This window comes from Anomaloglossus baeobatrachus, chromosome 4 (genome assembly GCF_048569485.1).
Source record: "Anomaloglossus baeobatrachus isolate aAnoBae1 chromosome 4, aAnoBae1.hap1, whole genome shotgun sequence".
Classification (NCBI taxonomy): Eukaryota; Metazoa; Chordata; class Amphibia; order Anura; family Aromobatidae; genus Anomaloglossus; species Anomaloglossus baeobatrachus.
Genome location: NC_134356.1, coordinates 662,351,131 through 662,495,309, shown reverse-complemented (window position 1 = coordinate 662,495,309; position 144,179 = coordinate 662,351,131). Strand labels below are relative to the sequence as shown.

At 45.3% G+C, this 144,179-nt stretch overlaps 2 protein-coding genes across 4 annotated transcripts; both read right to left on the bottom strand.

Annotated features, from left to right (window-relative positions):
• Positions 1 to 44,419: 44,419 nt before the first annotated feature.
• ZNF653 (zinc finger protein 653) lies at positions 44,420 to 72,702 on the bottom strand. Its single transcript, XM_075346560.1, has 9 exons — positions 72,391 to 72,702; positions 61,872 to 61,915; positions 61,478 to 61,675; positions 60,532 to 60,948; positions 60,289 to 60,445; positions 49,999 to 50,107; positions 46,670 to 46,784; positions 46,487 to 46,586; positions 44,420 to 46,340 (listed from the first exon to the last, which is right to left on the bottom strand). Exons 1-9 carry the CDS (start codon positions 72,666 to 72,668, stop codon positions 46,163 to 46,165), a joined length of 1,596 nt encoding a protein of 531 aa, XP_075202675.1. The 5' UTR covers positions 72,669 to 72,702; the 3' UTR covers positions 44,420 to 46,162.
• Positions 72,703 to 99,605: 26,903 nt separating this feature from the next.
• ECSIT (ECSIT signaling integrator) lies at positions 99,606 to 119,015 on the bottom strand. 3 transcript variants are annotated; one of them, XM_075346576.1, is made up of 8 exons: positions 118,993 to 119,015; positions 105,607 to 105,709; positions 105,028 to 105,400; positions 104,170 to 104,393; positions 103,833 to 103,890; positions 101,255 to 101,400; positions 101,047 to 101,146; positions 99,606 to 100,683 (listed from the first exon to the last, which is right to left on the bottom strand). In XM_075346576.1, exons 2-8 carry the CDS (start codon positions 105,697 to 105,699, stop codon positions 100,424 to 100,426), a joined length of 1,254 nt encoding a protein of 417 aa, XP_075202691.1. In that variant the 5' UTR covers positions 105,700 to 105,709; positions 118,993 to 119,015; the 3' UTR covers positions 99,606 to 100,423. The 3 variants fall into 3 exon arrangements, with proteins under 3 accessions (XP_075202691.1, XP_075202689.1, XP_075202690.1); XM_075346574.1 differs by lacking the exon at positions 118,993 to 119,015 and adding an exon at positions 106,544 to 106,629; XM_075346575.1 differs by lacking the exon at positions 118,993 to 119,015 and adding an exon at positions 106,500 to 106,522.
• Positions 119,016 to 144,179: the final 25,164 nt, after the last annotated feature.

The following is a 144,179-nucleotide window of genomic DNA, read 5'->3' as shown; positions in this document are numbered from 1 at the left end:
TGGATTTGAGCAAGTGAAATGCATGCTCAATTGGGTTAAGATCTGGTGATTGACTTGGCCATTGCAGAATGTTCCACTTTTTTGCACTCATGAACTCCTGGGTAGCTTTGGCTGTATGCTTGGGGTCATTGTCCATCTGTACTATGAAGCGCCGTCCGATCAACTTTGCGGCATTTGGCTGAATCTGGGCTGAAAGTATATCCCGGTACACTTCAGAATTCATCCGGCTACTCTTGTCTGCTGTTATGTCATCAATAAACACAAGTGACCCAGTGCCATTGAAAGCCATGCATGCCCATGCCATCACGTTGCCTCCACCATGTTTTACAGAGGATGTGGTGTGCCTTGGATCATGTGCCGTTCCCTTTCTTCTCCAAACTTTTTTCTTCCCATCATTCTGGTACAGGTTGATCTTGGTCTCATCTGTCCATAGAATACTTTTCCAGAACTGAGCTGGCTTCATGAGGTGTTTTTCAGCAAATTTAACTCTGGCCTGTCTATTTTTGGAATTGATGAATGGTTTGCATCTAGATGTGAACCCTTTGTATTTACTTTCATGGAGTCTTCTCTTTACTGTTGACTTAGAGACAGATACACCTACTTCACTGAGAGTGTTCTGGACTTCAGTTGATGTTGTGAACGGGTTCTTCTTCACCAAAGAAAGTATGCGGCGATCATCCACCACTGTTGTCATCCGTGGACGCCCAGGCCTTTTTGAGTTCCCAAGCTCACCAGTCAATTCCTTTTTCCTCAGAATGTACCCGACTGTTGATTTTGCTACTCCAAGCATGTCTGCTATCTCTCTGATGGATTTTTTCTTTTTTTTCAGCCTCAGGATGTTCTGCTTCACCTCAATTGAGAGTTCCTTAGACCGCATGTTGTCTGGTCACAGCAACAGCTTCCAAATGCAAAACCACACACCTGTAATCAACCCCAGACCTTTTAACTACTTCATTGATTACAGGTTAATGAGGGAGACGCCTTCAGAGTTAATTGCAGCCCTTAGAGTCCCTTGTCCAATTACTTTTGGTCCCTTGAAAAAGAGGAGGCTATGCATTACAGAGCTATGATTCCTAAACCCTTTCTCCGATTTGGATGTGAAAACTCTCATATTGCAGCTGGGAGTGTGCACTTTCAGCCCATATTATATATAGAATTGTATTTCTGAACATGTTGTTGTAAACAGCTAAAATAACAAAACTTGTGTCACTGTCCAAATATTTCTGGACCTAACTGTATATAATGATATGTAGCATGCTGGTATAACCTGGGCATTTTCTGTATATAATGATATGTAGCATGCTGATATAACCTGCGCATTTTCTGTATATAATGATATGTAGCATGCTGATATAACCTGGGCATTTTCTGTATATAATGATATGTAGCATGCTGATATAACCTGGGCATTTTCTGTATATAATGATATGTAGCATGCTGATATAACCTGGGCATTTTCTGTATATAATGATATGTAGCATGCTGATATAACCTGGGCATTTTCTGCATATAATGATATGTAGCATGCTGATATAACCTGGGCATTTTCTGTATATAATGATATGTAGCATGCTGATATAACCTGCGCATTTTCTGTATATAATGATATGTAGCATGCTGCTATAACCTGGGCATTTTCTGTATATAATGATATGTAGCATGCTGGTATAACCTGGGCATTTTTTATATATAATGATATGTAGCATGCTGATATAACCTGGGCATTTTCTGTATATAATGATATGTAGCATGCTGATATAACCTGCGCATTTTCTGTATATAATGATATGTAGCATGCTGATATAACCTGGGCATTTTCTGTATATAATGATATGTAGCATGCTGATATAACCTGGGCATTTTCTGTATATAATGATATGTAGCATGCTGCTATAACCTGGGCATTTTCTGTATATAATGATATGTAGCATGCTGATATAACCTGGGCATTTTCTGTATATAATGATATGTAGCATGCTGGTATAACCTGGGCATTTTCTGTATATAATGATATGTAGGATGCTGATATAACCTGGGCATTTTCTGTATATAATGATATGTAGCATGCTGGTATAACCTGGGCATTTTCTGTATATAATGATATGTAGCATGCTGATATAACCTGGGCATTTTCTCTATATAATATGTAGGATGCTGATATAACCTGGGCATTTTCTGTATATAATGATATGTAGCATGCTGATATAACCTGGACATTTTCTGTATATAATGATATGTAGCATGCTGCTATAACCTGGGTATTTTCTGTATATAATGATATGTTGCATGCTGATATAACCTGGGCATTTTCTGTATATAATGATATGTAGCATGCTGATATAACCTGGGGATTTTCTGTATATAATGATATGTAGCATGCTGGTATAACCTGGGTATTTTCTGTATATAATGATATGTAGCATGCTGATATAACCTGGGTATTTTCTGTATATAATGATATGTAGCATGCTGATATAACCTGGGCATTTTCTGTATATAATGATATGTAGCATGCTGATATAACCTGGGCATTTTCTGTATATAATGATATGTAGCATGCTGGTATAACCTGGGCATTTTCTGTATATAATGATATGTAGCATGCTGATATAACCTGGGCATTTTCTGTATATAATGATATGTAGCATGCTGATATAACCTGGGCATTTTCTGTATATAATGATATGTAGCATGCTGGTATAACCTGGGCATTTTCTGTATATAATGATATGTAGCATGCTGATATAACCTGGGGATTTTCTGTATATAATGATATGTAGCATGCTGGTATAACCTGGGCATTTTCTGTATATAATGATATGTAGCATGCTGATATAACCTGCGCATTTTCTGTATATAATGATATGTAGCATGCTGCTATAACCTGGGCATTTTCTGTATATAATGATATGTAGCATGCTGATATAACCTGGGCATTTTCTGTATATAATGATATGTAGCATGCTGATATAACCTGGGCATTTTCTGTATATAATGATATGTAGCATGCTGATATAACCTGGGCATTTTCTGTATATAATGATATGTAGCATGCTGATATAACCTGCGCATTTTCTGTATATAATGATATGTAGCATGCTGCTATAACCTGGGCATTTTCTGTATATAATGATATGTAGCATGCTGGTATAACCTGGGCATTTTTTGTATATAATGATATGTAGCATGCTGATATAACCTGGGCATTTTCTGTATATAATGATATGTAGCATGCTGATATAACCTGGGTATTTTCTGTATATAATGATATGTAGCATGCTGATATAACCTGGGCATTTTCTGTATATAATGATATGTAGCATGCTGATATAACCTGGGCATTTTCTGTATATAATGATATGTAGCATGCTGCTATAACCTGGGCATTTTCTGTATATAATGATATGTAGCATGCTGCTATAACCTGGGCATTTTCTGTATATAATGATATGTAGCATGCTGGTATAACCTGGGCATTTTTTGTATATAATGATATGTAGCATGATGATATAACCTGGGCATTTTCTGTATATAATGATATGTAGCATGCTGATATAACCTGGGTATTTTCTGTATATAATGATATGTAGCATGCTGATATAACCTGGGCATTTTCTGTATATAATGATATGTAGCATGCTGATATAACCTGGGCATTTTCTGTATATAATGATATGTAGCATGCTGCTATAACCTGGGCATTTTCTGTATATAATGATATGTAGCATGCTGATATAACCTGGGCATTTTCTGTATATAATGATATGTAGCATACTGGTATAACCTGGGCATTTTCTGTATATAATGATATGTAGCATGCTGATATAACCTGGGCATTTTCTGTATATAATGATATGTAGCATGCTGGTATAACCTGGGCATTTTCTGTATATAATGATATGTAGCATGCTGATATAACCTGGGCATTTTCTGTATATAATATGTAGGATGCTGATATAACCTGGGCATTTTCTGTATATAATGATATGTAGCATGCTGCTATAACCTGGGTATTTTCTGTATATAATGATATGTTGCATGCTGATATAACCTGGGCATTTTCTGTATATAATGATATGTAGCATGCTGATATAACCTGGGGATTTTCTGTATATAATGATATGTAGCATGCTGGTATAACCTGGGTATTTTCTGTATATAATGATATGTAGCATGCTGATATAACCTGGGTATTTTCTGTATATAATGATATGTAGCATGCTGGTATAACCTGGGGATTTTCTGTATATAATGATATGTTGCATGCTGATATAACCTGGGCATTTTCTGTATATAATGATATGTAGCATTCTGATATAACCTGGGGATTTTCTGTACATAATGATATGTAGCATGCTGATATAACCTGGGTATTTTCTGTATATAATGATATGTAGCATGCTGATATAACCTGGGTATTGTCTGTATATAATGATATGTAGCATGCTGATATAACCTGGGCATTTTCTGTATATAATATGTAGGATGCTGATATAACCTGGGCATTTTCTGTATATAATGATATGTAGCATGCTGATATAACCTGGACATTTTCTGTATATAATGATATGTAGCATGCTGGTATAACCTGGGCATTTTTTGTATATAATGATATGTAGCTTGCTGATATAACCTGGGCATTTTCTGTATATAATGATATGTAGCATGCTGATATAACCTGGGTATTTTCTGTATATAATGATATGTAGCATGCTGATATAACCTGGGCATTTTCTGTATATAATGATATGTAGCATGCTGATATAACCTGGGCATTTTCTGTATATAATGATATGTAGCATGCTGCTATAACCTGGGCATTTTCTGTATATAATGATATGTAGCATGCTGCTATAACCTGGGCATTTTCTGTATATAATGATATGTAGCATGCTGGTATAACCTGGGCATTTTTTGTATATAATGATATGTAGCATGCTGATATAACCTGGGCATTTTCTGTATATAATGATATGTAGCATGCTGATATAACCTGGGTATTTTCTGTATATAATGATATGTAGCATGCTGATATAACCTGAGCATTTTCTGTATATAATGATATGTAGCATGCTGATATAACCTGGGCATTTTCTGTATATAATGATATGTAGCATGCTGCTATAACCTGGGCATTTTCTGTATATAATGATATGTAGCATGCTGATATAACCTGGGCATTTTCTGTATATAATGATATGTAGCATGCTGGTATAACCTGGGCATTTTCTGTATATAATGATATGTAGCATGCTGATATAACCTGGGCATTTTCTGTATATAATGATATGTAGCATGCTGGTATAACCTGGGCATTTTCTGTATATAATGATATGTAGCATGCTGATATAACCTGGGCATTTTCTGTATATAATATGTAGGATGCTGATATAACCTGGGCATTTTCTGTATATAATGATATGTAGCATGCTGCTATAACCTGGGTATTTTCTGTATATAATGATATGTTGCATGCTGATATAACCTGGGCATTTTCTGTATATAATGATATGTAGCATGCTGATATAACCTGGGGATTTTCTGTATATAATGATATGTAGCATGCTGGTATAACCTGGGTATTTTCTGTATATAATGATATGTAGCATGCTGATATAACCTGGGTATTTTCTGTATATAATGATATGTAGCATGCTGATATAACCTGGACATTTTCTGTATATAATGATATGTAGCATGCTGATATAACCTGGGCATTTTCTGTATATAATGATATGTAGCATGCTGATATAACCTGGGCATTTTCTGTATATAATGATATGTAGCATTCTGATATAACCTGGGGATTTTCTGTATATAATGATATGTAGCATGCTGATATAACCTGGGTATTTTCTGTATATAATGATATGTAGCATGCTGATATAACCTGGGTATTTTCTGTATATAATGATATGTAGCATGCTGATATAACCTGGGCATTTTCTGTATATAATATGTAGGATGCTGATATAACCTGGGCATTTTCTGTATATAAGGATATGTAGCATGCTGATATAACCTGGACATTTTCTGTATATAATGATATGTAGCATGCTGCTATAACCTGGGTATTTTCTGTATATAATGATATGTAGCATGCTGATATAACCTGGGGATTTTCTGTATATAATGATATGTAGCATGCTGATATAACCTGGGTATTTTCTGTATATAATGATATGTAGCATGCTGATATAACCTGGGTATTTTCTATATATAATATGTAGGATGCTGATATAACCTGGGCATTTTCTGTATATAATGATATGTAGCATGCTGATATAACCTGGGTATTTTCTGTATATAATGATATGTAGCATGCTGATATAACCTGGGCATCTTCGGTATATAATGATATGTAGCATGCTGATATAACCTGGGTATTTTCTGTATATAATGATAGGTAGCATGCTGATATAACCTAGGTATTTTCTGTATATAATATGTAGGATGCTGATATAACCTGGGCATTTTCTGTATATAATGATATGTAGCATGCTGATATAACCTGGGTATTTTCTGTATATAATGATATGTAGCATGCTGATATAACCTGGGTATTTTCTGTATATAATGATATGTAGCATGCTGATATAACCTGGGCATTTTCTGTATATAATATGTAGGATGCTGATATAACCTGGGCATTTTCTGTATATAATGATATGTAGCATGCTGATATAACCTGGACATTTTCTGTATATAATGATATGTAGCATGCTGGTATAACCTGGGCATTTTTTGTATATAATGATATGTAGCTTGCTGATATAACCTGGGCATTTTCTGTATATAATGATATGTAGCATGCTGATATAACCTGGGTATTTTCTGTATATAATGATATGTAGCATGCTGATATAACCTGGGCATTTTCTGTATATAATGATATGTAGCATGCTGATATAACCTGGGCATTTTCTGTATATAATGATATGTAGCATGCTGCTATAACCTGGGCATTTTCTGTATATAATGATATGTAGCATGCTGCTATAACCTGGGCATTTTCTGTATATAATGATATGTAGCATGCTGGTATAACCTGGGCATTTTTTGTATATAATGATATGTAGCATGCTGATATAACCTGGGCATTTTCTGTATATAATGATATGTAGCATGCTGATATAACCTGGGTATTTTCTGTATATAATGATATGTAGCATGCTGATATAACCTGGGCATTTTCTGTATATAATGATATGTAGCATGCTGATATAACCTGGGCATTTTCTGTATATAATGATATGTAGCATGCTGCTATAACCTGGGCATTTTCTGTATATAATGATATGTAGCATGCTGATATAACCTGGGCATTTTCTGTATATAATGATATGTAGCATGCTGGTATAACCTGGGCATTTTCTGTATATAATGATATGTAGCATGCTGATATAACCTGGGCATTTTCTGTATATAATGATATGTAGCATGCTGGTATAACCTGGGCATTTTCTGTATATAATGATATGTAGCATGCTGATATAACCTGGGCATTTTCTGTATATAATATGTAGGATGCTGATATAACCTGGGCATTTTCTGTATATAATGATATGTAGCATGCTGCTATAACCTGGGTATTTTCTGTATATAATGATATGTTGCATGCTGATATAACCTGGGCATTTTCTGTATATAATGATATGTAGCATGCTGATATAACCTGGGGATTTTCTGTATATAATGATATGTAGCATGCTGGTATAACCTGGGTATTTTCTGTATATAATGATATGTAGCATGCTGATATAACCTGGGTATTTTCTGTATATAATGATATGTAGCATGCTGGTATAACCTGGGGATTTTCTGTATATAATGATATGTTGCATGCTGATATAACCTGGGCATTTTCTGTATATAATGATATGTAGCATTCTGATATAACCTGGGGATTTTCTGTATATAATGATATGTAGCATGCTGATATAACCTGGGTATTTTCTGTATATAATGATATGTAGCATGCTGATATAACCTGGGTATTTTCTGTATATAATGATATGTAGCATGCTGATATAACCTGGGCATTTTCTGTATATAATATGTAGGATGCTGATATAACCTGGGCATTTTCTGTATATAAGGATATGTAGCATGCTGATATAACCTGGACATTTTCTGTATATAATGATATGTAGCATGCTGCTATAACCTGGGTATTTTCTGTATATAATGATATGTAGCATGCTGATATAACCTGGGGATTTTCTGTATATAATGATATGTAGCATGCTGATATAACCTGGGTATTTTCTGTATATAATGATATGTAGCATGCTGATATAACCTGGGTATTTTCTATATATAATATGTAGGATGCTGATATAACCTGGGCATTTTCTGTATATAATGATATGTAGCATGCTGATATAACCTGGGTATTTTCTGTATATAATGATATGTAGCATGCTGATATAACCTGGGCATCTTCGGTATATAATGATATGTAGCATGCTGATATAACCTGGGTATTTTCTGTATATAATGATATGTAGCATGCTGATATAACCTAGGTATTTTCTGTATATAATATGTAGGATGCTGATATAACCTGGGCATTTTCTGTATATAATGATATGTAGCATGCTGATATAACCTGGGTATTTTCTGTATATAATGATATGTAGCATGCTGATATAACCTGGGGATTTTCTGTATATAATGATATGTAGCATGCTGATATAACCTGGACATTTTCTGTATATAATGATATGTAGCATGCTGATATAACCTGGGCATTTTCTGCATATAATGATATGTAGCATGCTGATATAACCTGGGCATTTTCTGTATATAATGATATGTAGCATGCTGCTATAACCTGGGCATTTTCTGTATATAATGATATGTAGCATGCTGATATAAGCTGGGCATTTTCTGTATATAATGATATGCAGCATGCTGGTATAACCTGGACATTTTCTGTATATAATGATATGTAGCATGCTGCTATAACCTGGGCATTTTCTGTATATAATGATATGTAGCATGCTGGTATAACCTGGGTATTTTCTGTATATAATGATATGTAGCATGCTGATATAACCTGGGCATTTTCTGTATATAATGATATGTAGCATGCTGATATAACCTGGGCATTTTCTGTATATAATGATATGTAGCATGCTGATATAACCTGGGCATTTTCTGTATATAATGATATGTAGCATGCTGATATAACCTGGGGATTTTCTGTATATGATGATATGTAGCATGCTGCTATAACCTGGGCATTTTCTGTATATAATGATATGTAGCATGTTGGTATAACCTGGGCATTTTCTGTATATAATGATATGTAGCATGCTGATATAACCTGGGCATTTTCTGTATATGTAGCATGCTGGTATAACCTGGACATTTTCTGTATATAATGATATGTAGCATGCTGCTATAACCTGGGCATTTTCTGTATATAATGATATGTAGCATGCTGATATAACCTGGGCATTTTCTGTATATAATGATATGTAGCATGCTGCTATAACCTGGACATTTTCTGTATATAATGATATGTAGCATGCTGCTATAACCTGGGCATTTTTTGTATATAATATGTAGGATGCTGGTATAACCTGGGCATTTTCTGTATATAATGATATGTAGCATGCTGCTATAACCTGGGCATTTTCTGTATATAATATGTAGGATGCTGGTATAACCTGGGCATTTTCTGTATATAATGATATGTAGCATGCTGATATAACCTGGGCATTTTCTGTATATAATATGTAGGATGCTGGTATAACCTGGGCATTTTCTGTATATAATGATATGTAGCATGCTGGTATAACCTGGGCATTTTCTGTATATAATATGTAGGATGCTGCTTTAACCTGGGCATTTTCTGTATATAATGATATGTAGCATGCTGATATAACCTGGGCATTTTCTGTATATAATATGTAGGATTCTGGTATAACCTGGGCATTTTCTGTATATAATGATATGTAGCATGCTGGTATAACCTGGGCATTTTCTGTATATAATATGTAGGATGCTGCTATAACCTGGGCATTTTCTGTATATAATGATATGTAGCATGCTGATATAACCTGGGCATCTTCGGTATATAATGATATGTAGCATGCTGCAATAACCTGGGCATCTTCGGTATATAATGATATGTAGCATGCTGATATAACCTGGGCATTTTCTGTATATAATGATATGTAGCATGCTGATATAACCTAGGGATTTTCTGTATATAATGATATGTAGCATGCTGCTATAACCTGGGCATTTTCTGCATATAATGATATGTAGCATGCTGGTATAACCTGGGCATCTTCGGTATATAATGATATGTAGCATGCTGATATAACCTGGGCATTTTCTGTATATAATGATATGTAGCATGCTGATATAACCTGGGCATTTTCTGTATATAATGATATGTAGCATGCTGATATAACCTGGGCATTTTCTGTATATAATGATATGTAGCATGCTGATATAACCTGGGCATTTTCTGTATATAATGATATGTAGCATGCTGATATAACCTGGGTATTTTCTGTATATAATGATATGTAGCATGCTGATATAACCTGGACATTTTCTGTATATAATGATATGTAGCATGCTGATATAACCTGGGCATTTTCTGTATATAATGATATGTAGCATGCTGATATAACCTGGGCATTTTCTGTATATAATGATATGTAGCATGCTGATATAACCTGGGCATTTTCTGTATATAATGATATGTAGCATGCTGGTATAACCTGGGTATTTTCTGTATATAATGATATGTAGCATGCTGATATAACCTGGGGATTTTCTGTATATAATGATATGTAGCATGCTGATATAACCTGGGCATTTTCTGTATATAATGATATGTAGCATGCTGATATAACCTGGGTATTTTCTGTATATAATGATATGTAGCATGCTGATATAACCTGGGCATCTTCGGTATATAATGATATGTAGCATGCTGATATAACCTGGGTATTTTCTGTATATAATGATATGTAGCATGCTGATATAACCTAGGTATTTTCTGTATATAATATGTAGGATGCTGATATAACCTGGGCATTTTCTGTATATAATGATATGTAGCATGCTGATATAACCTGGGTATTTTCTGTATATAATGATATGTAGCATGCTGATATAACCTGGGCATCTTCGGTATATAATGATATGTAGCATGCTGATATAACCTGGGTATTTTCTGTATATAATGATATATAGCATGCTGATATAACCTGGGCATTTTCTGTATGTAATGATATGTAGCATGCTGATATAACCTGGGGATTTTCTGTATATAATGATATGTAGCATGCTGATATAACCTGGGCATTTTCTGTATGTAATGATATGTAGCATGCTGATATAACCTGGGGATTTTCTGTATATAATGATATGTAGCATGCTGATATAACCTCGGCATTTTCTGTATATAATATGTAGCATGCTGCTATAACCTGGGCATTTTCTGTATATAATGATATGTAGCATGCTGCTATAACCTGGGCATTTTCTGTATATAATGATATGTAGCATGTTGGTATAACCTGGGCATTTTCTGTATATAATGATATGTAGCATGCTGATATAACCTGGGCATTTTCTGTATATGTAGCATGCTGGTATAACCTGGACATTTTCTGTATATAATGATATGTAGCATGCTGCTATAACCTGGGCATTTTCTGTATATAATGATATGTAGCATGCTGATATAACCTGGGCATTTTCTGTATATAATGATATGTAGCATGCTGCTATAACCTGGGCATTTTCTGTATATAATGATATGTAGCATGCTGATATAACCTGGACATTTTCTGTATATAATGATATGTAGCATGCTGCTATAACCTGGGCATTTTTTGTATATAATATGTAGGATGCTGGTATAACCTGTGCATTTTCTGTATATAATGATATGTAGCATGCTGGTATAACCTGGGCATTTTCTGTATATAATATGTAGGATGCTGGTATAACCTGGGCATTTTCTGTATATAATGATATGTAGCATGCTGATATAACCTGGGCATTTTCTGTATATAATATGTAGGATGCTGGTATAACCTGGGCATTTTCTGTATATAATTATATGTAGCATGCTGGTATAACCTGGGCATTTTCTGTATATAATATGTAGGATGCTGCTATAACCTGGGCATTTTCTGTATATAATGATATGTAGCATGCTGATATAACCTGGGCATTTTCTGTATATAATGATATGTAGCATGCTGATATAACCTGGGTATTTTCTGTATATAATATGTAGGATGCTGGTATAACCTGGGCATTTTCTGTATATAATAATATGTAGCATGCTGATATAACCTGGGCATTTTCTGTATATAATATGTAGGATGCTGGTATAACCTGGGCATTTTCTGTATATAATGATATGTAGCATGCTGGTATAACCTGGGCATTTTCTGTATATAATATGTAGGATGCTGCTTTAACCTGGGCATTTTCTGTATATAATGATATGTAGCATGCTGATATAACCTGGGCATTTTCTGTATATAATATGTAGGATGCTGGTATAACCTGGGCATTTTCTGTATATAATGATATGTAGCATGCTGATATAACCTGGGCATTTTCTGTATATAATGATATGTAGCATGCTGATATAACCTGGGTATTTTCTGTATATAATATGTAGGATGCTGGTATAACCTGGGCATTTTCTGTATATAATGATATGTAGCATGCTGATATAACCTGGGCATTTTCTGTATATAATATGTAGGATGCTGGTATAACCTGGGCATTTTCTGTATATAATGATATGTAGCATGCTGGTATAACCTGGGCATTTTCTGTATATAATATGTAGGATGCTGCTTTAACCTGGGCATTTTCTGTATATAATGATATGTAGCATGCTGATATAACCTGGGCATTTTCTGTATATAATGATATGTAGCATGCTGGTATAACCTGGGCATTTTCTGTATATAATGATATGTAGCATGCTGATATAACCTGGGCATCTTCGGTATATAATGATATGTAGCATGCTGCTATAACCTGGGCATCTTCGGTATATAATGATATGTAGCATGCTGATATAACCTGGGCATTTTCTGTATATAATGATATGTAGCATGCTGATATAACCTGCGCATTTTCTGTATATAATGATATGTAGCATGCTGCTATAACCTGGGCATTTTCTGTATATAATGATATGTAGCATGCTGGTATAACCTGGGCATCTTCGGTATATAATGATATGTAGCATGCTGATATAACCTGGGCATTTTCTGTATATAATGATATGTAGCATGCTGATATAACCTGGGTATTTTCTGTATATAATATGTAGGATGCTGGTATAACCTGGGCATTTTCTGTATATAATAATATGTAGCATGCTGATATAACCTGGGCATTTTCTGTATATAATATGTAGGATGCTGGTATAACCTGGGCATTTTCTGTATATAATGATATGTAGCATGCTGGTATAACCTGGGCATTTTCTGTATATAATATGTAGGATGCTGCTTTAACCTGGGCATTTTCTGTATATAATGATATGTAGCATGCTGATATAACCTGGGCATTTTCTGTATATAATATGTAGGATGCTGGTATAACCTGGGCATTTTCTGTATATAATGATATGTAGCATGCTGATATAACCTGGGCATTTTCTGTATATAATGATATGTAGCATGCTGATATAACCTGGGTATTTTCTGTATATAATATGTAGGATGCTGGTATAACCTGGGCATTTTCTGTATATAATGATATGTAGCATGCTGATATAACCTGGGCATTTTCTGTATATAATATGTAGGATGCTGGTATAACCTGGGCATTTTCTGTATATAATGATATGTAGCATGCTGGTATAACCTGGGCATTTTCTGTATATAATATGTAGGATGCTGCTTTAACCTGGGCATTTTCTGTATATAATGATATGTAGCATGCTGATATAACCTGGGCATTTTCTGTATATAATGATATGTAGCATGCTGGTATAACCTGGGCATTTTCTGTATATAATGATATGTAGCATGCTGATATAACCTGGGCATCTTCGGTATATAATGATATGTAGCATGCTGCTATAACCTGGGCATCTTCGGTATATAATGATATGTAGCATGCTGATATAACCTGGGCATTTTCTGTATATAATGATATGTAGCATGCTGATATAACCTGCGCATTTTCTGTATATAATGATATGTAGCATGCTGCTATAACCTGGGCATTTTCTGTATATAATGATATGTAGCATGCTGGTATAACCTGGGCATCTTCGGTATATAATGATATGTAGCATGCTGATATAACCTGGGCATTTTCTGTATATAATGATATGTAGCATGCTGATATAACCTGGGCATTTTCTGTATATAATGATATGTAGCATGCTGATATAACCTGGGCGTTTTCTGTATATAATGATATGTAGCATGCTGATATAACCTGGGCATTTTCTGTATATAATGATATGTAGCATGCTGATATAACCTGGGCATTTTCTGTATATAATGATATGTAGCATTCTGATATAACCTGGGTATTTTCTGTATATAATGATATGTAGCATGCTGATATAACCTGGGCATTTTCTGTATATAATGATATGTAGCATGCTGATATAACCTGGGCATTTTCTGTATATAATGATATGTAGCATGCTGATATAACCTGGGCATTTTCTGTATATAATGATATGTAGCATGCTGGTATAACCTGGGTATTTTCTGTATATAATGATATGTAGCATGCTGATATAACCTGGGGATTTTCTGTATATAATGATATGTAGCATGCTGATATAACCTGGGCATTTTCTGTATATAATGATATGTAGCATGCTGATATAACCTGGGCATTTTCTGTATATAATGATATGTAGCATGCTGATATAACCTGGGCATTTTCTGTATATAATGATATGTAGCATGCTGGTATAACCTGGGCAGTTTCTGTATATAATGATATGTAGCATGCAGGTATAACCTGGGCATTTTCTGTATATAATGATATGTAGCATGCTGATATAACCTGGGTATTTTCTGTATATAATATGTAGGATGCTGGTATAACCTGGGCATTTTCTGTATATAATGATATGTAGCATGCTGATATAACCTGGGCATTTTCTGTATATAATATGTAGGATGCTGGTATAACCTGGGCATTTTCTGTATATAATGATATGTAGCATGCTGGTATAACCTGGGCATTTTCTGTATATAATATGTAGGATGCTGCTTTAACCTGGGCATTTTCTGTATATAATGATATGTAGCATGCTGATATAACCTGGGCATTTTCTGTATATAATGATATGTAGCATGCTGGTATAACCTGGGCATTTTCTGTATATAATGATATGTAGCATGCTGATATAACCTGGGCATCTTCGGTATATAATGATATGTAGCATGCTGCTATAACCTGGGCATCTTCGGTATATAATGATATGTAGCATGCTGATATAACCTGGGCATTTTCTGTATATAATGATATGTAGCATGCTGATATAACCTGCGCATTTTCTGTATATAATGATATGTAGCATGCTGCTATAACCTGGGCATTTTCTGTATATAATGATATGTAGCATGCTGGTATAACCTGGGCATCTTCGGTATATAATGATATGTAGCATGCTGATATAACCTGGGCATTTTCTGTATATAATGATATGTAGCATGCTGATATAACCTGGGTATTTTCTGTATATAATATGTAGGATGCTGGTATAACCTGGGCATTTTCTGTATATAATAATATGTAGCATGCTGATATAACCTGGGCATTTTCTGTATATAATATGTAGGATGCTGGTATAACCTGGGCATTTTCTGTATATAATGATATGTAGCATGCTGGTATAACCTGGGCATTTTCTGTATATAATATGTAGGATGCTGCTTTAACCTGGGCATTTTCTGTATATAATGATATGTAGCATGCTGATATAACCTGGGCATTTTCTGTATATAATATGTAGGATGCTGGTATAACCTGGGCATTTTCTGTATATAATGATATGTAGCATGCTGATATAACCTGGGCATTTTCTGTATATAATGATATGTAGCATGCTGATATAACCTGGGTATTTTCTGTATATAATATGTAGGATGCTGGTATAACCTGGGCATTTTCTGTATATAATGATATGTAGCATGCTGATATAACCTGGGCATTTTCTGTATATAATATGTAGGATGCTGGTATAACCTGGGCATTTTCTGTATATAATGATATGTAGCATGCTGGTATAACCTGGGCATTTTCTGTATATAATATGTAGGATGCTGCTTTAACCTGGGCATTTTCTGTATATAATGATATGTAGCATGCTGATATAACCTGGGCATTTTCTGTATATAATGATATGTAGCATGCTGGTATAACCTGGGCATTTTCTGTATATAATGATATGTAGCATGCTGATATAACCTGGGCATCTTCGGTATATAATGATATGTAGCATGCTGCTATAACCTGGGCATCTTCGGTATATAATGATATGTAGCATGCTGATATAACCTGGGCATTTTCTGTATATAATGATATGTAGCATGCTGATATAACCTGCGCATTTTCTGTATATAATGATATGTAGCATGCTGCTATAACCTGGGCATTTTCTGTATATAATGATATGTAGCATGCTGGTATAACCTGGGCATCTTCGGTATATAATGATATGTAGCATGCTGATATAACCTGGGCATTTTCTGTATATAATGATATGTAGCATGCTGATATAACCTGGGCATTTTCTGTATATAATGATATGTAGCATGCTGATATAACCTGGGCGTTTTCTGTATATAATGATATGTAGCATGCTGATATAACCTGGGCATTTTCTGTATATAATGATATGTAGCATGCTGATATAACCTGGGCATTTTCTGTATATAATGATATGTAGCATTCTGATATAACCTGGGTATTTTCTGTATATAATGATATGTAGCATGCTGATATAACCTGGGCATTTTCTGTATATAATGATATGTAGCATGCTGATATAACCTGGGCATTTTCTGTATATAATGATATGTAGCATGCTGATATAACCTGGGCATTTTCTGTATATAATGATATGTAGCATGCTGGTATAACCTGGGTATTTTCTGTATATAATGATATGTAGCATGCTGATATAACCTGGGGATTTTCTGTATATAATGATATGTAGCATGCTGATATAACCTGGGCATTTTCTGTATATAATGATATGTAGCATGCTGATATAACCTGGGCATTTTCTGTATATAATGATATGTAGCATGCTGATATAACCTGGGCATTTTCTGTATATAATGATATGTAGCATGCTGGTATAACCTGGGCAGTTTCTGTATATAATGATATGTAGCATGCAGGTATAACCTGGGCATTTTCTGTATATAATGATATGTAGCATGCTGATATAACATGGGTATTTTCTGTATATAATGATATGTAGCATGCTGATATAACCTGGGCATTTTCTGTATATAATGATATGTAGCATGCTGATATAACCTGGGCATTTTCTGTATATAATGATATGTAGCATGCTGATATAACCTGGGCATTTTCTGTATATAATGATATGTAGCATGCTGATATAACCTGGGCATTTTCTGTATATAATGATATGTAGCATGCTGATATAACCTGGGCATTTTCTGTATATAATGATATGTAGCATGCTGATATAACCTGGGGATTTTCTGTATATAATGATATGTTGCATGCTGATATAACCTGGGCATTTTCTGTATATAATGATATGTAGCATGCTGGTATAACCTGGGGATTTTCTGTATATAATGATATGTTGCATGCTGATATAACCTGGGCATTTTCTGTATATAATGATATGTAGCATGCTGATATATCCTGGGCATTTTCTGTATATAATGATATGTAGCATGCTGATATAACATGGGTATTTTCTGTATATAATGATATGTAGCATGCTGATATAACCTGGGCATTTTCTGTATATAATGATATGTAGCATGCTGATATAACCTGGGCATTTTCTGTATATAATGATATGTAGCATGCTGATATAACCTGGGCATTTTCTGTATATAATGATATGTAGCATGCTGACATAACCTGGGCATTTTCTGTATATAATGATATGTAGCATGCTGATATAACCTGGGCATTTTCTGTATATAATGATATGTAGCATGCTGATATAACCTGGGGATTTTCTGTATATAATGATATGTTGCATGCTGATATAACCTGGGCATTTTCTGTATATAATGATATGTAGCATGCTGGTATAACCTGGGGATTTTCTGCATATAATGATATGTAGCATGCTGATATAACCTGGGCATTTTCTGTATATAATGATATGTAGCATGCTGGTATAACCTGGGGATTTTCTGTATATAATGATATGTTGCATGCTGATATAACCTGGGCATTTTCTGTATATAATGATATGTAGCATGCTGGTATAACCTGGGGATTTTCTGTATATAATGATATGTTGCATGCTGATATAACCTGGGCATTTTCTGTATATAATGATATGTAGCATGCTGGTATAACCTGGGCATTTTCTGTATATAATGATATGTAGCATGCTGATATAACCTGGGCATTTTCTGTATATAATGATATGTAGCATGCTGATATAACCTGGGCATTTTCTGTATATAATGATATGTAGCATGCTGGTATAACCTGGGGATTTTCTGTATATAATGATATGTTGCATGCTGATATAACCTGGGCATTTTCTGTATATAATGATATGTAGCATGCTGATATAACCTGGACATTTTCTGTATATAATGATATGTAGCATGCTGATATAACCTGGACATTTTCTGTATATAATGATATGTAGCATGCTGATATAACCTGGGCATTTTCTGTATATAATTATATGTAGCATGCTGATATAACCTGGGCATTTTCTGTATATAATGATATGTAGCATGCTGGTATAACCTGGGCATTTTCTGTATATAATGATATGTAGCATGCTGATATAACCTGGGCATTTTCTGTATATAATGATATGTAGCATGCTGATATAACCTGGACATTTTCTGTATATAATGATATGTAGCATGCTGATATAACCTGGACATTTTCTGTATATAATGATATGTAGCATGCTGATATAACCTGGACATTTTCTGTATATAATGATATGTAGCATGCTGATATAACCTGGACATTTTCTGTATATAATGATATGTAGCATGCTGATATAACCTGGGCATTTTCTGTATATAATGATATGTAGCATGCTGATATAACCTGGACATTTTCTGTATATAATGATATGTAGCATGCTGATATAACCTGGACATTTTCTGTATATAATGATATGTAGCATGCTGGTATAACCTGGGCATTTTCTGTATATAATGATATGTAGCATGCTGATATAACCTGGACATTTTCTGTATATAATGATATGTAGCATGCTGATATAACCTGGGCATTTTCTGTATATAATGATATGTAGCATGCTGATATAACCTGGGGATTTTCTGTATATAATGATATGTTGCATGCTGATATAACCTGGGCATTTTCTGTATATAATGATATGTAGCATGCTGGTATAACCTGGGGATTTTCTGTATATAATGATATGTTGCATGCTGATATAACCTGGGCATTTTCTGTATATAATGATATGTAGCATGCTGGTATAACCTGGGGATTTTCTGTATATAATGATATGTTGCATGCTGATATAACCTGGGCATTTTCTGTATATAATGATATGTAGCATGCTGGTATAACCTGGGCATTTTCTGTATATAATGATATGTAGCATGCTGATATAACCTGGGCATTTTCTGTATATAATGATATGTAGCATGCTGATATAACCTGGGCATTTTCTGTATATAATGATATGTAGCATGCTGGTATAACCTGGGGATTTTCTGTATATAATGATATGTTGCATGCTGATATAACCTGGACATTTTCTGTATATAATGATATGTAGCATGCTGATATAACCTGGACATTTTCTGTATATAATGATATGTAGCATGCTGATATAACCTGGACATTTTCTGTATATAATGATATGTAGCATGCTGATATAACCTGGGTATTTTCTGTATATAATGATATGTAGCATGCTGATATAACCTGGACATTTTCTGTATATAATGATATGTAGCATGCTGATATAACCTGGACATTTTCTGTATATAATGATATGTAGCATGCTGATATAACCTGGGTATTTTCTGTATATAATGATATGTAGCATGCTGATATAACCTGGACATTTTCTGCATATAATGATATGTAGCATGCTGATATAACCTGGACATTTTCTGTATATAATGATATGTAGCATGCTGATATAACCTGGGCATTTTCTGTATATAATGATATGTAGCATGCTGATATAACCTGGGCATTTTCTGTATATAATGATATGTAGCATGCTGATATAACCTGGGCATTTTCTGTATATAATGATATGTAGCATGCTGATATAACCTGGGCATTTTCTGTATATAATGATATGTAGCATGCTGATATAACCTGGACATTTTCTGTATATAATGATATGTAGCATGCTGATATAACCTGGACATTTTCTGTATATAATGATATGTAGCATGCTGATATAACCTGGGCATTTTCTGTATATAATGATATGTAGCATGCTGATATAACCTGGACATTTTCTGTATATAATGATATGTAGCATGCTGATATAACCTGGGCATTTTCTGTATATAATGATATGTAGCATGCTGGTATAACCTGGGCATTTTCTGTATATAATGATATGTAGCATGCTGATATAACCTGGGCATTTTCTGTATATAATGATATGTAGCATGCTGATATAACCTGGACATTTTCTGTATATAATGATATGTAGCATGCTGATATAACCTGGGGATTTTCTGTATATAATGATATGTAGCATGCTGATATAACCTGGGCATTTTCTGTATATAATGATATGTAGCATGCTGATATAACCTGGACATTTTCTGTATATAATGATATGTAGCATGCTGATATAACCTGGGTATTTTCTGTATATAATGATATGTAGCATGCTGATATAACCTGGGCATTTTCTGTATATAATATGTAGCATGCTGATATAACCTGGACATTTTCTGTATATAATGATATGTAGCATGCTGATATAACCTGGACATTTTCTGTATATAATGATATGTAGCATGCTAATATAACCTGGGCATTTTCTGTATATAATGATATGTAGCATGCTGATATAACCTGGGTATTTTCTGTATATAATGATATGTAGCATGCTGATATAACCTGGACATTTTCTGTATATAATGATATGTAGCATGCTGATATAACCTGGGTATTTTCTGTATATAATGATATGTAGCATGCTGGTATAACCTGGGGATTTTCTGTATATAATGATATGTAGCATGCTGGTATAACCTGGGCATTTTCTGTATATAATGATATGTAGCATGCTGATATAACCTGGACATTTTCTGTATATAATGATATGTAGCATGCTGATATAACCTGGGCATTTTCTGTATATAATGATATGTAGCATGCTGATATAACCTGGGTATTTTCTGTATATAATGATATGTAGCATGCTGATATAACCTGGACATTTTCTGTATATAATGATATGTAGCATGCTGATATAACCTGGGTATTTTCTGTATATAATGATATGTAGCATGCTGGTATAACCTGGGGATTTTCTGTATATAATGATATGTAGCATGCTGGTATAACCTGGGCATTTTCTGTATATAATGATATGTAGCATGCTGATATAACCTGGGCATTTTCTGTATATAATGATATGTAGCATGCTGGTATAACCTGGGCATTTTCTGTATATAATGATATGTAGCATGCTGGTATAACCTGGGGATTTTCTGTATATAATGATATGTAGCATGCTGATATAACCTGGGCATTTTCTGTATATAATGATATGTAGCATGCTGATATAACATGGGTATTTTCTGTATATAATGATATGTAGCATGCTGGTATAACCTGGGCATTTTCTGTATATAATGATATGTAGCATGCTGATATAACCTGGGCATTTTCTGTATATAATGATATGTAGCATGCTGATATAACCTGGGCATTTTCTGTATATAATGATATGTAGCATGCTGATATAACCTGGGCATTTTCTGTATATAATGATATGTAGCATGCTGGTATAACCTGGGCATTTTCTGTATATAATGATATGTAGCATGCTGATATAACCTGGGGATTTTCTGTATATAATGATATGTAGCATGCTGGTATAACCTGGGGATTTTCTGTATATAATGATATGTAGCATGCTGGTATAACCTGGGCATTTTCTGTATATAATGATATGTAGCATGCTAATATAACCTGGGCATTTTCTGTATATAATGATATGTAGCATGCTGATATAACCTGGGTATTTTCTGTATATAATGATATGTAGCATGCTGATATAACCTGGACATTTTTTGTATATAATGATATGTAGCATGCTGATATAACCTGGGTATTTTCTGTATATAATGATATGTAGCATGCTGGTATAACCTGGGGATTTTCTGTATATAATGATATGTAGCATGCTGGTATAACCTGGGCATTTTCTGTATATAATGATATGTAGCATGCTGATATAACCTGGACATTTTCTGTATATAATGATATGTAGCATGCTGATATAACCTGGGCATTTTCTGTATATAATGATATGTAGCATGCTGATATAACCTGGGTATTTTCTGTATATAATGATATGTAGCATGCTGATATAACCTGGACATTTTCTGTATATAATGATATGTAGCATGCTGATATAACCTGGGTATTTTCTGTATATAATGATATGTAGCATGCTGGTATAACCTGGGGATTTTCTGTATATAATGATATGTAGCATGCTGGTATAACCTGGGCATTTTCTGTATATAATGATATGTAGCATGCTGATATAACCTGGGCATTTTCTGTATATAATGATATGTAGCATGCTGGTATAACCTGGGCATTTTCTGTATATAATGATATGTAGCATGCTGGTATAACCTGGGGATTTTCTGTATATAATGATATGTAGCATGCTGGTATAACCTGGGGATTTTCTGTATATAATGATATGTAGCATGCTGGTATAACCTGGGGATTTTCTGTATATAATGATATGTAGCATGCTGATATAACCTGGGCATTTTCTGTATATAATGATATGTAGCATGCTGATATAACTTGGGGATTTTCTGTATATAATGATATGTAGCATGCTGGTATAACCTGGGGATTTTCTGTATATAATGATATGTAGCATGCTGATATAACCTGGACATTTTCTGTATATAATGATATGTAGCATGCTGATATAACCTGCGCATTTTCTGCATATAATGATATGTAGCATGCTGGTATAACCTGGACATTTTCTGTATATAATGATATGTAGGATGCTGATATAACCTGGACATTTTCTGTATATAATGATATGTAGCATGCTGATATAACCTGGGGATTTTCTGTATATAATGATATGTAGCATGCTGGTATAACCTGGGGATTTTCTGTATATAATGATATGTAGCATGCTGATATAACCTGGGCATTTTCTGTATATAATGATATGTAGCATGCTGATATAACCTGGACATTTTCTGTATATAATGATATGTAGCATGCTGATATAACCTGCGCATTTTCTGCATATAATGATATGTAGCATGCTGGTATAACCTGGACATTTTCTGTATATAATGATATGTAGCATGCTGATATAACCTGCGCATTTTCTGTATATAATGATATGTAGCATGCTGGTATAACCTGGGCATTTTCTGTATATAATGATATGTAGGATGCTGATATAACCTGGGCATTTTCTGTATATAATGATATGTAGCATGCTGATATAACCTGGACATTTTCTGTATATAATGATATGTAGGATGCTGATATAACCTGGACATTTTCTGTATATAATGATATGTAGCATGCTGATATAACCTGGACATTTTCTGTATATAATGATATGTAGGATGCTGATATAACCTGGACATTTTCTGTATATAATGATATGTAGCATGCTGGTATAACCTGGGCATCCTCTGAGATGTCTTGGAGTGACAGCTTATTTACAATGATCTGCCATTAACCCTTAGATGTCACATCTCATTTTGTTATTCAGTCTTTAGGAAACCAAGTATCTGAGATACAGATCGGTAAGAGGACTGGAGCGAGAGGATGCGGCGGGCGATGGAGGCTGAGGAGGGGCCGGCCGCAGTCATGGAGAGGAGGCAGCGGGCGGGCGATGGAGGCTGAGGAGGCAGCGGGCGGGCGATGGAGGCTGAGGAGGCAGCGGGCGGGCGATGGAGGCTGAGGAGGGGCCGGCCGCAGTCATGGAGAGGAGGCATCGGGCGGGCGATGGAGGCTGAGGAGGGGCCGGCCGCAGTCATGGAGAGGAGGCATCGGGCGGGCGATGGAGGCTGAGGAGGGGCCGGCCGCAGTCATGGAGAGGAGGCAGTGTGGGAAGGAGAGAGAAGTCTTTAAGAATGCCCTTGGCTGCGGAGGATTCTGGGAGCGCTCAGTCGCGCCTCTTCCCCCCTCCATTTCCGTCTTCCTTGCATTATTAATAACGCTAAATTATTTATGCTGATTATTCAATCTCTGCTATTTAAAGAGGCGGCAGAGATGGGGAGTGGCAGCAGGTGGCGGGTAATGAAGTGGTTAAGGACCTGTATAGAGAAGCGGGCACCTATATTATGTGCTTAATTATTGACGTCAAGCACGGTGCGGCATTTATGCTGCCAAGAAGGATTTGGGACGCTGTGCCTTTAAGAACACCTAAAACTGATATTTATTGATTGGAAAGCACTAATGTGCATTTACCATCAAGGGTTAATGTACAATTACCGCCATCCGTGTCTACCACTATCTCATCATGGCATGGGTTTGACTGTGCTGGCTCAGTGGTTAAGTGATCCCACCAAAGGCGGATATTTCTGATTTGTCCTGAAGGAGGCATGGCTTTCGAAACGCGTTGAATAAAATCGCCTTCAGTCATTTCTGTCTGGTCCATTAACTTGGCAGCACGGTGTTAACCCCTTCACTTCTCCATCCATGCTATAAACCAAAGGTGGAATATAAGGAGGGCAATCTGGGGCCCGTAGCTCCGGGGGGCCCATGGCCAGATTGCCCTGATTATAATATTTTGTGCTCCCGTTCTCTGGCGCAGGTTTCCGGGCAGGGAGCTTTCCTGGAACTACGCTGCCGGCAATCCAGACCGATCGCTCAGCTCCTGGAGAGTGATGACATCATCAACCAGCGCAGGCGCCATCACCAGCATGTACGCACCGCCATCAAGACGCGGAGCCCGGGAGGACCAGAGCTGAGCGCCAAGGGAACGGGAGCGAGGTGTGAATGTGGTGTTAATTATTTTATATGTATGGAATGTGTGCCAGTACATGGGGAGCTATGTGGGGGCTCATGCTGTATACAGGGGGCTATATGAGGGCTCATACTGTAGGTACGGAGGGCTGTGTGTGGGCTCATACTGCATATAGGGGGACAGTGCGGGGCTATGTGCAGGTCATGCTGTATATATGGGCGATGTAAGGGTTCATGCTGTATATAGGGGGCTATGTGCGGGTCATGCTGTATATATGAGCTATGTGGGGGTTCATCCTATATACAGGGGATTATGTGTGGGTCATGCTGTACATAGAGGGCTATGTGAGGGCTCATACTGTATATAGGGAGACTATGTGAGTGCTTATACTCTATGTGGAAGGGCTGTGTGTGGACTCATACTGTATATATGGGCTATGTGGGGGCTCATATTTAGTATAGGGGCTGTGTGGGGGCTCATACTGTGTATACGGGCTGTGTGAGGGCTCATACAGTATATAGGGGGACTATGTAGGGGCCTATACTGTATATACGGGCTATGTGGGAGCTCATATTTTCTATAGGGCCTGTGTGGGGGCTCATACTTTATATAGGGGGGCTTTATGTGGTCTCATATGGTATATAGGGGCTATGTGGGGGCTCATACTGTACTCAGGGGCTGTGGGTCTCATACTATATATAGGGGCTGTGTGGAGCTCATACTTTAAATAGGGGGTTGTGTATGGTCTCATACGGTATATAGGGGACTATGTGAGGGCTCATACTGTATCTAGGGGCTGTGTGTGAGCTCATACTGTATATAGGGGGCGTCGGGGGGCTCATATTATATATAGGGGCTGCATGGGGCTCATACTTTATATAGTGGGACTATGTGTGGTTTCTTACGGTATATAGGGGGCTATATGAGGGCTCACACGGTATATAGCTGGATCTGCTCAACTGAGACAATTAATAAACATAATTATAATATGTTAATATTATGAGCAAATTAATGTCAGTCTTTCAGTTCAGCCGTTCCACAGTCACGCCTTCCCTCGAGAAAATTAATTTCCCACCTCTGCTCTATTATCGATCGCGCTGTACATAAGGGAATAAGATTTGTGTGACGCGCACAGTTGTCTTTCTTATTTTGCATCTGCAGATGTGTACCTATATGTTAATCAGGTGACCTATTTCACGATACATCAGAACTGGCGGCCCTCACCTTCTAAACTGCCCAGGGCCCTGGCTACTCCTTATTCACCCCTGGATCGCTCCGTGACATATTGACCTCAGCAGGTTTTGTTGCCCGAGTTCTGCCATCTGCTTGGGATCCAGCCAGTGAATTGTAAGCTAAGAGGGACAGAGTTACATCTGCTTGAACATCCCTTTGTCTTGAGGAGGACACAACAACAAGATTTTTGGGTAACTTGGTTGGCTTAGAAGGTAAATAAAGAGAAGAGACACAAACACTACAATTCATGGCACCTCTCGAGGAGGACACTTGATGAGAATGGGGCTGACGATCAAGAGGAGCAGCTGCGGCTCCAATGTTGAGTGGCTCTGGAGTCACTCGAAGATGTGTGGGTACAAGGCTAAGAGGACAAAACCTAAATAGCTACGAGAACCAGGCCTAAATGATCTCACTGTAAATCCCCCAGGGCACAGTGTCTAAGGGATGTTGTGCCAAAAGGCAGGATGACCAAAAAACTAAACGCTTAGGTCATCTAATCAATCTAGTCCATATTTTGGGGGTATCTTGACCCTTGAAGCCAACATTACTGAAATAAGAAGACCTATTTTTTCTGCTCAGTCAAGCCACCACAGCTACTGTGGGCACAATTTTATCTCTGTGGGTTTTATGAGGTGACACTATGTTTTTGACTTTTCTTATTCTCCAATGTCAAGGTCAACCAGATTTGAAGACCTCATGTTTTCTGCTTTTCCTGGCCAATTGAACTACATTTGTTTTGATGAATAGATGAGATAAACTGTTGGACTGGTGGTATGTCCCAACAGGTTTTCGTTCCTTGAAGTTAATATTCCTGGAAACGGTAGACCTATTATGTTCTTCGGTCTACCAGGCCAACATGGCTGGTGAAGGATTGATCAGATAACTTATCATATTTTCCGGCCATCTTGCCTACAAGCACATTAGTTCTGTTAGATTAATAGTTATCTAGTCCCTCAAGGTCAACATTGCTGGAAATAGAAGACATATGTCGCGGGCGGAGGAGGGGACGCCGCGCTCTCCCTACTGCTCGGGTCCGGCTGCCTTGGCTGCCGCGGCCTGCTGCTGCTCGGTGGCTCGAGCGATGAGCCGGATCCCGGGGACTCTAGCAGCGCTCCTCGCCCGTGAGTGAAAGGGGGTTTTTGGGTGTGGGGATTGTTTATTGTCCGTGACGCCACCCACGGTTGTGGTGATTTGTTGACACCACCGCTGCTCTGTATGGGGATCCCGGGAATGATGGTATGGAGCAGCAAGTTGTGTTGCCCCTCCGTGGGTAGGGGTTGGTGATCCCGGGGCCCAGTGATGAGGTGGGAGATGCAGGGCTTGGTGGGCGCAGGGACGCGGGGGCAGCTCTGTGCCTTGCGGCACTGTGGTACTCACTCAGCCTGAGACGATGACACAGTTCTCGGTAAAACACACGGCTGGAAAGACGGTTCCCACGGACGGCTGCACTTGCTTTTCCCCAGTAGTTGACGGTGACGGTCCCTTTTCCTGCACCTAAGATGATGATGGTTGCGATGGGTTCCCACCGGTAACCCGCTCCCCGGCTTGGATGTGGGATGAGGAGCCCTACTTTGCCCGCAGGCGCTGGCCCTGAGAAACTGGTGCCCTGGCGATGGCGGTGTCTCTCTGTTACGGTTGGACTGTTGCCTTCTATCGGGACTTGGTTGTTGGGAGACAGTCGTCCCCTTCACTGACGGATTTGGCAAATTATGGCGACTCCTAGCCTTGCCGGGATCCGAAAGGCCCCTGCCCTGGTGCTGACTGTTCCTTGTACACTGCTCCAGACCGCCGGGTCACCACCCGTCCGCGGTCCTTCCAGCAACCTCCGAGCAGTCACCCCTGCGGACAATCACCGCCGTCTGCTGACCTTGCTGTCTCTCAGTCCGGGGCACACACCCGGACCAACTTCAGGCTTTACAAACTGTCACTTCATCTTTTCTGCTTAGCTCCACTACTACTTCACTTCCTTCTACTTTCACTTCCTTAACTGTACTCAAGCTCTTCCCTGAGCTGACTGCCTGGTTTTCCCGCCTCCAGAGCTGTGAACTCCTCGGTGGGCGGAGCCAACCGCCTGGCCCACCCCCTGGTGTGAACACCAACTCCTGGAGGAAGGCAACAAGGATTTTGGGTTAGCTTAGATGTTCCTAACTGGGGTGTAGGGTGTGGTGGTGTAATGACCTGTGACCCCTGGCTTGCCCAGGGCGTCACACATACTATGTCCTGGGGTTATCCAAGAGGTGACACAGTTTCTTCTGAATTAATGAAATGTGCTACCATGTTTTTTGGTCATCTTGTCTGTGGGCACATCATTGCTTCTGTTGGATTTTATAGTTTATTGGACCCCTTAAAGTCATTGTTGCTGGGATGAGAAAACCTGCTATGTTCTCAGGGTACTTCACAGTATAGCAAAATCAAATGAAGTATTGGTGCAGCTACGGACACATTACTTCTGTTCACCGGATAGGTACATTTTTGGTTATGTAGTCCTATTAAGTTGTTAGGATGGCCTATCCTACAAAGCTGTCAGGTTATAGGGAAGACTGGACCTATGCTGGATAGATAAAAATAAGCCACTGTAGTTTTAGGGGTACTTTGCATGTTGCGACATCGCTACTGCGATGTCGTCGGGTTCAAACCGAAAGTGACGCACATCCGGCGCCGGTAACGACGTCGCAACGTGTAAAGCCTAGATGCGCCGATAAATGATCGCAAAAGCGTCATAAATCAGTGATCTGTGTAGTGTCGGTCATTTTCATAATTTCGCTGCAGTGACAGGTACGATGTTGTTCCTCGTTCCTGCGGCAGCACACATCGCTGTGTATGAAGCCGCAGGAGTGAGGAACATCGCCTTACCTGCCTCCATCGGCTATGCGGAAGGAAGGAAGGGGGGCGGGATGTTTACATCCTGCTCATCTCCGCCCCTCCGCTTCTTTTGGCCGCCTGCCGTGTGACGTCGCTGTGACGCCGCACGACCCGCCCCCTTAGGAAGGAGGCGGGTCACCGGCCAGAGCGACGTCACAGGGCAGGTAAGTGCATGTGAAGCTGCCGTAGCGATAATGTTCGCTACGGCAGCTATCACAAGAGATCGCATCTGCGACGGGGGCGGGGACTACAATCGGCTAGCGATGTCGTAGCGTGCAAAGTACCCCTTAGACTATCTTAGCTATGGCCCATCATTGTTGGATTAATGGTATGACCCTTCTTGTCTTTCTTTTTTGGCTCCTTGAAGTCAACAAATGGTGGAATGACCATAATAATAAGACCTACTATGTGGTCACGTCATTCAGGCAACGGTGCTGCTGGAAAAAGCTTCAATATTTTGGAATAATTTTGTCTATGGACACGTGACTTCTGTTGGATTGGTGTGAAGGTCCAACATGTTTTTAAAGGTCATCTCTGATAAGAACCTACGTTCTCAGGACACATGTTCTCCTTGATGGATGAGCTACATTACCATATTTAGAACCATCATATCTACTTCTGTTACGTAGAAAATATGACCTAAATGTCCTGGTAAAATACTATGTCAAAAACATCCATGTAGCAAAGTGCAACTGGTGAAATCTCACCTGTATTGTAATGTTCTTGGTGTAGAAAAACTCCAGGTGGTCTTTTTAAGAGCTTCAAGGAGTTATCTGGGACTATTTAAATCACTTTATATCCTAAATGTTATTTCTTTTTGTAATGTTGTCCAGGCTTGGGGCTCAAAGCTGCAGACAATCTCAGTGACTTTTGAATCCTCATCGTGAGCACAGTCGCGCTGTCATGATTCTCCGATGCCTGGAGTGAGCGTTCATTAGACTATAAGTATGTGATTTGTATACTTACGATCACAGTCAGACTAGACGTGTCTAGCCTCCATTTGCATGTCTAGTCGGTATGTGACAACATCTTTGCAAATCACATATTTGTCGTCACCTGCAAATCGCAAATCACATATTTGTGGTTGCCTGATCCTAGAGAATACTGACATCACACACTGTGAGGATTTACAAGTCTGTAATCACATATATTGACTGTAGATATTGTCAGGCCTGGACAACCCCTTTAAGGATCTGCAATGATCATGCTCAGACCTCTACTCTTCCGACTATGCCTGCACATTAGGCTCATCATGCTCGCCAGCTAAAGGCTGTGCCAAATGTATCTATGGTCACAAGAGTCATCACACACACATCGGGAAGCTAAAGCGCCTTTTCTCACAGCGTGTTCACACAGTTTGAATCGCGCATGAGCTGTGAGAGAAGATTTTCAGATGTTACATGTGTGTGTGAACTGACTTTCGGTGATATACACTGAGGAGACCATAGCAGGAGAGCATACATGTATAACATACGTCAAGTGATTGGGCATATCGCCACATGAGGTGACCAAGCGCCATGTGACCCATAGTGAGGTCAGCAAATCCATTAAGATATGATTCATAAGGTATTTTAAAAGATACACAACACTAGTATAAAAAGTGGTTAAAACCCCCTCAGGCCTAGTAATAGCCAGTAACGTCATGACGGTAGACAAGACTTTCGGGCCTCACTGCTGATGCTTGCTCCTTTTATATTTTTAGGAAAGGCAACACTCTGGCGTAAATCATATATTTACACACAATCAAAAGATTCTCCAAGTAACATTTTCTCTAAGATTTACAGAATCCTAAAGAAATCTGGAATTTTAATGCCAAGACATGACAGATAGAAAACCATACGAGAGGCAGGAGCAGGAGAAAAGGCACAGCTCCTTCTTTCCTTTGTCTTTTGTTAGCTATCCCTTTTTTATGTCATCGATGTGACTGCGACACCTGACATAACGGTGCATATTGAGTCCCAGCGCCCTCTACTGGTAGACACGTAATACTGCTCATCCTCCCCACCAGGAATAACTCTTCCATTTCTGGCTGGATGAAAAACTACACATTAACCCATTGAAAATGCAACCATTTTTCGGTTATGTTGTTATCTGTTCTACTTTCAAGAGCCACGATCTTTTTTCACATTTTTCCAGCAACACAGCCGTCCAAGGGATTAGTCTTTTGAGGAACGAATTGTACATTTTTAGTAACACCGTTCATTTTACCATATAATGGAGAAAAAACAGGAAAAAACTCCAAGTAACATAAAATGTTGAAAAGATTCTGTCATTGATTTTATGGCGCCCAGTGTGGGGTAAAATTTGACTGGGAATGCGATTCTTCAGGTCAGTACGAACACAGCAATATCAAACTTGTACATATTAACTGTAGATAGTCAAACGTCCGATCTTCTATAAAATTCAGCTTGAGTTTCGTAGGACAACTATGGTCGGAAAAAGACTAACGGCACTCCCAAAATGCAGTCTGAACAGGTGCAAAACTGAACATGACATATAATAAACAAAAAAAGTCAGTTTCAGTCTGAAATACTTAGGCTAGTTTCACACTACGTCTTTTTAACATCCGCTGAAAACGTTTTTTTAGCGGAAGTACGGATCCTGCTTTTACAGCAAATAACGTATGCAAACGCATATGTTATTTTGCAGGATCCTGCACTGGATGTTAGGGGCGGGCAAAGGAGTCATGTGATCGGGATTGAGGGGAGCTAGACTGGGAGGAGGCTTCTGACAGCTGCAGACGCTGGTAACCAAGGTAAACATCGGCCTTGGATACCCGATATTTACCTTGGTTACGAGTGTCTACAGCTGCTAGGAGCGAGAGAGAGAGAGAGAGAGAGAGAGAGAGAGAGAGAGAGAGAGAGAGAGAGAGAGAGAGATAGAGAGAGAGAGAGAGAGAGAGAGAGAGAGGATCCAGCACTCATTGACATGCATTGCAGCTCGCGGCGCAATGTCAAGGATCCTGTGACATACGTTAATTTGACAAAGCCAAAAAACGCTACATGTTGCGTTTTTGAAACATGTTAAATTATCGCAAAATGACGGATCCTGCGTCTAACGGACGCAAACGGATGCAAACGGAAGTGGACGTGAGTCCATTGAAAATGCATTAAACACAAAACGGATTTGCACAGGATCCGTACTTCCGTTAAAAAAACGTTTTCAACGGATGTTAAAAAGACGTAGTGTGAAACCAGCCTAAAGCATGCAAAGATTGAATGCAAGAAATATATATATATATATATATATATATATATATATATACACACACAGTGTATATATACAGCATATATATATATATATATATATATACAGTACTGATATATATATATATATATATATATATATGTGTGTGTGTATATATATATATATATATATATATATGCTGTATATATACACTGTGTGTGTATTTGTGTATATATATATATATATATATATATATATATATAAAAATATATATATATATTTCTTGCATTCAATCTTTGCATGCTTTGGCATTTATATATATATATATATATATATATATGCATTACTGCTTAAGGAAATCTAGGAAAAGTTGAGATATTTAGCATACATAAATGGTCATTTGAATATCTGCCCAGTAGCCACGTCAAGACGTATCTTGGTACTGGGAACCTGCACTAAACTGAAGCTTCTCTATGCGTTACAAACCTCCATGTGTATGGGCATGTAAGAACCTGCTACTGAAGATAAAATCCCCTGTTGCTACTGGGGGAAGGGTGAAGGTTCCAAGTAACTAGATATGCCTTGCTGTGGCTACTGGGCAAATATTGAAATGGCCATTTTGTATGCTAAATATCTCAATTTTTCCTAGATTTCCTTAAGGAGTAATGCATATCTATATTCTTGCATACAATATTTGCATGCTGTACATTTCAGAGTGCAACTGTCTTTTTTTCTTATTATAAACAATGGTGGCAGTGACTTAAGCATTGAAAAGGCCCACCAGGTGCCATAATAACACATCTGGTACCCACAACTGGGTGCAGCCTCTCACAAAGGCCAGAATCACACTTGCTAGTGCCTCGCGTGTAACTCACGCGAGTCTCTCATGGTAGAATCCGGCAGGGCCGCACACTATGCATACAGGAGCGTCTGAGCTGCATAGAGATACATGCAACCGACCCGCTCCTGTCAGGGGAGTGTGTGGCCAAGCCGGGTTTTACCATGAGAGACTCGCGCGAGTTACACGCGAGGCACTAGCAAGTGTGATTCTGGCCTAACTAATAAAATGCTGCTGTGACTGACCCTGGTATCTAAACAGTAGCAATCAGAGTGAACTCTGGGTGCTGCTGTTAGAGACAGGTGCTGGCTGTAGAACACAGCCAGCAACCGCCCTGAAAGATCAGGCTCAGCTCCTGAGCCCACAACATACTCCTGCCCCACTGTACATTTATAAAAATACCCCAAGGTGCAGGTAGGGTTTAAAGGGATTGCCTCGATTGTAAAGCTCATTCAATAGTGCCAATTTTAAGGTCAGTTATCTGTTATACAGAGAATCTTCAATTCATACAAAGAGCTGCATTCTTGGAATATATTGATTTTTATGGGCACTTTGTAAGGTGTTATTTCACCATGGGAGGCGATATACAGAATATTATTTAACCTTAGGGTACCATTTATTCCATGAAGATAAAATAAAAATGGTACAGACGGAAGAGGGGCCTGCCATTGCTGACATACACTCTACAGAATAATAGGGAACGAGACAGTAAGTTGAGGGGGTTGCGGCAACTCCAGTGGTGATGAAGTGGCAGCGGGGTCATTGCAGGCTGTTTTCTTGTAGAGATGGGTTTTCAAGCTCAGTCTTCAAGTTTTGCAGGTTGTGGAGAATCAGACGTGTTTGGGCAAAGACAAAGACTTCCAGGGATAGTTGGGAGAAGTCGTGGAGGTGAGTGGGTGAGGGACGTACAAGTGTGGAGGAGAAAAGGAGGTCTGGAAAGGACCAGAGATTGCGGGTGGGAAAACATCGGAAGGTTAGTTTGGAAATATACGGAGAAGGCAGATTATGGACGGATTAGTAGATCAGCATTAGTAGTTTGAACTGTATACGTTGGGGTATTGGGAGCTAATTGAGGGATTTGCAGAGGGAAGTGGAAGAGTAGCGAGGAGAGAGTTGGACTAGTTGGGCAGCAGAATGAAGGACGGACTAGAGAGGTGTAAGAGTGTCAGCAATGAGGCCACAGAGGAGGATGTTGCAGTAGTTGAGGCAGTAGATGATGAGGGTGTGTGCTAGCATTTTAGTAGATTCAGGGTTGAGAAATGAACGAATTCTGAAAATATTTTTGAGCTGGAGGCGGTAAGAGATTGCGAGAGCTTGGATGTGGAGTTTGAAGGACAGGGCAGAGTCTAGGGTTATTCCGAGGCAGCGGACTTCAGCTACAGGGAAAAGCGTGATGTGATTTATTGTGACATAGATCAAGTAGGGGAATTAAGTGGGATGGAGGAAAGATGATGATTTCAGTTTTGTCCACACTGAGCTTTAAGAAGTGAGAGAAGAAGGATATGTCTGATAGACATGCCAGGATTCTGGACAGCAGAGAGGTGACCAGGAAATAAGAAAAAGAACCCGGCCCTTGAATATAATCAATCCAATCAGCTGCGTTATTCACCTCTCGAACGTTTCAGCTCCATCCCAAGCTTTCAACTGCTGGGCCAGACAGGTAGATCTAAGTGCCATCAGCGTATCGGTAATACTAGAAGCCATGGGTGGGATAAGGAGGTAGTGTGGGACAGAAAGATACTAAATTTGAAGTTAAAAAGGTATGAGGAGATTTAGGAGAGGAAGAGGTCAACTGTGTTGAAGGCAGAGGACAAGTATAGAAGGAGTATAGAAAATTGTCTGTTAGCTTTGGTGGTAAATAGTAATTTTGTTCAGGGTAGTTTCAGTGGAATAGTGGAGACGAAAGCTGGATTGTAGGTTATCAAAGAGCATTGGATGAGCGGTGGGAGGAAAGTTCAGCATGGACATGATGTTCGAGGAGTTTAAAAGGGAAACGGTTGCAGCAATATGGGGCGATAGCTGGACGTAGAGGTTGAGATGAGGGGTGGTTTTTTCAGGATAGATGGGAATATGGCAAACAAGGGACAAAAGTCCAGCATCCGGAAGAGGTAATTGTAAAAAATTGAACATGTTAAAATAAAAAGCATGTGTAGACCTTAGTCTACTGTTTCACGCAAGATTTTACAGGAATGTGTAGTACTTGTCCTGAATAAGAGCACAAGTCTTGCTTGACATGCATAGATTAAGGTCTACACATGCTTAACAGGTTTGTTCATTTTTTTACCATGGAAGTTAAAGTCAAGTTTAAATTGCCTTTTGCAGATGCTAGACTTTCCTCCCTCATATTCTACGTACCTGAAGGCCAGGTTCAGAGTTACACCGCCTCCAAATTGTGAAGCTTTTGGAATCTGGTGAGCTGAAACGTTTTTCACGTCCCTTTTTTCCCTCCTTTTGGTTGTGATCGTGGCATGTTTGAAAGAAAAACAGAAGTTACCAGAACTTAACGATAGGTTGAAGAGATGGATTGGTGCTGGTATAAACATGGTGGGGAAGTAGGAAGAGATGGGGTCAAGTGCACAAGTGGTAGAGAGATGATTAAGAGGAAGGTTATGGAAGACGCAGTGGTCTGTTATACATAAGGGTTCTGGTGGTTGAACAATAAAGACTTGCTTTTTTTGGTCGATCTTGTTTTTTGAAATGTGCGGCAAAGTCTTCTGCAGAGATGAGAGAAGCTGGAGGGGTAGTGGTGGACAGAGGGAGGAATCAGAAGTGTCGAGTAACTGATTGGGGTTGTGGGCTAAAAAAGTGAGTATGAAAATATGAGTTTTATGAAGGGGTGAAGTTATCTTGTGAGTTTTCTTCCAGTGCTGCCCTACATCCCTGGATGCGTCCCCAAGCTTTTTAGTGAGGTTATTGTGGAAGGGTGGTCTATTGATTCGTCGCACTCTGCCACGCACGAGAGGGGAGCTTGAGTCAATAGCTGATGCAAGTGTGGTTTGTCGAAAACGGTGGAGCTGTGTTAAGTGAGGATATGGAGGACATCTGTAGAGTAAGAGATAGTGCAAGAGTGTCTACGTGTGTGAGGTTTCTGCGGGGGTTGCTAGTTATTGGACATGGGGGGCAGACAAGGAGGACAGGGATGAGAAAGGGACAAAATGGTGATCGGATAAGGGTATAGGTGAGTTAATAAGATCAGATAGGGATCAGAGGTGAGTGGCTGTGGAGGACCACTGAGTAAGACCAAAGGATAAAGCAAGTGACAGGAACATGGAGGCTGCTGACTGGCGGGTGTCAGTGGGGATGTTGAAGTCACTCAAGATAATAGAAATAGTGTAGAAGCCATCGATAAAGGCAGTGGCCAGGCTGGGGGTCGGTAGATGACGACCCCTTGGTGGAGGACTGGATACTGAGAGTTCACTTCAAAAGAGAGGATAAAGGAGTACAGTAGAGGTAGGATTGGGTTGAAGGTGTAGTTTGTAGAAAGGAGAAGACCCACTCCTCCATCATGACTAGTGTCAGGGCGAAGAGATTTGGTGAATGAACAGCTCAGCAGGGGAAGCTATGTCGGGGAGTGTCAACCATCTTTCGGTGAAGCCCAGGAAGGATAAGAAAATTAACACTTGCACCTGTGTCACCCACAGATTACAGCGGAGCACTTGGGGTCTGGGCTGTAGGGTAACTTATACATTTCCCCCCTTAAGAAGCCAAAAAATAGAAGTAGCGAATTGCATGGATTTTTTTTTTCATTCACTTGAGTGGGAGCTGATGTGCTCTACCCAGCAGAGACCAATACACACATTTAATAGAGTCGATTGGCGGGAGTGCCGGGTGTCAGCCCCTACAGATCTGATATTGATGACCTATCCAAAGGAGCTTATCTTGCGACTTGAAAATCCCTTCATTAATTGTCCAGTCATTTAACCCCTTCTTGTAAGTTCCAATACAAGCACCACAACAATGATATATATACAAGGGGATGATTTTTATGCCAGCATGAGAAAATTGATAAATCATGAGAAATCATCGCTCTCCTCCATCAATCGCTGGGCGTGTTTACATCAAACATCGATAGTTAACGATTATTCCGTAGTTTAGTGTCCTGCATCAATGGCGGGGGGTATAAATTTACCAACACAAGACTATGGCATTAAGTGATAGATGTAATCCCCAATGGTAGCCCCTGCGATGGGTCTGACAACCCCCTTAACACTTTCACTCTTTCTTTTATGATTTTTTTTTTCCCTTCTAAACCTTTTTTTTTCCTAAATGTTTACATTGACAGCCATACGAGGGCTTTTTTTTTTTTATTACAGTGGCGAATTGTAGTTTCAAATGACGCCGATCCCCTTACTAAATAGCAGATTGAAAGAAAAAAAAAAAAAAAAACAGGAAAACAAAGTCCAAGGTATGGCAAAATCATTAAACGCTTCCTCAACCATTTTTAACAATTTAGTTTTTTTTTGTAACTTCCAATTGCTTTTTTGGGGGATTAAAAAAAAAATAGAATTTTTTATATTTCCATTCATGGAGCTGTGTGAGGGCTTTTTTTATGTGTGTGGCGCAATGTCCTTTTTGTATTTTTGGTAGGTAAATTTAATGTCATGTCTAGCAGAAACAAAAATAGGCTTTTTTTTGCATTATACGTTCACCTTGCTGTTTAATTAATTTACTATTTTGAATAGATCAGAGTTTCATGGAAGAGTTGATAGCAAATGTCTTTTTGCTATAGAAGTTATAGAATGGTATCTGATACTACTTTTGTTTTTAATCATAGAATGGTAGAGTTGGAAGGGACCTCAAAGGCCATGGAGTCCAACCCCCTGCGAGTGCAAGTTATCCTAAATCATCCCAGCTATATGGTTATCCAGTTCCGCTTGAATATTTCCATTGATGGAGAGCTCAGTACCTCCCGCGGTAGCCTGTTCCACTCTCTGACTGCCCTCACTGCCTCCCGTGGTAGTCTGTTCCACTCCCTGACTGCCCTCACTGCCTCCCGTGGTAGTCTGTTCCACTCCGACTGCCCTCACTGCCTCCCGTGGTAGTCCGTTCCACTCCGACTGCCCTCACTGCCTCCCGTGGTAGTCTGTTCCACTCCCTGATTGCCCTCACTGCCTCCTGTGGTAGTCAGTTCCACTCCCTGACTGCCCTCACTGCCTCCCGTGGTAGTCCATTCCACTCCGACTGCCCTCACTGCCTCCCGTGGTAGTCTGTTCCACTCCCTGACTTCCCTCACTGCCTCCCGTGGTAGTCTGTTCCACTCCCTGACTGCCCTCACTACTTCCCGTGGTAGTCTGTTACACTCCCTGACTGCCCTCACTGTCAGAAAGTTTTTCCTAATGTCTAATCTTAAATCTCCTTCCTTTTAGTTTCATCCCATTGCTTCTTGTACTTTCTTGTGCTAATGAGAATAAAGTAGTTCCCTCTGCACTGACTAATTTTGAGATATTTGTACACTGTTATTAGGTCTCCTCTCAGCCTTCTCTTTAGTTCTTTTAGCCTGTAATCATATGACATGGTTTGCAGACCGTCTGCCATCTTGGTGGCTCTTCTCTAGACTTGCTCCAATGTATCAATGTCTTTCTTGAATTCGGGCACCCAGAACTGTACACAGTATTGCAGGTGGGGTATGACCAGGGCAGAGTATAGGGGAATGATTACCTCTCTTGAGCTAGAATCAATGCTTGTCTTAATACATCCCAGAATTTTGTTGGCCTTTGTACCTGCAATTTCGCATTGTTGGCTCATGTTGAATCTGGGATCCACTATTATTTCCCCGGTGCTATCACCTAGTTCTATTCTTACCATACTATATATGCTTTTTACATTTCTGTTACCCAGATGTAGGACTTTGCATTTGTCCCTGTTAAAAACCATTCTGTTCTCCTCGGCCCATTGTACGAGCGTCTAGATCCTTTTGTATACGCGCTCTTTCCTCTCTAGTGTTGGCTCCTCCTATCTTAGTATCATCTGCAAATTTTATACGTTCCCCAATAATTCCATTATCCAGATCATTTATACAGAAATTAGACAGCATTGACCCCAGGACAGAGCCTTGCGGCCCCCGCTTTTACCTTTCTTCCAGGTTGATGTGTACCCATTTAGTATTACTCGTTGTGCCTGATCATTAAGCCAGTTGAGAATCCATTTGATTTTTTGCCGATTCCGTCCTTGATCATTTTTACAATGAGGATGTTATGCGATACTTTATCGAATGACTTACTGACGTCAAGGTATATACTATATCCATAGCATTCACCTGGTCTAACCATTCAGTGACTTTATTATAGAAGGAAAAACGTATTGGTCATAAAGCCGTGCTGGATCTGGGTAATTAATGTCTTCCATCCAGGTGCCTAAGTAAATGTTCCTTGACAATTCGTGCAACGTTTTCCTGCTATGGAGGTCAGGCTTACTGGCCTGTAGTTGTAGCTAGGGACCATATTTGTCCTTTTCCAATCTAGAGGAACCACTCCTGTTTTCCATGACTTATTGAAGATTGTGGCAGCGGTACTATTAGTTCCTCAGCTATCTCTTTCAGGAGTCTAGAGTATAAATCACCTGGACCTGGGGACTTGGTTTCCTGTAACTTGGCTGTGTTCTCCTACCAATCCTTTGCTTGTCACCGTGGACTCCTCCTGATGTCATCATGTCTATCATGATTATTGTTGATGCTTGCATTAGTTTTTTGGGAGAATACAGATACTAAATATGTATTTAGTATCTCCATCGGCTGTTCCACCTTGTTGACTGTTTCACCTTTTTCATTCTGCAGGACTCCAATGGTCTTCTCCATTTTTCTTTTGCCTTTAACATATCACCAAAATCCTTTTACAAGCCTCAATTCGTGTTTGGCCTTAGCTCCTTTGGCACTTGTCTTGCAGAGTCTACAAACTGCCATGTATTATTCCCTAGGTATAATCTCCTTCTTCCACTTGTGTTTCCTTTTTTTTTTTTTTAGCAGCTGATGTAATTTTTGGTTCATCCATCCTGGTTTCTTTAGGTCTTTCCCATTTTCTTTCTTTTAGGTGTTGTTAGTTCTTGTGCAATAAGGATTTCCTTACGGAAGATTTCCCATCCTTCATGTGCAGTTTTGTACTTAAAGGGAACCTGTCACCGGATGTTTATAATTCTTACCTAACGGTCGGTGCGGAGCACACTGGTCGGATGGGCGCCTCAGTTCTCCGGGTCCCGCGCCTCCTCTTTCATTCATCTTTGTCCTCCTTCTGAAGCTAGTGTGGATGACGCGTTCTACGTCATCTACACTAGCCGACAGTGAGGTCCTGCGCAGGCGCACTTTGATCTGCCCTGAGCAGCAGTGTAGATGTCGAAGAACGCGTCATCCACACTAGCTTAAGAAGGAAAAAGCTGGCCGAAAGAGGAGGCGCGGGATTCGGAGAACAGAGATGCCCTTCCGACCAATCTGCTCCGAATTATATACATGGAATTCTGCCAATCTTTGCCTTTAGGCCCTTGAAGTTCGCTCTGCCAAATTTCAAGCCTTGAAGTCTGTGTCTTCTCAGGTGCAACCCCAAATTCAAAGATGGCATAATCGCCGTGTCCCAGTGTCTCTGCTACCCTTAATCATATCCTCGTTGTTAGCTAGCTCAAAGATGGCTGTTCCCCTCGTATTTTCTTCCACCAGCTGGGAGAGGACGTTGTCTACAAAGGAGGATAGAAATTGATTGGAGCCTTTACTCTTACCTGTGAGGGTTTCCCAATGAATGTATGGGTAGTTGAAATCTCCCATGATCATCATTTCATGTTTTTTTGAGAATGTGACCATTTGGTGTGAAAAATATCTCATCCATAGCCTCTGTTTGACCCAGCGGTCTAGAATAGACACCTATTATGTTGTCCTTGTTATTGCCATGGATTCTCACCCAAATATCTTCTAACAGATTCTCATTCTCTGAAACTTTAATTTCTGTGGAGATGTGCTCTTTTCTGACATATAATGCCGTCCTGCCTCCTTGTTAGTTCTATTCTTTGTGAATAAGTTGTATCCTTCCATCTGTATGTTCCGTCACTGCACCAGGTGTCAGTGATGCCAATGACGTCAGTTTTCCTTCTGTATTAAGAGCTCGAGTTCTCCTTGTTTCCCATTGTGATGATGGAATATGGGGGGTTGTGTATCATTTTGTGTAGGTTCATATTTTAGGAGCCTTGCTCCATTCATTCTGTATATTTATTATACCAATTTTTGTTACCATTTTCTTTTTGTTAAACCCCATTTCTCTACTGTCCATTGTTTACTTGCCAGCTCTCCAAATACTGGGACTCACCCCCTACAGTGTTTCTTGTGCCTAGATTTGGGCAGGAATCCAACCAAACTCTGTTTACCTGGGGATTATTCAGTCTGTCTGAGAAAGAGAAGGAGTAAAGGCTCTGTCACACACAGAGATAAATCTGCGGCAGATCTGTGGTTGCAATGAAATTGTGGACAATCAGTGCCAGGTTTGTGGCTGTGTACAAATGGAACAATATGTCCATGATTTCACTGCAACCACAGATCTGCCAAAGATTTATCTCTGTGTGTGACGGGGCCTTAAGATTGATCCTCTGGAGGATAAGCTGCAGCTACAGGCAACACCCCAGAGAGCCATTGCGAAACCCCGATTTCCCTGGAAAAGGATGGCTGGAGGATTATGACTCATCCCTGGGACATTTATACCATTACTGGATTATACCCTCTGTGTGGTGTATTATTATTTGAACCTACTGGATTGCATGGAATAAAGGATCTTTGGATTGCTCACTCATCTCTCGCTCCGTTGATTGTGTGATATTGGAGAACCCCGTGACACCCATACTTTGCACGATTCTGAAAATCATTTTAGATGGTGCTCACCTGCTTCCCTTTTCTTAGATTCCTTCTCCGAATCCTGTCCTGGGTCCTCTTTACTACATCTGGCATCCTTGTTTAGTATATCCTTTAGCTAAATGTTTTTGTCCGGCAATTTTCTTCCCATCCCTTCTTTTATATCTTCAAGTTTTCTTTATTCTCCTTTACAGAACTTGAACCTGTGCTCGATTGTTCTATATCCTGTATAATGACTTCTGTATTGCAGAATCAAGTCACAACGACGTTCTCCTATAAAGCCCAGCCACAGGACAGAGATGGCAATCATCATCATGCCCATGGCTACCATAATAACCACGTCCTCTGAGAAGGCTCGATGTGCACGTTACAGGAAGGTGCAGCTCCTGAGCCAACTCTACACACCGCAAACAACCATTGTAGTAATAAGTTATGGCCTCCTGTCCGCCCATAAATTGTAGTTTTTTTTTTTATTTAACCCAAACAGAGGCATTAGTTTGATAGGAACCCAACAAAAAGGAGGTCGCCTTGCTTTTGGCTGTTGGGCTCACATAAAATCTGGCCATTTTTGTGTGCTAGGTATCTCAATTTATACATGTTTTCCATAGCAGTAATGCATGTCTATATTCCCATATGTAGTGTTCCACATAACTTCGCATTACAGAGTGCAGCTGTCTCCTTTCTGTTACATTGTAGGAATAGGTTACTGCCTCTCCTCCATACTGGTCTCACCACTTACTCTTAAGACATACTCCATGCTATTTACGGATCGCCTAACTTACCTTCATCACTTGAAACCAGCCACGAGCGCTTCTAATCGAAGACATCCTGCGTCAATCCATTAGGTCGACGTCGTGTATCAATAGCAATGAAGAGGAGTACATTTTTGGGCTGATAACCTGGGACATGGACTAAAATTTGCCATGAACCTACCACCTAGTTCATTTTTCTCCATTGGTAGGTACCATGTGTGGTCAGAAAGTGGACAGAAACCCCAGTATTACACACACCCGCTCCTAAAATCCAGTAAATGTTAGTCAAAGGGCCAATTCATGTTATTGTTGGCTAATGACAGACCTAAGGCAGTAGGGTCTAATAACTACGTAGTCCATGATGCTTTCCATAGGCATAGGATAAAAAGGTATGGGTGGTTCAACCAATAATAAAACAAAAAAGTAGCGGGACGCAAATCAATCATTGAATTCAGGTTTCTCATTCAGTCTACCCTCACGCCCCGGTATTTAACCTCAGGCCTCTCGCCTCTAGTGTATAACAGGCAGCCGCATTGTCCCCAGTGTATAGTCTTCAGCCCCCGCCATACTATTCATTATTTTTTTTTTTTACCAATAATGTAACAGAATAGCCGGTGGTGCAGAGCTCACCGATACCAGCGCATCCTGTTATAGGAACCTTAGGGGTAACAAGTCTGTCCATGACATTTTTACCTGCTGAATCTTCCCCCTTCACCTGTGAGGGATATTATTGAGAAGTGGAAGGAACTGCAGCAACTCAACCACAAAGTGGAGACCCCGTAATGTTATAGAGCGGGGGGCCGAGTGCCGAGGAGCAGAGGGAAGAAAAGTCACCACCGCTCTGCTGACCCCATAACTGCAGAGTCCAGACCGTCTCTGGTAACATCAATACAAACAAGGTGGCTGCCGGGAGCTTCATGGCTGAGCAGCTGCAGTTGTACATCGCCAAGCACAATGGCGAGACGTACGTCGCCAAGCACAATGGCGAGACGTACGTCGCCAAGCACAATGGCGAGACGTACGTCGCCAAGCACAATGGCGAGGTTGGATTGAGTGGTGTAAAGCCGCCACTAATGGACTCTGGAGGAGACGTGTTCTGCGTAGTGATGGATTACACTGCTCTATCTGCGTATGATGGAGTAGTCTGGGTTTGGTGAAAGAGAATGTTACCCTCTGACTGCATTGTGCCCACTGTACAGTTTGGTGGAGGAGGATAATGCAATAAGTACGTGCAGCAGGTCACCACGACTTGTATGAACGCCCACCCACCGTAGGGAGGAGCAGAAATGATTGATATATACACGGTTCAGGATGAATCCTGGCAGAAAACACAGATGGCGTACAATAAATAAAGTATCTTTTAATAGAAACAAGGCAGCGAGCGACAGACAAGAGAGAGGCAGCGACTAAACGAAATATAGGGGGGGGGGGGGACGTGCCACCCTCCGGCAAAGCTTCCTACAGGGATCAGATGCCAGTGATACAGACATAGGAGGGGGAAATCACTTCCACATCCTACGATGAAAACAAGGAAGGAGCAGGAAGAAGGGAAAGAATCGCCGATTGTTTCTTTAATGCAAGATTTGAAAAAACTGTTAGAAAATGTTTATTTTACAGGGAATGGATTCAGGAAGAGACTAATATGAAAGGGTTAAATCAGCATAAAGGGGCTACTTGATTGGTACAGACCCCCCTGCGCCGGGTGAACCGTGCCGACCCCTTCAGTCTTTACCGAACACATAAAGTATCATGACTTAGCAGAGACGAATATTTTTACCACACTTTTTCCAATAACCCCCCCTCCAAGGAAATTTTTATTTAGGAAGGGGGGGAATTAGCATGATTGCAAATCGACTATTTAAAAGGGACCATTGCACTTTATTCATAGAGCGGAGTCGGAGCTTCCCCTTTAAATGTACCTCCATTTCCATAGATTATTTCTATTAGTGAAATGACATTAAGAAAACCCAAAAAAAAATAAAAGAAAAAAAAAAAGTAGAACATTAACCGCAAATATATTCAAGTCAAAGGCCCTCGTTAGCAGAAATCAGATCAAATGTCTACGCGGATGTCTTATAGGATGAGATCCGCAGCTTATTAGGCGAGCCTTACCAGCCGGAAGCAAAGTTATATTGAGTAATGAAGAAACCCACCCCCCAAAAAAAACAACCAGATGTCTATCACCCCCTTTCCCATGGAGGAAAAGGGGGAAAAAAAAGTTCCCGCTATTACTAATTTACAATATACAAGTGCATCGCAATAAATTAGAATATCATCAAATAAGAACCCTCACTCCAGGACCTTCATGTGCTTCTAATGAAGCCACTCCTTCGTTGCCCTGGCGGTGTGCTTGGGGTCATTATCATGCTAAAAGACCCAGCCACGTTTCAACTTCAATGTCCTTGCTGATGGAAGGAGGTTGGCACTCAAAATCTCACGATACATGGCCCCATTCATTCTTTCATGTACACGGATCAGTCGTCCTGGTCCCTTTGCAAAGAAACAGTCCCAAAGCGTGGTTTTGCCACCACCATGCTTCACAGTAGGTATGATGTTCTTTGGATACAACTCAGTATTCTGTCTCCTCCAAACACGACGAGTTGTGTTTCTACCAAACAGTTCTACTTTGATTTCATCAGACCATATGACATTCTCCCAATACTCTTCTTTTTTATGATATTCTAATTTTTTGAGATATACCTGTAGATGCACGTTGCCGTCGTGTTTTAAACCATATTTCCCCTGTAGTGGCCGCTAGAGGAGATCTTTGCAAGTGTTCAGATCAGACAATCGTTGCGGCTCCTGGGAAGATTGAATATTTGAGACTTTTTTTTGGTCATTAGAGGTTAGAGAAACAAGAAAAATTGAAACAGGGCACTTGGACAAGAGTTTATATACAAAGAGTGAAGTGCTGCCTGTTCTACTGTGGAAACAGATCTGGGAGTCCTGGCTCTTCAAGGAGGGGAGCGGAGTGGGGGCCCATGCTTGACTTGTATAACCTAAAACCCTGGACATCCAACTAAATCTACTAAACCATTATATAAAAATTGCGGTGTGACCTGGACGCTCCACCCCACCGCTCCTCACGTAGACCTCCCTTCCGGGTGACTCTTCAGCTTATGGAATTTCACGCTTTCGCGTTTCTCGAAGAGTTTCCCGCAGTGTTCGCAGGAGAAGCTGTACTGGTTCACCGAGTTATGCTTCTTCATGTGCCAATTCAGAGATGCCCGCTGACGGCACTGGAAACCACAGACCTCGCACCTGTTGGAACAGAGAAACGTCAAAAGCTCCGTAAGACTCGGAACAATCGGCTTCAACATGTATGCCTTCAGTAAAGGTGGAAGACCTAGCCGTCCCTAAACCTGCCAACAGTGTCCAACCTGTACCCAGGGAGAAGGGTTTCTTACTGTAGTGGGGTCTCGCCGGTGTGAGTTCTCCTGTGGACTTCCAAGTGACTTTTCCTTTTGAAGGATTTGCCGCAAGTCTCGCAGATGAATTCCCGGACGCCTGCGGAGAGAGGACAAGATGGACGTGAGATAGAGGACGTCACCTGCATCAGCGGCAGCGCTGTCTCCACCGCCGGCACGTACCTGTGTGTATGATCATATGACGGTGCAGGTGATTAGTCAGGTAGAACTTCTTCCCGCAGCCTTCTTCAGGACACACTTTGGTTCTTCCTTTTCTGTGAATCAGATTCACATGGTTCTATGGAGTAAAGCGAAAAATCAGCATATGTATCAGGGAAGCTTATATATTTATCTATTAAGATGCACCAGACCATAAGACGCACCTAGGTTGTAGAGGAGGAAAATACGGGGTTAAACAAAAATTGAAGCAAAAAATGTGGTCATGATGCATTGTTATGGGTGTAAGGTCCCCCAATTCTGTACTAACAGCCCCATCCTTTGCTCCTTCCAGGTGTGCATGCCCTCAATCCCGGTGGTAGCACAGTCCCAGTGGATGCATGGCCCCCAATCCCAGTGGATGCATGTGAGTCGACCATCACGGTTTTCAGTAGGGGTACTCTAGCGCCGGGACAACGGCTACTTTACTCTCGATGGGGTTATCACAGGTGGTCGGTCCCGGCTTCGTGCCCTGGGCGCTCACTCTGTGGCTGGGGAATGGTGTACAAGGATGATTTTGGGGATATATGTGATGCCACCTGTGGTGTCTGGTAAGCGGATATACCAGGGCTGCCCGCGGCCGGCCTCCGAGGCGATGGTGACGGCAGCTTTAGATCTCTCAGCTCCCCACAGGTGAAGCTATTTTACCTCAGGGCGGCGGGTCACTGACCAGGAGGGAAGCGACCGAGCGGTGATGGCTGCCTTCTTCTCTGACGTCGCAGGGTCCTGTCGAACGGCGGAGAGATGACACACCGAGTCCACATCAGCTTAAACAAGTCCTTTTTACTAACATCTGGTTTGTTTTGCACAGTACACAGAAACAGTTCGGTTACCAGAAGGCCAATGGTCACAAGTTTCGTCGGAGATTTAATGACAGTTTTTTCTCTGAGGTAACCTTTCTTGGTCTTTCTCGGTCTCTGCTCTGAGGGCTCTGTGACTCCCTCTTTAACCCACTCGTTAGTCTCGTCACTGGTTTTCCCAGGGGTCTGATGCTGCACGGTTTCTTTATCCCGCAACAGCGTTGTGAACTCGGCTTGGGGTTAGTAGTCAGACTCTTGATGGGTACCGGGACTCCTCTTATTTAAGATCCCAGGTTAATGGTCAATGGTTTGGGGATAAACCTGACAAACCTCCTCGGTTCCGTTATACCGGTGTCGACCTGAACTCTTCAGCCGGCTCTCGCCAGACCTAAAGCGTCCCCTTTCCGTCTGGGTTACCCCTTTTCCTGTGTCTTTCTTTTCTTTCGGGGTAACCTCGCTCAGGACGTCGGGCCTATGTTATTTCTAGCCCTTCTTTCAGTCATCAATTTACTCTCATCTGTTCCTGTCACTCCTTACTGACTGACTCCCATCACACCGCACACAAAAAAAGAACACACACAACAAGCGATATTACTCCCCTTCCCTTTGCTCCCCTGTTGCGATGTCCTCTTCTAATGCCGGCAACTGACCTCAGCGTGTAAGCGGCGCAGCGCAATATGGCACTGTCCTGTGCCCCCAGTTACATGAGGAATTGAGCTCCTGGAATATTCACTGCTCCCCACGCTCGGGATTATGGATATGGGGGAGCAGTAAATATTAATTTCCTTTATTAGTGGGTTGTCTCCAGTGCCGACTCCTGCCCCTTGTGACTTTCTCCTCCTCTGCCTCACACACCCCAGGTATGTACATCCGGACTATAAAAGACGCACCCTCACTTTCCAATTTCCTCCAAAATTTGGAAGGAAAAAAAAAGTGAATCCGTCTACTCCATAAAAAAAAAAAAAAAAAAAAAAGTTAAATTATATATTAAAATTTCTCTTGGATTTGTGACCTGATGAACATCAACCCCTTCACACAACCATTTTCAGTTTTTATCTCCCTTTTTCTGAGCGCCTTAACATTTTTAATTTTTCCGTCAATATATCCATATCAGGCCTTGTTTTTTTTTTGCAGGACGAGTTGTATTTTTGAATGACTAATGGTAGCCTTTGTTACCGTGATCCTACCTCTATGCAGGCCATTCAATAGGTCCCCCCGTGTGGTTCTGGGATTTTTTCTCACCGTTCTTGTGATCATTTTGACCCCACGGGGTGAGATCTTACGTGGAGCCCCAGATCGAGGGAGATTATTAGTGGTCTTGTATGTCTTCCATTTTCTTATTATTGCTCCCACAGTTGATTTAATCACACCAAGCTGCTTGCCTATTACAGATTCAGTCTTCCCAGCCTGGTACAGGGCTACAATTTTGTTTCTGGTATCCTTGGACAGTTCTTTGGTCTTCACCATAGTGGAGTTTGGAGTGTGACTGACTGAGGTTGTGGACAGGTGTCTTTCATACTGATAAGTTCAAACAGGGGCCATTACTACAGGTAATGAGTGGAGGACAGAGGAGAAACTTCTCTTAAAGAAGTTACAGGTCTGTGAGAGCCAGAAATCTTACATATTTTCAGATGACTAAATACTTATTTTCCACTATAATTTGCCAAAAAAATATTGCCAAAATCAGACGCGGTGATTTTCTGGATTTATTTTTTCATTTTGTCTCACATAGTTGTGGTTTACAATGTCAATTACAGGCCTTTCTCATCTTTTAAAGTAGGAGAACTTGCACAATTGGTGGCTGCCTAAATGCTTTTTCCCCATTGTATGCCACCAGCCCCTCCTGTGATGTATATGCTCCTAGTCCCTACTATGATGTATATATGCCCACAGCCCCTCCTGTGATGTCTATACGCCCCCAGCCCCTCCTGTGATGTCTATACGCCCCCAGCCCCCTCCTGTGATGTCTATACACCCCCAGCCCCCTCCTGTGATGTCTATACGCCCCCCAGCCCCCTCCTGTGATGTCTATACGCCCCCAGCCCCTCCTGTGATGTCTATACGCCCCCAGCCTCCTCCTGTGATGTCTATACACTTCCAGCTCCTCCTGTGATTTATATACGCCTCCAGCCCCTCCTGTGATTTATATACGCCTCCAGGCCCTCCTGTGATGTATGTACCTCCAGCATCTCCTATGTGACGTATATAATTTACCAATCTGTTGACTGCGCTCCAGAGAGACAAACCTGGAAAAGCAGTTGAGAGAAGCAACATGATCACTATCACCAAACATCACAGCCACACCAAAGAAAAGCAACTCCAAGCACCACAGTAGGGTTGAGTTAATTAATTGTTTGACCTAATATATTACGGTAATTTTCAAGCTGATAATTTTTTTGCAGCCCCAGGTTGGTTCCCCACCCCTGCTATAGCGGAAGGAGTCCGACTACAAGGCAACAGAGGACCACACTCCACCCCAGTATGAGAGGACGATACCTGGAAGCTGTTGAGGGCGGTGTAGACCTGAGCGCACCCCTCATACGGACAGTGGAACATCTCCGGGACCCCATCAGCATCTAGCACCGGAGCGCGACGGTTCCTCTTCCTGTGAGAACACAAGACAAATGTTACCAACGATCTGTTACTTTTAGAAAAAAATAATTAATAAAGCTGGCCGAGCAGAACGGACAGCGGGGCGGGGCAGGCCAGCTGTGACCTGGACAGATCGTTTCTGGTCTCCTACACATGCACATGACTAAAGTCCTGGCCAAACATTTATCCATAGATATTGGGGCAAATCTATAACCTCTTAATGCTCCAGGAATGATATTCAGAAATATTTGGGCAATGAACGAATCTTCATGATTTTAGCTCTTGAAGTGGTGACTTTCAGGTTTAATTAAAGGGGTCAAATAAAAATATCCTGTGAAACATTAAGGCTATGTGCCCACGGGGACATTGTCCTGCGGATATATCCGCAAGACATTCCGCAGGTGCTCCCAGAAATCCGCAACAGAACTTTCTCTGTTTCAATGCTGAGGATATACAGCGGAATGTCGTGCGGATATGCTGCGGGCATTCTGCATTGAGGATACCGTACCATGGCTTCGGCACTGCATCCTCAATGCAGAACAAGTGCTGCAGTGATCGGGGTGCTCATACTTACCTCCATCATGCAGCACCTCGCTTTCCAGTGGCCGGGTCACTGTCAGGCAGCGTCTGGTTCACTGTGCTGGAGGTGGGCGGGCCTGAACTAGCTCCGGCTGTCACATGACCGGAGCTCGAGCAGGCCCCGCCCACCTCTTCCTTCCTGTACCTGGCTGGATCCACCGCGCTGCTGCCGCTGCCGCTACACCGGACGGAGAAAGTGACTCGGGTCTCTATCAAGGCAGGTAAGTATATGGGACCCTGCGGAGAAATCCACAACAGACATGCTGCAGATTTTTCCGCACGAAAATCCGCACGATTTCCGCTGCGGAAAAATCCGCAGCGTGGGCACAGCATTTCCCAAATGCCATAGAAATGGCTGGGGAGTAGCGGTGCTGCAGATTTCTGGAAAATCCGCGTCTTTTCCGCGAGAAATCCGCGGCAAAATCCGCGCATTTTCCGCAGCGTGGGCACATAGCCTTAGAAATTGCAGCCATTTTTCCAAAAAGCCTCCTCATTTCAGGGGCTCAAAAGTTTACCATAAACAAAATGTTCATTTTGTAAAGAATCCCTTGCAGGCAATCACTGTGTGAAGTCTTTTGGCCATGAACGTCACCAAACGCTGGTCTCCTCCTGTGTGAGGTTTTACCGGCCTTTACTGAGGTGACTTCAGTTGTTTCTTGTTCGTGCGTCTTCTGCCTTGTTTTGTCTTGATGTGAAATGCAGCTCGATGGTGCTGAGATCCGGTGAGGACTCGTTCACTGCAGAATATTTCCAGGGTTGCTTTAGCATGATGTTTTGGGTCATTGTCCATCATTGGCTTTACCTTTGTGTCTTTTTCCATCTCCATCAGCCCCTCTATGCAGCCAGTTTCACATAGGAGATTGGGTAGTACTATTCCTACACTACATCTATTTCCCAGCAGCACCCTGCTTCTTTTCAGTGCTGCACACCCCTTCCTCTATTCTGTGAGCTCCTGATCAGTCCCATTATCATCAGGCTACACAAAGTAGAACTCTGCCTGTCCGATTTTATCTTCGGCCATCTCCATAGCATGCAATGTTCAAGGGCTTAGAGTGTATTGTAAAGGTAAAGTACTGGTGGAGCCAGAGCGGAGCTGTGGTGGCTGCACTGAGCATTGAGACTACAGCTGGATGGATCCAATGCCCACTAGAGGGTTAATAGAGCCTGGAGCGGTGGCATATTTAAAGACGTTGTCCAGTACCAACACGGATTTTTTTTTTTTTTCCTCATAAATCTTCCTAATATGGACCTCTCCACACATCTATTATGATATTTTAGCAATATTACCTTTTATCATGCTGTAGCAGCACATTCTCATTGCTGGCTCCACCTCTGATGGGGTTAATCTCTCTCCTGACTTCCTGTGTTCAATTACTACAACTTCCATGAGCCTTTGTGGTGGCCAGCTGTCTGTATCTATCACACAGGGAGAAGGAGTTGGACAACTTCCTTCTTCCCCCTGATAAAGCAGCAGGTGACCCCCGTAGACCATGAAACGTGCGTTGGGGTACACCACTCTAGACCCTGGGCCTCACTCCTACTTGGTAAATACTTTGATCTATTTATTGCTATTTTGCACTTTTGGTTCTACTGGGCTGCATGCAGTAATTACTTGCTCACATATCTGTATACCTCTTCCTGCATGCAGCTCAGCTTATCCAATTTTGTGTTTTGCCCAGAGGCTTTTCGTGTGGTGTTTCTCATGGTCCTGCATATATCATTATTTCACTCTCCTTTTGTACTTATACATTTGTACATGCACTCTGCAGGATGATTTGGGGCCTTTTCTTTAATTGGCAAATCCCTCTTGTTCTTACTTTTCATGCAGGATTGCACTTTATTGCAATTTTCACTAAACACTTCAGTATTAACTCTTTGTCCTCTAGTTTTTTCATCAGGGGTCCAAGGTGTTGTCTTCAGATGAAAGTAAATTTTGCATTTAATTTGGAAATGGCAGTCCCAGAGTCTGGAGGAAGAGTGGAGGCCACAATCCAAGCTGCTGAGGTCTAGTGTGAGGTCTCCACAATCAGTGATGGTTTGGGGGGCCATGTCATCTGCTGGTGTAGCTCCACTGTGTGTTATCAAGACCAAAGTCAGCGCAGCCGTCTACCAGGAAATTTTACAGCACTTCATGCTTCCCTCTGCTGACAAGCTTTATGGAGATGGAAATGTCATTTTCCAGCAGGACTTGGCCCCTGTCCACACTGCCAAAAGTACCAATACCTGGTTTACTAACCACAGTATCACTGTGCTTGATTGGCAGCAAACTCACCTGACCTAAACCCCATAGAGAATCTATAAGAGACACCAGAGCCAACAATGCAGACGAGCTGAAGGCGGCTATCAAAGCAACCTGGGCTTCCATAACACCTCAGCAGTGCCACAGGCTGATCACCTCCATGCTACATTGCCGCATTGTGCAGGAATTCATGCAAAAGGAGCCGCGACCAAGTATTGAGGCATTTACTGCACAGACTTTTCAGGAGGCGCCAACATTTCTGAGTGTAAAATCATTTCTCCGCTTGGTCTTATATAATATTCTAATTTTCTGAGATAATGACTTTTGGCTTTTCATTGGCTGTAAGCCATAATAATCAACATTAACAGAAATGAACACGTGAAATAGATCCCTCTGTGTGTAATGACTCTATATAATATATAGGAATAGATCCCTCTGTGTGTAATGACTATATAATATATAGGAATAGATCCCTCTGTGTGTAATGACTATATAATATATAGGAAGAGATCCCTCTGTGTGTAATGACTATATAATATATAGGAAGAGATCCCTCTGTGTGTAATGACTATATAATATATAGGAAGAGATCCCTCTGTGTGTAATGACTATATAATATATAGGAATAGATCCCTCTGTGTGTAATGACTCTATATAATATATAGGAATAGATCCCTCTGTGTGTAATGACTCTATATAATATATAGGAATAGATCCCTCTGTGTGTAATGACTATATAATATATAGGAAGAGATCCCTCTGTGTGTAATGACTCTATATAATATATAGGAATAGATGATCCCTCTCTGTGTAATGACTATATAATATATAGGAAGAGATCCCTCTGTGTGTAATGACTCTATATAATATATAGGAATAGATCCCTCTGTGTGTAATGACTATATAATATATAGGAATACATTCCTCTGTGTGTAATGACTCTATATAATATATGCGTTTCCCTTTTTGTATTGAATTATTGAAATAAATTAATTTTTTGATGATATTCTAATTCATTGAGATGCGCCTATAGCTCCATTGTTGCTCCTGAAGTGCCTAGTCTCCTTGCGTCGTCCGTATCATCGTGTGGCGTGCATTTTTAACATGGAGTTTTTAAAACAGTCAAAAGCTAGATAGATGACTGGATATAGTGTGCAACACGTGACCCCACCCTCCTGCACATTGTACACTTGCACCCATTGCCTTTCATGTGGCACAAAAGGGTGTTTAGCCTTGCTTTTAGTCCCAAATTAAATATTTTTCCAAAAAAATGAACATGGAGATCCACCCCCTATTTTTGGTAGCCAGCCAAGGTGAAGCAGACCACAGCTGGCAGCTTTACCTTGGCTGGTAATCCAAAACAGAGGGCACCCCATGCTGTTATGGAAAAATAAATAAAATTAAAAACAAAAAAAAAATGGGGTCCCCCACCAAATTGGATCACCAGCCAAGGTAAAGCAGACTGCTGCAGTCTGGTATTCTCATGCTGGGGAATTCCATGGTTATTGAACCCTCCCCAGCCTAAAAATAGCAGGCCACAGACGGCCCAGAAGAGATGCATCCATTAGATGCACAAATCCAGGCACTTCGTATCGGCTCCTCCCATTGCCCTGGTGCGGAGGCAAACGGGGAATAAACGGGGTTCATGTCAGCTGTGAATTGCCAGCTAACATCAAGTCCCAGTATTAGTAATGGTAGGCATCTATCAGATACCCCCATTGCTAATCCAATAGTTGAACAAAGAAAAATAAATTTCATTTGGACAAATACCCCCCTGACTACAGCCCTCGTTCACCAATTTATTGCAATTTTTTTTTTTTTTTTAATGTCCGATGCAATCCATAGCGAGGTCCCACAATGATTCACAAAAGTGATCCTGAAAAACATCAAAAGGGAAAATTCACACAGAAATAATGACAGGGTGACCCTCATTCACCAATTTATTCCCCTGCAAAATCCCTAAATCGGGTCCAGCGTAATCCAATAAAGGGGTCCCACAACGATCTAAACGCACAGCGCGTTCTCAATTGGCTACGAGAGCAGTCACAGCTCTGTTCCCTGCGTTGCTCCACGTCCTCCTGTGCTGCGATGCTCTGCACCAACCCCCCTCCTCCCTGCTACATTCACTACTCTGCTCACCCCCGCACAGTTCTGCTTTCCCGCACTGCGGTGTTCAGCCCCACACAGTTCTGCTGCTCACCCCCCACTCGACTCTACTGTCCTGCACTGCTGTACTCACCCCCGCACTGCTGTGCTCAGAACCCCCCACACGGCTCTGCTATCCTGCAATGTTATGCTCACCCCCACACAGCTCCGCTGCACTGCTGTGCTCCCCTGCTGCTCACCTCCCCCCTGCACAGCTCTGCTCCCCTGCTGCTCACCTCCCCCCTGCACAGCTCTGCTCCCCTGCTGCTCACCTCCCCCCTGCACAGCTCTGCTCCCCTGCTGCTCACCCCCCCTCCTCCCCTGCACAGCTCTGCTCCCCTGCTGCTCACCCCCCCCGCACAGCTCTGCTCCCCTGCTGCTCACCCCCCCCGCACAGCTCTGCTCCCCTGCTGCTCACCCCCCCCGCACAGCTCTGCTCCCCTGCTGCTCACCCCCCCCGCACAGCTCTGCTCCCCTGCTGCTCACCCCCCCCGCACAGCTCTGCTCCCCTGCTGCTCACCCCCCCCCCGCACAGCTCTGCTCCCCTGCTGCTCACCCCCCCCCCCGCACAGCTCTGCTCCCCTGCTGCTCACCCCCCCCCCCGCACAGCTCTGCTTCCCTGCTGCTCACCCCCCCTGCACAGCTCTGCTCCCCTGCTGCTCACCCCCGCACAGCTCTGGGCTCTCCCCAGCACTGCTGGATTCTCTCCTGTCAAGGGAGGTGACGGTCTCTCCAGGCAGTGCGATTGTCCGATTGTTGCGGACGGGTGCCGCCTCCACTGCGGCAACCGAGGCTGCTCGAGTGACGCTCGGGTCCGGGATAGTGTCTGGAGGCTCGAGTGGCGACCGGACCCAGGGCTCATGCAACCGCCCGTCCACGCACATAGTGAAAGAGAGGGGTATTTACAGGGGAGATTGTCTGTGACACCACCCGTGGGTTGCGGTGATGGGATGGTGGCACCGCCGCTGCCTCTCGGGGCCGGCGTCCAGGACCGATGACGTTGGGGCAGCAAGGTGGTATCCCCTCCACGGGTAGGGGGAGGTGTAGTCCCAGGGCCCAGGTGCAGGTAAGAAGCAGGCCTGGGGCGCTGTCGGCAGGTTGGACCGGATGACACCGGTGTACTCACAACTAGGAAGAAATCACAGCAAGTCCGTATTGTAAACCAAGGCCGGATACCGGTTGCCTCTGGAGGGGTGTGTTGGTCCCGCACACGGGTTGGCAGCGTAGGGGCCCTTCTTCCTCCTGCACTCGTGTTTTGTGGTGTATGGATTAACCCTGCATGGAAGAAATCCGCTCCCCTGCAGCTTTGGACGCAGAGGGAGCCGTTACCCTCAGATGCTGACCCGTGGGACTTCAATGGGTTCTTGGCGGACACCCTGTCCCCCACGTTGGGGTGCCGGTCTGCTCTATCTGGGCTTCTCTCTTCGGGAACAAGGCCTGGTACCTTGTCCCGCTGGTCAATTAACAAGGGGCTTGAAGCTTGCCTCATCCAAGGGTCCAAATACCCCGCCTGTGCACGGCCTCTGGACCAGATTCCCGTTGTCGGTACCGGCAGGCTACAACCCTGCCCCGTTCCACTTCAGATTTCCCACGACCAGATCTCCGTCGCCTGTGGCCCTACAAAGCTGTCTGCCACCTAGTCGGTCCTCCCATGGTCCCAGGGCTCCAACCCTGACCACACTGCACTTCAGCTCCTGTCACCGACTGCTCCTAGATCTCCACTCCACAGAAACTCCAACTCTGCTCCAGACTAGACTGGTTCCCTTCCCGTGTCAACTCAAGACCCCTGGGTGGGCGTTCCCATCCGCCTGGTCCCGCCCACTGGAGTGTCCTGTGTGGCATGTGGGGGCGACTAAGATTTGTGGCTGGTGGTCCCAGGCGTGGGGTGTGTGGTGTTAATTCCCAAGAAGGAGGCGATTGTTGTACCCTTGGCCGGGGGGGGGGGGGTTTAGGGGGGGTTCAGTCATCTGTGACTAGCTGGTTTTGCCAGGGCGTCACATTCCCCCTTGGTAAAAACACAGCCCGTCGGCGGGCTGTCCGGCACTGGTATTTATTTTTCTGCTTCTGCAAAGGGGTAAAAAAACAGTCAACATGTAAACATTTCTTCCCGTTATGGGAGGCACAGATCTTAACGTTACGATAACTGTTACAATCTACCCTTTTTCCCGCCACCCAAAACACCTATACCCTCCCTTGGTGCCACCGCTAGTCAGGTGTCACACCATCCTGGGTTCTGGTGGGTGTCTTTGTTGGTATCCGGGTCAAAGTTCCACACCCTGTATCACCCCAAAGGGTCCCTTGGACCGGAACCCTTTGGCCTAAAGGGTAATTACCGGTTTCCGTGGCGACTGGGCCTCGGCCAACTCCTCCGCAGGCCCTTCCACCACCCGGCCTCTCCAGAGGGTGCCGGCTCCTGGCGGTGAGAAACAAGAAGGTAGATGGGGGGGGCGGGGATTATTTACATGACCCAAGAAAGTTTTTGGGGTGGTATCACCAGTCCTAACACCATGGTCCATCTTTAACAGTTAACAGGGGTAAACACCTGCTGCAGCTCCTCTCCACAACAACACGGGTCCCCAGTACCAACCTCACTCAGGGTGCTGCACTGTCCTGTAGCCTCTCTCCGGTTGTCTGCGGTACGGGGTAGCTGCTTTTTCTCTTAACTTGGTCCGGCTCCATCCTCCACAAAGGCCTCCGACCCCTGATAACCTCTTCATCTTTAGCAGGCAGGGATGAAGACGTTCAACAAGAATGGAGCATCTAACTGTTTAACTGGTAACTGTTCTGCCACCCTCCACCTGGGGATCCAGATGGCCTCCTCCCGGAACATGAGGACGTTCAACAAGGGTGCAGTCTTTTAACTTGAAACTTTTAACTTATTTGCGGGTTTCAGTCTCTTTTCAGCTACCACTGCTGCATGGGGCCCCGAGGCTCATCAGCCCTCCAGGACCAACCGCAGCACGCTCTAGGAACCGGGTCCACCAGCGGGAACAGAGGCGGTGTGGTCGTCTGTGCGGCAGCCCCAGGGAGCCGGGTTGGCTGGTGCTCCACAACCAGACTAACAACTTGTTCCGGCTCCGGACGGGTCGGTGGGCTTAAGGGGGTCTGCATTCCCATCTCCCATTGCTGCCCTGTGTGCACGGCCTGATTCTCATAGGCTCATACTGCCGTCACCATTCTCCGTACCTCCGCTTTCCAGTCCACCATCTGCTGCAGGGACTGTACACGCACCCGAACACAAAACCGGGCTAATTCTCGCTCCAGCCAGGCAGCGGTCACGGGCACAGGACGGCTAGGCCCCGGGTCTTCCGGCGCAGACATTTCTCCGGATTACATGCCTCTCCATCCTCTCTATCCCCTTGGTTTTCAACAGCAGTCTCGCAAGACCCACTGTCCTTTGCGACTTCCTACTTTGGGAGTCATCGGATTCCGCCCGCGTTCTTAGGGGGCGGGGCTTCGGCGTCGCACCTTTTTCGGGGAAGATGACGCTGTTGTTGTTTTGGCGCCAAAGATGGAGGGCAAGATGGCGGCAGTTCAAGATTTTGGAGCGTTACACGGATTTCAAAGCAAGGTGCACGGCATCTACTGATGGGGTAAGAATCCTGTTCGTGACGCCAGTTTTTGTGTTGTTGCGGACAGGTGCCGCCGCCGGTGGACCAACCGGAGCTGCTCGAGTGGTGACCGGACTCAGGGCTCGCGCAACCGCCCGTCCACGCACACAGTGAAAGAGGAAGGGGGGGGGTATTTACAGGGGAGATTGTCTGACGCCACCCGTGGGTTGCGGTGATGGGATGGTGGCACCGCCGCTGCTTCTCGGGGCCGGCATCCGGGATCGATGACGTTGGGGCAGCAAGGTAGTATCGCCTCCACGGGTAGGGGGAGGTTTAGTCCCGGGGCCCAGGTGCAGGTAAGGAGCAGGGCTGGGGCGCTGTCGACAGGTTGGATCGGATGACACCAGTGTACTCACAATTAGGAAGAAATCACACCAAGTCCGTATTGTAAACCATGGCCGGATGCCGGTTGCCTCTGGGGGGGGGGGGGTACTGGTCCCACACACGGGTTGGCAGTGTAAAGGCCCTTCCTCCTGCACTCATGTTTTTTGGTGTATGGATTAACCCCACGTGGAACGGGAGAAATCCGCTCCCCAGCAGCTTTGGACGCAGAGGGAGCAGTTGCCCGCAGACGCTCACCCGTGGGACTTCACTGGGTTCTTGGCGGACACCCTGTCCCCCGCGGTGGGCTGCCGGTCTTCTCTCTTTGGGAACAAGGCCTGGTACCTTGTCCCGCTGGTCAATTAACAAGGGGCTTCAAGCTTGCCTCGTCCTATGGTCCAGGTACCCCGCCTGTGCACGGCCTCCGGATCGGATTCCCGTTGTTGGTACCGGCGGGCTACAATCCTGCCCCGGTCCAATTCAGGTTTCCCGTGACCGGATCTCCGTCACCTGTGGCCCTACAAAGCTGTCTGCCACCTCGTCGGTCCTCCCATGGTCCCAGGGCTCCAACCCTGACCACACTGCGCTCCTGTCACCGACTGCTCCTCCAGCTCTCCACTCCACAGAACCTCCAACTCTACTCCAGACTAGACTGGTTCCCTCCCTGTGTCACCTCAGGATCCCTGAGTAGGCATTCCCATCTGCCTGGTCCCACCCACTGGTGTGTCCTGTGTGTCATGGGGGGGCCATTAGGATTTGTGGCTGGTGTTCCCATGTCTGGGGTGTGTGGTGTTAATTCCCAAGGAAGAGGCGATTCCTGTACCCTTGGTGGGGGGTGGGGTACAGGCATCTGTGATCTCTGATCTCTGTGATCGCTCTCTCTCTCTCGCCCGCACCGCACCGCACACAGCTACAGGATGGGTAAATAAACTCTCCTCATGATGCTGGGCTGTGACGTGCGGTGGCTGCTGAAGCTGCTGATGTAACGTCAACTTTCAGAGTCCGGAAGTTGATGTGACATCAGCGGATGCCAGAGGCCACAGCACCGGGGATCATGTGATCGGCACTGAGCGAGGGGGATAGCGCCGCTCAGTGCCAGAACTGAAAACACAAGGTAATTTAGAAGACAATTGAAATAGTAAGTTAAATGGATAGGGAAAATTAAAAAAGGGAAAATTAAAAAAAAACAAAACAAAAACAAACGAGTGCACCACTCATATCGGAATGAGTGAGACAAACACAAAAGTATACACCTATAAGGAAACTTACTCCACAGCAGAAGCTCACACGGTCACTCACCTCGGGGGTCGTTTGACGACGACTTGCTCCACTTCGTATTCGCCCGTCTCTAGGATGACACTTTCAATTGGTTCTTCAATAGAGGCCGACTCTGGTAACGGGGAGCCTATTATTACCCCCTCGGTTTCTGCTTCCAGGGTGTAGAGCGCATTCTCATCTAGAGGGAAGCACAGGGGGGAACCATCAGGAACCCACCCTCCTCTGCAGAGGCTTATTGCACGTCCGGCTCTCATACCCACTTACCCATCATCGCCCCTTCACTGCAGTCTTCCTCTTGCTCCTCGCTCTGGGTGAATGCGGACACCGCTTCCAGTGTGGTACATGCGGTGTCGTCTTCTCCGCTGCCTCCTTCACTAACATCTAGCTGGATCCCTTCTGCTGTCAACGCCTCGTGGTATCCGGCTCCGGTGATGATAATGACCTGGGAGGCGCCGGCTACCACCTGCCCCAGCGCTTCCTGGGTCACTTCTTCATAGACGTCATCTGTTTCGGCCCCCATGGGGACACACATCACGGTCTCGGTTTCCTCGACGCACTGCTCTTCTCCGTCGGTCATGCTCTCGGAGTACAAGGTGTGGACCGGCTGATCTGGCTCTGAAACTTGGATGACGGGGGCCGGTCTGGAGGAGGAATCATCGGAGCTGAGGTCATCGTCGCTCCCTGTGAAAAGGGGACTAAAAATTGAGAACTCCTTTCTTTGCACTGCAGCTCTGCTCCACCTGGAAGTATAACCGGTCCGAGGATCACAACGCTCGGGCTGGCCAGCGGCTCTCCTGACCCGAGAGTGTATTTCTACGCAGGTGCCATGCTCGAGTCAGGAGAGCGGCCAGCCAGCCCGAGAATTGCAATGTGATCCTCAGACGAGTTATAAGGCCGGGTGACTGCACCCTAAAAGTAAGGGACACAGGAAAAGGCTTATCGCTGGTGGCCTGAACTCTTGGACCCCAGCGAGTGTGGGGAGGATGGCGGTGCACATGCTCAACCTGAATGGGAAGAATACAGCGCCCCCTGTGGATCCGGAGCCCCGTTCTCAGGATTGCGGGGGGTCCAAGTGGTCAGTAACTTATCCTCTAATCCTATGAATGCGAGAAACTTAAAGTCTGGAAATATCCCTTTAAAATGTCCCCCCTCTTGTTCCCACCACTGTTGGGCACTTTGTATACCGCAATAAACAATTCCGATGTCTTACCTTTATGATTAAGTGTCTTCAAGGGGCACCGAAGGTCTTGAGAGAAGTGGTGCCCGGCCTGGCACTGCCACACTGCTGTGGTATAGAGCAGCTCACTGGTATCGAGCTCGGACAGGGTAGGCTCATGGGGGCAGTGGCTCTCGTGGTCATGATACCAGGTCACTAAGCTGAGCAGGTTGTTCACACAGCGCTTCTGCCCTGCAAAGACACGAGAGAAGGTGAGGAGTCTGTCCCCGGAGATCCGCAGTCAGGGGGGAAGCGGGGGGCCAAAGTCCCGGACTCTACCCCCATATAATCCTATATTAGGAGGACAGGTGACTACACATCTCATGTCCTCTACACAATGCTGGGAGTTGTAGTTCTCCAGGAGCAGGAGACTGTGATAGGTACGTACTTATCCGATGCGGCTGGTTCAGCTGCAGATCAGCATCTGTCTGTCTGTAACAAAGAAAGCGACGTCAGACATACGTGACTACCATAATATATATATATATATATACACATACACACACACACACACACACACACATACACATATACACACACACACACTAAGGTCCAGAAATATTTGGACATTGACACAAGTTTTGTTATTTTAGCTGTTTACAAAAACATGTTCAGAAATACAATTATATATATAATATGGGCTGAAAGTGCACACTCCCAGCTGCAATATGAGAGTTTTCACATCCAAATCGGAGAAAGGGTTTAGGAATCATAGCTCTGTAATGCATAGCCTCCTCTTTTTCAAGGGACCAAAAGTAATTGGACAAGGGACTCTAAGGGCTGCAATTAACTCTGAAGGCGTCTCCCTCATTAACCTGTAATCAATGAAGTAGTTAAAAGGTCTGGGGTTGATTACAGGTGTGTGGTTTTGCATTTGGAAGCTGTTGCTGTGACCAGACAACATGCGGTCTGAGGAGCTCTCAATTGAGGTGAAGCAGAACATCCTGAGGCTGAAAAAAAAAGAAAAAATCCATCAGAGAGATAGCAGACATGCTTGGAGTAGCAAAATCAACAGTCGGGTACATTCTGAGAAAAAAGGAATTGACTGGTGAGCTTGGGAACTCAAAAAGGCCTGGGCGTCCACGGATGACAACAGTGGTGGATGATCGCCGCATACTTTCTTTGGTGAAGAAGAACCCGTTCACAACATCAACTGAAGTCCAGAACACTCTCAGTGAAGTAGGTGTATCTGTCTCTAAGTCAACAGTAAAGAGAAGACTCCATGAAAGTATATACAAAGGGTTCACATCTAGATGCAAACCATTCATCAATTCCAAAAATAGACAGGCCAGAGTTAAATTTGCTGAAAAACACCTCATGAAGCCAGCTCAGTTCTGGAAAAGTATTCTATGGACAGATGAGACCAAGATCAACCTGTACCAGAATGATGGGAAGAAAAAAGTTTGGAGAAGAAAGGGAACGGCACATGATCCAAGGCACACCACATCCTCTGTAAAACATGGTGGAGGCAACGTGATGGCATGGGCATGCATGGCTTTCAATGGCACTGGGTCACTTGTGTTTATTGATGACATAACAGCAGACAAGAGTAGCCGGATGAATTCTGAAGTGTACCGGGATATACTTGCAGCCCAGATTCAGCCAAATGCCGCAAAGTTGATCGGACGGCGCTTCATAGTACAGATGGACAATGACCCCAAGCATACAGCCAAAGCTACCCAGGAGTTCATGAGTGCAAAAAAGTGGAACATTCTGCAATGGCCAAGTCAATCACCAGATCTTAACCCAATTGAGCATGCATTTCACTTGCTCAAATCCAGACTTAAGACGGAAAGACCCACAAACAAGCAAGACCTGAAGGCTGCGGCTGTAAAGGCCTGGCAAAGCATTAAGAAGGAGGAAACCCAGCGTTTGGTGATGTCCATGGGTTCCAGACTTAAGGCAGTGATTGCCTCCAAAGGATTCGCAACAAAATATTGAAAATAAAAATATTTTGTTTGGGTTTGGTTTATTTGTCCAATTACTTTTGACCTCCTAAAATGTGGAGTGTTTGTAAAGAAATGTGACAATTCCTACAATTTCTATCAGATATTTTTGTTCAAACCTTCAAATTAAACGTTACAATCTGCACTTGAATTCTGTTGTAGAGATTTCATTTCAAATCCAATGTGGTGGCATGCAGAGCCCAACTCGCCAAAATTGTGTCACTGTCCAAAGATTTCTGGACCTAACTGTATATATATATATTTATTTTGAGAGAGACAGACTGACAATCTCTCCAACAAGCAGGAGCTCAGCGCCCACACTGGGGGAAGGGGGGGGGGGGGGATAAAAATGATAGGGGGTAAATCGCACTCCTCTATGGCCACCTTAAAAGAAGGGAATTTTGTTTACTTACCGTAAATTCCTTTTCTTCTAGCTCTAATTGGGAGACCCAGACAATTGGGTGTATAGCTACTGCCTCCGGAGGCCACACAAAGTATTACACTTAAGTGTAAGGCCCCTCCCCTTCTGGCTATACACCCCCCGTGGGATCACGGGCTCCTCAGTTTTAGTGCAAAAGCAAGAAGGAGGAAAGCCAATAAACTGGTTTAAGCAAATTCAATCCGAAGGAATATCGGAGAACTGAAACCATTCAACATGAACAACATGTGTATACAAAAAAACAGGGGCGGGTGCTGGGTCTCCCAATTGGAGCTAGAAGAAAAGGAATTTACGGTAAGTAAACAAAATTCCCTTCTTCTCTGTCGCTCTATTGGGAGACCCAGACAATTGGGACGTCCAAAAGCAGTCCCTGGGTGGGTAAAATAATACCTCGTAATAGAGCCGTAAAACGGCCCCTTTCTACAGGTGGGCAACCGCCGCCTGAAGGACTCGTCTGCCTATGCTGGCATCCGCCGAAGCATAGGTATGCACCTGACAGTGTTTCGTGAAAGTGTGCAGGCTCGACCAGGTATCCGCCTGACACACAAGCTGAGCCGTAGCCTGGTGCCTCAAGCCCAGGACGCATCCACCGCTCTGGTAGAATGGACCTTCAGCCCTGAGGGAACCGTAAGCCCAGCAGAACGATAAGCTAGAGAATTGGTTCCTTGAACCACCGAGCCAGTCTTGATTTGGAAGCCTGTAACCCTTTACGCTGGCTAGCGACAAGGACAAGAGTGCTTCCGAGCGGCGCAGGGACGCCGTACGATCGATGAAGAGTCTGAGTGCTCTCACCAGATCTAATCAAGTGCAAATCCTTTTCACATTGGTGAACTGGATGAAGACAAACAGAGGGTACGGATACCCTGATTGAGATGAAAGGGGGGATTCCACCTTAGGGAGAAATTCCGGAACCGGACGCAGAACCCCTTGACCTGGTGAGACACCGGGAAGGGGACTTTGCACGACAATGCTGCCCCGACAGACACTCTCCGAAGTGAAGTGACTGCTCCTAGGAAAACCACTTTCTGCGAAAGGCGTGAGAGAGAAAAATCCCTCATAGGCTCGAATGGTGGTTTCTGCAGAACCATCAGCACCCTGTTCAAATCACAGGGTTCTAACAGTCGTTTGTAAGGAAGGACTAAGCGGCAAACCCCCTGCAGGAACGTGCGTACCTGAGGTAGTCTTGCTAGGCGCTTCTGAAAAAAATACAGAGAGCGCTGAGATTTGTCCGTTAAGGGAACCGAGCGACAACCTTTTTCCAACCGAATTGCAGGAAGGAAAGAAAGTAGGCAAGGCAATTGGCCAGGGAGAACTCCCTGAGCAGAGGACCAAGATAAGAATATCTTCCACGTTCTGTGGTAGATCTTGGCAGATGTGTGTTTTCTGGCCTGTCTCATAGTGGTAATGACCCCTTGAGATAACCCTGCAGATGCTAGGATCCAGGACTCAATGGCCACTCCATCAGGTTGAGGGTCGCAGAATTCTGAAGGAAAAAACGACCCTTGAGACAGCAAGTCTGGTCGGTCTGATAGTTCCCCCGGTTGGCCTACCGTGAGATGCCACAGATCCGGGTACCACGACCTCGTTGGCCATTTTGGAGCGACGAGGATGGCGCGGCGGCAGTCGGACCTGATCTTGCGTAACACTCTGGGCAACAGTGCCAGAGGTGGGAACGCATAAGGGAGTTGAAACTGCGACCAATCCTGAACGAAGGCGTCTGCCGCCAAAGCTCTGTGATCGTGAGACCGCGCCATGAATGCCGGGACCTTGTTGTTGTGCTGAGACGCCATTAGGTCGACGTCCGGCATCCCCCAGCGGCAACAGATCTCCTGAAACACGTCCGGGTGAAGGGACCATTCCCCTGCATCCATGCCCTGGCGACTGAGAAAGTCTGCTTCCCAGTTTTCTACGCTCGGGATGTGAACTGCGGATATGGTGGGTGCTGTGGCTTCCACCCACAGCAGAATCCGCCGGACTTCCTGGAAGGCTTGCCGACTGCGTGTCCCACCTTGGTGGTTGATATAAGCCACCGCTGTGGAGTTGTCCGACTGAATTCGGATCTGCCTGCCTTCCAGCCACTGTTGGAACGCTTTTAGGGCAAGATACACTGCCCTGATCTCCAGAACATTGATCTGAAGTGAGGACTCTTACTGAGTCCACGTACCCTGAGCCCTGTGGTGGAGAAAGATCGCTCCCCACCCTGACAGACTCGCGTCCGTCGTGACCACCGCCCAGGATGGGGTTAGGCAAGATTTCCCTTTCGATAATGAGGTGGGAAGAAGCCTCCACCGAAGGGAAGCTTTGGTTGCTTGAGAGAGGGAGACGTTCCTGTCTATGGACGTCGGCATCCTGTCCCACTTGCGTAGGATGTCCCATTGAAGAGGACGCAGGTGAAACTGCGCGAAAGGGACTGCTTCTATTGCTGCCACCATCTTCCCCAGGAAGTGCATGAGGCGCCTCAAGGGGTGTGACCGACCTTGAAGGAGTGATTGTACCCCTGTCTGTAGTGACCGCTGTTTGTCCAGCGGAAGCTTCACTATCGCTGGAAGAGTAAGAAACTCCATGCCAAGATATGTCAGCGATTGGACCGGTGTCAGATTTGACTTTGGAAAATTGATGATCCACCCGAAACTCTGGAGAATCTCCAGAGTAACGTTGAGGCTGTGTTGGCATGCCTCTTGAGAGGGTGCCTTGACCAGCAGATCGTCTAAGTAAGGTATCACTGAGTGACCCTGAGAGTGGAGGACCGCAACTACTGTAGCCATGACCTTGGTGAAAACCCTTGGGTCTGTCGCCAGGCCGAACGGCAGTGCCGCGAACTGAAGGTGTTCGTCTCCTATGGCGAAGCGCAGGAAGCGCTGATGCTCTGGAGCAATTGGTACGTGGAGATAAGCATCCTGATATCGATCGATGCTAGGAAATCTCCTTGGAACATTGAGGCGATGACGGAGCGGAGGGATTCCATCCGGAACCGCCTGGTCCTTACGTGTTTGTTGAACAGTTTTAGGTCCAAAACAGGACAGAAGGACCCGTCCTTCTTTGGAACCACAAACAGGTTGGAGTAGAAACCGTGACCCTGTTGCTGAAGAGGAACCGGGACCACCACTCCTTCTGCCTTCAGAATGCCCACCGCCTGCAGCAGACCCTTGGCTCGCTCGGGAGGCGGAGATGTTCTGAAGAATCGAGTCAGAGGACGAGAGCTGAACTCTATCCTGTAACCGTGAGACAAAATGTCTCTCACCCAACGGTCTTTTACTTGTGGCAGCCAGGTGTCGCAAAAGCGGGAGAGCCTGCCACCGACCGAGGATGCGGTGTGAGGAGGCCGCAAGTCATGAGGAAGCCGCCTTGGTAGCGGCGCCTCCGGCGGTCTTTTTAGGGCGTGATTTAGACCGCCACGCGTCGGAGTTCCTCTGATCCTTCTGAGGCCTTTTGGACGAGGAGAATTGGACCTGCCTGCGCCCCGCAAGGACCGAAACCTCGACTGTCCCCTCCTCTGTTGGGGTATGATCGGTTTAGCCTGAGGAAAGGATGTATCCTTTCCCTTGGATTGTTTGATGATTTCATCCAGTCGCTCACCAAACAAGCGGTCGCCAGAGAATGGCAAACTGGTTAGGCACTTTTTGGAAGCAGAATCTGCCTTCCATTCCCGCAACCACAAGGCTCTGCGTATTACCACTGAATTGTCGGACGCAACCGCCTTCCGGCTCGCCGAGTCCAGGACAGCATTAATGGAGTATGACGCAAACGCTGACGTTTGAGATGTTAAAGACGCAGCCTGCGACGCAGACATACGTGTGACTGCCTCAATTTGCGCTTGAGCCGCTGAGACCGCTTGGAGCGCCCAGACGGCTGCGAAAGCTGGAGCAAAGACACGGCAATAGCTTCATAGATGGATTCCAACCAGAGCTCCATCTGTCTGTCAGTGGCATCTTTGAGTGAAGCCATATCTTCCACTGCAACTAAGGATTTAGCCGCTGGAGATAGGAGGTCCACATTGGAACACTGAACCCAGCCCTTGACAACGTCAAAAGGGAAGAGATAACGTGTATCCTTAAGGCAAAAACGATATCTGGAGAAGCCTGGTGGTTCTGGACTGCCTCCCTGAAGTCAGAGTGATCCAGAAAGCGTACTCAATGTACGCTTGGGGAACCTGAAACGGAATTTCTCCTGCTGAGAAGCTGACTCCTCAGGCGTAGGAGCTGAGGGAGAAATAACCAACATGTGATTGATGGATGCCGTAAGATCGTTCACTACGGTGTCACAGTCAGGTGTATCCAGGTAGAGAACGTTCTCAGGATCAGAATCCTGATCAGATACCTCCGCCTTATCATAGAGAGAGTCCCCATGCTGAGACCCTGAATGATGCTGTGACGTCGAGGGATGCTCCCAGCGAGGTTGCTTAGGGGGTCTGGGACTGCGGTCCGAGTCAGACCCCTCACCCTGGGATCCCTGAGACACTCCAGGAGCACCTTGTTGTACCAACTGGGGGGGGGGGACCAGGGGCAATGAATCAACAGAGCCCATGGTCTGAGGGACCGGTCTGGACTGCAAGGCTTCTAGTATCTTAGCCATAGTCTCAGAAAGTCTGAAGTAGATACTGCAAACTCCGTCCCCATCACCTGGACCATTAGCAGAGACTCCGGCTGAGTAAGTTCCACAAGGGCCGTGCATTGCATACAATTGGGGTCCGTGGAACCTGCCGGCAGTATAGCCGTACATGCTGTACAGGCTGCATAGAAAACCTGTGCTTCTGCACTCTTGTTTTTCACAGACGATATGCTGTTATCTCCCCCGAACAATCAAGGAGGGTATATAGCCAAAATACAAAAGTGCGACCGAACAGTGCAATGTATAGCGTACAAGCATATATCTATATGTGCATTTCGGCACTATTGGGGTCAGCACCACAGGTGCTGCTTACCGCCCGCTCACAGCGGTTGTGTGACCACCCGAATCCCTGCCAGGGTCTTCCCAAACTTGTCTCTTTTCTCAGTCACAGAAAAAACTGACATGAATGGCTGCCGGCGTCCTGTGTAGAGGAGGAGGCCGTGGGCGTGCCCCAGAAAGTGCGGGAATCCGGTTTCACACTGTGTACAGTGAGAGGGGTGGAGTATGCAAAGCATGCTCCATCTCTCAGCGCTGCCGTGCTGTGCAGCGTCACGCCCTTACCCTGACTGGCAGGCCAGTGGGCGGTAACGAAGTGAGAGAAGGCCGCAAAAGCCGGGGACTAGAGTGATAAGCGCGGCCCGGCATATAAGCCCTGGTCGGCGCGGAAGTCCCCGGCGCACCACAAGTCCCAGCCGCGCCTGAGATAAAAATGGCAGCAGCGGTTAGCGCGGCAGTCCCCCAATACTCTAACACACCCAGCACGCTGTAGTGTGCGATGGCACCAGTGCGGGCAGCGCCGCCATCCCTGGCGCACTAACACACCCAGCAGTGCTGCCGTGTGTCTGTGCGCGGTCCCCACGGGGACACAGAGTACCTCAACGTAGCAGGGCCATGTCCCTGAGGATACTCAGCTCCATGTCCAGCAGATTCCCAAGGGCTGTGGATGGAGCACGGCCTCAGTGCCTGGAGACCGATAAGATCCCACTTCACCCAGAGCCCTAAGGGGATGGGGAAGGAAAGCAGCATGTGGGCTCCAGCCTCCGTACCCGCAATGGGTACCTCAACCTTAACAAACACCGCCGACAAAAGTGGGGTGAGAAGGGAGCATGCTGGGGGCCCTAGTATGGGCCCTCTTTTCTTCCATCCGATATAGTCAGCAGCTGCTGCTGACTAAACAGTGGAGCTATGCGTGCATGTCTGACCTCCTTCGCACAAAGCATGAAAACTGAGGAGCCCGTGATCCCACGGGGGGTGTATAGGCAGAAGGGGAGGGGCCTTACACTTTTAAGTGTAATACTTTGTGTGGCCTCCGGAGGCAGTAGCTATACACCCAATTGTCTGGGTCTCCCAATAGAGCGACAAAGAAAAAGAACATAGCCATTTTCAAGCGATGGCCCTGTCCCATCCACAGGTAGACCACCACAAAATGCTGAACACTTCACATCGGGTCTGATGCCTCCAAAGAACCAATCCTACAGGTTTATTGCTCCCAAAAATATAGCAACTCCCGTAGACCCCTATCCTAAAGAGCCATCCGTCCCTTGTACCCATCCCCTAAAGAGCCATCGTCGCACCCACTCTCCTAAAGAGCCGTCCTCCCCATGTCTCCCCCATCCCCTAATGGGCAGTCCTCCCCTCTTTGTCCCCCTCCCCTAAAGAGCATCCTCCACTTGTTGCCCCCCCCCCAAAGAGCCGTCTGTCTCGTCGCCCCCTAAAGAGCGTCCGCCCATTGCCCCCTCCACTAAAGAGCATTCACCCCTCCCATAAAGAGCGTTCACCCCTCCCATAAAGAGCGTCCACCCCTCCCATAAAGAGCGTCCACCCCTCCCATAAAGAGTCGTCCGCCCCACTCCACTAAAATAGCCGTTCTTCCTCTAAAATAGTCGCCCTCCTCTAAGGAGCTCTACGTTTCCTCCCCTAAAATAGTCGTCCCTTTCTTCCCCCCAAAATAGCCGCACGTCCCTTCCCCTAAAACAGCCGTTCTTCCCTCCCCTAAAGAGCAGTCTGTCTCTTCCCCTAAAATAGCCATTTCTCCCTTCCCTAAATAGAGCCGTCCATTCCCTCCCCCTAAAAATAGCCATCCACTCCCATCTCCCCTAAAGAGCCATGTCATCCCCCTCCCCCAAAACAGCCGTCTGTCGCCTTCCCTCCTCCCCTAAAGAGCCGTCCACCCGATCCCCCCTAAAGAGAAGTCAGTCCCTACCCCTAAAGATAGCAGTCCTGCCTTCCCACCCCTAAAGAGCCGTCCTCCCCCTCCCCTAAAATAGCTGTTCCTCACCTAAAGAGCTGTCCTTGCCCTTTCCTTAAAATGGTCGTCCCTCCCTCCAACAAAGAGCCGTCCGTCCCACTTTTCTAAAATATCCATCCCTCCCCTAAACATAGCCAATCCTCCTGCCCACCCTAAAGAGCCATCCCCACCTCCAAATAGCTGTCCATTTCTCCCCTCAAAGAGCCACCCATGGATTCAACAACGCTTGACTACCTGCACCCTCTTGGACCGACACCATAAACCCCCCCCCTCCCCTCGATCTGATAAAGAAATCATGCCCTCGAATATAATAAAAAAAAAAAAAAAAAAAAAGGGGGGGGGGGGACATTCGTCCAAAGCGGGGCCGGGACCCCCATCCACAGCGCGACCCCCAGCCGCCTACATCCACAGCAGGGGCCGGACCCCCATCCACAGCGCGACCCCCAGCCGCCTCCATCCACAGCAGGGGCGGGACCCCCATCCACCTCCATCCACAGCAGGGGCGGGACCCCCATCCACAGCGTGACCCCCAGCCGCCCACATCCACAGCAGGGGCCGGACCCCCATCCACAGCGCGACCCCCAGCCGCCTCCATCCACAGCAGGGGCGGGACCCCCATCCACCTCCATCCACAGCAGGGGCGGGACCCCCATCCACAGCGCGACCCCCAGCCGCCTCCATCCACAGCAGGGGCGGGACCCCCATCCACAGTGCGACCCCCAGCCGCCTCCATCCACAGCAGGGGCGGGACCCCCATCCACAGCGCGACCCCCAGCCGCCTCCATCCACAGCAGGGGCGGGACCCCCATCCACAGCGGGAGGCCCAGCCTCCCCCATCCACAGCGGGGGCCGGACCCCCCATCCACAGCGGGACCCCCAGCCTCCCCCATCCACAGCGGGGGCCGGACCCCCCATCCACAGCGGGACCCCCAGCCTCCCCCATCCACAGCGGGGGCCGGACCCCCCATCCACAGCGGGACCCCCAGCCTCCCCCATCCACAGCGGGGGCCGGACCCCCCATCCACAGCGGGACCCCCAGCCACCCCCATCCACAGCGGGGGCCGGACCCCCCATCCACAGCGGGACCCCCAGCCACCTCCATCCACAGCGGGGGCCGGACCCCCCATCCACAGCGGGACCCCCAGCCACCTCCATCCACAGCAGGGTCGGGACCCCCATCCACAGCGCGACCCCCAGCCGCCTCCATCCACAGCAGGGGCGGGACCCCCATCCACAGTGCAACCCCCAGCCGCCTCCATCCACAGCAGGGGCGGGACCCCCATCCACAGCGGGACCCCCAGCCGCCTCCATCCACAGCAGGGGCGGGACCCCCATCCACAGCGGGACCCCCAGCCGCCTCCATCCACAGCAGGGGCGGGACCCCCATCCACAGCGGGACCCTCATCCACAGCGGGGGGCCCAGCCTCCCCCATCCACAGCGGGGGCCGGACCCCCCATCCACAGCGGGACCCCCAGCCACCCCCATCCACAGCGGGGGCCGGACCCCCCATCCACAGCGGGGGCCGGACCCCCCATCCACAGCGGGGGCGGGACCTCTCAATAAAACACAGTCCAAGCGGGGGGGGGGGTGAAGCCCCACAATACTCAGTCCAGACAGCCGTGTCCCGCCCCTCCGGTGACAGCACAGTGACGCTCCGGTTCTCACCCCTGGGATCCGGTCTCCAGTGACAGCAGATGTGCGGCCAGGCGGGCATCGCTCCAGGCCTCCCCGGCGCTGTCCCCGCCGCCCCGGTCCCTCCTCCGCATCCAGGCCCCGTGCGCCTCTCCCAGGTACACCCGCCGGCAGTCATACTTCTTCCGGGACTCCAGCCGCCGCCTCACCCGGTCCTTATCGTTGAGCCGCGGCCTCCCCCGCATCTTCCTCCCGAGCTCATCATCCTCTTCTTCCTCCGACCCGGGAGTCTCTATCACAGGGGCTGCCATCTTATCTGCTGACGTCACCGCGGGGCTGCAACAAACTTTATGGACACTGACAGCGCCGCACAGTCAGACGGTGGTGATGGGGGAGGGGCGGGCACAATGGCCGCCAGTGCTGAGAAAGAGTAAATAGTGGGGCATAAGGAGAATAACGTCTCCAGACACATGCATCACACCATTTTTGTGCTTCTGGGTTGTTGTTTTTTGTGAGACTAGTTGTAGTTTTGAATAGCTCCATTCCCTGCACCATATAAGATTACGAATTTAAGAATGTGGTGAAAAACCGCCATTCCGCCATTGGTTTTTGGGTTTTGTTTAATGAGGTTCTCCCACGGGAGAAGGCGACGTCCGACCATCCTTGTCCTTCTACACCAGAAGGCCCCAGCGTCCGTCCAGTGTGCCGGATACCGGTCTACCGGGACGGACTGGTCCAAAGCCGCCGTCTCCAACGATACTACACATGATCTTAGCCAAAAACCCGAAAAGCACCTGCCCTGATTATTCTGAGAGACCAAGATCGTGCTCAGTGCTCTGAAAAATCCACATAAATAAATAATGGTGCCCAAGGATACGGCCTACCACAGCCCAATCATAAAGAAGGCCCCCCCCCCCCCAAGTCAGAAGGCCACAGCAAGGGACAGGGATCAGTGGCTCCTCTTCGTTGAGGGTTGCGTAAAGCCAAATCGTGGTCCTGGCATCCACCCACGTGAAACCAGGAGCTCAATCTAGACGGGATCCTCTTCTCAAGGATGGGAACCTGATGGCCACACACCTGTGACGCCCTGGACTAGTCAGGTCGTCCCAGGTAGTCCCATGCACACACACCCCTCCCCTTAGTAAGGTGACAGCAGCCAAACTACAAACCTTTGTCACCACTCTCCGGGTTTGATGTTCACACCAGGGGGCAGAGCCAGGCGGTGGGCTCCACCCACCGAGGAGTTCACAGGCCTGGAGACGGGAGTTGAGCTTTGACAGTGGAGTGAAGGAGAGTCAGGTTCAAGGGCAGACCTGTGCTCAGGCCTGCCAAAGTCTACACCAGGTGTCTAGGTGGGAGCCCAGTCACCTTTGGCAAAGAGGCAGACGGTGGTGGCTGCCTGGAGGAGCTGGGATTACAGCCGGTGGAACCGTAGGGTCCGGGGCCGGGCGGTGGCCCGCCGGTACCGAACCAGGGAACCGATTGGAAACCGGAGCACCAGGAGGGGTACTCAGACCCAGTACGAGGCCCAGAACAACTAGGCTAAGTCAAATCAACTGATTGAGGACTGGACTTCAGGACCTTCCCACAGAAGACCCGACTGAAGACAACAGCCCAACCATTAGGATAAAGCCACTGCCCAGGCATAGAGACCCGAGGGGCCAGTGTCTGCGGGCAAACAGGGCTCTCCCGACACATAGCAAGCCGGGGAGCGGACTACCGTTTCTTAGGCATAAAAGTCACAACTTTTACAACAGAGAGGTGCAGGAGAAAGGCAGAGACCACCAACCTGTTAAGGGGAAGCTGCAGCCGGCTGCGGGCCCCGTTCACCATCTTGTTTGGTTTACCAGAGACTCCAGCATGTTTTATCATAGTGAGTACAACAGTGCCTTTGGGCCGCGCACCGCACCAGCACCCCAGCACGCATCCATCCCCGCGCCTCAGCACCTCCCTCGGGCCCCCGGGACCATCATCCCCCTACCCACGGACGGGGTCAACACCAAGCTGCGCAACACCGTCCCCGGGAGCCTAGTCAACGGCAGCGGTGGTGTCCATCCATTCACTACAACCCGTGGGTGGCGTCACAAACTTAAATCCCCTGCAAACCACCGCGACTCTGGCTGTGGACCTCCCCACCAAAGTCCCTGCGTGTAGCGCCAACCCCCTTTCAGAGCGACGTGACCCCCGGGTCCGTGGAGAGCTCGAGCCACCACCCACTGTACGAGCACGGATCCGAGCGGCTCAGCAGCCGGCCGAACCCCGGGGCGGTACACACCCTTAGGCCCCTTTCACACATCTGTGTCTCTGGTACATGTGAGGTCTGTTTTCACACGTACTGGAGACATGGACACATGTAGACCCATTAAAATCAATAGGTTTGCGCACACCTGCATGTTTTCACACAGACCATGTGTCCGTGTGCTCCACACGTCAACATGTCAGTTTTTCTCCGGCAACACGGGGGTCACACGAACCGCACACTGATCTGATATCAGTGTGACACGTACCGGAGAAAACCACGAGTTTGAGAAATGAAATGCTTTTTTGTACTCACCTGTCTCCACCGCTGATGTCACCAGCACTGCTGTTATTTGCTTCCAACCCCCGCTCATTATGCTCATTGCATATGCACTGCACTGAGGACCGGAAGCAGCAGCAGTGCCAGATACAGCAGCAACATGGACAGGTAAGTATAGAAGTCCATGTCTCCATGTGCTATGTGGATGTCTCACGGATAGCACACTGACAGCACACGCTGAACACACATATGGGCACACACATACGCACCTACACAACAGACCGTGCCAAAAGTGTGTGTTTTGCATGGATGTGTGAAAGAGGCCTTAGACCGTTCAGGAGGGAACATAAAAGGGAATCACATCCCAAGAAGTCCCTGACGCAGGATACGTTAAAATACAAATACCCTGAAAATAAGACCTAGTAGGATTTTTGGGACTTTTTTGAGTATGCTTAAAGGGAACCAATCATCAGGATTTTCGTGTATAAGCTGCAGCCAGTGCAGTGCTGGCACTATCATGCACAGTGTGTACATACCATCAGGGGGCAGCTCGGGTGTTTAGGCAGTGAAATACAACTTTATAAAGTTTGAAATTTCGTGCACTTTTTGATTGACGTGTGCACCTCTGCAGATAATGTCCGGGCGGGTTATGCAGGAGTTCCCCGCCCCCCCACCAGCCTGTTCCTCCCCCTCTCCTGATGTCCGAGCGGGTTATGCACGTGTTCCCCGCCCCCCGCGCCGCCTGTTCCTCCCTCCCTCCGGCTGTATGTAAATATCTAATCTTCAGAAACATGGCGCCGGAGTGGGCCTCTGCGCATAGCGCTTATCTCCGGCGCCATGTTTCTGAAGCCCCCGCATTACACAACTTGGTGTCTGAGAGGGCGGCGCCACAGCGATGTCACACCGGCTGGTGTGTTGGCCCGGTGTCCTGGGGCGGCACGATACAGGAGCAGCAGGTAATCGCGTCCTCCGGTCAGCTGTTCTGTCCTGTTCTAATCGCGCACGCTCTCGCGGTCACAACGGGCTGTGAAGAAACAAGGGCGCATGCGCCGCCCTCTCAGACACCAAGTTGTGATGCGGGGGCTTCAGAAACATGCGCCGGAGAAAAGCGCTATGCGCAGAGGCCCACTCCGGCGCCATGTTTCTGAAGATTAGATATTTACATACAGCCGGAGGGAGGGAGGAACAGGCGGCGCGGGGGGGCGGGGAACACGTGCATAACCCGCCCGGACATCAGGAGAGAGGGAGGAACAGGCTGGTGGGGGGGCGGGGAACTCCTGCATAACCCGCCCGGACATTAACAGAGAAGTGCACACGTCAATCAAAAAGTGCACGAAATTTCAAACTTTATAAAGTTGGATTTCACTGACTAATCACCCGAGCTGCCCCCTGATGGTATGTACACACTGTGCATGATAGTGCCAGTACTGCACTGGCTGCAGCTTATACACGAAAATCCTGATGTTTGGTTCCCTTTAAGCATACTCAAAAAAGTCCCAAAAATCCTACTAGGTCTTATTTTCAGGGTATTTGTATTTTAACGTATCCTGCGTCAGGGACTTCTTGGGATGTGATTCCCTTTTATGTTCCCTCCTGAACGGTCTAAGGCCTCTTTCACACATCCATGCAAAACACACACTTTTGGCACGGTCTGTTGTGTAGGTGCGTATGTGTGTGCCCATATGTGTGTTCAGCGTGTGCTGTCAGTGTGCTATCCGTGAGACATCCACATAGCACATGGACATGAACTTCTACACTATACACGAAAATCCTGATGTTTGGTTCCCTTTAATATATAAGCTATACCCCAAAAAATAAGCCCTACTTGCGTTTGCAAGTCTTCCAGGGGGTAATATATATATATATATATATATACACAGTACAGACATATATACACAGTACAGACCAAAAGTTTGGGCACACCTTCCCATCTCTAGAGCAACTGTTAAGAGGAGGCTTTGTGCAGCAGCCTTCATGGTAAAATAGCTGCTAGGAAACCACTGCTAAGGACAGGCAACAAGCAGAAGAGACTTGTTTGGGCTAAAGAACACAAGGAATGGACATTAGACCAGTGGAAATCTGTGCTTTGGTCTGGTGAGTCCAAATTTGAGATCTTTGGATCCAACCACCGTGTCTTTGTAGAAAAGGTGAACGGATGCACTCTACATGCCTGGTTCCAACCGTGAAGCATGGAGGAGGAGGTGTGATGGTGTGGGGGGGCTTTGCTGGTGACATTGTTGGGGATTTATTCAAAATTGAAGGCATACAGAACCAGCATGGCTACCACAGCATCTTACAGCGGCGTGCTATTCCATCCGGTTTGCGTTTAGTTGAACCATCATTTATTTTTCAACAGGACAATGACCCCAAACACACCTCATAGCTGTGTGAAGGGGGCTTTACACGCTACGACATCGCTAATGCGAACACGTTGTGGTCACGGAATTGGTGACGCACATCCGGCCGCTTTAGCGATGCCGTTGCGTGTGACACCTATGAGCGATTTTGCATAGTTGCAAAAACGTGCAAAATCACTCATTGGTGACATGGGGGTCCATTCTCAAAAATTGTTACTGCAGCAGTAACGAGGTTGTTCCTCGTTCCTGCGGCAACACACATCGCTTCGTGTGACACCACAGGAACGAGGAACCTCTCCTTACCTGCCTCCCGGCCGCTAAGCGGAAGGAAGGAGGTGGGCGGGATGTTACGTCCCGCTCATTTCCGCGCCTCCGCTTCTATTGGGCGGCGGTTCAGTGACGCAGCTGTGACGTCGCTGTGACGCTGAATGAACCGCCCCCTTAGAAAGGGGGCGGTTTGCCGGTCACAGCGTCGTCGCCGGACAGGTAAGTAGTGTGACGGGTCTGGGCGATGTTGTGCGGCACGGGCAGTGATTTGCCCGTGTCGCACAACAGATGGGGGCGGGTACCCACGCTAGCGATATCGGTACCGATATCGCAGCGTGTAAAGCGGCCTTAAGGGCTATTTTACCAAGAAGGAGAGTGATGGGGTGCTACACCAGATGACCTGGCCTCCACAGTCACCAGACCTGAACCCAATCGAGATGGTTTGGGGTGAGCTGGACCGCAGAGTGAAGGCAAAAGGGCCAACAAGTGCTAAGCATCTCTGGGAACTCCTTCAAGACTGTTGGAAAACCATTTCCGGTGACTGCCTCTTGAAGCTCATCAAGAGAATGCCAAGAGTGTGCAAAGCAGTAATCAAAGGAATAGGTGGCTACTGTGAAGACCCTAGAATATAAGACATATTTTCAGTTGCTTCACACTTTTTTAATTATATCGTTCCACATGTGGTAATTCATAGTTTTGATGCCTTCAATGTGAATCTACAATTTTCAGAGTCATGAAAATAAAGAAAACTCTTTGAATGAGAAGGTGTGTCCAAACTTTTGGTCTGTATATATATATATATATATATATATATATATATATATATATATATAGTAAACACTATAAAGTAAATTTCAAAAATATAATAGTTTATATCACCCTCTTTCCCCCATTCCAAAAGTTCATAAAATGAAAAAAATGTATTTTATATCTTTAAATCCATAAAAGTCCCCAAAACCCCCCCAAAAAAAACAAAAAAAATCACAATACAAAAAACAATCCCTCGTAAAATGTAATCAACAGAGGAATAAACAGTAACACAAGACTCTTATTTTTTTCTTGTTAAAACAATGTCAACATTTTGTTAACTGCCAGTATATATATACAGTTAGGTCCAGAAATATTTGGACAGTGACACAAGTTTTGTTATTTTAGCTGTTTACAAAAACATGTTCAGAAATACAATTATATATATAATATGGGCTGAAAGTGCACACTCCCAGCTGCAATATGAGAGTTTTCACATCCAAATCGGAGAAAGGGTTTAGGAATCATAGCTCTGTAATGCATAGCCTCCTCTTTTTCAAGGGACCAAAAGTAATTGGACAAGGGACTCTAAGGGCTGCAATTAACTCTGAAGGCGTCTCCCTCGTTAACCTGTAATCAATGAAGTAGTTAAAAGGTCTGGGGTTGATTACAGGTGTGTGGTTTTGCATTTGGAAGCTGTTGCTGTGACCAGACAACATGCGGTCTAAGGAACTCTCAATTGAGGTGAAGCAGAACATCCTGAGGCTGAAAAAAAAGAAAAGATCCATCAGAGAGATAGCAGACATGCTTGGAGTAGCAAAATCAACAGTCGGGTACATTCTGAGAAAAAAGGAATTGACTGGTGAGCTTGGGAACTCAAAAAGGCCTGGGCGTCCACGGATGACAACAGTGGTGGATGATCGCCGCATACTTTCTTTGGTGAAGAAGAACCCGTTCACAACATCAACTGAAGTCCAGAACACTCTCAGTGAAGTAGGTGTATCTGTCTCTAAGTCAACAGTAAAGAGAAGACTCCATGAAAGTAAATACAAAGGGTTCACATCTAGATGCAAACCATTCATCAATTCCAAAAATAGACAGGCCAGAGTTACATTTGCTGAAAAACACCTCATGAAGCCAGCTCAGTTCTGGAAAAGTATTCTATGGACAGATGAGACCAAGATCAACCTGTACCAGAATGATGGGAAGAAAAAAGTTTGGAGAAGAAAGGGAACGGCACATGATCCAAGGCACACCACATCCTCTGTAAAACATGGTGGAGGCAACGTGATGGCATGGGCATGCATGGCTTTCAATGGCACTGGGTCACTTGTGTTTATTGATGACATATCAGCAGACAAGAGTAGCCGGATGAATTCTGAAGTGTACCGGGATATACTTTCAGCCCAGATTCAGCCAAATGCCGCAAAGTTGATCGGACGGCGCTTCATAGTACAGATGGACAATGACCCCAAGCATACAGCCAAAGCTACCCAGGAGTTCATGAGTGCAAAAAAGTGGAACATTCTGCAATGGCCAAGTCAATCACCAGATCTTAACCCAATTGAGCATGCATTTCACTTGCTCAAATCCAGACTTAAGACGGAAAGACCCACAAACAAGCAAGACCTGAAGGCTGTGGCTGTAAAGGCCTGGCAAAGCATTAAGAAGGAGGAAACCCAGCGTTTGGTGATGTCCATGGGTTCCAGACTTAAGGCAGTGATTGCCTCCAAAGGATTCGCAACAAAATATTGAAAATAAAATTTTTTTTTTGGGTTTGGTTTATTTGTCCAATTACTTTTGACCTCCTAAAATGTGGAGTGTTTGTAAAGAAATGTGACAATTCCTACAATTTCTATCAGATATTTTTGTTCAAACCTTCAAATTAAACGTTACAATCTGCACTTGAATTCTGTTGTAGAGGTTTCATTTCAAATCCAATGTGGTGGCATGCAGAGCCCAACTCGCCAAAATTGTGTCACTGTCCAAATATTTCTGGACCTAACTATATATGTCCACAGTTGTGAAAGGGTTATCAACAGACCTTCATAATGCATGGAGACAAAAGCAATATAGCGAAACCACAATAAGATGGAAACCAACTTATACGTCCTTTTAATATACTGTATATACCCAATGAGGAATATAAAGAGACATGACTATTGGAACTTTTGGGATTTTGGCGGAAAAAAGGGATCAAATATATAAGTCCATACAAGAAACTAATCTTCACAGATTTGGAAACAAAGTGGGGAGATTAATGGCTAACATGGTGAGGAACAACTCTCTAGCACAAGGTCCTTTGCGAATGATAGATTACGAGGGGGACTCCATACTAACCACCGAAAAATTATATGAAAATCTATATGCAGATGACACAAGACAAGAAATCCCTGAAAATAGGATATTACACAGTGTAACCTTACATAAACTAAGGGAAGAACACAGAACTTACCTTAATGCAAAAATCACAGATGAAATACAGTAAAGAATGTACATAACCGTAAATCTCCGAGCCCAGAGGGGTATACAGGGGAACGTTACAAGATGATGGCACCTGGAGGGAAAGACGAAGCTCCAGTCCAGTACCTTAGCTTCTATAATCTTAATTCTGAAGCAAGGAACAAATCTGCCATCTCCCGGGTCATACAGACCCAGATCACTCATTAACCCAGATATTAAAATCTTATAAAAAATAATGGCTGACCGATTGCCAACAATTATGCCGCAATTAATTCCCCCTGACAACCGCAGACGGGCTTTATCAGAAAAAGATCAGAGACACAAAATATTAGGAGAGTCCTGCTGGCACTTCACCCCAACCCTCCCGTCGTTGACAATAGATGCCAAAAAGGCTTTTGATAACGTAGGTCAGGAGCGGCTATATCGGGGGCTATATCGGGTACTGGATGATACCTCTCGCACCAATGGCTCAGGTTAACATCCCCGATTTCCTATCGTCACCATTTAAAGGGAACCTGTCACCAGGATTTTCCTATAAGCTGCAGCCACCACCAGTGAGCCCTTATATACGGCATTCCAGAATACTGTATATAAGAGTCCAGGCCGCTGTGTACAACGTAAAATACACCTTTATTATACTCCCCAGGGGGCAGTCTGGTCCAATGGGTGTTGCTGCTCTCCGGTCCGTTGCCTCCTCCATAAGGCTGCTTTCACACTACGTTTTTTTAACATGCGTCATGAACGTTTTTTTGCTGTAAAAGTGGATCCTGGTTTTACAAAGAAAAACATGCAAACGCATGTGTTATTTTGCAGGATCCTGCCACTTGAAGTTTATGGGCGGGCATTGAAGGCATGTGATCAGGAGTGAGGGGAATTGAACGTGATAGACTGGGAGGTGGCATCTGACAGCTGTGGAGGCTCGTAACCAAGGTAAACATCGGGTAACTAAGCGAAGTGCTTTGCTTGGATACCCAATATTTACCTTGGTTACGAGCGTCTGCAGCTGCTAAAAGCCGGGCTGCCTGCTCCCTGCACACGTAACCAAGGTAAACATCGGGTAACTAAGCGAAGTGCTTTGCTTGGTTACCCGATATTTACCTTGGTTACGCGCGTCCACCGCTCTCAGGCGAGGGAGAGAGGGAGAGGGAGGGGGAGAGAGGGACTGATCACGCGAGGCTGGTTTCTGGGCATGCTCAGTAGAGCAAGCAGGATCCTGTCTATCAGCATGCCAGTGTTCACATGCGTTTGCGTGCAGTATAGTCAGGATCCAGTGAAAAACAGTATTTGGACGCAGCTCAAAAACGCTACAAGTAGCGTTTTTGAAAAAAGTTAAAAGACTGCAAGTCGCTGGATCCTGACTATACTGCACGCAAACGCAGGTGAACGCATGTTGACGCGAGTCCATTGCAAATGCATTGAAATGAAAACGCATTTGCACTGGATCTGTTTTTGCGTTAAAAAAAACGTTCATGACGCATGTTAAAAAAACGTAGTGTGAAAGCAGCCTAATGCGATTGCTGTCCGTGTGGATGACACGTAATGTCATTCACATAGAGCCCTTCATTGTGCTTCTTTGCATGCTCACTTTGATCTGCCTGGTTGAGGGCAGATCAAAGTATTGTAGTGCGCATGCACAGGTGGTTTTTCACCTTTTTCTTGCACGTTACAATACATTACTCTGCCCTCGGCAGCGCAGATCAAAGTGAGCATGCGCAGAAGCACAATGGCGGCCTCTGTGTGAATGACACAGGATGCATCATCCACACGAGGCTGGGAAGGAGGACGGCAACTGCGCAAGATGGAGGAGGCGCTGGACTGAGACCAGTGACGCCCATCGGACCCGACCGCCCCCTAGGTGAGTATAATAAAGGTGTTTTTTATATTCCAGTAATATAAGTTGATCAGATAAAGTACATGATGTCCTGTTTGGATTATGTGACCAGGAATTAACAAATAACACACTTGACTGCCTACTGAGGGCACTCTGGGTAGAAAAAGATATCTGTGCACGCGCTGATGCTGCTCATAAGGCCGCTTTACACGCAGCGACATCGCTAATGAGATATCGCTGGGGTCACGGAATTCGTGACGCACATCCGGCCTCATTAGCGACGTTGTTGCGTGTGACACCAGCGACCGCTAACGATCTGGAAAGTGCCCAAAATCGTTGATCGTTGACACGTCGTTCGTTTCCCAAATATCGTTGCTCGTTCTGGATGCAGGTTGTTCAACGTTTCTGAGGCAGCACACATCGCTACGTGTGACACCTCGGGAACGACGAATAACTCCGTACCTGCGTCCTGCCAGCAACGAGGTGGGAGTGACGTTCATGCGGCTGCTCTCCGCCCCTCCGCTTCTATTGGTGTGCCGCTGTGTGACGTCGCTGTGACGCCGCACGTACCTCCCCCTTAGAAAAGAGGTTGTTTGCCGGCCACAGTGACGTCGTTAGGAAGGTAAGTATGTGTGACGCGTACCGGCGATATTATTCGCCATGGGCAGCGATTTGCCCATGACGCACAAACGACGGGGGCGGGGGCGATCGCTAGCGACATCGTAAAGCGTGTAAAGTGGCCTATAGTCTTATCCTCAGTGTCTTCCGGAGATCACAATACGCTCATGCGTGGACTCCGGCACCATTTTAATTAAGACATAATAACTGTGGCAATGCACACGCGCTGGTAACAGGTGCAATGACAGCACAGCACGATATTTAAATAAAAACGGAGCAAGTCAGAGGACGCCGGTGGAACAAACACAAGGACCCGACCCAAAAAGCCCCGGCCCCGTTCCACACGTCAATCAAAGTGCAGGGTATTTCTGCAACTTTGAATACAGATATCTCAGCAACCAAGCATCCGATCTTTCTACAACAGGCATGCCTGGATCCAGCATCGTACTGCCTGTATGGCACTGCCTTTACCTCATATAGCAAAATCCTGGTGGTTGGTCCTCTTTAAATGTGTTTTTTCTATTCTTCTCTTTAATGTATGTTATGTTGTTTAAATAGACTAAAAAATATACAAAAAAACAACAAAAATGCAGGGAAATAAGGATACTATAATAATGATATTTATTCCACAGCGCTTTACATACATCATTACCTCTGTCCCCATTGGGGCTCACAATCTAAGGTTCTTATCAGTATATATTGGACCATGGAAGGAAACCTTATAAACACAGGGAGAACATACAAACTACTTGCAGATGATATCCTTGGTGGAATTTGAATTCAGGACCCCAACGCTGCAAGACCACAGTGCTAACCCCTGAGCCACCGCAAGACTGCAGTGCTAACCACTGAGCCACCGTACTGCCCTGCATAACTAATCATATGCTAAATTGTTGCAAAGTCAGATTTATATACGAGATAGCCAAGATGATTGTGTATAAAATGAAGGTCGTCTCACGCTGAAAGCTGTAGTGGATGGTGAGATATGGAGCCTGAAAGTCAAAAGTGCAAAACATTGTTACCCTTTTGCTCTTATTAATATTCAGATCATGAATAAAGCTTTTTAGTCGAAACACATAGATCATTAGATTTTTAATGGTCTTTTATGGTTCAGACATTTTGCTGAATTTGAGCAGAAGTGGATTACAAAAAAAATCCACATTTTGGCGAATACGTATTTATGTAGAGTAGAATTCAATTCCACTGAAATGTATTTGCTCCTCTCTAGTCATATACATTAGTAAACTGCCTCGTCACCTGGCGTTATGGCCTGAGGAAGCTGACAATGGACTTGGCCAGCAATTAGCCAATAGATCAGTATTATAGATATTAGTACAACTAGCTTGCTGCGGCCCTTGGGCAGGTCAGTGACATACAGCCCTAGGATTAACACTGTTGGGCACCACACCTCGTTTATCCTACATAGGATGCCAACCTCCGCCAGTAGGTAGGGAATCCATTTGGGAGATCCTAGTGTTCTCACTACCCATCACTTCTGTCCCCTTCTGGGTCTTAATCTAGTGCCTTCATGACATGCCCCACTGGGGCCTGGGGGCACTCATTACCAGTTGTGACGCCACTTGTTGTATGCAGCCAGATAGATTGTTTCCAAAATTGTGCTGATGTAAAGTAGACAAGTGGGAAATGTTATTTATTAACTATTTTGTGTCACAGAAATCTCTGGTTTACCGGTATAAAAATTCAAAAGTTGAAAATTGCTAAATTTTCAAAATTTTTGCCAAAACTCAATTTTTTTCATAAATAAACGCAAAAAATATTGTCCTAAATTTGGTACTAACATGAAGTCCAATATGTGACGAAAAAACAATCTCAGAATCACCGGGATCCGTTGAAGCGTTCCAGAGTTATAACCTCATGAAGTGACACTGGTCAGAATTGCAAAATTTGGTCTGGTCATTAAGGTGAAAATTAGCTCCGTCACTAAAGGGTTAAATAAAATGCCTTGAGGATCGCTGACGGAGAAGTGTGTCATGAACAGTTTTCTAACAACAAAACCCTAAGTTTCCCTCCTCTCTCTATACAGACACAGCTGCAGGTTTTTCCCTCCGCTCTCTATATAGACACATCTGCAGGTTTTTCCCTCCACTCTCTATACAGACACATCTGCAGGTTTTTCCCTTCGCTCTCTATACAGACACATCTGCAGGTTTATCCCTCCGCTCTCTATACAAACACATCTGCAGGTTTTTCCCTCTGCTCTCTATACAAACACATCTGCAGGTTTTTCCCTCCGCTCTCTATACAGACACATCTGCAGGTTGTTCCCTCCGCTCTCTATACAGACACATCTGCAGGTTGTTCCCTCCGCTCTCTATACAGACACATCTGCAGGTTTTTCCCTCCGGTCTTTATACAGACACATCTGCAGGTTTTCCCTCCGCTTTCTATACAGACACATCTGCATGTTTTCCCTCCGCTTTCTATACAGACACATCTGCAGGTTTTTCTCACTATCTGACATGAAATCAGAATAAACCTCTCTCTTTTTAGGTCAATTAGGAACCCATATTATTTATATTTCCCAAATGCCAGAATAATGAGAGAGAGAGAATGTTTTAAGGCATTTTTATTGCTTTCTGCAAAGTCAAAAGTTTCCATACACTTAGGGGTACTTTGCACGTTGCGACATCACTAGCCGATTGTAGCGATGCCGAGCGCGATAGTCCCCGCCCCCGTCGCACATGCGATATCTTGTGATAGCTGCCGTAGCGAACATTATCGCTACGGCACCTTCACACGCACTTACCTGCCCTGTGACGTCGCTCTGGACGACGACCCGCCTCCTTCCTAAGGGGGCGGGTCGTGCGGCGTCACAGTGACGTAACACGGCAGGCGGCCAATAGAAGCGGAGGGGCGGAGATGAGCGGGACGTAAATATCCCACCCACCTCCTTCCTTCCTCATTGCAGGCGGGACGCAGGTAGGAGATGTTCCTCGCTCCTGCGGCTTCACACACAGCGATGTGTGCTCCCGCAGGAACGAGGAACATCGTACCTATCGCTGCAGCGAAATTATGAAAATGACCGACACTACACCGATCACTGATTTACAACGCTTTTGCGATCGTTTATCGGTGCATTTAGGCTTTACACGTTGTGACGTCGTCACTGGCGCCGGATGTGCGTCACTTTCGATTTGACCCCGACGACATCGCAGTAGCGATGTCGCAACGTGCAAAGTACCCCTAAGAGTACTATGCCTTTAAACAATATGGGACAGCCCATATGATGATGTCATGTCTTTGAAAGCTTCTGATAGGTTTATTGGCAACATCTGAGTTAATTAGAGACACACCTGTGGATGTATTGTAATGCACACCTGAAACACACGGCTGCTTTGTGTAGCATCATGGGAAAGCCAAAAGAAATCAGCCAAGATCTCAGGAAGAGAATTGTGGACTTGCACATGTCTGGTTCATCCTTAGGTGCAATTTCCAGGTTCCTGAAGGTGCCTCGTTCATCTGTGCAAACAATTATACGCAAGTACAAACAAGATGGGAATGTCCAGCCATCACACCGCTCAGGAAGGAGATAGGTTATATGTACCAGAGATGAACGTGCTTTGGTCAGACATGTGCAGATCAACCCAAGAACAAAAGCAAAAGACCTTGTGAAGATGCTGGCGGAGGCTGGTAAAATTGTGTCATTATGCACAGTGAAACGAGCACTGTATCATCATGGGCTGAAAGACCACTCTGCCAGGAAGAAGCCATTACTCCAAAACATAAATAAGCCAGATTAATGTTTGCACATGCACACAGGAACAAAGACCTTAATTTTTGGAGACATGTCCTGGGGTCTGATGAAACTGAAATTGAATGTTTGGCCATAATGACCATCGCTACGTTTGGAGGAAAAAGGGAGAAGCTTTGAAACCTAAGAACATCATCCCAACTGTGAAATACGGGGGGCAACATCATGTTGTGGGGTTGTTTTGCTGCAGGAAGAACTGGTGCACGTCACAAAATAGATGGCATCATGAGGAAAGAAGATTATGTGGCAATACTGAAGAACATCTCAAGACATCAGCCAGGAACTTACAGCTTGGGCGGAAATGGGTCTTCCAAATAGACAATGACCCGAAGCTACTGCCAAACTGGCTACGAAGTGGCTTAGGGTGGCTTTACACACTACGATATCGCTAAAGCGATCTCGTTGGGGTCACGGAATTTGTGACGCACATCCGGCCGCTTTAGTGATGTCGTTGTGTGTGACACCTCTGAGCGGTTTTGAATAGTCGCAAAAACGTTCAAAATCGCTCATCGGTGACATCACCCCCTATTCCCAATTATCGTTGCTGCTGCAGTAACGATGTTGTTTGTCGTTCCTGTGGCAGCACACATCGCTGTGTGTGACGCCGCTGGAATGACAAACATCTCCTTACCTGGGTCCACCGGAAAAGGAGGAAGGAAGGAGGTGGGCGGCAAGTTCCGGCCGCTCATCTCCTCCCCTCCTTTTCTATTGGGCGGCGGTTCAATGACGCTGTTGTGACGTCGCTGTGACGCTGAATGAACCGCCCCTTTAGAAAGGAGGCGGTTCGCCGGTCACAGCAACGTTGCTGCACTGGTATGTGCGTGTGACGCTGCCGTAGCGATAATGTTTGCTACGGCAGCGATCACTACATATCATGCCACCGACGAGGGCGGGTGCTATCGCACGCGACATCGCTAGCCGATGTTAGCGATGTCACAGTGTGTAAAGCACCCCTAAAGGATAACAAAGTCCATGTTTTGGAGTGGCCATCATAAAGCCCTGATCTCAATCCTTGTGAAAATTTATGGGCAAAGCTGAAAAGGCCGGTGCGAGCGGCGACCTCCAAACATGGCTCAGCTACACCAATTCCTACCATCTATAGTGAGAAACTTGTGGAAGGATCCAAAATGTTTTACCCAAGTCACACAGTGTAAGGGCAATGCCACCAAATACTAATGACCTGGAGGGAACATCACTGTGCAGAAAGGAAGAAAAATGCCTGAAAACCTCTCATTATTCTGGCAATTGGCAAATATGTAGCACTTATAATATTTGAGTGAACATGTTCATTCTTTGTCTTCAGGAAAAGGCTCGCCCGGATTAATTGAACACATGAAACAAGTACATGCTAGTAACCCAAACTGCATAAACCGATATCTGCTACAGAGGGGAGTCGACAAAACTAATTTCTTAAGAAAAGTTCTCATTATTTTTAAAAAAAGGAACCTCTTGGACCTTTCGGATTAAATGAACATGACGAGTAGAGTCCTTTTCTCTCGTAAATATACACACTGGTGTTATGATTATTATATACAGTGTATATATATATATATATATATAGATATATATATATATATATATATATATATATCTATATATATCTATATATATGATGGTATTTCTTCTGCTTACTTATTCAAATTTGCACCTGTGTTGTATTGATTGGAGACCTGCTATATAAACAGACTTTATTTCAAATGATTTTGTGAGCCTGAAAAAGCCTGGTGACAGGCGAAACAGCTGTTGCTCCTTTTATTCCACATCCTGCACATGATGTCCCCATAAAGTGCTATTCTTAAACACAATCAGTGATGAGTGCCGTATGTATATATGTATGTATACATATATATATATATACAGTTAGGTCCAGAAATATTTGGACAGTGACACAATTTTCGCGAGTTGGGCTCTGCATGCCACCACATTGGATTTGAAATGAAATCTCTACAACAGAATTCAAGTGCAGATTGTAACGTTTAATTTGAAGGTTTGAACAAAAATATCTGATAGAAATTGTAGGAATTGTACACATTTCTTTACAAACACTCCACATTTTAGGAGGTCAAAAGTAATTGGACAAATAAACCAAACCCAAAAAAAAATATTTTATTTTCAATATTTTGTTGCGAATCCTTTGGAGGCAATCACTGCCTTAAGTCTGGAACCCATGGACATCACCAAACGCTGGGTTTCCTCCTTCTTAATGCTTTGCCAGGCCTTTACAGCCGCAGCCTTCAGGTCTTGCTTGTTTGTGGGTCTTTCCGTCTTAAGTCTGGATTTGAGCAAGTGAAATGCATGCTCAATTGGGTTAAGATCTGGTGATTGACTTGGCCATTGGAGAATGTTCCTCTTTTTTGCACTCATGAACTCCTGGGTAGCTTTGGCTGTATGCTTGGGGTCATTGTCCATCTGTACTATGAAGCGCCGTCCGATCAACTTTGCGGCATTTGGCTGAATCTGGGCTGAAAGTATATCCCGGTACACTTCAGAATTCATCCGGCTACTCTTGTCTGCTGTTATGTCATCAATAAACACAAGTGACCCAGTGCCATTGAAAGCCATGCATGCCCATGCCATCACGTTGCCTCCACCATGTTTTACAGAGGATGTGGTGTGCCTTGGATCATGTGCCGTTCCCTTTCTTCTCCAAACTTTTTTCTTCCCATCATTCTGGTACAGGTTGATCTTTGTCTCATCTGTCCATAGAATACTTTTCCAGAACTGAGCTGGCTTCATGAGGTGTTTTTCAGCAAATGTAACTCTGGCCTGTCTATTTTTGGAATTGATGAATGGTTTGCATCTAGATGTGAACCCTTTGTATTTACTTTCATGGAGTCTTCTCTTTACTGTTGACTTAGAGACAGATACACCTACTTCACTGAGAGTGTTCTGGACTTCAGTTGATGTTGTGAACGGGTTCTTCTTCACCAAAGAAAGTATGCGGCGATCATCCACCACTGTTGTCATCCGTGGACGCCCAGGCTTTTTTGAGTTCCCAAGCTCACCAGTCAATTCCTTTTTTCTCAGAATGTACCCGACTGTTGATTTTGCTACTCCAAGCATGTCTGCTATCTCTCTGATGGATTTTTTCTTTTTTTTCAGCCTCAGGATGTTCTGCTTCACCTTAATTGAGAGTTCCTTAGACCGCATGTTGTCTGGTCACAGCAACAGCTTCCAAATGCAAAACCACACACCTGTAATCAACCCCAGACCTTTTAACTACTTCATTGATTACAGGTTAACGAGGGAGACGCCTTCAGAGTTAATTGCAGCCCTTAGAGTCCCTTGTCCAATTACTTTTGGTCCCTTGAAAAAGAGGAGGCTATGCATTACAGTGCTATGATTCCTAAACCCTTTCTCCGATTTGGATGTGAAAACTCTCATATTGCAGCTGGGAGTGTGCACTTTCAGCCCATATTATATATAGAATTGTATTTCTGAACATGTTTTTGTAAACAGCTAAAATAACAAAACTTGTGTCACTGTCCAAATATTTCTGGACCTAACTGTATGTATACATACATATATATATATATATATATATATATATATATATATATATATATATATATATATATATATATGTATACATACATATATATATGTATATATACATATAAATACATGTATATATATACACATATATATATATATATATCTACATATATATATATACACACACACACATATATATATATATATATATATATATACATACACACACGATGGCAAGTATTTAAACCCCATTACATTTTTCACTCTTTGTTTCATTGCAGTCATTTGGTAAATTCAAAAAGTTCATTTTTTTCTCATTAATGTGCACTCCCCCATCTTGATAGAAGAAAACAGAAATGAAGAAATTTTTGCAAATTTAATAAACAAGATATCACATGGTCATAAGTATTCAGACCCTTTGCTCAGACACTCATATGTAAGTCACATGCTGTGCATTTCCTTGTGATCCTCCTTGAGATGGTTCTACTCTTTCATTGGAGTCCAGCTGTGTGTAATTAAACTGATAGGACTTGATTTGGAAAGGTGCACACCTGTCTATATAAGACCTCACAGCGCACACTGCATGTCACACCAAATGACAATCATGAGGTCAAATGAACTGCCCAAAAAGCTCAGAGACAGAATTGTGGCAAGGCACAGATCTGGCCAAGGTTACATAAGAATTTCTGTAGTACTCAAGGTTCCTAAGAGCACAGTGCCTCCATAATCCTTAAGTGGAAGAAGTTTGGGACCACCAGAACTCTACTAGACCTGGCCGTCCAGCCAAACTGAGCAATCGTGGGAGAAGAGCCTTGGTGAGAGAGGTAAAGAAGAACCCCAAGATCACTGTGGCTGAGCTCCAGAGATGCAGGAGGGAGATGGGAGAAAGTTCCACAAAGTCACCTGTCACTGCAGCCTCCACCAGCCGGGCCTTTATGGCAGAGTGGCCCGACGGAAGCCTCTCCTCAGTGCAAGACATATGAAAGCCGCATAAAGTTTGCAATAAACCACATGAAGGATCCCAGACTATGAGAAATAAGATTCTCTGGTCTGATGAGCCGAAGATAGAACTTTTTAGTGATAATTCTAAGCGGTATGTGTGGAGAAAACCAGGCACTGCTCATCACCTGCCCAATACAATCCCCACAGTGAAACATGGTGGTGGCAGCATCATGCTATGGGGGTGTTGTTCAGCTGCAGGGACAGGACGAATGGTTGCAACTGAAGGAAAGATGAATGCGGCCAAGTGCAGAGATATCCTGGAAGAAAACCTCTCCCAGAGTGCTCTGGACCTCAGACTTGGCTGAAGGTTCACCATCCAATAAGACAATGACCCTAAGCGCACAGCTAAAATAACAAAGGAGTGGCTTCCGAACAGCTCTGTGACCATTCTTGACCGGCCCAGCCAGAGCCCTGACCTAAACCCAATTGAGCATCTCTGGAGAGACCTGAAAATGGCGACCACCAAAGTTCACCAGCCAACCTGACGGGACTGGAGAGGATCTGCAAGGAAGAATGGCCGAGGATCCCCAAATCAAGGATCCCAAGAAGATTCATGGCTGTACTAGCTCAAAAGGAGAGTGCTTCTACTCAATGCTAAGCAAAGGGGCTGAATATAAAATATATATATAAGGGTCTGCAAAAATATATTGCAGAAAATAATATGATAATAATATAATATATATATATATATAATATAATATGATAATAATATAATAAAATAATATGATAACTGACAAACAGCATGGATTCATGAAAGATAAGTCATGTGTAACCAACCTGTTGGGGTTCTATGAGGGGGTAAGTGCAAACCTGGATATTGGTAATGCAGCTGGTGTGATTTATTTGGACTTTGCAAAGGCATTTGATACTGTACCACATAATAGCCTTATACTAAAGCTCCAGAAGCAAGGACTAGGGGACACAATATGCAACTGGGTAAGGAATTGGCTAAAAGATAGGAAACAAAGAGTAGTCATAAATAATACATTCTCTAAATGGGCTATAGTCAGCAGTGGGGTGCCGCAGGGATCTGTACTTGGACCGATTCTTTTTACTCTCTTTATTAATGACCTTGTGGATGGGATTGATAGTAAAGTGTCAGTCTTTGCCGATGACACCAAACTATGTAGGATATTAAAAACTGACCTGGATAGTACAATATTACAAAAAGATCTGGATAAGATGTCAGAATGGGCAGATACTTGGCAAATGAGATTTAATGTTGATAAATGTAAAGTAATGCCCCTAGGACGGAGTAATCCTATAGCTGCGTATACATTAAATGGAAGTAAACTCGGGACTACAGAACAGGAGAAGGACTTGGGTATTCTCATTACAAATAAGCTGAGCAGCAGCACTCAATGTCAAGCAGCAGCTGCTAAAGCAAACAAGATTTTAGGGTGTATAAGAAGAGATTAGATCCCGTGATCCCAACGTATTGTTACCCCTCTATAAATCACTTGTAAGGCCACATCTGGAATATGGGATCCAGTTTTGGGCTCCACATTTTAAAAAGGACATTCAGAAGTTAGAGTCAGTTCAAAGGCGGGAAACTAGACTATTACAAGGAATGGAGGCCGCCCGTATGATGAGAGGTTGAAAGAGTTAGATATGTTTAGCTTAGAAAAAAGACGTCTCAGAGGAGATCTCATTTATATGTATAAATACATGTGTGGTCAATATAAAGGACTGGCACATGACTTATTCCTTCCAAAGACAATACTAAGGACCAGGGGGCACTCACTGCGAGTGGAAGAAAAGCGATTCCGACAGCTAAATAGGAAAGGGTTCTTTACAGTTAGAGCAGTCAGACTGTGGAATGCGACCACAAGAGGTAGTAATGGCAGATACTATAACAGCTTTTAAAAAAGGGCTGGATGATTTCCTCAGTACACAAAACATTGTTGGTTATAAATGACTTAGTCACCAAATGTAGAACTGGTGGAGGAAGGTTGAACTAGATGGACCTAGGTCTTTTTTCAACCTAAGTAACTATGTAACTATGTAATATAATCTATAATATACATGATCTGAATTATTTCATATAATCCTTTGTTTCTGAAGGGCCAGCGTCCCTGCTATATAAACAGATTTCCTTTCAAATGTTTTTGTGAGCCTGAAGAAGCCTGGTGACAGGCGAAACAGCTGTTGCTCCTTTTATTCCACATCCTGTATGTGATGTCCCCATAAATTGCTATTTTTAAACAGAACCAGTGGTGAGTGTCGCATCTTTTTCTGCTCTACATGTATGAAATTTAACTTGGCTGAGCACCACACATACTGGTCAATACCTTGGTATTGATTAGCTTCATTTCCTCACCATATATGCTGTGTAGACTCTGTAGCAGAGCCGACGAACATTATTTTTACTCAGAAATGTTTTATCTTTATATAGATCTTTGCGATCCCTGTTATTCACAATAGATTTAGCCCTGATCAGACTCCAATAACCGCTCTGACGTAATCTATTCCATGTATTATTTGACTTTTAGGTAGATCTCATTATCTGAACTATTCTGTTTCATTTACATAGAGGGATGAGTTCTGCCAGCATTGCTGCAAAGGTTACAGAGGTGGGGTGGTCCGCCTGTCAGTGCTCAGATCATACGCCGCGCACTGCATCACATTGCTCTGCATGGCTGTCGTCCCAGAAGGAAGCCTCTTCTAAAGATCATGCACAAGAAAGCCACAGTTTGCTGAAGACAAGCAGACTAAGGACATGGATTACTGGAACTGTCCTGTGGTCTAATGAGACCAAGGTAAACCTACTTGATTCAGATAATTTCAGGCATGTGTGGCAGCAACCAGGTGAGGAGGACAAAGACAAGTGTGTGAAAACAGAAAAAATGAATAGCACTCACCGATAGTTGCTGTGAAAAATATGGATATTTTATTCACATATGCAGGTTAACATGCTGTGAGCCAGGCGGGGAGAGAGTGAGACGGAACAGCACATCAGACGACGGCCGTTTCGTACCCTATACTGGTATACAGCACCAGTATAGGGTGCGAAATGGCCGTCGTCTGACGTGCTGTTCCGTCTCACTCCCTCCCCACCTGGCTCACAGCATGTTAACCTGCACATGTGAATAAAATATCCACATTTTTCACAGCAACTATCGGTGAGTGCTATTCATTTTTTCTGTTTTCATCTACTGTGGATCTTGTTGTGCTTTTGAATTAGCACCCCGTAGCTGTGGAGAACTTTTTCTAGTGGCTCTGTTGCCATCAGATTGCTGCAAGTAACCAGCGGTAAAACGCTATGTATGAACATGGACTGAAACATATGCATCTCTGTATACTGAGTAGTGCCCTGTCCTTCTTGCTTTTATTGCAAAGACAAGTGTGTCCTGCCTACTGTTAGGCATGGTGGTGGGAGGATCATGGTTTGGGGCTGCATGAGTACTGCCGGCTGTGGGGGCTACAGTTCATTGAGAGAACCATGAATGCCAACATGTCCTGTGACATACGGAAGGAGAGCATGATCCCCTCACTTCATATGTCAACATGATAACGACCTCAAACACCTTCAAGACGAGCACTGCCTTGCTAAAGAAACTGAGGGTAAAGGTGCTGGATCGGCCAAGCGTCTCCAGACCAAAACCCTATGGAGCATCTGTGGAGCCTCCTTAAATGGATGTGGAGGAGCACAAGGTCTGTAACATCCACCAGCTCCGTGATGTCGTCATGGAGGATAGAAGAGGATCCAGCAGCTCCTGTGAAGCTTTAGTCAAGTCCATGCCCAAGAGCGTTAAGGCAGCGCTTGAAAATAATGGTGACCACACAAAATATTCACATTTTGGCCATTTTCACTTAGGGGTGTACTCACTTTTGTTGCCAGTGATTTAGACATTAAAGGCTGTGTGTTGAGTTATTTAGAGGACCCCAAATTTACCCTGTTATACAAGCTGCACACTGACACTGTACATTGTATCACAGGGTCAGATCATCAGTGTTGTCCCAGGAAAAGATATAATAAAATATTTACAAAAATGTGAGGGGTGTACTCACTTTTGTAATATACTACATCTTTGTGTTCAGTCTCCAAGTAATATTTCTATACAGCAATCCATATGGAGTTGGCTGCCTGTGCACAAAGTTATTTCTCTATGTATATACAACAGGTGAAATAAGTATTGAACACGTCAGCAATTTTCTAAGTAAATATATTTGTAAAGCTGCTATTGACATGAATTTCTCACTAGATGTCAGTAACAGCCCATCCAATCCACACAGGCAAAGAAATCAAGCCATAGATGTCCATAAACAAAATGATGTGTAATAATGAGAAATGACACAGGGAAAAGTATTGAACATGTTACTGAAATTTATTTAATACTTTGTACAAAAGCCTTTGTTGGTGATGAAGCTTCAGGACGCCTCCAGTAAGGAGAGACACTAGTCGCCTGCATTGCTCAGGTGTGATTTTGGCCCATTCTCACACACACACACGCACACACACACTCCTCACATCCTGCAGGTCCCGGCTCCTTCTATGATCTCTGAGCTTTAGTTCCTTCCATACATTTTCTATTGGGTTCAGCTCTGGTGATCGGCTCCGCCATTCTAGCAGCTTTATTTTCTTTCTCGGACACCAGAGAGTTTCCTTGGCCGTGTGTTTGGGGTCATTGTGTTGCTGAAATGTCCTCCCTCATTTCATCTTCATCCTCCTGGTAGATGGCAGCAGATTTTTATCAGGAATGTCTCAATACATTTGTCCATTCATCCGTCCTTCAATTATATGAAGTTTTCCAGCACTGTATACTGAAGAACAGCCGCACACCATGATGTTCCCACCTCCACACTTCACTGTTGTTGGTATGTTTGGGGTGATTTTCCTTCTGACCTCCAAATACGGTATGTATTATGGCATCCAAAGAGTTCAGTTTTAGTCTCATCTGACCAGACTATATTCTCCCAGTATTTCACAGACTTATCTAATGTTAAACTTTAAACACTCTTGAATCGGCTTTTTGTTCAGCAATGGAGTCTTGTGTAGTGAGTGTGCATACAGAAGCGTGCGTACAGGAGCGTGCATACAGGAGCGTGCGTACAGGAGCGTGCATACAGGAGCGTGCATACAGGAGCGTGCATACAGGAGCGTGCATACAGGAGCGTGCGTACAGGAGCGTGCGTACAGGAGCGTGCGTACAGGAGCGTGCATACAGGAGCATGCATACAGGAGCGTGCGTACAGGAGCGTGCATACAGGAGCGTGCATACAGGAGCGTGCGTACAGGAGCGTGCATACAGGAGCGTGCGTACAGGAGCGTGCGTACAGGAGCGTGCATACAGGAGCGTGCATACAGGAGCGTGCATACAGGAGCGTGCATACAGGAGCGTGCATACAGGAGCGTGCGTACAGGAGCGTGCATACAGGAGCGTGCATACAGGAGCGTGCATACAGGAGCGTGCGTACAGGAGCGTGCGTACAGGAGAGTGCATACAGGAGCGTGCATACAGGAGCGTGCATACAGGAGAGTGCATACAGGAGCGTGCGTACAGGAGCGTGCGTACAGGAGCGTGCATACAGGAGCGTGCATACAGGAGCGTGCGTACAGGAGCGTGCGTACAGGAGCGTGCGTACAGAAGCGTGCGTACAGGAGCGTTCATACAGGAGCGTGCGTACAGGAGAGTGCATACAGGAGCGTGCATACAGGAGCGTGCATACAGGAGCGTGCATACAGGAGAGTGCATACAGGAGCGTGCGTACAGGAGCGTGCGTACAGGAGCGTGCATACAGGAGCGTGCATACAGGAGCGTGCGTACAGGAGCGTGCGTACAGGAGCGTGCGTATAGAAGCGTGCGTACAGGAGCGTGCATACAGGAGCGTGCGTACAGGAGAGTGCATACAGGAGCGTGCATACAGGAGCGTGCGTACAGGAGCGTGCGTACAGGAGCGTGCGTACAGGAGCGTGCGTACAGGAGCGTGCGTACAGGAGCGTGCGTACAGGCCATGGAGGGGGAGCGCATTACTTATTGTTTTCTTTGAAACAATTGTACCGGCTGATTCCAGGTCTTTCTGTAGCTCTCCACAGGTGGTTCTTGGCTCTTGGACAACTCTTCTGATATTTATTTTCACTCCTCGGTCTGAAATCTTGCGGGGAGCACCTGGTCATGGCCGGTTTATGGTGAAATTATGTCTTTTCCACTCCTGGGTTAATGGCCCCAACACTGCTCACTGGAGCCTTCATAGTTTATAAATTCTTCTGTAACTAATGCCATCAGTGTGTTTTACAACAATAAGGTTGTGATAGTCTTGAGACAGCTCACTGGTTTTACCCATCCTGAGATGTTTCTTGTGTGGCACCTTGGTAATGAGACACCTTTTTATAGGCCATCAGTTGAACCAGCTGCTATTATTTTTTCACTAAGTGGCAGGATTGCGTTCTAATTACTGATAGATTTCAGCTGGTGTCGTGACTTTCCATGGCTTTTTGCACCTCTCTTTCTTCATGTGTTCAATACTTTTTCCCTGAGTCATTTCTCATTATTACACATAACTTAATTTATGGACATCTATGGTTTGATTTCTTTGCCTGTGTGGATTGGATGGGTTGTTACCGACATCTAGTGAGAAATTCTTGTCAATAGCACCTTTATAAATATGTTTACTTAGAAAATTGGTGACGCGTTCAATACTTATTTCACCCGCTGCATATGATATGGCCAGACGGTAACTCCAGTTTAGGTGGTGATACCGTATTTGCATTTTTGTGAGTCTCCGCAGTTCTATTGCTATATGTGACAGTATCATCAATGCATCGCCTCTCCCTCTTCTCATTAATATTGGCGTAATAAGAATAATGTATCTCCAATGCTCCATAGCTTGTAATGGTGAATTGTGTTTTTTTGGGTGACTAAATACACGACCTCTGCACTCTACCCTCCTATACTTTTCATTCTGGGGTAGGCTGGTGACACATCTACGAGGAGTGGGGGGCGCCACATCAAGTTTAGCATACATAGGAAGGTGTGGAATCCAGCTAGGGCACACAGCACAACACGACGCCAGGACGCACAGCACCGCACGACGCCAGGACGCACAGCACCGCACGACGCCAGGACGCACAGCACCGCACGACGCCAGGACGCACAGCACCGCACGACGCCAGGACGCACAGCACCACACGACGCCAAAACACACAGCACCACACGACGCCAAAACACACAGCACCACATGACGCCAAAACACACAGCACCACATGACGCCAGGACGCACAGCACCGCACGACGCCAGGACACACAGCACCGCACGACAAGACACACAGCATCACACACCAGGACACACAGCACCACACGATGCCAGGACACACAGCACCACGTGACGCCAAGACACACAGCACCACGTGACGCCAGGACACACAGCACCACACGACGCCAGGACACACAGCACCACACGACGCCAGGACACACAGCACCACACGACGCCGGGACACACAGCACCACACGACGCCGGGACGCACAGCACCACACGACGCCAGGACACACAGCACCACACGACGCCAGGACACACAGCACCGCACGACGCCAAAACACACAGCACCACACGACGCCAAAACACACAGCACCACATGACGCCAGGACGCACAGCACCGCACGACGCCAGGACACACAGCACCGCACGACGCCAGGACACACAGCACCGCACGACGCCAGGACACACAGCACCACAGGACGCCAGGACACACAGAACCACACGACACACAGCACCACACAACACACAGCACCACACGACGCCAGGACACACAGCACCACACGACGCCAGGACACACAGCACCACACACCAAGACACAGCACCACACACCAAGACGCACAGCACCACACGACACTAGGACACACAGCACCACACGACACTAGGACACACAGCACCACACGACGCCAGGGCACACAGCACCACAGGACGCCAGGACACACAGCACCACACGACACTAGGACACACAGCACCACACGACGCCAGGGCACACAGCACCACAGGACGCCAGGACACACAGCACCACACGACACTAGGACACACAGCACCACACACCAAGACACACAGCACCACACGACACTAGGACACACAGCACCACACGACGCCAGGACACACAGCACCGCACGACGCCAGGACACACAGCACCACACACCAAGACGCACAGCACCACACACCAAGACACACAGCACCACATGACGCCGCACATCGTTTCCACCGACATTTATTGGAAAGGTCGTATTTTACAGCATTTCTCCGTTTTTGGAAAAGCTGGATGATATGCAGCGTAGCGGCCATTACAGCTGCGACCGGGGCTTATTTTGGACAAGCTGCGATATAAATTTGCTCTTTAGGAGTCCGAAAGCCGAGTGACAGCCCCTATGGGACACAGAGGTGACAACCGACATGGCTGCTGTTACAGGTCATGTCATCCAGCTTTTCTACATCCCTGAATGGAGCAATGTCCGATATCTTACAGTCCAGCAGTATTACACTGTGTGTGGCATCTAACTAGTTATTCCCAGAACAGTTTTTTTTTTCCAGGGGGTGCACAAAGAGCCAAAAGAATAGACGTCCCCCACCCTATAGACCAGGCATCAAAACGTGTCATTGGACTTCCATGGCCTCCTCCGAATTTTCACAGAGCGGAGGGGTATGTGAAATTTGTGAGCCCCCCGCACCCTAGTCAGCACTGCTCACACAGCGGAGGGGCTATGTGACGGTTTGGAGCCCCTTAATCAGCACTGCTCACGCAGCAGAGGGGTTATATGAGATTTTGGAGCCCCCTGATCAGCACTGCTCATGCAGCGGAGGGGCTATGTGAGATTTCTGAGCCATCTAATCAGCACATTGTGGATTTTATTGCGCAGCGGTGTTAGGGAGTCTATAAATTGCGTTAATATGAAGGAACCGGACGTAGGTACACATTCCCTTTAAATGTCATATCTGTACCGCACACAATGGGGTAATGTTCCAGTGGCTGTTCCTGGTCACCGTGTGGCCGGCGTGTCTCTGCCAGAGCGGGGTCAGTACTGCTCCATCCTCTGCTGCGGTCTCGTCTCCTCTTCCTCCGCGGTGGACGGTCTTGCTACCTCTTCTTCGTGTGATGTGGCCCCTTCCTGCAAGGGAACGCTCACTTCCTGCGGGCCGGAGGAGGTCAGTCTGAAGAGCACCGGCAGCTGAGCTAGGACGGGGTTGGTCTCCTGAAGACACTGGATCCATTTCCCCAGCATTCTCTCGTCTCCGCATCCTGCCATGCACATGGCGTAGACCGGACCCTCGTCCACTGTAGGTAGAAGAAGGAGCCGAGAAGTCACCCATTAAACAGCAGTGATTGGATCTAGCGCTGGTCGACTCTGTAACAGGCAGATGCTGGCTGTATAACACAGCCGGCATCTGCCCTGGGTGAAGCGAGCTCAGGCCCGAGACTGCTCTGGAAACCCGCACCCACTTGTCATAGCGCATCATGCTGGGGGAAGTGGGTAAAAGCCTTGCCCACAAACCCATACAGCTGAAGGCAAGCTATTGTTCCCTGTTATCAGCAATGTGGAATGGCAGTATTAGTCAGAAAGCAGGAAATATCCTGGCCCCCCCTCAATGACTTTGCACACAGGACATCTTAGATGTTTATATATTGTTTCGTTCTCACCTTCATCCACATCAAAGGTCAACTCGTCCCCGAGATCCCTCTCCAGATCCAGGTCCAGTTGCAGGGGGTAATACAGGCACCTCTCAGGGTCTACCTCCTCCTGCCAAACGAGGAGATAACAGTCACCATCCCCTTATCAATGACCAGACGCTACAGCCGGCACCACGCTACAGCCGGCACCACGCTACAGCCGGCACCGTGTACTCACCTTCTTTATAGCGCCTGGCTCTGCGCGGAGGACGTAGTACTGGACGCATGTCTGCTTCAGCCACAGCGGGAACGGACCTTCAACTACTACAGGGAACCTGTGATCATGGCCGGTGAGGAGGGACATCTGATCCGGAGACTGGATACCTGGGGGGAAACCAGACATAGTGTGCCGCCCGCACCAGCTGTATCCAACATCACGTTCTCGATCTGACACCGGATCTCAAAAACTGATCATTTCATATTTCCGCCCTCAGATGATCTTTCTGATCTTGATTTACCAAAGGTCCTTGCCAGAACAACGGATATCTGTGTGCTTTGCGACTCACATCTTTCCTCACTACCTGTATCTATTTGCCTCAAGAATCCGTTCTTTTCTTGTCATCTAGATGACTATTACATTTCTGTCCAGCTGCTGCACCGATGCCTCCACCCTGTGCCACTCATTGCACTGGTTACCCATCTGCTACAGAATACAATATAAACATATGACTCTGACATACAAAGCTCTCCACAGTGCTGCACTGCCCTACATCTCTATCTACCATCCTATCTGTCCTCTCCACAGTGCTGCACTGCCCTACATCTCCACCCTATCTATGACCCTCCCATCCTCTCCACAGTGCTGTACCGACCTACATCTCCACCCTATCTATGACCCTCCCATCCTCTCCACAGTGCTGTACCGACCTACATCTCCACCCTATCTATGACCCTCCCATCCTCTCCACAGTGCTGTACCGACCTACATCTCCACCCTATGACCCTCCCATCCTCTCCACAGTGCTGCACTGCCCTACATCTCCCTAATGACCCTCCCATCCACTCCACAGTGCTGCACCGTCCTACATCTCCACCCTATCTATGACCCTCCCATCCACTCCACAGTGCTGTATCGACCTACATCTCCACCCTATCTACGACCCTCCCATACTCTCCACAGTGCTGCACTGCCCTACATCTCCACCCTATCTATGACCCTCCCATCCACTCCACAGTGCTGTATCGACCTACATCTCCACCCTATCTACGACCCTCCCATACTCTCCACAGTGCTGCACTGCCCTACATCTCCACCCTATCTACAACCCTCCCATCCACTCCACAGTGCTGTACCGACCTACATCTCCACCCTATCTATGACCCTCCCATCCTCTCCACAATGCTGCACCGTCCTACATCTCCACCCTATCTATGACCCTCCCATCCACTCCACAGTGCTGTATCGACCTACATCTCCACCCTATCTACGACCCTCCCATACTCTCCACAGTGCTGCACTGCCCTACATCTCCACCCTATCTATGACCCTCCCATCCACTCCACAGTGCTGTATCGACCTACATCTCCACCCTATCTACGACCCTCCCATACTCTCCACAGTGCTGCACTGCCCTACATCTCCACCCTATCTACGACCCTCCCATCCACTCCACAGTGCTGTATCGACCTACATCTCCACCCTATCTATGACCCTCCCATACTCTCCACAGTGCTGCACTGCCCTACATCTCCACCCTATCTATGACCCTCCCATCCACTCCACAGTGCTGTACCGACCTACATCTCCACCCTATCTATGACCCTCCCATCCACTCCACAGTGCTGCACTGCCCTACATCTCCACCCTATCTATGACCCTCCCATCCACTCCACAGTGCTGTATCGACCTACATCTCCACCCTATCTACGACCCTCCCATACTCTCCACAGTGCTGTACCGACCTACATCTCCACCCTATCTATGACCCTCCCATACTCTCCACAGTGCTGCACTGCCCTACATCTCCACCCTATCTATGACCCTCCCATCCACTCCACAGTGCTGTACCGACCTACATCTCCACCCTATCTATGACCCTCCCATCCACTCCACAGTGCTGCACTGCCCTACATCTCCACCCTATCTACGACCCTCCCATCCACTCCACAGTGCTGCACTGCCCTACATCTCCACCCTATCTACGACCCTCCCATCCACTCCACAGTGCTGCACTGCCCTACATCTCCACCCTATGTACGACCCTCCCATACTCTCCACAGTGCTGCACTGCCCTACATCTCCACCCTATCTATGACCCTCCCATCCACTCCACAGTGCTGTACCGACCTACATCTCCACCCTATCTATGACCCTCCCATCCACTCCACAGTGCTGTACCGACCTACATCTCCACCCTATCTATGACCCTCCCATACTCTCCACAGTGCTGCACTGCCCTACATCTCCACCCTATCTATGACCCTCCCATCCACTCCACAGTGCTGTATCGACCTACATCTCCACCCTATCTACGACCCTCCCATCCTCTCCACAGTGCTGCACCGCCCTACATCTCCTCTCTTATCTCTATCTACCGCCGTACCTGTCCTTTCCTCAATTTTATATATCTTTATTTAGGCAGGTACAGCCCGGCTATTGATGGCCCCTGTAACCTTTCCATGTGCTCTACTACAAGATGGCCTCAGTACTGTACAATACTCGCAGTTTCCTAATAGACTAAGCTCTTGTGAGCCGGGCGCTCTCTCATTAAATAGTGAAAGTCCCCCTTAATAATGGCGCCCTCTCGTGTACATACCTACAAGATGCTCGTGCTCCCGGATGGTACCGTCCTCACACACCTCTGATGACGGCAGCTGTATAGAAACCAAACAAGTCGACATTTACATACGTGGCTATGGTTTATGTCAGATCTGAAGTCGTGTAACCACTGGGAATCCAGGTCACTAACAGAGTACTGTGCGGGCGCTGCACCTGATGAGAACCGCAGCCTCTCAGTGGTGCAGCCTCAGGCTTCGGCCTGTAACTTCATATATCAGAGTAGAAGTCAGATATTAAAGAGCAGTTTTCACATTTTCAGTGTAAATGAAAAGGGCTCGGTCATCCATAGCAATGAGTCAATAGACGATACTCGCCTGGTAAACGGTCACTCGGGCGTCTCTGTCTGCGGCTATTCGCTGCAGGCAAACTTTTGAAAGGCCAACAGGATCGTCTTCTAGGTGCACGGGCACCGGGTAAGGGTTGGCGTGCTTAAACCGGGGAAACCAGTAGAGCATCCGCTGGTACTTCTTCACAGGGTGACTGAATTTCCCAAATGCTTGTGCGAGGAGGAAGAAGGTGTGCTTGTTAGGGGTGACACCTGTAATGAGGAGAAACTGTTACTGCCAGCTGATAACAAGGGGTTAAATGCTCCTGCCTGTCTCACCCTGTGGTAGGAGGAGCAGTCTCCATGTCACATAGCTCCTCCCTCCTGTCCATCACCCTACGGTGGGAGGAGCAGTCTCCTTGTCATATAGCTCCTCCCTTTTGTCAGTCACCCTGTGTGGGAGGAACAGTCATCTTATCTCACAGCTCCTCCCTCCTGTCCATCATCCTGTGGTGGGAGGAGCAGTCTCCTTATCCCACAGCTCCTCCCTCCTGTCCATCATCCTGTGGTGGGAGGAGCAGTCTCCTTCTCACATAGCTCCTCCCTCCTGTCCATCACCTTGTGGTGGGAGGAGCAGTCTCCTTATCCCACAGCTCCTCCCTCCTGTCCATCACCCTGTGGTGGGAGGAGCAGTCTTCTCACATAGCTCCTCCCTCTTGTCTATCTGTGGTAGGAGGAGCAGTCTCCTTATCACATAGCTCCTCCCTCTTGTCTATCTTCTTATCCCACAGCTTCTTCCTCCTCCTGTCTGTCACCCTGTGGTTTGAGGAGCAGTTCCTTATCATACAGCTCCTCCCTCTTGTCCGTCACCCTGTGGTGGGAGGAGCCATACCATATCCACATTTACCGTAGTACTCCATTTGATCCAGGACCCTGATCGCACACTCCTGCTGTCGGGGGTAATGGAGGAACAAGATCTGAACGAAGTTTTGGGGGACAAACACCTCCTTGGGGAACACGTCCAGCAGTTTGTTATAAACCTCCACGTCTTTCTCCACCCCAAACTTCGGCATCCACCGGAGCGCGGCCTCGATCATCTCGACGTGTCCTCTCCTCCTCACGTCTCGGCCGCAGAACAAGTCGAGCACCTCGACAAACGAGGCCTTGTCCCGCTGCTCCTTGGAGAACGCGTCTTCAAACGGAGCTACCGTTTTTGATGGCGGATCAGTCACCGGAGGGCCGGGTGTGGACGAGGAGTGGGCTGCCCGGAGCAACTGGCACTGCAAAGCAAATGGAGAGAGGGTCACCCAGAATGGAACCGCAATTTATCATCATCAGATTCAGCCAATGTGAGCAAGAAGAGCTGCTGAAGTGTAAAGCATGGTGTAGCTGTGACCACACATTTGATTATCTGGCTGCGATTTCATTATTGTCAGTTTTGGCTGTATGTATCTGATAGTGGCAGAGCGCAGTCTCGGATACTCACCCTCACCTTCGCCCCGTGGGTTGCCACGGCCGGCATCTGCCTGAGCCCGGCGCATAGCTTGTGGGCGGCAAACAACAAGCGCAGGCTCCTCATCCTCAATTATCTGCAAAAAGAGATCACGTTAATGCGTTCCAGGGTCATATTTTATGCTAATTCCATGTAGGCAAGTTCTTAAAGGGTTAATTCCAACCGTTCATGAATGGGCATCATCGGATAGTGCTCATAAATACAAGCAATTTTGCCATTGACTGTTTATTAAAATGTGCAGCCGTTCTTGAGATATTAACACTTTTCTTTACTGCTTGTTGCCAAGGAGACCGACCACCGCTGCTAGGAAACCGACCACCGCTGCTCCACATCAGAACATGAGCGGGGCTTTTATCTATTGAGATTGTATTCGCTGCTGTGAAGCTGCCGAGCGCCCGGACACCTCCTAATCCCGGTCAGCTTCAGCGCAGGGGTTACAAATAAAGACAGCAGCGGTGGTCGGTCTCCTAGGCAACGAGGTGTAAACAGAACAATAGTGTAAATATCTCAAGAACGACTTGGAATTTTAAAAAGCAGCAAATTGTAAAAGTGCTTCATTTTCTTCGCGCTATCTGACAATATCTATCTGTGGAGATGGCGGGATTAACCCTTTAAGAGCTCTGATTGCTGTCAGGGAATGGAAGAACACAGGACAAGCTGGAGATCGGATGCTACAGTAACGAAACCTCAGCAATCAAGAAGAATTGCAATGGACAGCAAGCAGAGATATTAAGAATGGTGAAGGCATGGCACTGCTATATGGGGGCACATTGTGGTAGTCACTAGTTATCTGCCCCCTGTGGCCTGAATGTGACATAAAACCATAATTTCCATCTTATCTGCAGCCACATGTCGCCGCCACATACACACAGACCGGCGCCATCAGCCCCATGCACACACAGCCGTCTACCTGCGCAGGAGCCGCAGTGTCACTTTGCTTCTATGGGCGCCGCCATCTTGCAGCACCATGACGTCATCAACCTGCAGCCACCTCCCGTCACTAGAGGCCGAACTCTCCGCTCTGTTAGTTGTCTCCGTCGCCGGCGCCATTTTGCCGGCTCCACTGTAACGTAATGTATTGCGGACTCCAACAAAATGGCCGCCGATCACATTATTAGATTATTTATGTATTTAAACGATACTAAAATCGATACATTTTCCCAGTAATTCACGTCATAGTTAGTGCAGTATATTCTGTGCTGTTTCATTTTCTAAATTTAGGATTAGGAAAGCTGGGTGATAAGCAATATGGCCGCGATTTCTGCTTCTACCCAGCTTTTCCACGTCCCTGATGGGTAATTGTGCCTCAATATGCAGTGAGGGCTTCTATGTAGCTACATAACTTGTCCCATTTACCAAGCAGGACTTTGCAAAAGAGAGCTGACAACTTATGTGGAAGCTTTAGGGTCGTTTAGTTATCACCAAGCGATTCCTCTGTCCTTAAATATTTGTGCCTTTTTGGAGCCCCCCATACCACACAGAGGGCCCAATTCATTATTTGCGCCTTTTTGGAGCCCCCCCGCACCTTACAAACGGCCCAATTGATTATTTGGGCCTTTTTTAAGCCCCTGCACCACACAAAGGGCCCAATTCATCATTTCTGCCTTTTTGGAGCCCCCCCCCGCACCACGCAAATGGCCTAATTCATTATTTGTGCCTTTTTGGAGCCCCCCTGCACCTTACAAAGGGCCCAATTCATTATTTGTGCCTTTTTGGAGCCTCCCGCACCTCACAAAGGGCCCAATTCATTGTTTGTGCCTTTTTGGAGCCCCTGAACCACACAAAGGGCCTAATTCATTGTTTGTGCCTTTTTGGAGTCCCCAGCACCTCACAAAGGGCCCAAATCATTATTTATGCCTTTTTGGAGCCCCCCCCCCCCCCCCCCCACCACACACTTGGCCCAATTCATTATTTATGCCTTGTTGGAGCCCCTCGCACCACGCAAAGGAACCAATTCATGATTTGTGCCTTTTTTTGTCTGTTTTTCGCCTGTCTGCACCTTTTTTATGTTCAGTTTGACGTCACCAGATATTTTCAGCTGATTCATCATTAAAAAGTTGCAATTTTTTTTTTGCACATATGTTCTCCAGTCTCCTTGGAGTGATGTTACATCCCCAATTCATTTACATGGGTTTTTTTTATCACTTTTTTGTGTCTTGTGGAATTTGTTACATTTCCTTTATGCCAAACAATTCAAGATGACACACAGATCATGAGTTTTGAGAAAAATTATAAATAGTCTTCTATATAAAATGTATATAAATGTATATATATATATATATATATATATATATATATATATATATATATTATAACACCAAATTATTGAAAAATGAGGTGCAAAAAAAAAAGACAAAATCTAGACAAAAAAGGCACAAATGCTATAATGAAGTAGACCATATGTATGCACAGAATTTGTGCCATTTTAGCTTAACATGCCACTTTTTTGTGTTAAACAGCCTTAAAACAGCTTAAAAACAAATATAATTATTGAATTCATGACTCACGGTTGCTGTTTTGAAGAATTTGAGTGAACTGTCTCACACTAAGGCTGCGTCCGCACTTTGCGTTTTCACCTGCTTTTCAACTGCTTTTTGCAGCATTTTGAACTGCAGCGTTTTCATGCCAAAATGCATGCGTTTTGATTTTCCTGCAAAGTCTATGGGAAAAGTGGATTTCTTGTCTGCACTTTGCTGTTCAAAACGCAGCGTTTAATTTGCATAATTTTGGGCTCTCGTTCAAAGAAGCAGCATGTCAATTGTTATTGCTATTTGGGCTGCATTTTGTTAACGTTGAAGTCAATGAGAAGTTGTAAAAAGCAAGAAACATCAAAATTCCAGCGTTTTACCTGCTTTTTAGCTGCAGAAAACAAGCGTTTTGGAATACATAAACGCATGCGTTTCTGACATCAAAATAATGGAATGATATGTCCCTTTACACACACATAGTCCGACAAATAAATTAATTAATGAAAATTATGAATTTATTGTTATTTTACCCATAAATATTGTAAAACCGCTATAATTATATTAAATATAACTATTTTCATTATGATTTAAATAATTATATTAGTGTTCCTTTTTTTCCCTTTTTTCATTATGTTTGACTGTTTAAACTTTATTTAGCAGTGTCTTTATGTTCAAAACGCATCTGTCTAAACGCAATGGAAAAACATGTAAAAAGCTCTAAAAATGCGGCTAAAACGCGGTAAAAACACACGTATTTAACGCGATTCTGGGCCCAAAAGCAACTTTGGCAAAAGCAATTTCTGCCAGAGGATGCGTTTAGAACTGCAACTACGACACAAAGTGCGGACACAGCCTAAATCTGGTCCATATATCTGAAAGGAATCAGTCTCTAAGGGTATGTGCACATGCGCAGTAATTTTCTGCCAAAACACAAATAAAAAAAGCGTGCATTTTTGGTGTTTTTTTTTTTAAGTGAATTCAATAGCTGAAAGGGTTAAAAAATGCAGCAAAAACCAGACCAACAAATGACATACTGCTTCTTTTTTTTCTGCACTAAAAACTGCAAGGAAAAAAAATGAGAGCGGCATAATGTATTGGCTGAGACCCTGATTCCAGCGATGTGTCACTTACTTTACTGCTTGCTGTCATTTTCATACAATCATTTTTTTATCTAGCTGTGAGCTGTGTATAACCCCACTCACACCACTGTTTGGCAGCTTTGTCTGGGTACTGTACATAGGCAGAAAGCAAGAAGAGACCGTAATCAGTGGTGTGGGCGCAGTTAAACAGAACGGTTGGACTAAGGGGAACTTCTCACATAGCGAGATCGCTGCTGAGTCACGGTTTTGGTGACGCAACAGTGACCTCATTAGCGATCTTGCTGTGTGTGACACTGAGCAGTGATCTGGCCCCTGCTGTGAGATCGCTGCTCGTTACACACAGTGCTGGTTCATTTTTTTGATGTTGCTCTCCCGCTGTGAAGCACACATCGCTGTGTGTGACAGCGAGAGAGTAACGATCTGAATGTGCAGGGAGCAGGGAGCCGGCGTCTGGCAGCCGGCAGTAAGCTGGAACCAAGGTAAATATCGGGTAACCAAGGGAAGCCCTTTCTTGGTTACCCGATATTTACCTTGGTTACTAGCGTCCGCTGCTCTCAGGCTGCCGGTGCCGGCTCCCTGCACACGTAGCTGGAGTACAGATCGGGTAAATAAGCACAGCGGTTTGCTTATTAACCCAATGTGTACTCTGGCTAGGAGTACAGGGAGCCAGCGCTAAGCGGTGTGCGCTGGTAACAAAGGTAAATATCGGGTAGCCAAACGCTTGGTTACCCGATATTTACCTTAGTTACCAAGTGCAGCATCGCTTCGCTGCTGGCTGGGGGCTGGTCACTGGTCGCTGGTGAGATCTGCCTGATTGACAGCTCACCAGCGACCATGTAGCGACGCACCAGCAATCCTGACCAGGTCATATCGCTGGTGGGATCTGCCTGATTGACAGCTCACCAGCGGCCATGTAGCGACGCACCAGCAATCCTGACCAGGTCATATCGCTGGTGGGATCGCTGGAGCGTCGCTAAAGTGTGACGGTACCTTAAGAAGTGTCGCGGGCGGGGAGGAGGGTGTCAGCACACCGCGCTCACCCCTTCTGCTCGGGTCCGGCAGTTGCTCCTGGTGGCTCGAGCTGCGGGCCGGATCCCGGGGTGTCTCGAGCGACACTCCTCGCCCGTGAGTGAAAGGGGGGTGTTTGTTGGGATTATAGTTCGTGACGCCACCCACGGTTGCGGTGATGGCACCACCGCTGCTCAGTGTGGGGGTCCCGGGGATGGTGATTGGAGCAGCCAGGTGTTGTGTTGCCCCTCCGTGGGTAGGGGTTGGTGATCCCGGGGCCCGGTGAAGAGATGTTAAGTGTAGGGCCTGGAGGGCGCAGGGACGCGGGGGCAGCGCTGTGCCTTGCGGCACTGTGGTACTCACTCAGCCTGAGACTTGGACACAGTTTGTACGGTAAACCAACGGCTGGTAGGACGGTCCCACAGACGGCTGCACCTGCACTCCCGGTAGGTGACGGTGATGTCTCTCCTCCTTGCACCTGTGTTGTCTGATGGTATCGGTGGATTCCCTCCGGTTACCCGCTCCCCGACTGCAATCTGGGCCGGAGGAGCTCTACACTTTGCCCGCAGGCGCTGGCCCTGGGGAAACTGGTGCCTTGGCGGTGGCGGTGTCTCCCCGGTAATGGTCGGGCTGTTGCCGTCAATCGGGACTTTGTTGCTGGGGGATCTGCGTCCCCTTCACTGACGGATTCGGCAAATTGAGCGACTCCTAGCCTTGCCGGGGTCCGAGAGGCCCCTGCCCTGGTGCTGACTGTCCTTCGGAACACTGCTCCAGACCACCGGGCACACAGCCAACGGGGTCCTTTCAGGAACTTCCGAACTGTCCCACTCCGGACAGTCACCGCCGTCGCTGACCTTGCTGTTCTAGCCCTACACACAGCTGGGCTCTCAGGCTTTCCTTTTCTCTTGCCACCTCACTTGCTTTCCTCACTTTCACTTCTGGTTGTTTACTCTTACTTTTGCTCCTCACACTTGCCCTGCCCGGGCCTTCTGCCTCCTTCCACCTCCTCCTCCCTGAGCTTTCTGCCTGGTAACTTCCTGCCTCCAGAGTTGTGAGCTCCTTGGTGGGCGGAGCCAACCGCCTGGCCCACCCCCTGGTGTGCATCAACAGACTCTTGGAGGGAGGCAACAAGGGTTTCTGGTTAGCAGGTGTGCCTACCTGGAGTGTGGGGTGTAGTGGTGTTGTTATCTGTGTCCCCTGGCTTGCCCAGGGCGACACATTCCCCCTTAGCAAAATGCAGACCGTCCGCGGGCTGCCGTCCTACACCGGTTTTATTTTTCTGTAAAAAGGGGATAACAGGGTTAAACAAAACATACATGACATTTTTAATAAACTCTTCCCAAGACGGGAGGCACATTTACTTTTAACGTTTCAACGGTGTACGGTCACGGTTTCCGCTCTCTCCCACCCAAGCAACCTGGCCCTGATGCTGCCCCTAAAACCCAGGCAGCACCCCTTGACCCACAGTCCAGCACAAGTCACCCGAGCGGGATCTGTCCTTCCCTCCAGAGGGTAGCCACCGGTCCCTTTGGTGGCTGGGCCCTGGCCTGCTCTGCTCAGGGCCCTCCCTCCAACCTGCCTCTCCGGAGGCGGCCTGCGGAAACGGTAACGGTACCCAACATATTTACAAGCCACTAACGTTTGTGGTTGCCCTGCAGAGTTCACGGGCTTGTCCATGGATAGTTCCCATGCATTTTTAAACTTTAAACGGTCCCCACGGGGACAACGGTGCCGGCTCCTGCCGGTTGCTAATCACAAAGCAAATCTGGTGAAAACTCGGTTCAATCATTTTCTTCTTATCATTTTTCAAAACTTTCAACAAACTTAACAGACACACACCAACCTTTTACCTTTGCGGGCCCCTCTTATTCACAGAACGGTCTCCCTGTACCTAAGTGGGGGTCTACCTAGGTTGGGACGGGTGGACCTTCGGGGCCCGGTGTCAGTGGTGCTAGACAGTGGGGTAGAGGGAACAATCGGTTCCTCCTCCCTGCTATAGTGTGGGGCAGGCGGAGGTGCAGGGGGGCTGGGTACAGGTTCATCCCTGGGCACTGGCACTGGTTCTGGCTCACGGTTAACCGCTTCCACTACTTCTTCATCCACGGGTTGTGGGAACAGTATCACTGGAAGGATCACCGCGCCGTTCTGCATAGGCCAGTTTGCTGGGAAGTCACCCATTACAGTGTGGATTACCTCTGCTGCCTTTTCCACTGGTGGAGGAACCGGTACTTCAGCCTCTGCTTTCAACGCTGGGGGGCATTTTTTTAGATGGTCCCGAGAAACTGTGGCCAGGGTGCCCCCTTGGTCACGACTGATCTGGTAGGTCTTCCCATTGTCCCACTCGGTGGGTTGTACGACGTAAGGGACTTGCTCCCACTGGTCATCCAGTTTGTGGGCTTTTCTTTTCCGTTTCAGCACCACATCTCCTGGCTGGAAAGGACCTGCAGGCGCCTTCTGGTTGAACCGGTGCTCTTGCTGTTCTCGACTTCGACTGAGGTTTTTCTCCACATACTCCTGGATTTGCCGGTACTGGGCCCTCCTCCGACTTTCCCATTCTGCCGTTGAAGGGAGTGCTTCCGGAGCCTCCAACCCCATTTCCAGATCCACCAGCAGGCGGCCAGGCCGGGCCCTCATCAGATACGCTGGGGTGCACTTCGTCGAGCTGGATGGGATATTATTGTACATGTCGACCAAGTCGGGTAACTTTTCCGGCCACATTTTCCGTTCTTCCAGCGGTAACGTCTTGAGGAGCCCCAGGACCAAGTGATTCATTTTCTCGCACATGCCGTTGGTTTGGGCGTGGTACGGAGTGGTCCGGATCTTCTTGCAGCCGTACAACTGGCAGAATTCGTGAAACACTTCTGCTTCAAAAGCCGGGCCTTGGTCGGTTAGCACCTTCTCGGGGTACCCATGGGGTCGGCAAAAATAGGCCTGGAACGTTCGGGCAGCGGTTCGACCAGTCAGGTCCTTAACGGGGACTACCACCATGAATCTTGAGTAGTGGTCTACCATGGTCAATGCGTAGGTGTACCCACTTCGGCTAGGGGTGAGTTTGACATGGTCCAGGGCGACCATCTCCAGCGGCTGATGGGTGACTATGGGATGTAACGGTGCCCTCTGGCTAGTCTCGTCCTTTCTCCTCAGCGTACAAGGACCGCACTCTCGGCACCAGGCTTCCACCGATTCACGCATCCCACTCCAATAGAACCGCTCCCTCAACAGCATCTCCAGCTTCTTCCACCCGAAGTGGCCAGCACCATCATGGTATGCCCGCAGGATAGTAGCAACCTCAGCTTGAGGAACGATCAACTGGCATATTTTCTCATGGGTCTTTGGGTTGATCAGCTCACGGTACAGCCTCCCTTGGTGTAGGTAGAGCCGTTTTCGTTCTTTCCACAAGCGTTGGGCTTCGGCTGGAGCGGCAGGGTCTATTCCCATAGCACCTTGTTCCACCAGGGTCTTGACAAGGCGGACAGCCGGCGCTTGGTCCTGGGCGTCCTGCCACTCTTGACTGGGCCGCGGGTCCAGGTCCGCCCGTTGCTGACATACTTGTACCCTCTCAGTAGGCGGCTGGTGAAACGCAGGCAACTCAATCTCCTCGAGGTCATCATCCTCACACCCCTCTTCTGACAAATGGGGCATCCGGGAGAGTGCATCTGCATTGATGTTGACACGACCAGCTTGGTACTTTATGGTGAAATCATAGTTGGCTAACCGGGCTACCCACCGCTGCTCCAGCGCGCCCAACTTGGCCGTGTCCAGATGAGTTAGCGGATTGTTGTCCGTAAACGCGGTGAATTTTGCCGCCGCCAGATAGTGGCGGAACCGCTCTGTGATAGCCCACACCAACGCCAATAGCTCGAGCTTGAAGGAGCTATAGTTCTCAGGGTTCCTTTCGGTCGGCCGGAGTTTTCGGCTGGCGTAGGCAATCACCTTCTCCTTCCCATCCTGGACCTGGGACAAGACCGCTCCTAGCCCCACGTTACTGGCGTCCGTGTGGAGGATGAACGGGCGCCCATAATCAGGGTATGCCAAGACCTCTTCTCCGGTCAAGGCCGCCTTCAACTGGCCAAAGGACTCCTCATGCTTGCCCTCCCACAACAGTGGGGCTCCAATAGGTCTACCACCTTTGGTCTGTCCCACGAGGAGATCTTGCATGGGGGCAGCCATCTTCGTGTACCCCTTTATGAAGCGCCGATAGTACCCCACCAGACCCAGGAACTGCCTTACTTCCCTCACTGTGGTTGGTCTCGGCCAGCTCTGGATGGCAGTGATCTTCTCCGGGTCGGGGGCGACGCCATCCGCACTCACCACGTGTCCTAGATACTGCACCCTGGGTTTCAGCAGATGGCACTTCGAGGGCTTCAACTTCATCCCGAACTTGGCAAGGGACGCGAACACCTCGGCCAGGTGCTCCAGATGGGCCTCATACGTCTGGGAATAAACAATCACATCATCCAAATACAGCAGGACGGTCTCGAAGTTTAAATGTCCCAGACAGCACTCCATCAACCGTTGGAAGGTCCCGGGGGCATTGCACAGCCCAAACGGCATGCTATTGAATTCACATAACCCCATCGGGGTGGTGAAGGCGGTCTTCTCCCGGTCCTCGGGGGCCACGGCCACTTGCCAGTATCCGCTGGTGAGGTCGAGGGTCGAGAAGTAGTGTGCAGTTCTCAGTGCAGCCAAAGATTCTTCAATACGAGGCAATGGATAGGCATCTTTATGGGTTATCTGGTTGATCTTCCGGTAGTCCACACACATCCGCATGGTACCATCCTTCTTCTTGACCAGTACCAACGGAGCGGCCCAGGGACTACAACTGTCCCGAATAACCCCTGCCTCCTTCATATTCTTCAACATATCTTTGGCACACTGATAATGTGCAGGGGGAATAGGTCTATACCTCTCTTTGATAGGGGGATGTTCACCCGTAGGAATGTGGTGTTGGACCCCCTTGATCTGCCCAAAGTCTAGGGGGTGCTTACTGAAAACCTGTTCGTACTCCTGCACTACCCTGTGTACCCCTGCCCGGTGATGTGTAGGGGTATCATCAGTGCCCACATGTAGCTGTTGGTGCCACTCCTTGGTGCCCTCTTGGGGTGGGGAAGTGCTGGTGGTAGGTGGGAGTGTGGATGGACGGGCTTCCTGGATAGTGTGAGGGTCCAGGGTGAGCAGCTTGGCAATGGTGGCATACCGGGGGAGCCTGACTTCTTCCTCCCCACAGTTCAACACTCTCACAGGCACTCTCCCTTTTTTCACATCTACCACCCCTCGGGCGGCCACTACAGTGGGCCAGTGCTCGGAAGGCATGGGCTCCATCATCGCAGGGTAGTCACGCCCCTGGGGCCCTACTGCTGCCCGACACCAGATCATCATCTCACTCCTAGGGGGCACAGTCAATGGAGCAACATCCATCACTCGCACTCCACCAATCTCCCCTCCGGTTGAGCTTACATGCTGGCGGTACATCAGGGCGCGGATCTCACGCTGCACAGCCCTCTGCCGGCTCCCCGCCGCCGTGGCGGCTAGCCGCTGCAAAAGGTTCAACACATCAGCCATGCAGTGTTCCATCACATTGGTTCCCAACACTATTTTCGGGTTATGATCACTAGGCTCATTCATGATCACAATCATACCCTGGTGTTGCAGTTCAGCTTGCCCCACTGTCATAGCCACCTCCTTATACCCCACCTGAGTCAATGGAAGTCCATTAGCGGCAATCAAATTTATACTATTGTCTGGAGGCGCCAGTTCGTCTGTGGCCCAATATTGCTGGTACAATGTGTACGGTATGGTAGTTACCTGTGATCCAGTGTCCAAGAGAGCCATCACGGGTATGCCGTCCACAGCCACAGGGATGATAGGGCGGGCCCCGACGTATCGGTCTCGCCAGTCTGGGGGGCCACGGTGTTCTACTCCTGAGGATTGGCCCGGGGCCCCAGGGGTTGCTCGTTTAACGGGCACTGTCGGTAAACATGACCCGGCTTACGGCACTTGTAGCAGATTGGGGGTCTGCTCCGCGGGTTGTTAGCGCTTCTCTGCTGCATCCAGGGAACATCTTCGGGACGGTCAGCAAGCTGTATCTGCGCTGGGGGCTGAGATCTGGTCAGAGGTTGAAGCGCAGCAAGGATTTTGGCAAGGTCCCCATCCAGGCGACGGACCTGGGCTGCCAGTTCTTCCACTGTGCTGCTCGATGCTGCGGGTAGTAAGGGGGTTGGTTTGGCGGGGGCCGCCACAACGGGAGCTGTCTCGACGGGCCACAGGACGGGTTCCAGAGCTTCAGCAGCTGGGGGCTGTAGTGCTTTGATAGCCCGCTCCTTTAACACGGCAAAGTCCACATCAGGGTGTTCCAGGGCCCACAGCCGGAGTTGTTTACGATCCTCAGGGGACCTCATCCCCTGCGCAAATTGCTCCACTAACATCTTATTGCTATCCGTCTCATTAATAGAGTTCACCCGCTTCAGCGTGCGGAGGGCAGTCTGCAGACGTAGAGCATAGTCCCGAATGCTATCCCCAGCTCGCTGCCGGCACTGATAAAACTGCATCCTCAGCTCAGCTTCAGTCCGGGTCTCGAAGGCAGTCTGTAGCTTCTCAAAGATGGTGGCTACAGAGAGCCGGTCCCCCTCGGCCCAGGTCTCCGCTTCCTGCTCCGCCGCACCGGTTAGCTGGCCTAGCACTATCGCTGCACGTTGCTTAACAGTCAGGGGGTACAGCTCTAGCAACGGGTTAAGCTTTTTCCGGAAGGCCTGCAAGGCATCCGGTTTCCCGTCATACTGCGGTAGCCAGGCAGCTCCGGGCGCATAGGGCAAGGAAAACGGCATGACCTGAGCAAGCGCGGGGGCCGCGGCACCTCCCGCCAGTACGGCCGGGACCTGGGCAGGCCCATTCCCATCCGCGGGTGCCGCTGCGGCTGCGACCACCGCTCCTCCAGCGGCTTCGTCGGGCGCAGACATCTTGTTTCCGTCCCCCTTAGCTCTTTCCGGCCCCTCCTCTCTCGGGGCGGGGTTTTGGCCTTCGCGCCTCTACTGCTCGAGAAGACGCTCGAGCGGGAACTTTTCGCGCCAAAGATGGCGGCTTCTGAAATTTTTCTGCCGGATACCTCCGGCGGTAACAAGGCGCACCTCTACCTGACGGCAGAGCGGTAAGATCCTGTTCGTGACGCCAAGTTGTCGCGGGCGGGGAGGAGGGTGTCAGCACACCGCGCTCACCCCTTCTGCTCGGGTCCGGCAGTTGCTCCTGGTGGCTCGAGCTGCGGGCCGGATCCCGGGGTGTCTCGAGCGACACTCCTCGCCCGTGAGTGAAAGGGGGGTGTTTGTTGGGATTATAGTTCGTGACGCCACCCACGGTTGCGGTGATGGCACCACCGCTGCTCAGTGTGGGGGTCCCGGGGATGGTGATTGGAGCAGCCAGGTGTTGTGTTGCCCCTCCGTGGGTAGGGGTTGGTGATCCCGGGGCCCGGTGAAGAGATGTAAAGTGTAGGGCCTGGAGGGCGCAGGGACGCGGGGGCAGCGCTGTGCCTTGCGGCACTGTGGTACTCACTCAGCCTGAGACTTGGACACAGTTTGTACGGTAAACCAACGGCTGGTAGGACGGTCCCACAGACGGCTGCACCTGCACTCCCGGTAGGTGACGGCGATGTCTCTCCTCCTTGCACCTGTGTTGTCTGATGGTATCGGTGGATTCCCTCCGGTTACCCGCTCCCCGACTGCAATCTGGGCCGGAGGAGCTCTACACTTTGCCCGCAGGCGCTGGCCCTGGGGAAACTGGTGCCTTGGCGGTGGCGGTGTCTCCCCGGTAATGGTCGGGCTGTTGCCGTCAATCGGGACTTTGTTGCTGGGGGATCTGCGTCCCCTTCACTGACGGATTCGGCAAATTGGGCGACTCCTAGCCTTGCCGGGGTCCGAGAGGCCCCTGCCCTGGTGCTGACTGTCCTTCGGAACACTGCTCCAGACCACCGGGCACACAGCCAACGGGGTCCTTTCAGGAACTTCCGAACTGTCCCACTCCGGACAGTCACCGCCGTCGCTGACCTTGCTGTTCTAGCCCTACACACAGCTGGGCTCTCAGGCTTTCCTTTTCTCTTGCCACCTCACTTGCTTTCCTCACTTTCACTTCTGGTTGTTTACTCTTACTTTTGCTCCTCACACTTGCCCTGCCCGGGCCTTCTGCCTCCTTCCACCTCCTCCTCCCTGAGCTTTCTGCCTGGTAACTTCCTGCCTCCAGAGTTGTGAGCTCCTTGGTGGGCGGAGCCAACCGCCTGGCCCACCCCCTGGTGTGCATCAACAGACTCTTGGAGGGAGGCAACAAGGGTTTCTGGTTAGCAGGTGTGCCTACCTGGAGTGTGGGGTGTAGTGGTGTTGTTATCTGTGTCCCCTGGCTTGCCCAGGGCGACACAGAACCATGAGACATCTAGTCTTGTAGTGATAATCTCCTGCTGATAAGATACTGATTTTATTCAAACAGCAAAGCAGCCCGGTAATCAGGGTCTCTGCCCCTACATCATGCTGCTCTCTGATACATAGCAAACATCTGCTATATTGAATATTGAAGTCTATAATCCGTGACGTCACTCTCCATTTTTTTCCAATATTCTTTGGTAAAAAAAGGTGGTAACCCCATTTGCGTCCTGCCTCTTTTTTTCGTGCCAGGCCTGACTCTTCCCTCCCATAAGTCACCTCCTCCACCTGGATTTTGTGCGGAGAAGGGAGTCTTGGGTGGTTTTTCCCGCTGGCATATCCGTCTTTGGCGGCCAGACCTGTCGATCCAGTTCATGTACAGACCTGTGTTCTGTCCTCCGCTGATTGCTGAGATCTTCACCTTCCCTCACATGGCACCAGCCCATTCCAGATACATCTAGATTAAAAAAATAGAAAAATAGCAGCCAGATCGTAGAATATATTTCTATCCGGGAACTCTATCATGTATTTTACTGGGGAGGAAGATGTATTAACCCCTTCCCTCCACCGCTAATTTTCTTTTTTTGCATTTTCATTTTTTTTCCTTGTGCCCTTTTCCAATTGCATAACTTTTTTCGTTTTTCACTTTATTTTTTTTGTGTTGTAGTTTTGATACATTTTTTTTTTACCATATAGAGTTAAGAGAATACGGAAAAAAAAAATTCCATGATGAAAAATGATATTTATTTGTGTTTATTTTTTACTTTGTTAGTTGCACAGTACGAAACGCCATTCTCCGGGTCAGTGCGGTTACGGAGATACTAAACATGTCTAGTGGGGTTTTTTTTCACTATTTTATTAGCTGAAAAAACCCTGTAATTTAGTAAAAAAAAATAAATAATAATAATAATAATAATTGGTTTGTTTTGCCATTTTAATTGTCACTCAACTTTTTTTTACAAAAAAACAAAAAATACTTTTACAATTCCTGGTATAGAGAAAAGGATGCACGGATCAGAGTCCAGCTGATCATCAGAAGAAGCGATCCAAAAAAAATCCAAGAGAAATCCAGCAATCCCAAACAACAAAAAATTCCAAAACTTTATTTCACATTTTAAAATTCCATGGTTAGGACTCCATTAAAAGGGAAACAGATGACGCGTTTCGGACTCAACAGATCCTTACTCATATCTCAAATATGATGTGATATGATATGAGTAAGGATCTGTTGGATCCGAAATGCGTCATCTGTTTCTCTTTTAATGGAGTCCTAACCATGGAATTTTAAAATGTGAAAAATAGTTTTGGATTTTTTTATCGTTTGGGATTGCTGGATTTTTCTTGGATTTTTTTGGGTAATTGTTTTTTATACTATCATAAATGAAGGTGTGTTGATTTTTATTTGTATTTTGTTTTTTTGTTTTGTACGGCGAGCTTGCGCTTTTATTTGCACAATTTTGGGGCACATATTATGCTTTGATCTCTCCTTTTTCTATATTTTTAATTTTTTTGTATTTTTTTATTTTTTGCACGGCGAGCTTGTGCTTTTATTTGCACAATTTTGGGGCACATACTATGCTATGATCTCTCCTTTTTCTATTTTTTTTACAATTTTTTTGTATTTGTTTTTTTGTATGGCGAGCTTACGCTTTTATTTGCACAATTTTGGGGCACCTATGCTTTGATCTCTCCTTTTTCAATTTTTTAATTTTATTTTTTGTATTTTTGTTATTTTTTTTTTGCACAGCGAGCTTGCGCTTTTATTTGCACAATTTTGGGGCACATACTATGCTTTGATCTCTCCTTTTTCTATTTTTTAAATTTTTTTTGTATTTGTTATTTTGTATGGCGAGCTTACGCTTTTATTTGCACAATTTTGGGGCACCTATGCTTTGATCTCTCCTTTTTCAATTTTTTAATTTTATTTTTTGTATTTTTGTTATTTTTTTTTTGCACGGCGAGCTTGCGCTTTTATTTGCACAATTTTGGGGCACATACTATGCTTTGATCTCTCCTTTTTATATATTTTTTAAATTGTTTTGTATTTTTTTTTTTTGTACGGCGAGCTTACGCTTTTATGTGCACAATTTTTCTGGCACATACTATGCTTTGATCTCTCCTTTTTCTATTTTTTTAAATTTTTTTGTATTTATTTTTTTGTATGGCGAGCTTGCGCTTTTATCTGCACAATTTTGGGGCACATACTATGCTTTGATCTCTCCTTTTTATATATTTTTTTGTATTTTTTTTTGTACGGCGAGCTTGCGCTTTTATCTGCACAATTTTGGGGCACATACTATGCTTTGATCTCTCCTTTTCCTATTTTTTTTTAATTTTTTTGTATTTTTTTTTTGTATGGCGAGCTTGCACTTTTATTTGCACAATTTTGGGGCACATACTGTGCCTTGATCTCTCATTATTCTATTTTTTTGTATTTTTTTTTTTATTTTTTTGTACGGCGAGCTGCTTTGATCTCTCCTTTTTTATTTTTTTAATGTTATGGCAGTGACCAAAAGAATGCAATTGTGGTGCTTTTATTTTTTTTCCTCTTTTATAGTATTTACTTATCGGCTTTGTTAATTTTATATTTTGATAGATCGGACCTTTCTGGACACAGTGATACCACATATGTGTATTTTGTTGTTTTGGTTTTTTTTGCACTTCAGTTATAGTATGAGTATGCATTGTCATATGAGTATTTGCTGCAGTCAATACAAAGACCTAGCACAGGCTTTTTTGTTTTCAAGGACCTTACAAAGTACCAGGGGGTATTCATTACATTTGGAGGAAAGGTGATTCCGGCAGCTATATAGGAAAAGGTCAGACTGTGCAATGCCCGACCACAAGAGGTAGTAATGACAGATACAAGGACAATGGGATATACAAAACCTATCGATAGAGAATGTGTAACTGGTAGAGAAAGAGTGAACTTGATGGACCGCAGTCTTTTTTCAATCTAGGCAACTATGTAACTTTGAGTCTACGATGTAGCATGGATATGCAATGTATGAGTCTGTGATGAAGCATTAGCATGTCCCGTAGTAGGAGTATGCACTATAGTATGAGCATGTTCAGTAGTAGGAGTATGCAAAGAAGCATGAGCATGCGCTGTAGTAAAGCATGGTGGTGTTACCAGTGCATCCATCAATATTGGGTGCAATAGTGGCATTATAGACTGATAATTGCCGCGTCGGGAGATGATGAGGGCAAGCACTAGTATTTTTGAAGATTCTTGGTTAAGGAATGTACGGATGAGGGAAATATTTTTGAGGTAGAGGCGGCAGTAGGCGAAGAGGTCTTGGATAAGTGCCTTGAAGGAGACAGCAGAGTTAAGTGTTACCCCGAGGCAGCGAGCTTGCGGGACTGGGGAGCATAAGCAGCCATTGACTTTGATGGATATGTGGCGCCCTGGACAAGCCAGGGGCCACAGATAACAACACCAACACACCCCACACCCCGGTCAGGCACACCTAAGTCACACAAAATCCTTGTTGCCTTCCTCCAGGGGCTGATGTTCACACCAGGGGGTGGGCCAGGCGGTTGGTCCCGCCCACCGAGGAGTACACAGTCCTGAAGGCGGGAAAAGGAGTTGAGTTGTAGAGTTGGAGAAGGGAAGTGGTAAAGGAGCAGAGAGAAAGTGGTCCGGGTGTGTGGCCCGGACGGAACAGCAAGGTTGGCAGACGGTGGTGACCGTCTGTAGGAGTGGCCTATTGGAGCTAGCCGTAAGGACCGTGGACGGGCGGTGGCCCGGCGGTACCGGACCGGTACGCAAAGAGAAGCCAGCACCATCCGGCAGGGGCTTACGGACCCCGACAAGGCTAGGAGTCGCCGTGCAATTTGTCAAATCCGTTAGCGAAGGGAACCTCCTGGGTTTGCTAGCAGCCAAGTCCCGACAGAAGGCAACAGTCCAACCGAGAGACGGAAACACAGTCCCCGCCAAGGCTAAAGTTCCCAGGGCCAGAGCCTGCGGGCAAAAGGGGCTCCTTCAGCAACCTTCAAGCTGGGGAGCGGGTTACCGGTGGGAACCCATTGGAACCGTTTACACTACACAGGTGCAGGGAAAGGCAGTCACCATCAACCTGGCGGAAGGAGAAAACCACAGCCGTCTGTGGGACCCGTCCATCCAGCCATTTGTTTTACCGGAGACTCTGTGTACTTCATTGGCTGAGTGAGTACCACTGTGCCATGCGGCGCAGCGCTGCCCCCGCGACCCTGCACCTCGCCAGGCCCTGTAACCCGCCTGCCAACCATCCCTACCCCATCACCGGGCCCCGGGACAACCAACCCTCTACCCACGGAGGGGAGAACTAACATCCAGGCTGCTCCCTGTCATCACTCCCGGGATCCCCGTCCAGAGCAGCGGTGGTGTCACCAATCTCAGCACAACGGACAATATCTAATCCCCACAATCATTCCCCCTTTCCACTCACGGGCGAGGAACGTTGCTCGAGTCCCCGGGATCCGGCCCACCGCTCGAGCCACCACGGAGCAGCAGCAGCAGCCGGACCCGAGCAGTGGGAGAGCGCAGCGTCCCCTCCTCCGCCCGCGACAGATATATCAGTTTGGGGGGGGCTTGAGTGAGACGGGGAAAGATAATGAATTCTGTTTTGTCCACGTTTAGTTTTAGAAATTGAGCAGAGAAAAAGGATGAAATAGCAGACACTGTGGGATTTTGGTTAGTAAGGAGGTGATATCAGGTCCAGAGAGGTAGATCTGTGTATCATCAGTGTAGAGGTGATACTGAAAGCCGTGGAACTCTATGAGCTGCCTAGGCTGAAGTTGTAGCTGGAGAAGAACAGGGGTCCAAGAACTTAACTGTGGGGGGGGGACATCGAGAGATAGGGGCGAGATGACGAAGTGGTGTGAAAGTGGGAGACGCTGAATGTCCGGTCGGTTAGGTATGAGGAGATCCAAGATAGCGCCCAGTCTGTGATGCCAAGAGATGAGAGAATCTGTAGTAGAAGGGTATGGTCCACAGTGTCAAAGGCAGAGGACAGGTCCAGGAGGAGGAGGAGAGAGTAGTGTCGCTTGGCTTTGGTGGTTAGTAGGTGATTGGTGACTTTAGTTAGTGCAGTTTTGGTTGATTGATGTAGTTGGAAGCCAGACTGTAGCCGGTCAAAGAGGGAGCAGGAGGAGAGGTGGGAGGACAGTTCAAGATGGACATGCTGTTCCAGTAGTTTTGAGGCATAAGGGAGAAGTGATGTGGGGCGATAGCTAGACACAGAGGAAGGGTCAAGGGAGGGCGTTTTGAGGATGGATGAGACCAGGGCGTGTTTAAAGCATGAGGGGAATACACCAATTGTTAGCGATAGGATAAAAAGATGGGTTAGGGCTGGGATGAAGACTGCAGGGAGGTTGGGGATTAGGTGGGATGGGAGCGGGTCAAGTGCACAGGTGGTGAAATGTGATCTGGACAGTAGAGAGGAAAATGTCTCTTCTGTCATGGTGGAGAAGCTAGTTTTGGAGGAGGAGGGCTGAGTAGTTATGAGAAGGGGCCTTGTGGAGTGTGGACCAAACCTTGCTCTGATGGTGTCAATCTTTTGTTTGAAGAAAAGGCAAAGTCTTCAGCTGAGATGAGAGAAGAGGAAGGCGGTGACGGGGGACGGAGGACAGAATTGAAAGCATTGAATAGCTGTTTATGGTTGTGAGACAGGGAGGACATGAGAGATGAGAAGTAGGTTGGTTTGTGCTCAACATGTTTTTAGTGGATTTACAATAAAAATTAGATTGCTAGAGCCGCCCATAAGTATATTGCCTTACGAATATTTTGCACCCGTGGGCTGACAGAATCCTGTGCCCATGACGTGAAGAAAGGGGTATATAGATCTGAGAATATATACAGTGAGATTGACAGCTGCTCCCCTGTATACCGTATTCGATCATATTACACCTGCACCATACAGCCATTCAGTGCATAAATAGTTCTGCTATATCAAAACTGGCAGTGTATTGGAAGGATTTCACTCTCAACTATTACGCATGTCTCAAAGAAAACAGGGGTCCTACTCTGTAAAACGAGGACAACCTCAGACCTTGTATATTGTGCAGGGAAAAGTTTCTCGTCTTACTGACGTAACCTCCCGGCACATTGCGTATTGTACATCCTTCTGATTATGGGAATATTTCTGCACTTTGAATCCTTAATCTCCTTTTTCTTTAAAGCCTCCATCCTTTGCATGCGGCCTCCGCTCAGTCCTCTAATCTCAGAACAAATACCTGATTCTAGAATAAGAATGAGACCTTCATACGTTGCGGAGCGAGAAGCCTCAGCTGGTGATATAAGGGATCTACTATAACAACAGTAATAATAGGACACAATATCGCCGCCAGAGGCGCTGGCCAGGGGTTTGTGCCAGTTCACCTAGGGGCACGTGTGTATATCCGTGCACTGAACGTACTCTTCATATAAGTAACAAGACCCTCACAGTTGGGAAGTTGCACTGTACAAGGCCAGTGTATTGTTGTTATTATAGTGCAGCTCCGATCTAGGGGTAAATTTCCACTTTTGAAATGACGTTTCCAACAATTTTGGTAAATTCAGCCTAAAAAGTGAGCAATTTGTTTGTATGGATTTAGGGTATTTTGAGGGTGCAAAATTAAAAAATCACATTACGTTTGCTCAATTGGTCCTAGATTTTGAGATAATGGACATCAGTGAAAATAATGCATGTCCAATGCAACTTGTGTGTGATAATGTCACGGATGTGTCATGGTCTCTCATGGAGGTATCACGGCTGGTTGACAATCCAGTGGCAACGAGTGCTAGAAGATCACAGAGATTGTCAGTATGTGTTGTTATCTGATAGTTCCTTGTTTCTGGAGCAGGCGGACCCTATCACTCTGGAGAACTGTCATCCTGCCTCTCAGTTGCTATCCTCTGACTTCCTTTATAAACCGCACCTTGGAGTGAGTTGGGTGCGGTTTATAGTTTGTTCCCTGCTGAGGTCTGGAGACGTTGTCTCCTGTTTCTCCAGAGACTACTGTGGTGGCGTTCTGTACCTAAGATAAGTGTTGTGATAGCATTCCTGCTTCCCCTGTATTGTTCCCTTGTGCCTTCCTTTAGAGTTAGTGGTGTTGACTTAGCGCTCATACCCACTAGACTTGCGTCGGGTTCCTCCAAGACTCCAAGAACATACCGATAGGGAATGCAGATTGTAAGCCCCAATGGGGACAGTGATGATAATGTGGGATGTGATGGCGCTTTATAAGATAATGCATAATAATAATATTTGTCTGTTGTAAAGATTAATGGATTTAATCATTGCAAGCAAGCTTGGTGGGATTCTCCCGATTTCGAATTAACAAAACAACCTATTCGACATGGCAATGACGTTCCCATACCAGTGTTTACCAGATGACCCGACCATGTACTGTCAGACTCTGAAGAACGGCAGGGATTGGTGTGTGTGGTCGGTAGGAGCATTGGAAGGGAATTTGAAGGAAGCTCTTAGAGGCCTCAACCATTAAGAACTCAATGACCTGATTCAAGACTTAAATCTGTCCAAGCATCTGTACGTCTAGCGTCCAGACTTAATGAACAAAATGTTATAAAAGCAGAAGTTAAAATTGCAGCCTATCGAACAAAAGAAGAGAGGCTTCTACCATATTTCAACCAAGAAGAAGAACTTGTGTGGTGTCCCTGAGGCTTCGGTTACCACAGAGGTACTGTACCTCATCCAGAGGTGTGGTATTCCATCCTGGTTAAGGAGGAGGTCAACACCGGTTCACACAAAGCACAACACCCAGGCTCAGAAACACCTCATCAGACATGGCAGAGGGCGTGATTATACATGAAGTCAGGCTGGGGGGTGGAGTTGTAGGAGTGGCAACACAGGAGTACAAAGTGGAAACACAGTGTGAAGTGTGGAGTTCAGTCGGAGGAGAAGTGGAGGAGCTAAGACCCGCGGCCTGGAGCAGGTACCGCTTGGCCCGGGCACTGACAGAAAGGGTCCTAGAGACCACGGGAGCTAACATTCTGTGGCCTTGTTCCACTCATAATCTACAGGTGGAAGGACTAGGTCGCAACACGGGATTGGTCTCTAGGCTAGAGGAGAATAACCTACGGGCTCTGCTAGCAAAACCAATGGCTGGGGTAACTTCAAGCACCGCAGCCACACACTGCACACAAATTTGCTGGAAGGTAACCCAAAAGGACCAAGGAATAGAGCTTCATGCCACCGCACAGGGTTCATGGGCACTGATACAAGGTTCAGTGAGCGAGTTCGCAAGACAGGAGGGCGAAGCAAGTGCAGAGACGAGCAAGAAAGAGTACATTTTAGAAAGGTGCACCGGACTCAACCTCCAAACTTCGGCTGCAACCCATCCCGGTGAATCCTGGAGCTCCAAAGGTGGTCTCTGGTGTGTAACCGGCTACAGTGAGTACAAATCTTGAGACTGCACCCGTGTGTCGCTCCGTTATTCGCCTGCACCCACCATTTTAGACTACTACTACCACCCCAATCTGCCCTGGGGCCCAGCTCTACCTGTGGGGAGTTGCACCATCTAAGCTGTGTCACCATTTGCCCCGGGGAGCCCCATCTCGCAGCGGTAGCACCTAACTTGCCGCATACCACAAGGTGGCGTCACAATTAAACTGTCATCATCCCTTTCATATTCCCTAAACGACACCGCAGCGCCCCAAGAGCAGAACCGCTGCTTGGTAACGAGTCACCCCATGGCCCCAGCGCGGGCATGTCACATGTATACGGCAATGATATCCCACAAATTGTATTTCAAGCGGAATTAATGGAACATTGACCAGAAGACTGTTGGCTTTTTATAGATGGCTCCATTAGCAGCTTGAAACGTGTCCACACAATGGTAACCGTTATGTGTCTCTTCCAATTTCTTACTTAACAAAACTTAAGAATATGAAAATGTGAAAATCCATTATCATGAACATCAGTGGTTGATTTGTGTTGATCTGAAGATGGTGAACTTCTTGCTTCGACAGCAATCTAGATAAAATACCCAAGCTTCATGTGCTTATATCAGGGCAAAGCAAGATCGTTGGACAAAAGTGTCAGGCCTACAAGGGAACAAATGATTGTTAGTGCTGCAAGTATCATCAACAAGCCGCTGGTGGACAAGAACAAAAATCATTCTCCCACCGCTTCATATTAAGCCAGGATTAATGGAGCAATTTGTTAGGGCTTTGGACAAATCGGGTAATTTCTTGTAGATCATTCCCTGTACTGAGCATGGGAAAACTTAAAGCTGGAATCTTAGATGGTCCTCATATTCGTAAACTCATCAATGATTCCAATTTTACCACATGCATGAAGGATACTGAGGATTCAGATTTGAAGAGTTTTGTCCCTGTTGTGAAGAACAATTATGAAGAATTGGTGTAAGATATGCTCGCTAATGTCTGAAATATTGGAGTTAATGTGAGCAGAAAGATGCACTATCTCCATAGCCATTTACACAGCTTTCCAAATAAACTTGAAGACTTCAGTGAGGAACAAGGTGAGAGGTTCCACCAGGATATGAAGGTGATGGAGGAGAGATATCAAGGCAGATGGGATGTACACATGATGGCGGACGAGACGTACAGATGATGGCAGACGAGAAGTACACATGATGGCAGACGAGAAGTACACATGATGGCGGACGAGACGTACACATGATGGCAGACGAGAAGTACACATGATGGCAGACGAGAAGTACACATGATGGCGGACGAGACATACACATGATGGCAGATGGGCCACACACATGATGGCAGACGGGACACACACATGATGGCAGACTGGACACACACATGATGGCAGACTGGACACACACATGATGGCAGACTTGATACACACATGATGGCAGACGGGACACACACATGATGTCAGATGGAACACACACATGATGTCAGACGGAACACACATGTCACGCTCCCCGGGTCCCGGCGTCATCTGTCACTCACCGCTCCGGTTCCTGGTCCTTCTGCCCGCGGCTGCCCTCCTCACTCTCACTCCTCTGCGTCCTCCGTGCCTACTGCCCGCTGGTCCCGGCGTCCCCCTGCGAACCAGGACACTCTGTCCGGTCCCCCTGCATCTCCTGCACCGCTTCCTGCTCTGGTCTCCGGCACACAAGCCTCGCGCATGCGCATTAGGGCGCGCGCTCACTCACCTCTTCTTAAAGGGCCAGCGTCCCGGAAACAGGATATGGTCAATTACAGGTACAGGGTATATTAGGGCTTCCTTTCCATGTGGGTGGTGCCTGATCAACGTGTTCCCATAGATAGATGTTCAGGTCCCTTTGTGCCTTGCCCCCGTTTAACTCTGTCTCTTCCGCAGAACTTGTCCTGCCACATTAACCTGGTCCTGACTGCTGATTCCCCAGAAAGTCTCCCGGTGACCATCTGCTGAGGATCCCGCCATCTACCGTCAGCCTATACCCATCACCGATCCCCGACTTCACCTGGTAACATCTGTCTTCACGTCTCGCTGGACCCGGACCCCGTCTACGGTTCCTACCCGGCACCTGAATCCGGTTCCAGTCATCCGTCCGGCCTCCGGTGTTCGTTGGACTCAGAGACTTGTCCATACAAGATCCCTGAAGGACTCAGATCCCGTACCCCTAGTGTTCCGGCAACCATGCATCTAGGCCCTCTGATGGGGTGATCGGACAGTCCCTGTATAGGGGTTAACTCTGGGTTGCCTCACTGAGGGAGTCCGGTGCATGGTCCAGTGAATCCACCTTCAGGACGTTACAACACACATGATGTCAGACGGAACACACACACATGATGTCAGACGGACCACACACATGATATGACGGGACACACACATGACATCAGACTGGACATACACATGATGGCAGACGGGACACACACATGATATGACGGGACACACACATGATGGCAGATGAGACACACACATGATGGCAGATGGGACGTACACATGATGGCAGATGGGGCGTGCACATGATGGCAGATGGGACACTCACATGATGGCAGAGGGGACACACACATGATGGCAGACGGGACACACACATGATGGCAGACGGGACATACACATGATGGCAGACAGGACACACACATGATGGCAGACAGGACGTACACATGATGGCAGACGGGACACACACATGATGGCAGAGGGGACACACACATGATGGCAGACAGGACACACACATGATGGCAGACGGGACACACACATGATGGCAGACGGGACGTACACATGATGGCAGACAGGACACACACATGATGGCAGACGGGATACACACATGATGGCGGAGGGGACACACACATGATGGCCGACGGGACACACACATGATGGCAGAGGGGACACACACATGATGGCAGACGGGACAGACACATGATGGCAGATGGGACACACACATGATGGCAGACGGGACACACACATGATGGCAGACGGGACATACACATGATGGCAGACGGGACACACACATGATGGCAGAGGGGACACACACATGATGGCAGACGGGACATACACATGATGGCAGACGGGACATACACATGATGGCAGACGGGACACACACATGATGGCAGACGGGACGTACACATGATGGCAGACGGGACACACACATGATGGCAGACGGGACACACACATGATGGCAGACGGGACACACACATGATGGCAGACGGGACGTACACATGATGGCAGACGGGACACACACATGATGGCAGAGGGGACACACACATGATGGCAGACGGGACACACACATGATGGCAGACGGGACGCACACATAATGGCAGACGGGACGCACACATGATGGCAGACGGGACGTACACATGATGGCAGACGGGACACACACATGATGGCAGACGGGACACACACATGATGGCAGACGGGATACACACATGATGGCAGACGGGACACACACATGATGGCAGACGGGACACACACATGATGGCCGACGGGACGTACACATGATGGCAGACGGGACACACACATGATGGCAGACAGGACACATGATGGCAGACGGGACGTACACATGATGGCAGACGGGACAAACACATGATGGCAGACAGGACACATGATGGTAGACGGGACACATACATGATGGCAGATGGGACACACACATGATGGCAGACGGGACATACACATGATGGCAGACGGGACACACACATGATGGCAGACGGGACACACACATGATGGCAGACGGGACATACACATGATGGCAGACGGGACACACACATGATGGCAGACGGGACATACACATGATGGCAGACGGGACACACACATGATGGCAGACAGGACGTACACATGATGGCAGACGGGACACACACATGATGGCAGACGGGACACACACATGATGGCAGACGGGACATACACATGATGGCAGACGGGACACACACATGATGGCAGACGGGACATACACATGATGGCAGACGGGACACACACATGATGGCAGACAGGACGTACACATGATGGCAGACGGGACACACACATGATGGCAGAGGGGACACACACATGATGGCAGACAGGACACACACATGATGGCAGACGGGACACACACATGATGGCAGACGGGACGTACACATGATGGCAGACAGGACACACACATGATGGCAGACGGGATACACACATGATGGCGGAGGGGACACACACATGATGGCAGACGGGACACACACATGATGGCAGAGGGGACACACACATGATGGCAGACGGGACATACACATGATGGCAGACGGGACACACACATGATGGCAGACGGGACACACACATGATGGCAGACGGGACACACACATGATGGCAGACGGGACACACACATGATGGCAGACGGGACACACACATGATGGCAGACGGGACACACACATGATGGCAGACGGGACATACACATGATGGCAGACGGGACACACACATGATGGCAGACGGGACATACACATGATGGCAGACGGGACACACACATGATGGCAGACGGGACACACACATGATGGCAGATGGGACGTACACATGATGGCAGATGGGACACACACATGATGGCAGACGGGACACACACATGATGGCAGACGGGACACACACATGATGGCAGACGGGACGTACACATGATGGCAGACGGGACACACACATGATGGCAGAGAGGACACACACATGATGGCAGACGGGACACACACATGATGGCAGACGGGACGCACACATGATGGCAGACGGGACGTACACATGATGGCAGACGGGACATACACATGATGGCAGACGGGACACACACATGATGGCAGACGGGACACACACATGATGGCAGACGGGACACACACATGATGGCAGACGGGACACACACATTATGGCAGACGGGATACACACATGATGGCAGACGGGACACACACATGATGGCAGATGGGACACACACATGATGGCCGACGGGACGTACACATGATGGCAGACGGGACACACACATGATGGCAGACGGGACATACACATGATGGCAGACGGGACACACACATGATGGCAGACGGGACACACACATGATGGCAGACCAGACACACACATGATGGCAGACGGGACATAAACATGATGGCAGACGGGACACACACATGATGGCAGACGGGACATACACATGATGGCAGACGGGACACACACATGATGGCAGACGGGACACACACATGATGGCAGACGGGACATACACATGATGGCAGACGGGACACACATGATGGCAGACGGGACACACACATGGTGGCAGACGGGACAAACACATGATGGCAGACGGGACACACACATGATGGCAGACGGGACACACACATGATGGCAGACGGGACAAACACATGATGGCAGACCAGACACACACATGATGGCAGACGGGAGAAACACATGATGGCAGACGGGACATACACATGATGGCAGACGGGACACACACATGATGGCAGACGGGACACACACATGATGGCAGACGGGACAAACACATGATGGCAGACCAGACACACACATGATGGCAGACGGGACATAAACATGATGGCAGACGGGACACACACATGATGGCAGACGGGACACACACATGTTGGCAGACGGGACATACACATGATGGCAGACCAGACACACACATGATGGCAGACGGGACACACACATGTTGGCAGACGGGACATACACATGATGGCAGACCAGACACACACATGATGGCAGACGGGACATACACATGATGGCAGACGGGACACACACATGATGGCAGACCAGACACACACATGATGGCAGACGGGACACACACATGATGGCAGACCAGACACACACATGATGGCAGACGGGACGTAAACATGATGGCAGACGGGACACACACATGATGGCAGACGGGACACACACATGATGGCAGACGGGACACACACATGATGGCAGATGGGACACACACATGATGGCAGACGGGACACACACATGATGGCAGATGGGACGTACACATGATGGCAGACGGGACACACACATGACGGCAGACGGGACATACACATGATGGCAGACGGGACACACACATGATGGCAGACGGGACACACACATGATGAGGTACACATGATGGCAGACGGGACGTACACATGATGGCAGACGGGACATACACATGATGGCAGACGGGACACACACATGATGGCAGACGGGACACACACATGATGAGGTACACATGATGGCAGACGGGACGTACACATGATGGCAGACGGGACACACACATGACGGCAGACGGGACATACACATGATGGCAGACGGGACGTACACATGATGGCAGACGGGACATACACATGATGGCAGACGGGACACACACATGATGGCAGACGGGACACACACATGATGAGGTACACATGATGGCAGACGGGACACACACATGATGGCAGACAGGACGTACACATGATGGCAGACGGGACACACATGATGGCAGACGGGACACACACATGATGGCAGACAGGACACACACATGATGGCAGACGGGACACACACATGATGGCAGACGGGACACACACATGATGGCAGACGGGACACACACATGATGGCAGACGGGATTGTCCTGATGACAAATATAAACGTAAAATCCACAAACCGCAGGTTTTTGAAGAATTTACATTAATATAATTAATAACTAAGTAATATTGTATTAATCAAATCATACATAACTTTTTCCTGTCACTGTTAGATTCTTTTGTATTATTTTAGTCATTATTTACTAGTTGTAACAAAAATATTCATATTCTTGAAATTCTCAATGCTTTTCAATCACGTGTTAATTAATAAATTAACTATTAAATATCTCAGAAACGAGAGTCAATCTGGCAAAACCAAAGACATATTCTTAATCAGAACCATAACCTGAATATAACACGGTGCAGACCTCGTTGGCACCAGACCTCTGTATCCCCGTGTTATGTAAGTCCTGTGATTTCACTCTTGCACAACTTTTCTCCTTTAACATGCAAAGCTAATCACAGACTTCAGTTTCCTGTTACCAGAGAGCGGGCACTGTGGGCAGAACAAGAATAGTCACCGAGAACTCACAACATGGGTAGAGAAGACAAAATGTAGATGGTCACACCGAGACTTTTCTCTATGATTTCTGTGGCCCTGCAGAAGTCACAAATTCACTGCGACACCTGATCATGATCCAACTCCTGCTGTGTGTAGTGAGAATGCAAAATATTACCTTTATTACATTCATGTACCTACAATAAAACAACTATAATACTACCCCTATGTATAAGAATATAACTACTACAATACTGCGCTTATGTACAAAAATATAACTACTATAATACTGCCCCCTATATACAAGAATATAACTACTATAATACTGCCCCCTATGTATGAGAATATAACTACTATAATACTGCCCCCTATGTACAAGAATATAACTACTATAATACTGCCCCCTATGTACAAGAATATAACTACTATAATACTGCCCCCTATGTACAAGAATATAACTACTATAATGCTGCCCCCTATGTACAAGAATATAACTACTATAATACTGCCCCCTATGTACAAGAATATAACAACTATAATACTGCTCCTATGTATGAGAATATAACTACTATAATACTGTCCCCTATGTACAAGAATATAACTACTATAATACTGCCCCTATGTATAAGAATATAACTACTATAATACTGACCCTATGTACAAGAATATAACTACTATAATACTGCTCCTATGTATAAGAATATAACTACTATAATACTGCCCCTATGTATAAGAATATAACTACTATAATACTGCCCCTATGTATAAGAATATAACTACTATAATACTGACCCTATGTACAAGAATATAACTACTATAATACTGCTCCTATGTATAAGAATATAACTACTATAATACTGCCCCTATGTATAAGAATATAACTACTATAATACTGACCCTATGTACAAGAATATAACTACTATAATACTACCCCTATGTACAAGAATATAACTACTATGGGCGGCACGGTGGCTCAGTGGCTAGCACTGCAGTCTTGCAGCGCTGGGGTCCTGGGTTCAAATCCCACCAAGGACACCATCTGCAAGGAGTTTGTATGTTCTCCCCGTGTTTGCGTGGGTTTCCTCCGGGTACTCCGGTTTCCTCCCACATTCCAAAGACATACAGATAGGGACTCTAGATTGTGAGCCCCAATGGGGACAGTGTTGCCAATGTATGTAAAGTGCTATGGAATTAATAGCGCTATATAAATGAATAAAATTATTATTATTATTATTATTACTATAATACTGCTCCTATGTATGAGAATTTAACTACTATAATACTGCCCCATATACAAGAATATAACTACTATAATACTGCCCCTATGTACAAGAATATAACTACTATAATACTGCTCCTATGTATGAGAATATAACTACTATAATACTGCCCCCTATGTACAAGAATATAACTACTATAATACTGCCCCTATGTATAAGAATATAACTACTATAATACTGACCCTATGTACAAGAATGTAACTACTATAATACTGCCCCTATGTATAAGAATATAACTACTATAATACTGCCCCTATGTATAAGAATATAACTACTATAATACTGCCCCTATGTATAAGAATATAACTACTATAATACTGACCCTATGTACAAGAATATAACTACTATAATACTGCTCCTATGTATGAGAATATAACTACTATAATACTGCCCCCTATGTACAAGAATATAACTACTATAATACTGCCCCTATGTACAAGAATATAACTACTATAATACTGCCCCCTATGTACAAGAATATAACTACTATAATACTGCTCCTATGTACAAGAATATAACTACTATAATACTGCCCCCTATGTACAAGAATATAACTACTATAATACTGCCCCTATGTACAAGAATATAACTACTATAATACTGCCCCTATGTATAAGAATATAACTACTATAATACTGCCCCTATGTATAAGAATATAACTACTATAATACTGCTCCTATGTACAAGAATATAACTACTATAATACTGCTCTCTATGTATAAGAATATAACTACTATAATACTGCCCCTATATACAAGAATATAACTACTATAATACTGACCCCTATGTACAAGAATATAACTACTATAATACTGCCCTCTATGTACAAGAATATAACTACTATAATACTGCCCCCTATGTACAAGAATATAACTACTATAATACTGCCCCCTATGTACAAGAATATAACTACTATAATACTGCCCTCTATGTACAAGAATATAATTACTATAATACTGCCCACTATGTACAAGAATATAACTACTATAATACTGCCCCTATGTATAAGAATATAATTACTATAATACTGCCCCTATGTATAAGAATATAACTACTATAATACTGTTCCCTATGTACAAGAATATAACTACTATAATACTGCCCCTATGTATAAGAATATAACTACTATAATACTGCCCCTATGTAAAAGAATATAACTACTATAATACTGCCCCTATGTATAAGAATATAACTACTATAATACTGCCCCCTATATACAAGGATATAACTACTATAATACTGCTCCTATGTATGAGAATATAACTACTATAATACTGCCCCCTATGTACAAGAATATAACTACTATAATACTGCTCCTATGTATGAGAATATAACTACTATAATACTGCCCCCTATGTACAAGAATATAACTACTATAATACTGCCCCTATGTATAAGAATATAACTACTATAATACTGACCCTATGTACAAGAATGTAACTACTATAATACTGCCCCTATGTATAAGAATATAACTACTATAATACTGCCCCTATGTATAAGAATATAACTACTATAATACTGCCCCTATGTATAAGAATATAACTACTATAATACTGACCCTATGTACAAGAATATAACTACTATAATACTGCTCCTATGTATGAGAATATAACTACTATAATACTGCCCCCTATGTACAAGAATATAACTACTATAATACTGCCCCTATGTACAAGAATATAACTACTATAATACTGCCCCCTATGTACAAGAATATAACTACTATAATACTGCTCCTATGTACAAGAATATAACTACTATAATACTGCCCCCTATGTACAAGAATATAACTACTATAATACTGCCCCTATGTACAAGAATATAACTACTATAATACTGCCCCTATGTATAAGAATATAACTACTATAATACTGCCCCTATGTATAAGAATATAACTACTATAATACTGCTCCTATGTACAAGAATATAACTACTATAATACTGCTCTCTATGTATAAGAATATAACTACTATAATACTGCCCCTATATACAAGAATATAACTACTATAATACTGACCCCTATGTACAAGAATATAACTACTATAATACTGCCCTCTATGTACAAGAATATAACTACTATAATACTGCCCCCTATGTACAAGAATATAACTACTATAATACTGCCCCCTATGTACAAGAATATAACTACTATAATACTGCCCTCTATGTACAAGAATATAATTACTATAATACTGCCCACTATGTACAAGAATATAACTACTATAATACTGCCCCTATGTATAAGAATATAATTACTATAATACTGCCCCTATGTATAAGAATATAACTACTATAATACTGTTCCCTATGTACAAGAATATAACTACTATAATACTGCCCCTATGTATAAGAATATAACTACTATAATACTGCCCCTATGTAAAAGAATATAACTACTATAATACTGCCCCTATGTAAAAGAATATAACTACTATAATACTGCCCCCTATATACAAGGATATAACTACTATAATACTGCTCCTATGTATGAGAATATAACTACTATAATACTGCCCCCTATGTACAAGAATATAACTACGATAATACTGCCTCTATGTACAAGAATATAACTACTATAATACTGCTCCTATGTACAAGAATATAACTACTATAATACTGCCCCCTATATACAAGAATATAACTACTATAATACTGCTCCTATGTATGAGAATATAACTACTATAATACTGCCCCCTATGTACAAGAATATAACTACTATAATACTGCCCCTATGTATAAGAATATAACTACTATAATACTGCCCCTATGTATAAGAATATAACTACTATAATACTGCTCTCTATGTATAAGAATATAACTACTTTAATACTGCCCCCTATGTACAAGAATATAACTACTATAATACTGCCCTCTATGTACAAGAATATAACTACTATAATACTGCCCCCTATGTACAAGAATATAACTACTATAATACTGCTCTCTATGTATAAGAATATAACTACTATAATACTGCCCCCTATGTACAAGAATATAACTACTATAATACTGCCCTCTATGTACAAGAATATAACTACTATAATACTGCCCCTATGTACAAGAATATAACTACTATAATACTGCCCTCTATGTACAAGAATATAACTACTATAATACTGCTCCTATGTACAAGAATATAACTACTATAATACTGCCCCCTATGTACAAGAATATAACTACTATAATACTGCTCTCTATGTATAAGAATATAACTACTATAATACTGCTCTCTATGTATAAGAATATAACTACTATAATACTGACCCCTATGTACAAGAATATAACTACTATAATACTGCCCTCTATGTACAAGAATATAACTACTATAATACTGACCCCTATGTACAAGAATATAACTACTATAATACTGACCCCTATGTACAAGAATATAACTACTATAATACTGACCCCTATGTACAAGAATACAGTCATATGAAAAAGTTTGGGCACCCCTATTAATGTTAACCTTTTTTCTTTATAACAATTTGGGTGTTTGCAACAGCTATTTCAGTTTCATATATCTAATAACTGATGGACTGAGTAATATTTCTGGATTGAAATGAGGTTTATTGTACTAACAGAAAATGTGCAATCCGCATTTAAACAAAATTTGACCGGTGCAAAAGTATGGGCACCTCAACATAAAAGTGACATTAATATTTTGTAGATCCTCCTTTTGCAAAAATCACAGCCTCTAGTCGCTTCCTGTAGCTTTTAATGAGTTCCTGGATCCTGGATGAAGGTATATTTGACCATTCCTGTTTACAAAACAATTCCAGTTCAGTTAAGTTTGATGGTCGCCGAGCATGGACAGCCGCTTCAAATCATCCCACAGATGTTCAATGATATTCAGGTCTGGGGACTGGGATGGCCATTCCAGAACATTGTAATTTCTCCTCTGCATGAATGCCTGAGTAGATTTGGAGCGGTGTTTTGGATCATTGTCTTGCTGAAATATCCATCCCCTGCGTAATTTCAACTTCGTCACTGATTCTTGCACATTATTGTCAACAATCTGCTGATACTGAGTTGAATACATGCGACCCTCAACTTTAACAAGATTCCCGGAGCCGGCATTGGCCACACAGCCCCAAAGCATGATGGAACCTCCACCAAATTTTACTGTAGGTAGCAAGTGCTTTTCTTGGCCTGCCACTTCTGGGCTTAACAAGAATTGTACCTGTGTTCTTCCATTTCCTTACTATGTACCTCACAGTGGAAACTGACAGTTTAAATCTCTGAGACAACTTTTTGTACCTTCCCCCGAACAACTATGTTGAATAATCTTTGTTTTCAGATCATTTGAGAGTTGTTTTGAGGAGCCCATGATGCCACTCTTCATAGGAGATTCAAATAGGAGAACAACTTGCAAGTGGCCACCTTAAATACCTTTTCTCATGATTGGATACACCGGCCTATGAAGGTCAAAGCTCAATGAGGTTACAAAACCAATTTAGTGCTTTAGTAAGTCAGTAAAAAGTAGTTAGGAGTGTTCAAATCAAGAAATTGATAAGGGTGCCCATACTTTTGCACCGGTCAAATTTTGTTTAAATGCAGATTGCACATTTTCTGTTAGTACAATAAACCTCATTTCAATCCAGAAATATTACTCAGTCCATCAGTTATTAGATATATGAAACTGAAATAGCTGCTGCAAAAACCCAAATTGTTATAAAGAAAAAAGGTTAACATTAATAGGGGTGCCCAAACTTTTTCATATGACTGTAACTACTATAATACTGCCCCTATGTACAAGAATATAACTACTATAATACTGCCCCTATGTACAAGAATATAACTACTATAATACTGCCCCTATGTACAAGAATATAACTACTATAATACTGCCCCTATGTACAAGAATATAACTACTATAATACTGCCCCCTATGTACAAGAATATAACTACTATGATACTGCTCCTATGTACAAGAATATAACTACTATAATACTGCCCCTATGTACAAGAATATAACTACTATAATACTGCTCCTATGTACAACAATATAACTACTATAATACTGCTCCTATGTATGAGAATATAACTACTATAATACTGCTCCTATGTATGAGAATATAACTACTATAATACTGCCCCTATGTACAAGAATATAACTACTATAATACTGTCCCTTTGTACAAGAATATAACTACTATAATACTGCTCCTATGTACAAGAATATAACTACTATAATACTGTCCCTATGTACAAGAATATAACTACTATAATACTGCCCCTATGTACAAGAATATAACTACTATAATACTGCTCCTATGTATGAGAATATAACTACTATAATACTGCTCCTATGTACAAGAATATAACTACTATAATACTGCTCCTATGTACAAGAATATAACTACTATGATACTGCTCCTATGTACAAGAATATAACTACTATAATACTGCCCCTATGTACAAGAATATAACTACTATAATACTGTCCCTATGTACAAGAATATAACTACTATAATACTGCCCCTATGTACAAGAATATAACTACTATAATACTGCTCCTATGTATGAGAATATAACTACTATAATACTGCTCCTATGTACAAGAATATAACTACTATAATACTGCTCCTATGTACAAGAATATAACTACTATGATACTGCTCCTATGTACAAGAATATAACTACTATAATACTGCCCCTATGTACAAGAATATAACTACTATAATACTGCTCCTATGTACAACAATATAACTACTATAATACTGCTCCTATGTATGAGAATATAACTACTATAATACTGCCCCTATGTACAAGAATATAACTACTATAATACTGCTCCTATGTATGAGAATATAACTACTATAATACTGCTCCTATGTACAAGAATATAACTACTATAATACTGCTCCTATGTATGAGAATATAACTACTATAATACTGCCCCTATGTACAAGAATATAACTACTATAATACTGTCCCTTTGTACAAGAATATAACTACTATAATACTGCTCCTATGTACAAGAATATAACTACTATAATACTGTCCCTATGTACAAGAATATAACTACTATAATACTGCCCCTATGTACAAGAATATAACTACTATAATACTGCTCCTATGTATGAGAATATAACTACTATAATACTGCTCCTATGTACAAGAATATAACTACTATAATACTGCTCCTATGTACAAGAATATAACTACTATGATACTGCTCCTATGTACAAGAATATAACTACTATAATACTGCCCCTATGTACAAGAATATAACTACTATAATACTGTCCCTATGTACAAGAATATAACTACTATAATACTGCCCCTATGTACAAGAATATAACTACTATAATACTGCTCCTATGTATGAGAATATAACTACTATAATACTGTCCCTATGTACAAGAATATAACTACTATAATACTGCTCCTATGTACAAGAATATAACTACTATAATACTGCTCCTATGTGCAAGAATATAACTACTATAATACTGCTCCTATGTACAAGAATATAACTACTATGATACTGCTCCTATGTACAAGAATATAACTACTATAATACTGCCCCTATGTACAAGAATATAACTACTATAATACTGCTCCTATGTACAACAATATAACTACTATAATACTGCTCCTATGTATGAGAATATAACTACTATAATACTGCCCCTATGTACAAGAATATAACTACTATAATACTGCTCCTATGTATGAGAATATAACTACTATAATACTGCCCCTATGTACAAGAATATAATTACTATAATACTGCCCCTATGTACAAGAATATAACTACTATAATATTGTCCCTTTGTACAAGAATATAACTACTATAATACTGCTCCTATGTACAAGAATATAACTACTATAATACTGTCCCTTTGTACAAGAATATAACTACTATAATATTGCTCCTATGTACAAGAATATAACTACTATAATACTGCCTCCTTTTGACAATATGTGGACAGGGACATGTAAATATATGGATATAATGTGAATTTGCGGTTTGTTATTTAGGGACATATATTGACTTGTTGGGACATATATTGACTTGTTGGGACGTGTCTATTGTTTCTTACGTGAGGATTGCATTTTAAACTTGACGTCTTCTTGAGACATAATACATATTTGTAACATCAGGAGATGTAGAGATAAACATTGCTTTACTTAAAGGAATTTTCTGTTTTCAGAAAAGCCGTGTCACTCTGTACAATACCCTCCCCGGGTCCGGCACCGAGTGGACACAATTTTTTATAAAACAGAAACCTTTTATGAATGGAACTATGAAGTGTCTCTGAGATATTGAACAAACGTCTACTCAAGTAAGTGTCCTCCTGCTACAGTTAGGTCCAGAAATATTTGGACAGTGACACAATTTTCGCGAGTTGGGCTCTGCATGCCACCACATTGGATTTGAAATGAAACCTCTACAACAGAATTCAAGTGCAGATTGTAACGTTTAATTTGAAGGTTTGAACAAAAATATCTGATAGAAATTGTAGGAATTGTACACATTTCTTTACAAACACTCCACATTTTAGGAGGTCAAAAGTAATTGGACAAATAAACCAAACCCAAAAAAAATATTTTTATTTTCAATATTTTGTTGCGAATCCTTTGGAGGCAATCACTGCCTTAAGTCTGGAACCCATGGACATCATCAAACGCTGGGTTTCCTCCTTCTTAATGCTTTGCCATGCCTTTACAGCCGCAGCCTTCAGGTCTTGCTTGTTTGTGGGTCTTTCCGTCTTAAGTCTGGATTTGAGCAAGTGAAATGCATGCTCAATTGGGTTAAGATCTGGTGATTGACTTGGCCATTGCAGAATGTTCCACTTTTTTGCACTCATGAACTCCTGGGTAGCTTTGGCTGTATGCTTGGGGTCATTGTCCATCTGTACTATGAAGCGCCGTCTGATCAACTTTGCGGCATTTGGCTGAATCTGGGCTGAAAGTATATCCCGGTACACTTCAGAATTCATCCGGCTACTCTTGTCTGCTGTTATGTCATCAATAAACACAAGTGACCCAGTGCCATTGAAAGCCATGCATGCCCATGCCATCACGTTGCCTCCACCATGTTTTACAGAGGATGTGGTGTGCCTTGGATCATGTGCTGTTCCCTTTCTTCTCCAAACTTTTTTCTTCCCATCATTCTGGTACAGGTTGATCTTGGTCTCATCTGTCCATAGAATACTTTTCCAGAACTGAGCTGGCTTCATGAGGTGTTTTTCAGCAAATTTAACTCTGGCCTGTCTATTTTTGGAATTGATGAATGGTTTGCATCTAGATGTGAACCCTTTGTATATACTTTCATGGAGTCTTCTCTTTACTGTTGACTTAGAGACAGATACACCTACTTCACTGAGAGTGTTCTGGACTTCAGTTGATGTTGTGAACGGGTTCTTCTTCACCAAAGAAAGTATGCGGCGATCATCCACCACTGTTGTCATCCGTGGACGCCCAGGCCTTTTTGAGTTCCCAAGCTCACCAGTCAATTCCTTTTTTCTCAGAATGTACCCGACTGTTGATTTTGCTACTCCAAGCATGTCTGCTATCTCTCTGATGGATTTTTTTCTTTTTTTTCAGCCTCAGGATGTTCTGCTTCACCTCAATTGAGAGTTCCTTAGACCGCATGTTGTCTGGTCACAGCAACAGCTTCCAAATGCAAAACCACACACCTGTAATCAACCCCAGACCTTTTAACTACTTCATTGATTACAGGTTAACGAGGGAGACGCCTTCAGAGTTAATTGCAGCCCTTAGAGTCCCTTGTCCAATTACTTTTGGTCCCTTGAAAAAGAGGAGGCTATGCATTACAGAGCTATGATTCCTAAACCCTTTCTCCGATTTGGATGTGAAAACTCTCATATTGCAGCTGGGAGTGTGCACTTTCAGCCCATATTATATATATAATTGTATTTCTGAACATGTTTTTGTAAAC

Coding starts and splice junctions, on each gene's coding strand:
- ZNF653 (XM_075346560.1), bottom strand. CDS start 72,668: ATGGCAGCCCCTGTGATAGAGACTCCCGGGTCGGAGGAAGAAGAGGAT. Junction 61,676..61,871: donor GAACCAGCCGCATCGGATAA/GTACGTACCTAT, acceptor GTGTCTTTGCAG/GGCAGAAGCGCTGTGTGAAC. Junction 46,587..46,669: donor TCATATGATCATACACACAG/GTACGTGCCGGC, acceptor CTCTCTCCGCAG/GCGTCCGGGAATTCATCTGC.
- ECSIT (XM_075346576.1), bottom strand. CDS start 105,699: ATGAGGAGCCTGCGCTTGTTGTTTGCCGCCCACAAGCTATGCGCCGGG. Junction 101,401..103,832: donor GGAGCACGAGCATCTTGTAG/GTATGTACACGA, acceptor GTTTCCCCCCAG/GTATCCAGTCTCCGGATCAG. Junction 101,147..101,254: donor AGCCAGGCGCTATAAAGAAG/GTGAGTACACGG, acceptor CTCGTTTGGCAG/GAGGAGGTAGACCCTGAGAG.